The sequence below is a fragment of the Thamnophis elegans genome, chromosome 12 (assembly GCF_009769535.1).
Source record: "Thamnophis elegans isolate rThaEle1 chromosome 12, rThaEle1.pri, whole genome shotgun sequence".
In the NCBI taxonomy this organism is placed as follows: Eukaryota; Metazoa; Chordata; class Lepidosauria; order Squamata; family Colubridae; genus Thamnophis; species Thamnophis elegans.
In genome coordinates, this window is record NC_045552.1 from 4604303 (window position 1) to 4746745 (window position 142443).

General features: G+C 47.5%; 4 protein-coding genes across 6 annotated transcripts in view; 2 read left to right on the forward strand and 2 right to left on the reverse strand.

Moving 5' to 3' along the window:
* The first annotated feature begins 11441 nt into the window (after positions 1-11441).
* Positions 11442-14284, forward strand: LOC116516068 (cornifelin-like). The gene is made up of 2 exons (XM_032228441.1): positions 11442-12352; positions 13723-14284. Exons 1-2 carry the CDS (start codon positions 12202-12204, stop codon positions 13947-13949), a joined length of 378 nt encoding a protein of 125 aa, XP_032084332.1. The 5' UTR covers positions 11442-12201; the 3' UTR covers positions 13950-14284.
* Positions 14285-15335: 1051 nt separating this feature from the next.
* On the reverse strand, positions 15336-93818 carry MEGF8 (multiple EGF like domains 8). Its single transcript, XM_032228440.1, is given in 44 exon segments — positions 15336-17803; positions 18686-18818; positions 19465-19595; positions 19893-19985; positions 19987-20064; positions 20924-21116; positions 23104-23266; positions 24610-24817; positions 25677-25891; positions 27910-28120; positions 29696-29828; positions 31818-32052; positions 32754-32898; positions 33472-33635; positions 35609-35780; positions 36704-36908; positions 37003-37121; positions 38200-38310; positions 39276-39490; positions 40496-40628; positions 42987-43206; positions 44699-44909; positions 45355-45551; positions 48470-48718; positions 50003-50116; positions 51022-51153; positions 52522-52640; positions 53596-53835; positions 54760-54960; positions 63354-63545; positions 65102-65265; positions 65374-65521; positions 67085-67192; positions 75035-75201; positions 75995-76114; positions 77221-77366; positions 78239-78419; positions 80167-80380; positions 81795-81883; positions 84107-84287; positions 86050-86256; positions 87816-87979; positions 89195-89399; positions 93738-93818. Coding segments are annotated over 43 exon segments (8202 nt in total). The 5' UTR covers positions 89382-89399; positions 93738-93818; the 3' UTR covers positions 15336-16609.
* Positions 93819-98182: 4364 nt separating this feature from the next.
* On the reverse strand, positions 98183-131937 carry TMEM145 (transmembrane protein 145). Its single transcript, XM_032228074.1, has 15 exons — positions 131776-131937; positions 119843-119917; positions 119020-119097; positions 115971-116057; positions 114533-114634; positions 113335-113419; positions 111847-111918; positions 110919-110987; positions 109128-109208; positions 107178-107256; positions 105605-105698; positions 103881-104053; positions 101699-101819; positions 101299-101499; positions 98183-99742 (listed from the first exon to the last, which is right to left on the reverse strand). The coding sequence occupies exons 1-15, from the start codon at positions 131896-131898 to the stop codon at positions 99521-99523; spliced, it is 1662 nt and encodes a 553-aa protein (XP_032083965.1). The 5' UTR covers positions 131899-131937; the 3' UTR covers positions 98183-99520.
* A 7863-nt stretch (positions 131938-139800) lies between these two features.
* LOC116516203 (toll-like receptor 13) overlaps positions 139801-142443 on the forward strand; it is an 8607-nt gene continuing 5964 nt past the window's right edge. For all 3 annotated transcript variants that reach the window (XM_032228623.1, XM_032228624.1, XM_032228625.1), the window contains exon 1: positions 139801-139889. The gene's annotated coding sequence lies outside the window, so the exon portion shown is untranslated. The remainder of the gene's footprint in view (positions 139890-142443) is intronic.

Here is a 142443-nt window from a genome sequence, read left to right on the forward strand (position 1 = left end):
AGCGAAAACCTTACCCTAACTCCCCCAAACCTAACCCTTAACCTAACCCTAAACCTAACCCTTAACCTAACGAAAAACCTAACGCTAACCCTTAACCTAACGCTAAACGTAATGCTAACGCTCTAAACCTAACCCTTAACCTAACCCTAACCCTTAACCTAACCCTTACCTTTATGTGAATCGGCTTGCTGTAATTTAATTTTTATTTCAATTTTTCGATCTTTTTCGTCGCGTTGTGATGACGTCACATACACGATTTCGTCGACCGCGCTTTTGTGGAACGCGGTTTTGACGGGTCACGGACTTTTCTTCCTTGAAGGCGTTTTGCTTCTCCAAGAAGCTTCCTCCGTTCCGATTGAACGGTGGGGAAAACGGAAGGATTTATACTTAGAAATTTATAGGATGTATATTTGCATTACACAATGAGGATCTATATATTGTATCACAGAACTGAAGAGGCTTCTTGGATGAGAAGCAAAATGTCTTCGAGGAAAAACAAAAGAAAAAGCACCTCTGGGACTTCAAGAGTGGCCTGGATGACTTGAGAATCTCCACAGACACATCTGGAGGTAGATGAAGGATACAGGCGTGCAGCTGTTTTGATTGCAAATCAAGTCATTGCTGATCAAAAATCTCTCCGTTTTGAAGGCTTATATTGCCCAGGACAATATTCCTTGGTAAATCCTTCCCTGTCCTTGAATGGGTGGCAGGGCCTTGCTAAGATTCAGCCGTACAACACTTTTAAGTCTTAAAACGAGGCAAGAAGGCGAATTTCCCCATGGAACAAACTGAATGCAGACTCAGCTACTTTTAAATCCCTCCCCCCCCCAACCTCCCGATTTGCTATTTTTTAAAAGTCAAGAATTTCCTGTTACCGAATAAAAAATGGGAACTGAGGCAACCTCGCCCACTTCACCCAACTTGCAAACACAGCACCTGAAAATTAGTAAAATTCAGTATTTTCTCCACCTGCCAAGCTGTTTTGTGCTAGCTCATCCCATTTTCATATGGTTGCAAACTCGGAATTATTTTCCACCATGGCTCTGGGGGGTGTTCAAACTGCTTTCCTGCAGGGGGGAAATAAAACTTGTTCAGCTGAGCTATGAAACCGGCTGACACCATGTTTTTAATGGGGCTATTGGTTACGACGACAAAAAAGATTTAACCTTTTTATTTATTTACTTACTTACTCTCCACCACCACCCCCTTTTCATTCTCAGAAACGCTTTGTGGGTTTTCTTGTTTTTAAAACCTGTTCGGAGTTGGGTTGCTACTTGTAGCTCACATACCACAACAACATCAAAGAGGCAGGGGGGGAATTAAAATCCAACATAACTTTTGTCGGGGGTTTAATAACGTGTAGTCTGAATACGAGATCAGCTGAAAAGGTGGGACAGCAAGTCCGGAGCGTGCCTAGAAACGAACATTTTGTACTAGAAAGTCCATCCGCAAATTCTTGGAAGTCATGAGAGCTACGAATTAATTTTAGCGTCGTGGGTTTTTGCTAGTTGAATTGTTGCACGGAATAAGACCAGCTTTGCAGGAGCCGTGGTTAGAGTGGAAGCTGACTCTGCTCACTGCCAGCAGTTCGTTTCTGAACGGCTCAAGGTTGACTCCGTCTTCCGTCCTTCCGAAGCCAGTCAAATGTGGACCCAGATTGTTGGGGACAAGAGGCTGACTCTAAACTGCTTAGAGAGGGCTGTAAACACTGTGAAGCAGCATAGAAGTCTTAAGTGCTATTGATCTTCCCTTCCCTCCCCTCTCATCCTTCCATAGTGCCCAGTGGTTAGTATGCAGTATTGCAAACTAACTCTGTCGACTGCCAGCAGTTTGATTCTCACCGGCTCAAGAGTGATTCAGCCTTCCATCCTTCCGAAGTCGGTCAAATGTGGACCCAGATTTTGGGGGGGCAGGAGGCTGACTCTGCAAACCGCTTAGAGAGGGCTGTAAAAGCACTGTGAAGTGGTATATGTCTAAGGGCCATTGCTATTATATTGATTCAGAGGGCAATGCTATTTTTCTCCGGCCTGAAAAAGTTATTTTATCTCCCAAGGAAAAGATCTTCCTCTCTCTCAGATTTGAAATGACCCTCCTCCAGGAGGGGCAGCGTTAAAAACCATGTCACTGTGCGAAGCGTGTTCAGCTCTGCCTACGGCTTAGTAAGAAAAACATTGCCCAATGCTACATCTTCCTTCTTCAAAATAGCCGCAACTGATGTCCCTCCTATTCTGGCCCAGTTTTATTTTATTTATTTGTATCTTGCCTTTTTCCCCCCAAATAACTCACGGCAGCGAACCTTTCCAACCCCCCTTCCTCCTCCTATGTTGCCACAACAACAACCTTGCGAGGTTATTTGGGGTGAGCCAACGTCACCCAGCTGGCGAAGGCAGGACTTGAACTCACGGTCTACTGCTCTTTAGCTTGGTTCCTTAACCGCCAGGCCAAACTAGCTATCTATTGCCACAGTATTTTGGACAGTCGTGGAGGATGATGCCGACGGGCCTTTTCTTGCCACGAGTTCAAAATCTGTTTTGTATCCCAGGACAGAGAAATCTGGAATCGGTGGCTCTGCGCTCGTGAGTAATTTCCGGAGTGCTCTGTGGTGTTACTCCAAATAGGCTGGCTAATCTGTGTAGAGGGCACCACAATTGGGACTTTAATCAAGCAAAGCATTCCAGGAAAATGGGAGAGACTAATTTGGGGATGGCTTGGGCTCCACTTATTTCTACATGTCATTTGTTGTTTGAAAAAATCACAAGAGAGAATCCCTGCTTTTGATAGCCATCAAATGAGCATCATCCTCCTCAATTATGCTGATTTTGTAGAGTTGTAGGGCTGGCTAAGCTTATTGTGATGTCCATGTGTTTTGGGCCAGCCTTCCCCAGAGGCTGCTTGGCCTTCTATGCCAGTCCTGATGTTGGCACAGAGAGAGAGAGAAGCCAAGGAAGATTATTTTCCATGGCCCCAGAGGTTGGGACAAGAAGCAATATGGGTAGAAGCTCCAACTTGGAAATACGGAGGGATTTTCTGAGAAGGGAGGGCAGTTAGGGTGGATGGAAAAGCTTGTGGGCGCGCCATCACTGGAAGTCTTCAAGAGAAGGTTGCACAACCATTTGGGATGATAGAAGGACTCCTGCCTTGGGCAGAGGGCTGGACTAGAAGACCTCTGAGGTGCCACCCTGCCCTATTATTCTATGATCGTAGTAATCTTTCCCCCTATTTCATCCTGGCCTGCTTAGCTCGTAGAACAACTTGTGGACTTCAAACGCCCAGAATTCCTCAGCCAGCCATGAGGAATTCTGGGCGTTGAAGTCCACAAGTCTTAAAAGTTGCCATGTTCGGAGACCCCTGCACTAAGCCATGTTTGTGGACCACCATATCTCGGTGTTTCTAAGCCCTCCAGCTTCATCGCTTTTAGTGGGACCACTGCAGAGGTCAGTTTTCACATTCTAAGTTTCCTAAATGTTTCTCTTCCAGTGTCAAGGTGTTTCTGCCGATGGTCTGTTTTGCAGAAATGGCTATTCCCAGAGGTACATGTTTGGTTTAGAATAGAGCTGGAAGAGGCCTTGGAGGTCTTCTAGTCCAACCCCCTTCGAAAGCAGGAGATCCTATTCCATTTCAAACAAGTGGCTGTCCAGTCCCTTCTTTAAAAACCTCCAGTGATGGAGCACTTACAATTGGCAAGCTCTTCCACCGGTTAGTAGTTCTCACTGTTAGGAAATCTCTCTTTAGTTCTAGGTTGCTTCTCTTCTTGTTTAGTATCCACCCATTGCTTCTAGTCTTCTGATGCTTTGGGAAATTAGTTGCCCCCTTTGTGGCAGCCTAACAAATACTGAAATACTGCTATCCTGTCCTCCCCTAGTTATTTTTTTCTTTAGACTGGTTGTACCCAGTTCTTGCAACCATTCCTCAGTTGTTTTTGGTCTCCAGGCCTTTAATCATCTCATTTGCTCTTCTCTGCCCTTTTGGGGACATCTCAACTTTTTTGTAATGAGATGTCCAAAACCAGATGCAGTATCCCAGGTGTGATCTTAACTAAGGTTTTATAAAGTGCAGAGGAACTAAAGAGCCTCTTGATGTGTGTGAAGGAGAATGCAAAAGTTGGCTTGAAACTCAACATTAAGAAAACTAAGATCATGGCATCCGTCCCTCTCAGTTCCTGGCAAATAGATGGGGAAGAAATGGAGGTAGTGACAAATTTTATTTTCCTGGGCTCCAAGATCACCGCAGATGGGGGACTGCAGCCAAGAAATTAAAAGGCGCTTGCTGATGGGGAGGAAAGCGATGGCAAATCTAGACAGCAGACTAAAAAGCAGAGACATCACCCTGCCAATAAAAGTGCTTCTAGCAAGGTGATGGTTTTCCCAGTTGCAATGGATGGCTGTGAAGGTTGGACCATAAGGAAGGCTGAGCGCCAAAGAATGGAGGCCTTTGAACTCTGGTGCTGGAGAAGACTCCTGCATTGAGTCCCTTGGACTGCAAGGCCATCCAACCAGTCAGTCCTAGTGGAGATCAACCCTGACTGCTCTTTAGAAGGCCAGACCCTGAAGAGGAAACTCAAAGACTTTGGCCACCTAATGAGAAGGAAGGACTCCCTGGAGAAGAGCCTCATGCTGGGAAAGATGGAGGGCAGAAGAAGAAGGGGACGACAGAGAAGGAGGGGGCTGGATGGAGTCACCAAAGCAGTCGGCGTGAGCTTCAATGGACTCCAGAGGATGGTAGAGGACAGGAAGGCCTGGAGGAACGTTGTCCATGGGGGTCGTGATGGGTCGGACATGACTTTGCAACTAACAACACCACCACCACCACGTGATTTTGATTCTATGCTTCTGTTTATAAAACCAAGGATTGTGTTGACTTTTTAAATTTTGGGGGAGGACTGCTGGCTGATATTCATCTATTAGGACTCTAAAGTCCCCCTCGTGAATGGCTTGTAAATCAAGGATTACCTGTATTACTTCCTTTGGGAAGCGTGCTGCATTTAAAATAGAAGAAAGCCACGTGTGCATGTGAGAAATGGGATGATGGCCTGTACACCTTTGGAGGCTGCACATCTTGATTGCCAGGCCGAAAGGAAGTGGTTGTGGGAGGACGCCCTGTGAAAAGCACTTCTGGTACTTTAAAGTAACCATGCGATGCTTCTGAATGGCTTTCAACTGAGTAACTGGTGGGTTGGTTGAATTAGAACAGAGGTCTCCAAACTTGGCAAGTTTAAGACTTGTGGACTTCAACTCTCAGAATTCTCCAGCCAGCATAGCTAGTTCAGGAATTCTGGGAGTTGAAGTCCACAAGTTTGGGGACCCCTTAATTAGAACATCTATTGATTCTATGCTTTGCACCACACCTAATTCCATCAATCAGAATACAGCTGGAAGGGACCTTCGAGGTCTTCGAGACCAACCCCCTGCTCAAGTAGGAGACCCTAGACCAGGAGTGAGGAACGATGGGCTCTTTTATGACTTGTGCACTTCAACTCCCAGAATTCCTGAGCTAGCATGATTGGCTGGAGAATTCTGGGAGTTGAAGTCCACAAGACTTAAAGCTGCCAAGTTTGGGGACCCCTTAATTAGAACATCTACTGATTCTATGCTTTGCACCACACCTAATTCCATCAATCAGAATAGAGCTGGAAGGGACCTTCGAGGTCTTCTAGTCCACCCCCTGCTCAAGTAGGAGACCCTAGACCAGGAGCGAGGAACGATGAGCTCTTTTATGACTTGTGGACTTCAACTCCCAGAATTCCTGAGCTAGCATGATTGGCTGGAGAATTCTGGGAGTTGAAGTCCACAAGCCTTAAAGCTGCCAAGTTTTGGGACCCCTTAATTGGAACATCTACTGATTCTATGCTTTGCACCACACCTAATTCCATCAATCAGAATAGAGCTGGAAGGGACCTTCGAGGTCTTCTAGTCCAACCCTCTGCTCAAGTAGGAGACCCTAGACCAGGGGTGAGGAACGATGGGCTCTTTTATGACTTGTGGACTTCAACTCCCAGAATTCCTGAGCTAGCATGATTGGCTCAGGAATTCTGGGAGTTGAAGTCGACAAGTCATAAAAGAGCCCATCGTTCCCCACTCCTGCCTTGTACATTTCAGACAGGTGGGCTGTCCAGTCTTTTCTTAAAAGCCAACTTCTGAAGGCAACTTCCGTTCAACTGATGAATTGTTCTCACCGTCAGGAAATTCAGTTGACCGAATTTCATGTTTAATAAATAAAAGTGTATAATACTATTACATTTATCTGCTGCCTAACTTGGGGTGAATTTTTTAGGATTCTGTTCCGTGCCACGGATCTGCAGCAGGAAACTCTCAGAAAATAGAAGCCACAGCCCAACTAAGGAAAACTACCACAGGATAGTCCTCGACTTACAACAGTTCGTTTAGTGACCGTTTGAAGTTACGACGCCACTGAAAAATACTGACTTATGAACGTTTTCCACAGTTGCGACCTTTGCCGCATGCCCATGATCACGTGGTTTCCATTCAGATGCTTGGCAGCTGACTCACACTTACGACGGTTGCAGTGTCCCGGAGTCATGTGATCACCTTTTGCAACCTGACAAGCAAAGTCAACGTGGGGGGGAGCCAGATTCACTTAACAACCATGTTACTTAACAACTGCAGTGATTCACTTAATAACTGTGGCGAGGAAGGTGGTAAAATGGGACTAAACTCACTTAACAAATGTTTCCCTTACCCTGTTTCCCCGAAAATAAGACCTCCCCAATTGGGCCTTTAAGCACATGCACAAAAATAAGCCCTCCCCGAAAATATTGCAACAGAGCAACAGCCATGCGGTGACCACGCTTGCTGCCTCCTGCACCTCAAAAATAATAAGACCTCCCCAAAAATAAGGCCAAGGGCTTATTTTGGGGGTCGAAAGAAAATAAGGCCCTGTCTCATTTTCGGGGAAACACGGTAGGAACAGAAATTGTGTTCGTAACTTGAGGACTACCTGTATGGAGCCCATATAATTTAATGAGCAGTAAACGTTCTAAAGATAAATACAGAACCGAGAGCAATTTATAACTACTGAATTTCTTAATTTAAAAAAAAACCCCAAAGTTTATAGACTCTCCTGTAAAACAATGACTTTAAGCTCCCTGATTGGATTCATTTTATTGCTCCAGCATAGTATTGTTACTAACAGCATTCCTGCATTTATTTTTTAAGCTAAGAGTAAATTGGTCAGCGTTTTAATAAACGTGTGTGGGTGTATAGGTTGCAGACACGGGTATGACACAACATCTCGCAGAACCGTAGTCTTCCTCTGTTGCATTTTGGCAAGGAAACAAATTGGGTTCCTGAAATTTGCTAAGCCACAAAGGAACCAGAGACAATATCGTTGTGTAAATGCAGCTGTTGTCATTTCACTGACCTGTTAAGCACGTTGTGTAGGCTGCGGCCTGAGGATAAAAGCTACAGCTGGCTGACGTTCCCTGCGACACAAGCGCATGTAATTATTTTTATACAATCTGTTTTACATCCACACATCCCATGGCTGTCAAATGGTTTGAATCTCCGTCCCGGCAGTTCAGCGTCCGACTGATAAATCACGTTAGAGACCCCAAGGTGCCTTTTTCCAGGGGCGGATGGACCTTCTGTGTCCTTAAAGGCATTTTGCTTCTCATCCAAGAGGCTTCTTCGGTTCCGAGGGGCTTCGGAGAGCCAGTTTCACTCAGAACCGAAGAAGCTCCTTGGATGGGAAGGGAAACTTCTTCAAGGACAAAGAATAGCAATAGCAATAGCAGTTTGACTTATATACCGCTTCATAGGGCTTTCAGCCCTCTCTAAGCGGTTTACAGAGTCAGCATATCGCCCCCACAGTCTAGGTCCTCATTTCACCCACCTCGGAAGGATGGAAGGCTGAGTCAACCTTGAAAGGGTTGAAAGAAAGAAAGAAAGTCCCAGTTGCCGTTTGGAAAAAAAAAAAACACATCTTTGGGACAACCCTGACCTGGATGATTGGGAATCTCTACAAACACATTAGGGACCCTAAATTCCAGAGCTAAATCTTGATCTTACAGCTGTGGGGGTTATAACCCTGTCTCCACAAAGCAGGAGGGGGGTTTGCCTGTCTCACACATTGCACTAAACCATGGTTTGCAGATTATTTCATTTCATTTCATTTATTAAATGTATAGGCCGCCCCATCCCGGAGGACTATTTGGATCTGCTGTACCGGTGAGAGGGATTTTAAGTGCCCAAATGGATCACCCTTTTAAGTATCAGCTGCCAAAAAAAAGCCAATGCAATCCTGGGCTGAATTAACAGAAGGATAGTATATAAAAGTCACGTGAAGAAATAGTACCACTCTTTGCTGGGTAGGATAGCGGCAGTGAAAATGAAGCATTCGCTGGCTGGGGAATTCTGGGAGTTGAAGTCCAGACATCTTCAAGTTGCCAAGGTTGAGAAACACTGACCTAGAATTAAGGAGAAATTTCCCGATAATGTGGACAGTTAGGAACAGTTCCTCTCCCTAAGCCAGTAATGGCTAAGCTTTTTGTCTTTGTATGCGAAAGCACACGCGTGACCACACCTATAAGGCGATGTACCCCCTAAACCCCCGTGCATGCGCGCGTGATCCCTCCCTGAAGCCTGGGACCAAAAATGGGGCACGGGGGGGGGACCACACCCCCTACGCTTCTCCCCACCCCCCTTGCATGCGTGCATGTCTCCCATATGACGGCAGAGGCCCGAAAATTAGCTGGCCGGCGGGAGCTGAGCTGGGGTGACAAATCGTGTGCCCAGAGAGAGAGAGATCCACGTGCCACCTGTGGCCATCACAACCTTCGGCTGTGGATGCGCCATCGCTGGAGGTGTTGAAGGAGAGATCGGATAACTATTTGTCCCGAATGGTAGAAGAGCAACTGCTCGAGCAGGGGGTTGGACTAGAAGACCTCCAAGGTCCCTGCCGACCCTGTGATTCCGTTTCCATGTCCTAAACGGGCTGAGAAGTCACAACCTGCAGGCAGGTCATTTTGTGGCCAACTGGGAACGGGCTCCTTCCGCTGAACCCGGCAGTGCCAAGGACAGCAGGATCCAAACTGGCATGCGGCTACAGCCAGCGAGCCGCTTCCTCTGACCTACCCTGGTTTGGGTCAGCTTAATTGCGATACCGGTTTTCGTGTGTTGAAAATAATTAATGAAACAAGAATTATGTAATTTAGGTGTGTTCCGTTTAGGCTGTTCCATTTTAATTCGGTGGCATGGCGCTGTAGTCAGCATCCGAATTCTAAATAGGTACATCATGCAAAATAAGACACGGGCATCCTTGGGTTCCACTCTGCCTAACCAGGATGGAGCAGACTTTAATGTTACTCCAACTCTCTCTCTCTCTCTCTCTCTCTCTCTCACACACACACACACGACCACTCTGCCCCACGGGCATGCACACACATCTCTCGCACGTGCGGCAGAGACCCAAAAATCAGCTGGCCGGTGGGAGGCGTCAAGAGTATGCGCAGTGGAGCTGCGCTGGGTGACAGCTGGCGTGCCCGCAGAGGCGCCCCCGCGTGCCACCGGTGGAATGCGTGCCATAATTTTGCCATCACGGGTGTAGAGCATTAACCACAGTCTGCCACGACGGGTAGCAGCTCTTCATAGTTCTCTATCTAGTACCGTACCCAGGCAGTTTTCCTCAATTACGGTTGGTCGGAGTATTGTTTTGAAAGAGGTGCGAATACGGAAAGATTAAATTAGACCTCCCAGGGATAAACAACAGTCATGGCTAATTGATTCTGACTCATATTCCGCTGTCTTTACCCATCGGGATCATCTCCCGGGGTGATCTTGAAGCCCTGCGTGGAAGTGGACTTCCTTTCTTGCATGGGATCAACTTCATTAGATCACCCGCAGGGGGTCTTCTCCCAATCATGTTCTCCAGGGACGCTGATCCCTTTTCGTACAATCCTTGCAAACGTTTTCCGGTTTCTGGAGTTATTGGTGACTTTCAAGAAAATTGTAAAACCACGATGCCGAGATGTTTGCAAGAATAGGAGAGCAAAATCAAGGGGACAGACTAAAAAAGGCCTTAAAAATTAGGAATGTAGCATCCACCTTTCTAGATTCCTGAAAGGTTGATTGCCAAAGTGAATATTGGTAGCTCAAGGTTGAACGATGGGATCCTTGATGCTCTCTGAGCCTGGTTATAATTTCTTGCCGATATTTCATCACCTAAATAGGTAAGGTCAACCGGTGGTAGGAATCAGCACCAGCACTGATGACGTTACCCAGCTTGGTAACGAAACGTCTGCAAGAAAACAACCAACTTTTTTTAATTAAAGAGTTTTAATAAATTTTACACATATTTCCCCTTCCCCTTCCCTCCCTCCACCCCAACCCCACAGCCCCTCCAACCCTCCCCCCACCCCAACCCCACACCCCCTTCAACCCTCCCCCCACCAATCTCCCAGAGCAAAATACAGGGTATAAACATTTAACAATAATACATTAACATAAACTAACTAACTTTAGCATCGTACCTTCACTTATACTTTAACTCCCCTTTTATTAAGCTGACTTTAGGTAAATTATAACATTCCTTGTTCATTCATTCATAAGCTAACTGAAATTTCTTAGTGCAATATTTGTTTTGAATATAATCAGTCCATCTTCTCCATTCCAACTTGAATTTCTCATCTGAAAAAAACAATCAACGTTTGAGAGCATGAAGGACCACACAGTTCAACCCAAGCAGAAAATATTTTCTTCCGTTGGTTCTTTGTGCCGTGCTGGTTTCTGCAGCACAGCATATTGGAAACCGGAATAACAGAATCGGAAGGGACCTTGGAGGCCTTCTAGTCCATCCCCCCTGCTCAAGCAGAGAACCCTATGCCATTTCAGACAAATCCGCTGTGATTCTGGAACGCACAGCAACTAATGGCTTGGCCCCAGGTTTCTGTTGCTGCAATATTTTTTAATGTGCTCAATTTTATGCTTTTAGTGTGGTTTTTATGTTGGTTTCGCTTTGGATTGGGAGCTGGCCAGAGTTGGTTGTAAGACAGAGGCTGCACCCAGGTTTTAAGTAAATGAATAAAACAGAGATAAGTAAAACTCAAAAATCAGTACTTGATATTAATACTCAAATAAATAAACTCGGTTGTATGGTCCAGCCTCCAGCCTCCAATTTTCTGTTGTCTGTCGTAGTTTTCCCACCCTGGGAAAGGACACAGAGAGAGCCAAGACCTGGAGCATCTGGACTTACAACCATTTATTGATGGAAGTTACATTATTGAAACAGCAACTTATAAGCAGTCCTCACGGCATCCCCATAACCAAGAGCCGCGGTGGCGCAGTGGTTAAGAGTGCAGTACTGCGGGCTACTTCTGCCGATCCTCAGATGCCAGCAGTTTGGCACCTCGAATCCCACCAGGCTCAAGGTTGACTCAGCCTTCCGTCCTTCCGAGGTGGGTAAAATGAGGACCCAGATTGTTGGGGGCAATTATGCTGACTCTGTCAATAGCTTAGAGAGGGCTGTAAAGCACTGTAACGTGATCAAAATTCAGGTGCTTGGCAGTCATACACGACCGTTTCAGAGTCCCGGGATCAAGTGATCATTCCTTGTGATCTTCCCAGCTAGCTTCCTCCGAGCAACGGGGGAAGCCGGATTCTGTTAACCCCACCATGTGATTTGCTTAACAATTGGCCCTCATTTGCTGAACCACCGTGGTAAAAATTGGCTGCGATTTATTTTAACTGCCCTGCTTAAGCAGAGGAAACTCTGGTCGGCAATTGTGGTCGTAAATCTCGGAGAAGAGGCACCGGACTTCATCCTAGTCATGGAATAATTGCAGCCCACCGCTGCAATTTTGGAGGGTGGGGGAGGTCAGGAAGGACTCTGGAGATGCATCACACCCCTTTCCAAATCAGCCAATGAGATTCGTGGACTAAATTGAGCAGAGGGTGTTCCCCACGTGGGTGGCTTACCCACCCACTGCTGTGGCTACATTTGCCGGGAGCTTTTTAACCCCGGCTGAAAGAACATCGGGAGTAGCTGGAGATTCCTTGTAGCTCCCTGTCTCCTAAGCTCCAGGCGTTCACCCACCACCTCGGTTAAGCTGCTCGCCGGCGTCTCCAAATTATTGCCATCAAAGGGCCGGCCGTCTGGAAGTCCTGACTGGGAAGACACCCAACGACAACTAGCAGCTACAAGCGATTTCGGTCCTTCGGTTGTCTTGAGCATCTCTACAACATCAGTGCCATGGCTTTCCGGTCTTTTCCCGTGGTGTCCTCCCAGCCTTGCACCATCCAGCCCTGCCCCGCCGAACCTTCGACCGACACCAGGTCGTGTCCGGCCCCGTACCGGGATTGGAAATCCGACTTGACAGACTGCTGTGCAGACAAGCAGACTTGTGAGTATCTCCCGAGGACTCGACCTGGGAGGGGGAGGCCCCCAGGACCCTTCGACTGGCCCCACTGGGGGAATTAAGATGAAATTTATCACTGGAATCTGCCAAGAAGAAACACGGGCCAGCAAAAACCCCACCACCACCACAGAGATGCTGCTACGAGTAGCCCTCGGCTTACAACCACAATCGAGCCTCATTTTCCTCGGGCAAAACGAGGCTGCTGTCGAGCCGAGCCTCATTTTGCAACCTTTTTGCCCCCGTTGTTAAGCGCAGCGCTGCAACTGTGAAGCGAATCGTTTGGTCGTTAAGCGAACCTGGCTTCGGTTGCTAAACGTGGCTGTTGTCGAGCGAGCCACGCCTCCTTTTACCACCTTTTTGCCACCGTTAAGTGAATCACGGCAATTGATTCGTGAATCATTTGGTCAGTAAGCAAATCATTTGGTCATTAAGCGAATCTCCCCCCCCCCCGCGTTGACTTTGCTCGGCGGAAGCAGGCTGGGGAGGTGAGAGTCACGTGATCTCAGGGCAGTGCCTGTTACAAATATATGCCATTTGCTAAGTGCCCAAATTTTGACCATGCGACCATGCGGATTACAGATTACCCGAGTGGGAATCTGTAGGGACCTTGTAGGTCATCTAGTTTGCACCGGTTGTGTGAAAATTATCGTTTTCCAGTGCTGCTGTAAACGTTGGTCACTAAACAAATGGTTGTAAGTTGAGGACTACCCATATTTCCCAGTGGTGCCCTTGTTTTGCTACTCATTTAATTATCCAGGAGCTAAGATCTGTATCGTCTGAAGAGCATCGTGGTACAAACTGACGCTAAAATAACGGGTTTCTCCGAAAATGAGACAGTGTCTTATTTTCTTTTGACCCCCGAAATAAGCTCTTGGCCTTCTTTTCGGGGAGGTCTTATTATTTTTGAGGTGCAGGAAGCGGCGAGCATGGTCACCTCAGGGCTGATGCTCTGTTGCAATATTTTCGGGGAGGGCTGATTTTAGCGCATGTGCTCAAACTCCCAATTGGGCATATAGCAATAGCAATAGTTAGGCTTATATACCGCTTCATAGGGCTTTCAGCCCTCTCTAAGCGGTTTTACAGAGTCAGCATATTGCCCCCAACAACAATTCTGGGTCCTCATTTTACCCACCTCGGAAGGATGGAAGGCTGAGTCAACCTTGAGCCTGGTGGGATTTGAACAGCCGAACTGCAGAACTGCAGTCAGCTGAAATAGCCTGCAGTGCTGCATTTAACCACTGCGCCACCTCGGCTCTTCATATTATCCAGGGAGGTCTTATTTTCAGGAAAAACGGTTGGGGGGACAAGTGCAGCTCCTCAAATCCCACTCCTGCTTCCCTCTTGCTTCCCCCCAGGCATCTGTGGTACCTTAGCTCCTTGTGTCCTGGCGTGCCAAGTAGCGGCAAGCCTTGGTGAATGCTGCTGCCTGCCGATACTCCCTGGAGCCTTGGTGGCTCTCCGGACGGGCTTGCGAGAACAGCAACGTATCAAGGTATTCCTTGGGCTTCCCGGGTTCCCCATTTTATCCCCGGGGAAAGATCATGAGCGGGAGAGACGACTGGGGCGGGAAGGCAAGGGCTGAGAAGAAGGCGGTGGGAGGAAATTGCAAGAGTTGGGAGAGCAGACTTTAATTAACTTGGAAAGTTAATCCAATTCTCAGTTGGCATCGGCGGTAGTTGATTTCCTGCTGATTTTTTTTCAGTCCTGGGGTGGGGAGGGAGGGAGGGAGGGAAGGAAGGAGGACAAGATCTCTCATTACACCCTGGAGACAGCTCGGTTAGATCTTTTAAAAATGAAAAGCGAAGGCAGAAAAATGGAGATCGGTTGGCTGGGGTTTTGTGGGGGGTGTGTGTGTTATTTTGAATCGAGAGATGGTTGGAATTGGGGAGGTGCAGCTACCGTAGAGCGTAAGTTAAATAGAAGATGTTGCACTGGGTAATTGTCAGAAGTATCCTTCAACCACGAGAACTTTCAGACATGTGGACTTCGGTTCCACCACAAAACCGCGGTAGACTAAAGCGCACTCGACGAAAGCGCGTACGTGACGTCATCACAGCGCGACAAAAACAGCACGCTGTGAGCGGTAAACTTAAAATTAACGCGTAAATCTAAACCTAACCCCCCCAAACCTAACCCTAAACCTAACCCTAAGCCTAACCCTTAACCTAACCCTAAACCTAACCCTAAGCCTAACCCTTAACCTAACCCTAAACCTAACCCTATACCTAACCCTTAACCTAACGCTAAACCTAACGCTAACCCTTAACCTAACCCTAACCCTGCTTAACGTAACCCTAACCCTAACCCTAACCCTAACCCTTACCTTTATGTGAATCGGCTTGCTTTAAAAGCGCTTTTTAAAGCGCCCTTTTTTCTCCGTGGTCGTATTTGTCGCGCTGCTGATGACGTCAGGTACGCGCTTTAATCGGGCGCGCTTTAGTGGACCGCGGTTTTGTCGTGCCACGGTGGACTTCGATTCCCAGAATTCCCCAGCCAGCCCACGTGTCTGAAAGTTCCCAAGATTGAGAAACGCTGATTTACAAGTTAATACTATTTTTCCCTTCTTTCCCCAGGGGGATGTGTGCTGCGATTGGGTGGCTGCCTGCTGCTGCTGCCCCTGTGCCACGTGCCAGATGGCACGTGAGATAAAAAATCCCTGTTAAACCATCCTTGGACTCCACGAAGCCCTCTTCACAATTAACCAGGAAAGAGAAATTTACCTGCCGGGAAGGAATGACAACATCAAACTGAGCTTAAAACAAGAGGCAGAAGCAGCCACACAGGGAATGCAATAACCCCATGCAACCCTCCCCGCCGCCCCATCTTCCTGCCCGCTTCCATCACCAACTTTTTGACACACCTGGCTCCCCGCAGCAGCGTCGAGGGCAGCTTGATAACAAAAAAACAGCGGAGCTCCCTAATTCCGACCAGTTTAGCTGCTTGGAATTAACACGCTTCTGCGAACGGCTTTCCATTCGTTCGCTCCCATCCAGCAGGGGATTAACGACTTTTAATCACCACGCGGCAACTCGCCCGGCATCGCGACAAACCAGCCCTTCAAGATCAAGAGGCTACGCACAACCGCAAGCACAATTATCTCCCAGGCATCAAAGGGACACCGTCTGCTTCTTCTCACCATTTTGCAAGGGAGATCGCTATCAACGCAAAAGCTCATTCGTGTTAACAAAACCACAGGCCCGGCGGAAAAATTGCCTAACGTGCTTTCCCCCCCGATTTGTTCAGGAGATTGTAGCTGCTTTTCCACGCTCCAGATTGACAATGATTCATTCCAAACCAACTTTACTCCTTCTCGAACTTCTGATCCCAAGAGAAGTATTGTCAGCCAACTACGTTTAACAGTGATTCGGGATTTTGGGGTGTCCGCGGAGTGGGACGGCTGATAGTCCTGGCCGATCTGCAGCAACACTGGGTAGAAAGCAAGCAACTTGAGATCTAGTAGATTCTCTACACAGCGGTGGAAAAGCAAGGCTGTGAACAATCAAGGGAAAACTCCGTCCTTCCTCCATCTCTACACTCACTTTTGGACAAGTCTGACCCGGAGCTCGAGCACAGTCTGCTTGGTGGATTTTGTCCTCGGGGTTTCCAACCTGTATGGAAACATCAGCTAAACAGAGGGGTGGGGGTTCACACGTATGAAGACACAGAAGAGCTACCAGTGAGTACTAACCAAGCTGAACATGTGGGACCAACGCAGACACTAGGACTCGGTTGAGTGTGTTGGGGAAACACAGGCATTAAGAGCTAGGCTAAGGGCCACCCTGCATGCTCCCCCTATACCAAGGGTCTCGAACCTTGGCGACTTTCCGACTTGTGGGCTTCAGCTCCCCAAATTCCTCAGCCAGCCGGGAGTTGAAGTCCACAAACAATATTTTTTTTTTTAAACTGTGCCTTGTAATTCTGGGAGTTGAAGTCCACCAGTCGGAAAGTCACCCAGGTTCGAGACCCCTGCGGCCGATGCCATCCATTCATACTGAGTTGGCCCGAGGACCCTCCCAAGCAGGAGGGCAGCAGAGCAGGCGCACACAAGCCCCGGAGAGCATCTCTGGCTTTTCCGTTTGGTGGCCGCATCTCCAGCTGGCCGTAAAGTCTGTAGCGACGGCATACGAGCCGCAGAAATTTTGCACGCCTGTTCTCCTGAAGGTTCTTGCCCTTCTCAGCCCCTCCACCAGGCAGATTGCTGAAGCCCCTCTCAGCCCCAGCAGGGCGGAGTTCTCCACTAACTCATAGGGACATGCTCGTCAGGTTCTCGTGGCTGAGCAGTCCTTTGCGCGAGCTGCTCATGCCGTGGCTGCTGCTGCAGTAGTCCTGGAGATTGTGGCGCAGGGTGACGAGAGCAGAGCCAAGGCAAGCCCGGTTGGGGGCCTGCAGCCCACCCGGTAGCTGGAAGAGGACAGTAGCCACACCGGCCATGCCATCGTCCGTGGGCTCCAAAGTGATCGGCCCCACCCGGAAGCTGGAGTACGAGTAGCCCATGAGATGAGACAGGAAGGGCTCCGAGCGGCGGAAGTGGGCCACGGGATAAGGGACCTCGTGATAGGGTTTCAAGCGGCTGGGAAGGGGCTGGGCCGCTGCCAAGGATGGGAGTTTGTGTGGGCGAGCGGGGAGGAAAACCAACTCGGCCGGTGCCCCCAAATTATCCGGCTCGAAGTAAATGGTCACTTTGGCGAAAGGCCGGCTGGCCATCTTGGTCATTTCCTGCAAGTGGCGCCGTTGCTCGTGTCTCAAGTCCAGGAACTGCTTGATTTTCCAAAGCAAGACGCAGACGGAGAGGAAGAGGAAGAAGCAGGAGAAGAAGACGGAGAAGAAGACGAAGAGGTCGATGTGCGCCTGGTCCTGGCGGAAAAAGAGCAGGCCCTGAGACTCGGTGACGTTCGGGCTGCTGCCGCCGATTCCCAGCAAGATGACGTAAAAGCGGCTGGATTTCAGAGCGTGGATCTCGTGCGGGTAAGTGATGACCACCCGATCGCGGACACCCCGCACGATTAGCACCCCCTGCTGCTCCCTCACGGTGATGTAGGTGATCAAGCCGTGCGCCTGCGCCTCTCGTACCAGCGGGGAGGACTGGCTCACGTTGCTGCGCACCGGCGTTTCTTCCCCCGAGGGGACGATCCTCACCAAGTGGATGCCCGTCGCCCGGTCGACGTCCACCACAAACGTTTCGTAGGAGGTAGAGATGTAGACGTCCACTCCACCGAAGGTCACGTCGATGGTGATGCGGATGTCCACGTTGGTAAATTTGGGCTGGACGCCGAAAAAAACCGAGCGTCCAAAGAGCAAGTTCTTAATGTTCGGCTCGTGAAAGCAGTTGAGTTGGGACGTCGGGTCGAAGCAGCTCTCCTGATCGACGATGATCAGCCGGTAGCACTGGTGGCCACCCACCGGATTCCCGTGGAAGAATTCCCGGCATTTGGCGCACTGCGGAAAGGGGAGAAAAAGACCAGGCGGAAGATTTATAGGAAGCGATGCCAACGATTTTGAACTCTTTCTTCCTACTCAATTTGTCAGCCATATTTGAAAACCAGGAGTCTCCAAACTTGGCAACTTTACGACTTGTGGGACCTCAACTCCCAGAATTCCTCAGCCGGCCGGCTGAGGAATTCTGGGAGTTGAAGTCCACAAGTCGTAAAGCTGCCAAGTTTGGAGACTCCTGGTTTTAAGAGATGCCGGTTAAACGGTATGTGCCATTTCCCGCACACCAGTAATACTTATTAGTGGACTTTAAAAATTTATATCTCCTCTTTGATCAGCGCAACAGGATCTGGAAAGCTGACGCAGGCCTTTAATGCTGTGCTCGCAACAACCGCAGGACACAAATGGTTCCGATTGTTACTCCAAACCACAAAAACCGATGTAAAATTGACGATTCCTTTCCAGAATTCCATCCCTCTTTGAAGAAATGTTACGCGCTCCAGGTTATTTGTGACGGCGGGCCTTCGGGTTTTGCCCGCTACTAACTCCATCAATAAAAGATACATACTAATTCGATAAACATTTGTGAATGGTTTTGTTCGGCTCCCATTTATCCCAGAAGGTTTTTGCTGGCGCAGGCACTATGGACCGGTCCTTTGCTGTTTGCAGGGTGATATAAGCTCCTCGCGGGCCGGATCCGGCCTCTGGGCTTTGAGTTTGACATCCCTGGTGCAGGACAAAGTCCAGAGAAACGGCCCTTGATTTTGTGCTGCTAAATTCATCCCTCTGATTGAACTTCCCTTTCTCCTGATTCTAGGCCCGGTCCTTCCCTATAAAGACCCCCCCCACCTCCCAGCCTAAACCCAGAGCCTCCTTCCCCCGCTTTACCTGTTGTTTGTAGCAGTCCTTTTTGTCAGCCTGGGCGCTGTTTTGGCAGCCTCCGGTTTCAGTGTTGTTTTGACACGGGCAGCCGGTCCCATCCAGTTCGTGGCAATAGTCGGCATGGCCGTTACATTGGCACCTGGGAGAGGAAGGGGAGGAGGTAACGGATTGCTCTGAACGTACCACCCACCACACTGGAACCTCTCGTTACATCGGGAATATTGGTAGTCCTTGACTTTACAACCCCAATTGGAACTGGGATTTTGATCGTTGAGCGAGTCACCGCCCGAGGCCCAGTGCTATTATATAGCAATAGCAATAGCAGTTAGACTTATATGCCGCTTCATAGGGCTTTCAGCCCTCTCTAAGCGGTTTACAGAGTCAGCATATCGCCCCCACAGTCTGGGTCCTCATTTCACCCACCTCGGAAGGATGGAAGGCTGAGTCAACCTTGAGCCGGTGAGATTAGAACCGCTGAACTGCAGATAACAGTCAGCTGAAGTGGCCTGCAGTACTGCACCCTAACCACTGCGCCAACTCGGCTCTTTTAAATAGCAGAGAAGAACTATACTTCCAGAAAGCACATCAATTTTACCAGCATCTGTACAAGTATAGTCAGAAATGTAACACTACAAACAGTGTGTATCGTCTGAGCTGTTTGCTGTTTGTAGCAAGGAGGCAAATTGCTGGGAAGCAGATATTTTTCCCTTGTTTTCCTCCCCAAAAGCTAGGTGCGTCTTATACTCCGAAAAATGCGGGTATATTAAAAAAATTCCCAGTCTTACTTGGTACATTTGCCCTCCAGCAGGAAGTAGCCATGTAGGCAGCTCTCACACTTGTCTCCAAAGCTGTTGTTCTGGCAGTTCACACACACCGCCGCGTCCTCGGCAGGCCCTTCGGTCACCCAAGTGGGGATCTGTGAAGAGAAAAAAGACAACCCACATCTTCTCTCCCTCTTCTCCGTATCCACAGATCCACGATCAAAGGGGGGGGGGGATCTCATCTCAGTCAGCCTGAAACTATAGAGCAGTGTTTCTCAACGTTGGCAACTTGAAGATGTCCAGACTTCAACTCCCAGAATTCCCCAGCCAGCATTCGCTGGCTGGGGAATTCTGGGAGTTGAAGTCCGGACATCTTCAAGATGCCAAGGTTGAGAAACACTGCTATAGAGCAAACTCAAGGTCGGGGTGGTGGGGCGATGCTTGTCACTCACCAAGGCCGGCTCCAGGAGGAAGCGGACCGGATCCTGTTGGGCTCGCTTGTATTCTTCCCGTGTGATGCACATGTTGCTGTTCCCTCGGCAAAAAAACGTGGCAGGGACGGCAGGAGCCGCCGTTCAGGGCCGACCCGACGAAGAGCGGCTGGCATTTTTCACAGTGTGGTCCCTTAACGGGGAACAACAGACAGGGCAGTGTTTTGCACGACGGGGGCAGCACCAGGGGTGAATTTGGGGGACATACAAATGTCAATAAATTCTAAATTCTCTGTGTTGGGACAGAGTAGCAAGCAGAAAGATTCACAGGAGGGAGGGGGGGGAGCATTCCAGAGGAAGAAGAGGCAACACAGCTCAGAGATGATGTGTGAGAGAAAGAGGGTGAGGACAGCCCCTCCTTAACAGTTCCCAAAGTATACTGTCAATCCTCAGTAGAATCCTCAGACTGGCAAGACGTTACGCCAGGCCCAAAACCGAGAACGACACGTGGTGATTTTCCCAAGCGGAGTTCTTTACTGCTATACCCCGGGGGTGACAAACTCAAGACCCGGAGGCCGGATCCGGAAATTAGATCTGGAAGGAGCAGCCCGCGGTGCCTCTGCCAGCAAAAACGGAGCTGGGGAGGGCCTTAATAACTGCGGTGACTCACTGCGGCAAGAACGGTCCGTGAAAGGGGTTGAAAATTCACTTAGTTGTCTGTTTCAGAAACATACATTTTGGGCTCAACTGTGGTCGTAAGCCGAGGACTACCTGCACTATTAGGGAGGAGCTGTCTTCACCTTCTTTCTCTCACACCACAAACACGATATCCTGACTGAGTTGCCTCTTACTCCTCCGGAATGCTCCCGCCCCCTTACTGGCAAGCCACCCCCTTCCTGCGTCCCACCGCAGCTTCAGAGAGGGAAGAACGGAGCTGACCACAGAGCGTGCGTGCTAAGAATCCAGCTCCAAACGGTTCCAGTTGCCCCTCGGCTTTGCAGCCGCCACCCACCCACCCCGCGCCCGCCCGTGTGGTTCTTCGCCCTCCTCACCATGGTGTTGTTGAAACACTGCAGGCACTGATCTTGGGCCCCCACGCCCCGGCAATTGCTGTGCTTGTTACACTGACATTCCACCGAGCAATTCTGACCCACGTAGCCAAAATGGCACTGGCACGCATTGGGTTCCACGCAGGTCCCGTTCACACAGCCTTGCTCGCACACCGGTTTGCAGAGTCCTGTAATGCTGCCAAGAGAAGGAGGGGGGGACAGCCTGTCAGGCCGGGAAGCCATCTTTCCCATTAAGGCCTTCGGGCTTGCCACATTTTTTTCTACTGTGGGAAAACAGGAGGGGAGGGGGGATTATATGGCGTATGGGAGATACATACCGTATTTTTCGGCGTATAAGATGCACCTTTTTCCCCCCCTAAAAGAGGGTGAAAATTTGGGTGTGTCTTATATACCAAATGTAGCCCCGGTTCCACCACAAAACTGCGTTCGACTAAAACGCGCTCAACGAAACTGCGTAGCTGATGTCATCAACAGGGCGACAACAGCGCGGAGACAGAAGCATGCTGTAAACGTTAAACCTAAAATTAACCCCTAAACCTAAACCTAACCCCCCTAAACCTAATCCTAACCCTAACCCTAACCCTTAACCTAACCCTAACCCTAACTCTTAACCTAACCCTAAACTTAACCCTAACCCTTAACCTAACCCTAAACCTAACCCTTAACCTAACCCTAAACCTAACCCTAACCCTTAACCTAACCCTAAACCTAACCCTAAACCTAACCCTAACCCTAAACCTAACCTTTAACCTAACCCTAACCCTAACCCTAAACCTAACCCTAAACCTAACCCTAACCCTTAACCTAACCCTAAAGCTAACCCTAAAGCTAACCCTAAACCTAACCCTTACCTTAACTTGAATCGGCTTGCTTTCAAAGCGCTATTTAAAGCGCCCTTCTTTCTCCGCGCTGGCTGTTGTCGCCCTGTTGATGACGTCAGCGACGCGGTTTAATTGGGCACGGCTTAGTCAAGCGCGGTTTTGACGGGTCACGTGTAGCCCCACCCACCCACAGGCCCCCAACTCTTTGGCCTTTGCCTCCCAGCAATTTACCTCTTTGCAACAAATGGGGGGGGAGGGGGGGTTGCGGAGGCTTCAATAAGCTACAGCAACCCCTGCAGCCTCTTAACAGTCGATGATGGGGAGAAATTGAAAGTGAAACTAGCTGTTTGCTCCACATGGCAAACTGCTGGGAGGCAGGTTTTTTTTTTTCTCGTGCTAATCAGGCTGTTGGCTGTTTGCTGCAAGGAGGCAAGTCAAGAACTATAAATGCCTATAGAATGTTCAAATTATTACACTTATTTTTTAAAGACTGCTTTATTATTATTCTAGACCAGTGTTTCTCAACCTTGGCAACTTGAAGACGTCTGGACTTCAACTCCCAGAATTCCCCAGCCAGCGATAGACAACTTAATAAAATGAAGAAGCTTTTAAAAATAAATGCTTGATCGGAAGAGGCCCACTGCTATTGTTTTAAAAAGTGCTATTCTTTTAAATAGCAGAGAATAACTGTACTTCCAGAAAGCACATTTTAACAGCGTCTGTACAAGTATAGTCTGAAATATAACACTACAAACTGTATATTGTCTGTACTGCTTGTTGCAAAGAGGCAAAATGCTGGGAGGCAGAGGGAGATAGTTTTCCCTTGTTTTCCTCCCCAAAATCTAGGTGCGTCTTATACTTCGGAGCATCTTATACTCTGAAAAATACGGTAGTCTAAATAACATTCCTTTCTCAGAGAGTCAAGGACACCTTGCCCTGCAGCTTCAACGGTGTGCCTGGGGGGAATCTCCGGTTTTGCATGGTGCCTGATTAGATCATATGATGGACAGGTGGGCGCCGGGCAGGGACTTACTTTCATTTGGGTAGGGAAAAGGGGTGGGTTCCTACATGAACCGGTACCGGTTTGCTCAGGCATTTTGCCATGCGTTGCTTGCGCATGCGCAATTCACTTTTAACGGTTGTGCTCCATTAAAAGAGCATTAAAAGCTAATAAAATAGATGCCAGCAATGGCAACGGAGACTGGGGAACCGGTTTGGGGGGCGTGGCCAGCCTGGTTCGCTGCCGGGTTCTGCGACCCAGGTCAGATTACCCAATTGTTAGGTAAGTGAGCCCAGGCGCAAGCTAGAGATACGGCTGGCGCATCCTTCTTTCACACTAACTTGTCCAGGGTGTAGCCATTTTTGCAGGTGCATTTGTAGCTGTGGGGCAGGTCGCTGCAATTCTGGGTCTCGTTGCAGTCGTGGTGCCCGTTCAGGCATTCGTTTTCGGGCGGGCACGACATAAACGCCCAGTCTGCATTCAGGCCGCACAATTCCACCAGCCCTGCAAAGCAGAGGGGAAAAGAGAGAGGGGGAAATCCTAGCTGCAGGGATATAACAATAGCACTTAGACTTATATATCGCTTCACAGTGCTTCACAACCCTCTCTAAGCGGTTTACGGAGTCAGCCTCTTGCCCACAACAATCTGGGTCCTCGTTTTACCTCCCTCGGAAGGATGGAAAGGCTGAGTCAGCCTTGAGCCAGCCAGGATCGAACTGCTGGCAGTGGGCAGAGTTAGCCAGCAATACTGCATTAAGGAAAGAAGGAAGGAAGGAAGGAAGGAAGGAAGGAAGGAAGGAAGGAAGGAAGGAAGGAAGGAAGGAAGGATGGAAGGAAGGAAGGAAGGAGAGATGGATGGAAGGTAGTTAGGAAGGAAGGAAGGAAGGAAGGAAAAAAGGAAGGAAGGAGAGATGGATGGATGGATGGGAGGGAGGGAGGGAGGGAGGAAGGAAGGGAGAAAGGAAGGAAGGAAGGAAAAAAGGAAGGAAGGAGAGATGGATGGATGGATGGGAGGGAGAGAGGAAGGAAGGAAGAGCAAGAGCACTTAAACTTATATACCACTTCACAAACCTTTACAGCCCTCTCTAAGTGGTTTACAGAGTCAGCCTCTTGCCCCCAAACAATCCAGGTCCTCATTTGACCCACCTCGGAAGGAGGGAAGGCTGAGTCAACCTTGAGCCTGGTGGGATTCAAACTGCCAAATTGCAGGCAGCCGGCAGGCAGCAGAAGTAGCTGGCAGTACTGCACTCTAACCACTGCGCCACCAAGTCCCATATATTTGTGAAGGATATCCTGTCTTTGGCACAGAGTTTCTAAATCTTAGCCGCTTTCAGCTGGGTGGACTTCAACTCCCAGAATCCTCCAGCCAGCATGCTGGCAGCTACCACCTACCCCTGCGAAGGTTCACCAACACAGCCTTGCCCATCTGCCCATCCAGGTGCTGGCCAAGCTATCCCTTTACAAAGATGTCCAAAGAATGATGGCCAGAAACATGATCCTGGAAGCCGCTTCCCAATATGTAACTATTTAAATATAGATTCTTTTTTTCTCTTTCTCTCCCATGGCTAACAAACCTGATGCTCCTTCCTCCTTTTATTTCCCCCCACAACAACCCTGTGAGGTGGGCTGGGCTAAGAGAGAAAGGGACTGACCCAAAATCACCCAGTCGGTTCTCAGGCCTAAAGCGGGACCCTTGCCTATGGCAGGATTAGAACTCACAGTCTCCCGGTTTCTAGCCAACTTTCTTGTCTTAACCACAGGTTCTCTTTCTCGCCCTCTGCTTCTCACGGCTCAGTGCGCCCTCAATACCCCTCTCAGAATGCGCCCGCCAAAGCCCAGGGGCTCACCATGGCGAGGGCCACTCCGCCCGCCCTCCAGGCAACGCCCTTGGCCATTCTCTCCCCGGAAGCTGCACCAGCCACACCGAGGCTGCTGGATGCAGAGAGCGCACTGCTGGAAATGGGAACAGGATGGAGCGCAGCTCTCCGACCCGCTCAGCACCCGGCCACACATCCCGGCCGCGCAGCGCATCGGTAGGTAAGTTGGACTCATACACTGTGGAGAGAAGAGAGAGAGGGGGAGAGAGAGAGACAGAACGCATCAGAGTAGGCGTCTCCAAATTGGGCCACCGTTAAGACTGACTGGACTTCAACTGCCAGAATTCTCCAACCAGTATGGCGGGCTGGGGAATTCTGGGAGTTGAAGTCCACCAGTCTTACAGTGGTCAAATTTGGAGACACCTGCATAAGAATCTCCCCGGCAGCACCGACATACGCTGGCTGCCCTGTTGTGGCCCGCCAGAGGCCAGTGGCGCTGGCAGCAGATTCGGACAGTGAGGAGGTTGGGGATGCACATGGGCCAGTCCTGGAGTCTGGGGAAGGCTCGGACGAGGGCTCTGTGTCGGAGGCAGAGAGGGGGCCAGGGCCGTATGCCAGTTATCAGCTGCCTTCAGAGTCAGACAGCAGTGAGGCAGAGGAACAGCTGGAGCCTGTTCCCAGTGTGATCGTGCGCAGAGTCTCCAGAAGAAAAGAACAGCTAAGAAATCAGGGTCAACTTGGCAGTAAAGCCACAGGTGGACAGTGAATGGCCCCTCCCATAAGATACAAAAGAGGAGCAAAAGGGGAGGGGGCTTTTGCAGGAAACAATTCGTCCGTTCGTTTCAGGAGTGTGAAGATCTGTCCGTGAATCTCAGAGACTCTGTGCCCAGCCTTTCCTTGCACCTCATTTGGATAATATTTACATGGCAGCTTTCCAAGCGAGATAAGGTCTGTGGTCATAAATCCACCTTTGAAAGACTGTTTACCAGGCCTTTGCTGAATGTGAATGAGAGGAATTCACATTCGTTTCATAAAAGGGGTTTTGTCAGGTACATTTTGGGGGAAGCCGCGGTCAGAACATGCCCCATATCATTTACCTGCTGCAGGCTGACACTCCAGACGCACTGCTGCCAGCCCCCATCCGCCCCCTTGGAGCTGAGGCAGTCCCCACAAGTGCTGTGGTTGTGACACGGTGTGGGGCAGGCCAGGGGGGGCGAGGACTCCACAGGCATCGGGGAGACGTTGAGGAGCGAGTGGCTGAAGCAAGTCCAGTCATACGTGGGCTGCACACTGAGAATGCGTCGGGTCTCCCCTAAGGATTTTTTTTGCGGGGGGAGAGAAGAAGGGTGAATATTAGGAGCTTTCGAAGCCAGGATCCTTCCCCTTGGTTGCCCCCCCCCCCCCAACAAATCTACCAGTGAGACAAGCATGGGCATCCACCATATTGGAATGGAATGGAATTTTATTATTTGTATGCCGCCCTTCTCCGGGAGGACTCAGGGCGGCGAACAATTCAAAAGGGGAAAAAGGGGAACATAAAAAACGAAATACAAATAATAAAAATAAGCAACAGCCGCACAACCATACATGTCGAGAGGGGAAGGGAACTCATCACCCCCAGGCCTGCCGGCAAAGCCAGCTTTTGACGGCTTTTCGGAAGGCCTGGAGAGAGGTGAGGGTCCGAATCCCTGCGGGGAGTTCATTCCAGAGGGCCGGAGCTGCCACAGAGAAGGCCCTCCCCCGGGTAATAGCCAGGTGGCATTGGCTGGTAGATGGCACCCGGAGGAGGCCAACCCTGTGAGATCTAATGGGTCTGTGGGAGGTAATTGGCAGCAGGCGGTCTCTCAAGTCAATATTCAGTATGAAGCAGGGGTAGATTCCAGCCGCCATTACTACCGGTTCGGTATTTTTTTAAAAATGCCCCCCGCGCATGTGCATTTTCATTTAAAACGACCTGCGCATGCGCACAACATTAAAAACCGAATAAAATTACATTTTTTAAAAAATGAAGATGGTTCTGGGCACGTGCAGAACAGAAAATCAAGATAGCAATAGCAGTTAGACTTATATACCGCTTCATAGGGCTTTCAGCCCTCTCTAAGCGGTTTACAGAGTCAGCATGTTGCCCCCACAGTCCGGGTCCTCATTTTACCCACCTCGGAAGGATGGAAGGCTGAGTCAACCCTGAGCCGGTGAGATTAGAACCGCTGAACTGCAGATAGCAGTCAGGTGAAGTGGCCTGCAGTGCTGCACCCTAACCACTGCGCCACCTCGGTTCTCATAGAACCAGTACGGCCATGTGTCCACCGGAGTTACTCCCTATTCGGCCGAACTGGACCGAATAGGTAGGAAGCCGCCTCTGGTACGAGGACTTGGAGAATGGAAGAAGAGGAAGATTTGATGTGGGAGGAATGGATGTGTCTTCTCCGCAAGCTCCCTTGAAATGGAACAGAAGTTCAGGAGAACTTGGGAAGGTGGACCTCCAGAGGGGTGATGTCTAGATGACCTCCAGGGGTCAAGGCTTCTGGGACGGAGCCTCTCCTGGTTTCCCAAGCCATGCCACCCTTCACCAACTCTTTCTGGCTCATTTTACAGTCATTTTCCATCTTCATCTACAGCCCCATCTTCCCCGACGATCAAAGCTGACACCAGCCAGAGCAATAACAAAACTCAAAGAAGTACAGGTAGTCCTCGACTTACGACCACAACTGAGCCCAACATTTCGGTTGCTAAGTGAGACGCTTCTGGAGCGTTGGCCCTGTTTTGCGATCTTTCTCGCCACAGCGAAGTGAAGTACTTGTCTGTTTTGTCGCTTAATGACCTTGTAATCCCTTGCCGGGTGAAGGCAGGACAACTGGGATGGGAGCTGAGTGTTTTACTGGCCCGATGCCCTTCCTGTCACCAATGCAGAGTTCGCAGCAGATATAGTCTCACTGTAGTTAAGTGAATTTCGGTTAAATGACCCTGGGGGCTCATTTGTGCAGTTGCTAAGGGGGTGAAAAATGATCGCTGAGTCACTTTTTCAGTGCCGTTGTAACTTTGGTCACTAAATGAACTGTTGTTAAGTCGAGGATTACTTATAGCGCAAGATCGGAAGATGGGGAGAGATCTGGCGCACAGGATCGCCAAGAGTCAGAGACGACGGAATGGATAACATCATCATCATCAATCCATCGTTACCGCCAACTGTCGTCTTCCTTTTTTAGCGACTTCTTTCTCAGAGCCCTCTGCCCCTCGCTCCTCACCCTGCAGCCCTCTCCTCCCTTCTCCTCTCCCTCGTCCCCTTGCCTCGCCCGTCCCCCTCCGCCAATTGCGGGTCCGGCTCCTCACCGGTGCGCTTGAATTGCCTCGTCCACATGCACTTCCCGGACGCCGTACACTTGGCGCAGTCGGAGGCCTCGCAGGAGATCTCCGAGCAGTTGCTGGCCACGAAGATCTCCCGCTGGTTGATACGGCAGTCGTTCTCCGACGTGCAGCTGCCGGTGCTGCCGATACATGCACCCTCGGGGCAGTTGGTGCACCATTTACACTGCGGCAAAGGCTGGGGAAACAGACAGCAGTTCGCAAAACCTGGCGGCTGCAATCCAGCCACGGATTCTAATCCTCAAGCCGTGAAGGCGGCTTGACTTGGGTTCCACTGCAGGTAGTCCTCGACGTACGACCACAAAAACTGAGCCCAAGCATTCCGTTGCTAAGTGAGTTTTGCCCCATTTTTTTGACCTTTTTCTCGCCACGGTTGCTAAGTGAATCGCTTGAGCTGTTAAAAGTTAGTAGCCCGGTCGTTAAGTGAATCGGGCTTCCCCGTTGACTTTGCTGGTTAGAAGGTCGCAACAGGGGGAATCACATGACTCTGGGACACTGCAATAGTCGTAAGTATGAATCAGTGGCCAAGCAGCCGAATTTTGATCATGGGGATGCTACAAGGTCGTAAGTGTGAAAAGCGGTCGTAAGTCACTTTTTTCAGTGACGTTAACTTTGAACAGTCGCTCAACGAACTGCGCTGGGATCCATCCTCCCTGCATTCTCTACCCCGATAAGCCACGCCCATCTCTAAAGCGGTATTTCACAATCTCTGCAAATTTAAGGCCTGGACTTCAACCCCCAGCATTCATGCCTGGCTGAGGGATTCTGGGAGTTGAAGTCCATACAGCTTAAAGATGCCAAGGTTGAGAACAACGTCGACCGAAAGGCGCTGTTGCTTTTGCCAAAACTACCAAATGGCGTTCCTGGCTTGGGAAAATAATGACACTAAAAATGCATTCATGTACTTGGGAGGTTCTTCAAAAAGAAATACTGACAACTCCCAGAATTCCCCAGCCAGAGTGTGTGGACTTCAACTCCCAGAGTTCCCCAGCAAGCATGTGTGGACTTCAACTCCCAGAATTCCCTAGCCAGCGTGTGTGGACTTCAACTCCCAGAATCCCCTAGCCAGCGTGTGTGGACTTCAACTCCCAGAATTCCCTAGCCAGCGTGTGTGGACTTCAACTCCCAGAATTCCCTAGCCAGCATGTGTGGACTTCAACTCCCAGAATTCCCTAGCCAGTGTGTGTGGACTTCAACTCCCAGAATTCCCTAGCCAGCGTGTGTGGACTTCAACTCCCAGAATCCCCTAGCCAGCGTGTGGACTTCAACTCCCAGAATTCCCTAGCCAGCGTGTGTGGATTTCAACTCCCAGAATTCCCTAGCCAGCGTGTGGACTTCAACTCCCAGAATCCCCTAGCCAGCATGTGTGGACTTCAACTCCCAGAATTCCCTAGCCAGCGTGTGTGGATTTCAACTCCCAGAATTCCCCAGCTAGTGTATGTGGACTTCAACTCTCAAGAGTTCCCCAGCTAAAGTGTGTGGACTTCAACTCCCAGAATTCCCTAGCCAGCGTGTGTGGACTTCAACTCCCAGAGTTCCCTAGCCAGCCATTCTCCACTGCCTATATTCACCCCACCCCCAAATCCTCTCTTTACAGGGAGTTGCTGGTCACATTGGGCCTACTTGCTGCCATTAACCCAACTCTCTTACTTCTCTTAGTAAAGTGAGTGCAGGATCAAAAGGTTTATGATTTCCCACTCCCCCTCTGGTCTCTGAGTGGGATCGCTGCCAGAACAGGCAAGTTGCTACTTACGGGAATACCCAGGCTGTGGGCCATGGCGCGAGGATGTTGGGCGAGACACTCGCTACAAGTTCTCAGCCGGCGACACTCGTCCGGAGACCGTGGGGTGGGAAAGCAGGAGATCCCGCTGAAGGAGCAGCCTTGCCTGCAGGAAGAAGAGAAGAGAAACTATGAGGTCCCACGGTCAACCAAACTGCCCCTATATTTCTAACCCAGAAGTGATTTGCCATTGAGGCCTTCCGAGGGCTGTGGGAAAGTGACTGGCTCGAGGTGGCTTCATGTCTAAGGTGGGACTAGAATTCACTGTCTCCTTGGGATTGGCGCGAAGTCACCCAGCTGGCTTTTATGGCTAAAGCGGGGCTGGAACTCCCAGTCTCCTGGGGATTGGCTCAAAGTCACACAAATGGCTTTCATGCCTTAGATAGGACTAGAAGTCGCCATCTCCTGTTGATTGCCCAAAGTTATCCAGCTAGTTTTCATGGGACTAGAACTCCCAGTCTCCTCTTGATTGCCCAAAGTTACCCAGCTAGTTTTCATGGGGCTAGAACTCCCAGTCTCCTCTTGATTGCCCAAAGTTACCCAGCTAGTTTTCATGGGACTAGAATTCCCAGTCTCCTGGTGATTGGTCCAAAGTCACCCAGCCAGCTTTCGTGCCCAAGGTGGAACTAGAACTCGCCATCTCCCTGTTTCTAACCCGATTCCTTAACCATTACACCAAACTGGCTCTTCCCTTTCCTTTCCTCCTCTCCTTTTCCTATCCCAGGTGCCCGCGGATTATTCCCGAATTCCTTGGAAGATTGGCTACTCCAAAGCAGAGTTGCAAGTCCCCCAGCTCAACCACAACCCACAGAAACAAGGCCTCCACCCCTCAAGGTCCATCCTGCCGTCCAGCCTTCTGACAATTAGGTAGCCTCAGTACAGGTAGTACTCAACGTACGACCACAATCAAGCCCCCAAATTTTGTGGCTAAGTGAGAAAATTGGGAAATGAGTTTCGTTCCATTTTATGATATATCTATATCTATATCTATATCTATCTATATCTATATCATCTATATCTATATCTATATCTATATCTATCTATATCTATCTATATATCTATCTATATCTATATCTATCTATATCTCTATATATCTATATCATCTATATCTATATCTATATCTATATATCTCTATATATCTCTATATATCTCTATATATCTCTATCTCTATCTCTATCTCTATATATCTATATCTACTTCTATATCTACATCTATATCTATATCTATCTATATCTATCTATATCTATATCATCTATATCTATATCTATATCTATATCTATATCTATATCTATCTATATCTATCTACATCTATATCATCTATATCTATCTATATCTATATCTATATCTAATCTATATCTATATATCTCTATATATCTCTATCTCTATCTCTATATCTACTTCTATATCTACATCTATATCTATATCTATCTATCTATATCTATATCATCTATATCTATATCTATATCTAATCTATATCTCTATATCTCTCTATATCTCTATCTCTATCTCTATCTATATATCTATATCTATATCTATATCTATTCTATATCTATATCTATATCTATATCTATCTATATCTATCTATATCTATCTATCTATATCTATATCATCTATATCTATATCTATATCTAATCTATATCTATATATCTCTATATATCTCTATATATCTCTATCTCTATCTCTATCTCTACTTCTACATCTACATCTACATCTACATCTACATCTACATCTACATCTACATCTACATCTACATCTACATCTACATCTACATCTACATCTATATATATTTGCCGGAGTTGTTAAGTGAATCACTGCCGCCTTGTTAAGTGAGTAACATAGCGGCTGATCGAATTTGCCTTCCCCGCTGACTTTGCTTGTCCAAAGGTTGCAAAACTGGATCCCCATGACCCTGGGACACTGCAGCCGTCGTAAATAGGAGTCACTCGCCAAGGGTCTCAATTTGGATCGTGTGACCCACGGGGATGCTGCAACGGTCGTGTGAAAAACTGCTCGCGAGTGCTGTCGTGACTTTGAACAGCCGCTAAAAGAACTGCCGTTAAGCGGAGAACTACCGGTCGATTAAATTCACTCGTACCTTTCAGCCGCATCCGCAGAGACGCAGCTGGCGTGGCACCAGACGCAGCTGGCGTTCGAGCCGTTGCAAGCTTCCGGGCTGGAGAAGATCAGGCAGGGATCGTGGGGCACCGAGAGGGCCAGCATGCGCCCCAGGGCCACCCCGTTGAAGCCCCCGGAGAGGAAGAGGCGGCCTCCCGTGGAAGCCATGGCGTGGGCGATGGATTCGGTGATGGGCTCCCCCACCACAGCCCCGGCTACAGAGAAGGAGAGACAACGTCTTCAGTGGAGAAAAACTGATGGGGGGCATGGGGGGGGGGGGAAGAGCGCCAGCCCCCAATCAAAACACAGAAATGAACGCGTTGTTTTAGAGCCGGGTGTGTTTGTGTGTGTGTCAAACTCAAGGCCCGCAGGCCAGATCCAGCTTAAATACCTGGAAATATCAAAGGTGCCTCTGGCGGCAAAACCAGAATAGAATAGAATAGAATAACAGAGTTATAGCAGAGCGGCGCAGGAGGCCATGGGGGGTGAAAATGAGGGGCAGAGGGGCTGCTTGCAAACTATTCTCCAAGGCACCTGAGGGCAGGACAAGAAGCAATGGGTGGAAACTAATCAAGGAGAGAAGCAACTTAGAACTGAGGATAAATTTCCTGACAATTAGAACAATTAATCAGTGGAGCAGAAGTTGCCTCCAGAAGTTGTGAATGCCCCAACACTGGAAGTCTTTAAGAAGATGTTGGATAGCCATTGTCTGAAACGGTTTAGGGTTTCCTGCCTAGGCAGGGGGTTGGACTAGAAGACCTCCAAGGTCCCTTCCGACTCTGCTGTTGTATTGTATTGTATTGTATTGAACCCACAGCTCAATCCTGAGCTTCTAGCAGTATTTATGAAACTCTTGTTATTCTAGATAGATATTCCAGGTTGTAAGCTGTATACACCTGCTTGCCTGTACTTTTACCTGTGATGTTGGGAAGGATCCAGGTATTGCAATTCAGCTGGTAGAAGAAAACGTGGTTGGTGAAATTCTCCCGTTCGGTCCGCCCTCCTATGACCACCATGGTGTCCTTCAGCACGGCTGCCACGTGGAAGAAATGGGCCAGGGGCTGCAGGGGGATGGAGAGATTTGTCTCCGATTTGCTCATCCTTATTGATGCTTCATTCTTCCAGTTGGGCCCTACCAATCTCCATTCCAGGATTGTAGTTAGGTAAAGGTTCCCCTCGCACATGTGTGCTAGTCATTCCCGACTCTAGGGGGCGGTGCTCATCTCCGTTTCAAAGCCAAAGAGCCAGCGCTGTCCGAAGACGTCTCCGTGGTCATGTGGCCGGCATGACTAAACACCAAAGGCGCACGGAACGCTGTTATCTTCCCACCAAAGGGGGTTCCTATTTTTCTACTTGCATTTTTCACATGCTTTCGAACTGCTAGGTTGGCAGAAGCTGGGACAAGTCACGGGAGCTCACTCCGTTACGCGGCGCTAGGGATTCGAACCACAGAACTGCCGGCCTTTCTCATCAACAACCTCAGCGTCTTAACCACTGAGCCACCTCTGGGAGTTGAAGTCCAGAAGTCTTAAAGTTGACAAGGTTGGAGACTGCCGGTCTAAAGGGGTCTAAAATTTCTGCGTTCTCCCTCCGAAGCCTACCTGGGCATCTGTGTTAGTTCTGCTGCCACTCACCTTCGGTCCTTGGGATGGAGCCAGTAAACTCCAGGTCAGGTTGGGATAGTAAAGGCTGTAGAGCTCAGGAGAAGCTGAAACCATCTCCACGTGGAAACGGTGGCCGCCGAAGACGTAAACAGCATCTGTGCTCTCGTGGTAAACAGCCGAGTGGCCGTAGAGACCTGGAAAGGAAATCTGTGAGTACCAGGTGTCCATATGGGGCAGCCCTTGAAGAGCATTTGGAGAGTTCAACTGGTCCAGAACGCGGCCGCGTGAGCAATTGTGGGTGTACCTCGATACACCCACGTTACACCTATCCTCCGCGAGCTGCACTGGCTTTCAATCTGTCTCCGGATACACTTCAAGGTGCTAGTCGTCACTTATAAAGCCCTTCATGGTATTGGACCTGGGTACTTGAGAGACCGCCTGCTGCCAATTACCTCCCAAAGACCCATTAGATTGCACAGGGTCGGCCTCCTCCGGGTTCCATCCACCAGCCAATGCTATCTGGCTACGACCCGGGGGAGGGCCTTCTCTGTTGCAGCTCCGGCCCTTTGGAACGAACTCCCCGCAGAGATTCGGACCCTCACCTCTCTCCCTGCTTTCCGAAAAGCCGTTAAGACCTGGCTGTGTCGGCAGGCCTGGGGTTGATGAGCTCTCTTCCCCTCTTGACAGGTGTGGTTGTTGGTCATTTTAAATGTCTATTTTGTACTTGTATGTTTCCCCTTCCCGTTTAAGTTGTTCGCCGCCCTGAGTCCCTTTTAGGGAATAGGGCAGCATATAAATAAAATAAAACTTAAACTTAAAACTTAAACATATTTATGGCTTGGGGGTAGGGGGGAATCCTACCTAGAGTTTCTCGTCCTTGGTGTTCTGACCCAGCTCCCCAAACCCCACCAAACCCTTTGTAGTTGAAGCAATTGATTCCTTCATTAGGAATGTCGGAAGCCCTGGCAAAAAAATTTCTCTCTCAGGCTAACAAGTCCGGCCTGCCAGGAGCTGAATAGTTGCCACATGTATTCATCTCCACCCCCTGCCTTTTATCCTCAGAGCTAGGGTGGGGCTTTGCTAGCAGTGGTGGCTCTTCCGTCCAGAGGACCGGCCCATAGATTTCCACTGCTCTCCTCTCCTCTGCCTTCTGTGCATCAGGCACTGGATTCAACTGTTCCCCCCTCTTCCTCCTCAGCCACCTCCAGACCTGGGGGCTGTTGACTCTCCATCTGAGGGCTGATGGACGGCCCAGGCTCCACCTCTGTCTCTATCTCTGCCAGCTCCTTTCCCTCTTCCCCCTCGGAGCTCGCGGGTTGCCCGGATGCTGCCCTGACTCCCATGCTGCCTCCTCATCTGATTTGGCTGTTGGAGTGGCCGGCAGTCCACAGGCCACAACACTTGGCAACTTCTATTCTATTCTACTCCATTCCATTCCATTCATTTCCTATTTCCTCTGTTCTCTGTTTTCTTTTCTATTCTATTCTCTTCTATTCTATCCTATCCTATCCCATTCCATTCCATTAATTTCCTATTTCCTCTGTTCTATTCTATTCCATTCCATTCTATTCTTTTCTACTTTATTCCATTCTATTCTATTACATTCCGTTCCATTCCATTCCATTATATTCTACTCTACTCTATTCTATTCCATTCCATTCATTTCCTATTTCCTCTGTTCTGTTTTCTTTTCTATTCTATTCTATCCTATCCTATCCCATTCCATTAATTTCCTATTTCCTCTGTTCTATTCTATTCAATTCCATTCTATTCTTTTCTACTTTATTCCATTCTATTCTATTCCATTCCGTTCCATTCCATTATATTCTATTCTACTCTATTCTATTCCATTCCATTCATTTCCTATTTCCTCTGTTCTCTGTTTTCTAATCCTATTCTATTCTATTCTATTCCATTCCATTCATTTCCTATTTTTTCTATTCTATTCTATTCTATTCTATTCCAATCCAATCCAATCCTACCATGCATTCTGGGGAATTTGGAGGGCTTCCTTGGAGGTTTTTACAAAAAGAGACCTGGCTTTCCCGCCGTCTCTTGGTCATGGATCCTGGAGTTCCTTTCTGAAATTTCCTTTCGATAACTACAATGCTAGGCTCGCTCTCCCCCAAATCCCCTGCTGACATTCGTCCTGATCCTCTCTACCTACCTGTCGGAGGTGTCCCTGCCTGGTTCCCGGCGTGCCAGCTCTCTGATGCCACGTTATATTCCAGCAGCTTCTTGTTGAAGCCGTTCTCGGGAGAGTAGCCGCCAATCAGAAGCAAGGATGAGCCGCGCCGCGCCGTGAGGGTGTGACCAGCTACGGCTGGGATCAGAGGGTCCTAGTGTGGGTGGGAAGAAAAGAGAGAAGGCCTTATGAGACGAAAGAGAGGCCCTGAACCGAAGATGGCTCTCTGCTCACCACCAGCTGGAAAACCTTTAGAGACCTTCTTCTGGATTTCCCTACGGTGGAAAACCATGTCACTGTTTATCAACGGAGAAGACTTAAGACAGTGCCCAGATTTTTTTGTTTGGGTATGGATCAGTGGTGGGTTGCTTATCCCGTTCCAACCGGTTTGGTTGGAACGGGGCCGGCAGCGTCCTCGTGCACGCGCGTAGTTCACACATGCGTCTTAGTGCCTGCGCGATGCTCCAGCTGCTCGCGGAGAATCACGCAGGCGCTGTACGTGCCATGCGCCTGCGTGGAAGCGCAGAAGCCTTCAAAGACCGGTAAGGAGCGCGGGCGGGCAGGCGGGCCCTTCGCCGTTCCCGGAAGTTACTTACAAAAACGAGCAAAAAACTACCATTGTATAATAAAAGGGCATGGATAGTCTTTAGGAAGCTTATAGTGCTGCTGGGGGCTGGGGGTAAAATTGAGCAAAAAATGGCCCATTCTTTGCTCATTTCTGCCCTCCCCAGCACCCAGGAGCACTCTGGAAGCCTCCTAAAGGCTACGCACGGCCATTATGGTGAAGGGGGCGGGGTTTGGGGAGGCAAAAAAATGCTGTGTTCAGTATATAAGACGCACCCAGATTTTCAGCCTCTTTTTTGAGGGGAAAAAGGTGCGTCTTATACTCTGAAAAATACGGTAATCTTCTAAACTTACTGACCGGAAGGTGTAAGCAGCAAAGAATGGCAGGTAGAAGGGTTGTTTCTCCGGGAACTGCTTGGGAGTGATGAGGAGTTAGCCTAGCAGGGAAGGACTAAGGAAGGTTCATAGGATCCCACCGAGGATGCATCGTCTGGACTCTAGAGGACATCTTACCGGCAGTAGCCTCCATTGCAAAGTGGTGAGGTTGAGCAGCCAGAAATCGCTGGCCACTCCGTCCGCCGTCAGCCCACCGAGGACGTACATTGCTTTGCCTGGGGAGATGTAGGCCGCCGCGTGGAAGTACCGGGGGTTGGGGCCTGGCCCTCGGTCCTCTGTTCCTGCCAGCATCTGAGTCCAGCGCCGTTCGGCGATGGCGTACCTGGGGAGTCACAGGGCCTTTGGCTGCCATTGCCCGCAAAGGCGGCAGGCAGGGGTTCGGGGAAGACCCTTTGAGGGATGGAAGGGTCTGTTACCTGTACACGTTACCCAGCATGCCTTCGCGCAACGACATGCCTCCAAACATCCAGAGCGTGGAGTCAGGCCCTTCCACCATGGTGTGGCCTAAACGGTGGAGGAAGCGGCTGGCTGTGTCCTTGAAAAAAAATTATGGAGGGAAGGATGAGGCATGGACCCAGCCTTTCTCAACACAAAACCGAAAATTCTTGCATGAAGATCTGCCATATCCTGCTCCCTGTCATCGTGGAGACTTCAGGTTCACAAGGAGACATGAGCTTGTTCCCCAAAACCCAAGCTCTAGAGGTTTTTAAGATCCGCAATACTTCTTTTATTGACTGATTCAAGAGAATGTGTGAAGAGCTCTCTGGGCATCTCACAGAGGAAATGCCCATAAGCGTTTAACTGAGAAGTCAAGTATAATTTAAAACTTTGGTAAAAACAAAAGAAAAACAGTTGTTCTTGGAGCAATTCTGCCCCAAAGGGTTTGGCTTATCAAATATTCACTAAAAAGTGTACAATCAACAAAAGGGACTCTAGTTAAACCTTTGCCAGAGACAATCAGAAAATAAAACAGCAATATGGCAGGTCCTGTAACTTGTGTTCCAGCCAAGCTGAGAGGGACGGAGGGAGGGAGGGAGGAAGGGAGGGAGGGAGGGAGGAAGGAAGGAAAGGATGGATGGATCAGGGAAGGAAGAAAGGGTCAGGGAAGGAAGAGAGGGAGGGAAGGAAGGGCTAGGGAAGGAAGGATGGATGGGTCAGGGAAGGAAGGAAAGAAGGAAGGGTCAGGAAAGGAAAGGAGGGAGGGTGGATCAGGGAAGGAAGGAAGGAAGGAAGGAAGGAAGGGTCAGGGAAGGGAGGCAGGCAGGATGGATCAGGGAAGGAAGGAAGGACGGATGGATGGATCAGGGAAGGAAGGAAAGAAGGAAGGGTTAGGGAAGGAAGGAAGGATGGATGGATCAGGGAAGGAAAGAAGGAAGGGTCAGGGAAGGAAGGAAGGAAGGAAGGAAGGAAGGAAGGAAGGAAGGATGGATCAGGGAAGGAAGGAAAGAAGAAAGGGTTAGGGAAGGAAACAAGGAAGGAAGGATGGATCAGGGAAGGAAGGAAAGAAGGAAGGTTTAGGGAAGGAAGGAAGGAAGGATAGATCAGGGAAGGAAGGAAGGAAGGAAGGAAGGAAGGAAGGAAGGCACTACTTCCATAGGACGGAGGTAACTTACAGCGGTCAGCTGAGTGTCAATTAAAGTTTCCCAAATGATCTTGTCAGCCTCGAGTGGGATGGTGCAATCCGCCCCAGCAAAGCGATGGCTACAGATACACAGGCCCAGCCTCTGAAGAAAGAGTGAAGATAAGACAAGGAGCCCCATAGGAAGAACACCAGTGGGGCTGGTTCTGCACTGCCCTTGCCTTGGTTTCGTGGGGGAGAAACCCCACTCCCCCAAATATCAACATCGCCCTATCTCCGATCGGCTAAACACAGCTGCAAATGTAACAGACTCTTCAGTGTCTCTGAAATACCAGCCAAACGGCACTTCGTTACCCAAACTAGATAAGTGTTGTGGCCGTTGGAGCTGCAAGCAGACTCCGACAGCAAGGGGCCCTATGAGTCAGCTCTGGAAGATGTGGAGGACCCCGGACAGGGTTCAGACTCCGAGCAGGGACCAGAGAGGCTGGTTGGCCACCAGGAGGCGCCCGAGGCATGGAGCAGCGGTGAAAGCCAAAGGGAGTTTGTTCCTGACGTCAGGCCCTGGAGCAGTGGGGAGGAGCTAAGGGAGTTGGTCCCGGACGCCAGGCCAAGGCGGCCAGATAAGCGCCAACAGCAACTACGGAGATACAGAAGATAATTGGGGCCAGGTGGTTGTGATTAGGCTCCTCCCAAGGGAGTATATAAGAAGAGACTTTGGGAGGAGGCTGTTTGCAGGACGCAACTATTATGCTAAAGCTGGAGAAGCTCTTGTGTGTATTTCTTATCTGGGGAAGTCTGGGTTGCTGCCAAAGTCTTGTCGGTGTGTTAATTCACTGTGAATAAATTGTCTAGCAGTAATCTTGTGTCGGCGTGACTCACCGTACGGAGTGGGGGGTCAGAACATTGCTAGTCTGATGATGTTACCTAATTTGAGTACTGAAACAACCATCATAAAACGGGGCAAAACTCACTTAACAAATGTCTCACTCGAGAACCCAAAAACGTGCACTCAACTGTGGTCGTAAGTCGAGGACGACCTGCACTGAGCACGTTCATTTCGACGGTCTGATCGTTCTCCTGTTAAGACAGGGGTCCTCGCCGCTCACTCACCCGGTCGCAAAGTCCTTGCCCCGCGTGAGCACTGCAGTTGCCGGGACAGATCTGGAACTTGCAGCTGGGCCCGGTGTAGCCAGGCCTGCAAACACAATGGCCCTGCTGGCATTCCTGGTTGGCGTGGCAGCTGGGCCGGCAACGGTGCACCAGGTAGGTTGCGTTGAAGCCTGAGGCCTCGCTGGAGTTGGCTTCGTAGTAGATGACCAGGAGGCCTGAAAGTTTGAACAAGGACAAACCTTGGAAAGGATCCCAGAGTTGTGGGGGTGCAAGAGAATGGAATGGAATAGAATTAGGAATAGGAATAGAATAGGAATAAGAATATCCAATCTCTTCTTTAAAACATCCAGTGTTGGAGAATTCACAGCTTCTGGAGGCAAGGAGTTCCACTGATTAATTGTTCTCACTGTCAGGAAATTTCTTCTTAGTTTTAAGTTGCTTCTCTCCTTGATTACTTTCCACCCATTGCTTCTTGTTCTGGCCTCAGGTGCCTTGGAGAATAGCTTGACTGCCTGTTCTTTGGGGCAACCCCTGAGATATTGGAAGACTGCTATCATCTCTCCCCTGGTCCTTCTTTTCATTAAACTAGACTTAATAGCAATAGCAGTTAGACTTATATACCGCTTCATAGGGCTTTCAGTCCTCTCTAAGTGGTTTACAGAGTCAGCATATTGCCCCCACAGTCTGGGTCCTCATTTCACCCACCTTGGAAGGATGGAAGGCTGAGTCAACCTTGAGCCGGTGAGATTAGAACCGCTGAACTGCAGATAGCAGTCAGCTGAAGTGGCCTGCAGTACTGAACCCTAACCACTGCGCCACCTTGGCTCTCTTAACCCAGTTCCTGCAACCGTTCTTCGTATGTTTTATCCTCCAGTCCCCTGATCCTCTTTGTTGCTCTTCTCTGCACTCTTTCTAGAGTCTCTACATCTTTTTTTTACATCGTGGAGACCAAAACTGGATGCAAATATTCCAAGTGTGGCCTTCCGTATATTGTCCTTCCTTATATCGTCAAAGCATTCCAAAGAGTCTCATTTTGCATCCAGGATAGAACCTGCCAACTTAAATTTTCATGTTTTAAATGTTTCGCTGTTTTTATATTTTCGTTTTTAATGGCGTGGTGAGTTGCAAGGACTTTTCCAATGGTGAGATGGGCACGGGGATATCGATTTAATAAATAAACAGACTTCAAACGGATTCTTTTCCCCCCCCCGCTTCCTTACCTGATACAGCTTCGACGGTAACGGGACGGGGATGACCCTGGCCGCAGAACGCCCCGATGAGAGTCCGATCCAGCTGGATCAGTCCTGTGTCCAGGAAGTCAGGGACGCCATCAAAAACGTAGATATAGTTGTGCTAAGGAGGAATTGAAGGAGAAGAGGAGATGAGCTCACAGCAACAGTTAGATATATGACTGTTTTAGTAAGCGATCCAAATAATAATAGTGCCTGAGCCGAGGTGGCGCAGTAGTTAGAGTGCAGTACTGCAGGCCACTTCAGCTGACTGCTATCTGCAGTTCGGCGGTTCAAATCTCACCGGCTCAGGGTTGACTCAGCCTTCCATCCTTCCGAGGTGGGTGAAATGAGGACCCAAACTGTGGGGGCGATATGCTGACTCTGTAAACCGCTTAGAGAGGGATGAAAGCCCAATGAAGCGGTATATAAGTCTAACTGCTATTGCTATTGCGAGATGGGTGGATATGTAGAGTCTTCGGCTTGTGACCAAATTATAGCCCCAAATTTATGCTGCTAAGTGAGAAATTTGTTAAGTGAGTTTGGCCCCGTTTTACAGCTTTCCTTTGCCAGGTTTGTTCAGGGAAAACCTGCCGTTGTTAAGCTAGTAACACGGTTGTTAAGTGAATCTGTCTTCCCCATTGACACCGCTTTTCGGAAAGGTCGCAAAAGGGGATCGTGTGACCCCAGGATACTGCAACCATCATAAATAGGAATCAGCTTCCAAGCATCCGAATGTAAATGACGTGACTGTGGGGATGCATGCGGTCGTAAAGTGTGAAAAAATGGTCATGAGTCCCTTTTCAGTGACGTTGTAATTTTGGTCACTAAATGAACCGTTGTAAGTCAGGGACTGCCTGTCTCTGCCTCTCTTGCACTTACAACGGACGCAGCATCCCCAGTCAGGTGATCAAAACTGAGTTGCTTGGTAATGCAGCATGTATTTACCCAACAACCAGCAAGCAGAGAGAATCACACCCATGTGACTCGCTTAACAACCGTGGCAAAAAGAAAGAGAGATAAGAACGGGTGTGGCTCATTGAACAACCGCTTCGCCCAGCAATGGAGATCCTGGTCCCAATGGCGGACGTAAGTCGAGGACTGCCAGTACAGATCTGTTTGAGGCCCCCCCCAAAAAAAACAACCAAAAACGCCACCTTTCAGGTCAAACTGGATATTCTCTTTTTTGTAAAAAATAAAAAAAAATTGTCTAGGTAGACCTCAACTTACAACCATTAGAAGAAAAAGTTAAAGGTTGCATGATAGCGTGGGCCAAAAACTTTGGTTACAACATAGATCTAGTGGATTGGGAAAGAATTTGGAACACAAATTATAAACTAACACGATCAGCAGCACTTAAAGAAAATATATACAAAATGTTTTATCGTTGGCATTTATCACCAACAAGATTGGCTAAAATGTACCCAAACATGAAGCCGACCTGCTGGAAGTGTAAAAAAGTACAAGGGACTTATTATCACATATGTGGACCTGCCCGGAAACACAAAAATATTGGACCAAAATTTGGAAATGGGTGCAAGAAATTATAGAACAGATAAAATACAAACCCGAAATCTTTCTACAGGGAATAATCAAAGGGAAATATACAAAGAAAATTAAGTACATATTAACACATCTGCTAACTACAGCCAGAATAGCATTTGCAAAAGCTGGAAACAAAATAATACCCCCTCGGACGAATTAGTGATAAAAAAACTTTGGATTGTGCAGAAATGGACAAATTAACACTGAAATTAAAAGATAAAGAAGAGTCGGAATATTATGAAATTTGGAACAATTGGTACAAATGGCTGCAAAACAAGAATAACATTAATTAAGGCAAAAAAACAATATATATAAATATATATATAGAACTGCGTAAAAAGGTGTGTAAATATAGAAGCGAAATATTATATACATGTACGGGTATGATGACATAACAATGTTGATATAATGACTGTAAGGTGTTGTAGAAGGGAAAAAATAATAAAAAAAATCTGCTAACTTACAAACTGTTTCGTGACCAAGTTGAAATGGCCCTGAAAAAAGTGACTTATGACCATTTTTCACACTTAACGACCATTGCACCGTGGCCACGGTCACACGAATAAAATTCAGGTGCAGCTTGGCAACAGATTTGTATTTATGACGGTCGCCGTTTTTGGGGGGGGGGGCGTGTGTTGCGTGATCCTCTTTTACGACCTTCTGACAAGCAATGGGGAAAGCCAATTAAGTCCCTTAATTGTTAACCACTGCCGTGATTCACTTAACGTCGGTGGCAGGAAAGGTCGTAATGTGGGGGGGAAGCTCAACAACTGTTTCGATTAGCATCAGAGATTTTGGACTGCGCTCTGGTCGTAAGCCGAGGACTAGCTGTAACTCGCCTCCCTCCTGCTTTCTCCCAAATGCAAAATTTGCACCAAATGGGTTGCCTCGATTAGCGTCCTCCTGACTCACATTGTGCGTTATCCCTCTCGCTTACCATGCAGAGGGTATCCGGCTGAATAGTGAGTGTGATTGTTGGACAGCTTTCTTCGGGGTGGCAAGGTTGAATGTCCCCACCGGTTGACAAGACCCAGACGCAGTAGGAGAGCCCGTTGGAGAAGGGGCCCCCAGCCCGCTGAGAGCTCAGGGAGGAAGAGGAGGAGAGGTTGAGGAGCAAAGTGCGCCCCACGCATTCCTGATAGCAAATGCCGCCATTTCTGCAGAAGGAAACAAAAATCCATGGGGAACAGTGGGGTTCAGGCTCACAGGCTCCGATATTTAAAAGATTGATGGAATGTCTGAAGGGGGGGGGGCAGCCACACAGAAGATTTACTTCGAAAGACAGAGCGTAGGAGGAGTGAGAAGCATTAAAGAATTTATACTTTATGAAATATCATCTGCAAAACTTTTGATACCACCACTGAGAATTAAAGACAAGCCGAAAAGGGGAATAAATGGAGGACGGCAGCATTATATGAGAGGCACCTTAAGCAAAAAGGTGCAAAGATTTTTTTGTATCGACTTGCTCATAAAGACGTTTGGAGAACTTGATCCACGAATGGCAACAGGATTAAGGAGGTTTTGTTACTGGAGAGACACAGGCTGATAGATGGAAGAATACAATTCAAAAGTAGCTTTTTAATAACATATACTTGTGTTTTTTCTTTTTTTCCCCTCTGCCTTGTTTTTTGTCTTTTTTGATATTTTTTTTTCCCCACTGGTGTGGGCATGTGTTGTTTATGTAACAAAAAAATAACAAAAAAATATTTAAAAAAAAAAGAAATTCTGGGAAGACGGCAAGCTTCACATTGGAAAGAAAGATCCAGGAGGACTTCAGGCTCCTTCGGGTTTGAAAATATTTCTGCATCGGCAACAATTTTCTTCCGTTCTTGCTCAGATTAGAACCGGTGATTTTTTTTTTTTTAAAGGCTAACTTGTAATTAGCTTCTCTCAAATTCTAACCCAATACTAGCCACAGGGAAGGCAAGATGGTGAGAGGGAGGAGGGAGGGAGAAAAAGGAATGAAGGAATGAAGGATCAGGGAGGGAAGGAAGGAAGGAAGAAAGAAAGGAAGGATCAGGAAGGGAGAGAGGTAGATAAGGAAGGAAGGATTAGGAAAGGAAGGAACAAAGGATCAGGGAGGGAGGGAGGAAGGGAGGGAGGGAGGGAAGGAAGGAAGGAAGGATCAATCAGGGAAGGAAGGATCAAGAAGGGAGAGGCAAAGAAGGAATGAACGAAGGATCAGGGAGGGAGGGAGGGAAGGAAGGAAGAAAAGAAAGGAAGGATCAAAAGGGGAGAGAGATAGATAAGGAAGGAAGGATCAGGAAAGGAAGGAGCGAAGGATCAGGGAGGGAGGGAGAGAGAGAAGGAGGGAAGGAAGGAAGGAAGGAAGGAACAATCAGGGAAGGAAGGATCAAGAAGGGAGAGGCAAAGAAGGAATAAACAAAGGATCAGGGAGGGAGAGAGGTAGATAAGGAAGGAAGGAAGGATCAGGAAAGGAAGGAACAAAGGATCGGGGAAGGAGGGAGGGAAGGAGGGAGGGAGGGAAGGAAGGAAGGAAAGAAGGAAGAAAGGAAGAAAGGAAGGAGGGATCAGGAAAGGAGGGAGGGAAGTAAGTCTATTCTTCAGAAGAAAGATAGCAGACCAAACTAAGGCCCTTTCAACTTCCTTTTCCAGGCAATGTGACTTCATTCTCGGCCAGCCTCTCACCTGGGGTCTCCCGAGTAGCCAGGGGCACAGCGCTCACAATGCAGCCCTTCGGTGGGCGGGGTGCAGTAACAGGCTCCCGTGGCACTGTGGCAATAGCCCATCTCCTCCAGGCCATGCTCGTGGCAAGCGCACTGGCGGCAGCCGCTCTGCGTGGTGGCATTCCCATAGCTGCCTGGCCGGCAAAGGTGGCAGCGTTCCCCATGAGTCCAGTCTAGGGTAGAGGGAGAGAAACGGGTGGAGTGAAAGACAAAGGAAGGGGACAAAAGACGGACAATCCCCTTGTTCCTAACCTACAACAGTTGCAAGGCCCATCATCCTGAGTTTTCAGGGCCGCCTCCTAAAAATTTAGCCCCTGAGGCTCCCCAGAGTTGCAATCAAACTGCAATGATTACAGGTAGGCCTCGACTTACAACCAATCACTCGGAGTTCCGACGGACCTCCCAGGGGGGCTAATTGCAACCCGGGCTTGAAGTTCTGACGGCCAGGCCCTTCCCCTCAGGGGGGGACTGCACTTCTGGCATTCGGCAACTTAGCGACGGTGGGTTCACTTCATGACCGCAACGACTCGCTTAATGACCACCGCAAAGACTGTTGAGAGCAGAAACGCGACACAGCAACGGCTTTCTGAAGGAACCGCTGGGGAGGATGACACTCACTCTGGCATTCGTCGCAAAAACCGGGGCCCTTGACGTCACAGGTGCTGTGGAAGTGACACCCGCAATCCAGGTTGCACTGAACTCCGCTAGGCGGAGGGGTGGCCCCCGTGATGAGTTCGGTGGTCCAGCCTAGTTCGCACAAACAGGTGAAGTTGGGGCCTCCGCTGCATTCTCCGTGGGCGCACTCGTCGTAGCACCTGGCGGGGACAACGACAAAAGGAGAACCCCATTAGTCTCTCACCTCAATGTTTTTCAACCTCGTGCACCTTTGAGATGCAGTGGACTACAACTCCCAGAATTCCCCAGCCAGCAAAAGCTGGCTGGGGAATTCTGGGAGTTGAAGTCAAAGGCGTTGTGATTGAGAAATTCTGCCCTACTTGATCCAATTTATTCAGCTTTGGTGTGCAAGCACTGGAAAACCAGAAAGCGTGTCCATTGGTTACAAATACATTTCGTGCATTTCTTCCGCAATCATTACATATACTTCATTCAAATTAAAGCATTGGAAAACCAGAAAACTGCTAATTAAAAGAAAGGGAAAACAAGGGGTTTTTACAAAAGGAAGAACCGGTGGTAAATAAAGCAACCCGAGCTGCATATTATAATAACCAACTAAATGAAATAATAAATGTATAAGAATGATAAATGTAAAGAAGAATAACAATCACGGTAATGTATATTTAAAATGAAATAATAAAAAATTCTTTGGAAAAACGAAAAGAAAACTGCTAACTAAAGAAAGAAAGATAAAACCCAGGATTGAGGGGTTCTTGATCCTTGATGCTTTTTTAAATTTTTATTGTTTTTATTACACCTATAAAAAAGAAAAAACGAATCATCTTTCGTTACATCTTGTAGAAAGCGTGTCGATTGGTTACAAATACATTTCGTGCGTTTCTTCCGCAATCATTACATATACTTCATTCAAATTAAGTTGTACATTTTAGAATTTATGTATTTTACTATCACTGTATTTGATTACAGTTACTTAAACTTGCTTTTATCTAAAATCAGTTATATTTAAAGACACAACCGCCTATTGGCATACTTTCACAATATCAATGAGTCTACCTTAACTTTAAATCTTTATAACCTATTCTAAAAAAAGAGTCAATTAGTAGGATGTCTAACATTCCCTCCCCTTTTTTCCCCACCAACTCACAAATTAACGCTTCTTACACTAGCACTGATGGTGTTACCTGCGTGGGTGGTGAAACGTCTACGCATGTTCAGAGGGCACCAAGTCCTCCTCCCCTCCGAAAAAAACCCACTCCCTTCTAGCACTGATGATGTTCCCTAGTTAGATAATAAAACGTCTGCAAGAAAACAAGCACCAAGGACCCCTCACGTCAACCCAGAACTACAAATATCCTCCTTTATCCCAAGGATTAAAAAGGCAAACAGGAAAATCACCTTAAATAAAATGGCCTGCTATCAAAAGCTCAATATTTAAGGGCATTGTTAAGCTACCAAAGGAAAACAAAAGAATTTGCAAGTTAATTGATAGAAACATTTTTAGATAGAAAGATAATCTTTGCCATTTTCCTTTCTTCTTCCCTACAACAATCATTCGTGTCCTTGCAAACTGAATCCTGTAATAAGCATCATCTTAATTAACATGCACAGATCCTGATTAAAAGCAGTCTGGCCAGTCACTTCAGTGAAGGGCTGCCTAGTAAATCCCAAGATTAAACGGATTACAGCTGGCTACATGACAGCATAAAGCTTCTGCGGATGACACTGTAAATGTGAATCCTTCGGAAAACCTGGAAAGTATCAGGGAGGGAAGAGGAAGGAAAGAAGGAGGAAGGAAAAGGGAAAAGAAGGAAGGAGGAAAAGGGAAAAGAAGAAAGGAAAGAAGGAAAGAAGGAAGGAGGAAAAGGGAAAAGAAGGAAGGAGGAAAGAAAGGGGAAAAGAAGAAAGGAAGGAGGAAGGAAACAGGAAAAGAAGGAAGAAAGGAAGAAGGAAAAGGGAAAAGGAGGAAGGAAGAAAAGGGGAAGGAAGGAAGGAAGGAAGAAGTAAAAGAGAAAGGAAGGAAGGAAGGAAGGAAGGAGGAAGGAAAAGGGGGAAAAGTAAGGAAGGAGGAAAAGGGAAAAGAAGAAATGAAAGAAGGAAAGAAGGAAGGAGGAAAGGGGAAAAGGAGTAAGGAAAAGGGAAAAGGAAGAAAGGAAGAAGGAAAGGGGAAAAAGAGGAAGAAAAGGGGGAGGAAGGAAGGAGGAAGGAAAAGGGAAAAGAAGGAAGGAAGGAGGAAAAGGGAAAAGAAGGAAGGAAAGAAGGAAAGAAGGAAGGAGGAAAGGGGAAAAGAAGGAAGGAAGGAGGAAGGAAACAGGAAATGAAAGAAGAAAGGAAGAAGGGAAAGGGAAAAGGAGGAAGGAAGAAAAGGGGAAGGAAGGAAGGAAGGAGGAAGTAAAAGAGAAAGGAAGGAAGGAAGGAAGGAGGAAGGAAGGAAAAGGGGGAAAAGGAAGGAAGGAGGAAAAGGGAAAAGAAGAAAGGAAAGAAGGAAAGAAGGAAGGAGGAAAAGGGAAAAGGAAGGAAGGAGGAAGGAAAAGGGAAAAGAAGGAAGAAAGGAAGAAGGGGAAAAAGAGGAAGGAAGAAAAGGGGAAGGAAGGCATGAAGGAAGGAGGAAGTAAAAGAGAAAGAAAGGAAGGAAGGATGGAAGGAAGGAAGGAAAGAAGGAAGGAGGGAAGAAAAGGAGGGAGGGAAAGAAGGAAGGAAAAAAGGAAGGAGGGAAGAAGGAAAAGAGAAAAGAAAGGAAGGGGGGAGGAAGGGAGGAAAAAAGGAAGGGAAGAAGGAAAAGAGAAAAGAAGAAGGAAGGAGAAAAAGAAGGACCTATTCTTCAGAAAAAATAAATACAGTAGCTAGTTTAAGGCCCTTTCAACTGTCTCGTTCCAGAAGCAAATCTAGTTGTAACGTGATTCCCTCAGAATCAATACCAAATTCATGTCACAAAATCACCAACCGCTTTTGAGTTCCTACATAGAATCATAACCAGAAAAAAATGCAATCGGCAACTTTCCCAGGGGTTGAAATCTGGAAGGAGCGATTCGCACGACCTCTGCCCAGACCCTCATTTCATTAATAGCAGGAACCAGAAGGCAAAGCCGGGCAAACTCACGTTTGATTGCAGAAGGCCACCCCGTCTCCTGCGTAGCCTCGGTTGCAGTGACACTGAAAGGAATCCGGCGTGTTCTTGCACCGGGCGAAAGGATGGCAGTTGGCCAAGCCCAGGCGGCATTCATCCACGTCGGGGCATTGCCCGTACGACCACTGAGCAGGGTGGGAGGGAGGCAGTCCGTGGGATTCCCACAGGGCCACCGAGCAGTTTGAGAAGGTGCTGAGGCCCGAGAAATCTCCCGGGAGGCACCTAAGCGAGGAAGTCAAAGTGAAAGCCACGAATTCACATGATCGCTATTCCCCCCCCTCCTCCCCAGGTAGTCTTCTGCTTCTGAACAAGTCATCATACGATGGGAGACCATCATCTTCTTTTAATTGACTCCATAATCCCTTGCAGGGTGGAATTTAGGCAACTGAATTGAGCTAGCAGAGTATTTCCTGGCCAGATGCCCTTCCCTGTTGCCAATGCAGAGTTTTGTTCAGCAGACAGCTTCTCATTGTGCCCAGAGAGAAAAATATTTGTCTCTACCTAGGATCAGGCCTCCTGATGGTGAGGCGAGAACTCCACCTCTAGGCCACCGCACCACTCCTCATCATACGATGGGGATGAGTTTAAATAATCCTCAACTTTTGACCACAATTGAGTTCAAAATTTATGTTGCTAAGTAAGACATTCCAAATATCGGAAGACTGCTATCCTGTCACCCCCTGGTCCTTCTTTTCATTACACCAGACATACCCAATTCCTGCAACCGTTCTTCATGTTAGTTCACCGACAAAACCGTGCTCGACTAAACCGCGCCCGACTAAACCGCGTCGCTGACGTCATCAACAGGGCGACAACAGCGCGGAGACAGAAGCACGCTGTAAACCCTAAACCTAAAATTAACCCCTAAACCTAAACCTAACCCCCCTAAACCTAATCCTAAACCTAACCCTAAACCTAACCCTAAACCTAACCCTTAACCTAATCCTAACCCTTAACCTAACCCTAAACCTAACCCTAAACCTAACCCTTAACCTAACCCTAACCCTAACCCTAACCCTTAACCTAACCCTAAACCTAACCCTAAACCTAACCCTAAACCTAACCCTAAACCTAACCCTAAACCTAACCCTTAACCTAACCCTAACCCTAACCCTAACCTTAAGTTGAATTGGCTTGCTTTCAAAGCGCTATTTAAAGCGCCCTTCTTTCTCCGCGCTGGCTGTTGTCGCCCTGTTGATGACGTCAGCGACGCGGTTTAGTCGGGCGCGGTTTAGTCGAGCGCGGTTTTGACGGGTCACGCTTCATGTTTTATCCTCCATCCCCTGAATAATCCACATTGCTCTTCTCTGCACTCTTTCTAGAGTCTCAGCATCTTTTTTTACACCGTGGCGACCAAAATTGGATGCAGTGATCCAAGTGTGGCCTTTCCAAGGCCTTATAAAGTGGTATTAACACTTCACGGGAATCTCGATCCTATCCCCCTGTTAATGGTGGCAAGGTTACAGGAGAAATAAAATTTAAAACAGTCTAAAGAACCGGACTCACCTGCCCAAGGTAGGGTTGTCGGAGTTGCCACACCAGCCGCATTCAAAGTTTTGCAAACATTCGCGACAAGTGTTGAAGCGGGTGCAGTCCAGGCATTGGGGCACAGAGTGAACACTGGGTGGAAAGAGAAACCACTCAACTAGTTACGCAATTCGGCGGATATAAACTAAACACTCGGAGTTGTGTATCTCCGTTCTTCATTCCAAAAAGGAAAACATCTGATCCTTTGTCTCATCTTTTTGTTACTTTCGGTTGTGGCCCAGGTATACGATTAAAAGGTTCCCCCCCACCCCAATCTTTTTAAAAAAGTGTTTGACTTGTATGGCATTTTATGAATTTTTTTAAAAAATTAAGAATTCATCAAATGAAATCAAGTAAGCGTCAACTTGTGAAGCGTTTCCATCACTACTATCGTTGACGTAGGAAAAGGGAGGAGAATTCCACGCATACCTTTGGCCAGAGTCGGGTCTCATATTCCCACAGCTGGCACGTGAAATGTGCATGTTCATAGCCTGCCGTAGCACCTTGTTGGTGGGTGTGATTTATGACACAGACAGAAGGGAGGGGATACAGGGGTATAAAGTTCAAACGCAATTAAGCGGAAGTCAGTTTCGGCTCCGCAGAAGAACATGCCAAAATGTTGATCCTAATAAATGAATGGATTTCTTTTGAACTTTGTCTCGAGGCTCGTAAATTAATTAGGTCTTCTTCTGGGAACTTTACAGTAAGATTTTGCTGCGTGGCCATAGAGCTGTTATAGGAGGCCGAAAGGCTTAGTAGGAAATAAAAATAAAGATAAAATTAAATAAAAACACCTTTGGGACTACTTCTTTCTATGTTTTATTTCCTGCATCAGGGCTTAATGGAGGCTAAGCATCCATACCCTTCAGGCATCCCCTAAGAGATGCCTGCTCTCTGGCCAGAGAAGAAAGCTTCCTTAGATATGCATCTAAGGAAGGAAAGGAACATGACCTCTTGGCCTCCCCATCCTTGCCTTGGACTAGCTGCCTCCAACCCACCTGTCATACCACCCACGGCAATCCCCGTAGGGGTATTTAGCCAGGTAGGCCGCAAAGTAGAAGCAGTTCCGTGTTGATTGGCACCAGGCGCACTGGCTGGAATTGGAGAGGCACTCAGAACACGTGGTACGCCTGGGAGGAGAGAGAGAGAGAGAGTGAGAGGAGAAACAAGCATGCAAAGCTTTGGGTCTTCTTGGTAACATTTCCCATAATCACCCATGTTCTTCCAGTCTCAAACCAACAATCTACACTTGAACCTGGAGTCCAACCCAAATACCACCCAGGCTGCTTAAGGAGAAGAAGAGGAAGAGGGATGAAACAATGATGCTTGCTTTGGTCCAGGCAACCTGACTCTGAGCCTTTCAGAAGTCCTGCAGACAAGTCCTGGGTAATTTGGGGCCAATTGCCAGGACCCTGGAAGTTCTAGTCCTGACTTAGGCATGAAAGCTAGGTGGGTGTTGTGGCCCAGCAGGAGCCGTTGGAGCTGCCACCAGACTCTGACAGCGATGGGCCATATGAGTCGGCTTTGGAGGATGTGGAGGACCCTGGACAGGGTTCCGACTCCGAGCAGGGCACAGAGAGGCTGGTTGGCCACCAGGAGGCGCCTGAGCCTTGAACCAGTGGGGAGGAGACAAGGGAGTGTGATCCAGACATCAGCAGTGGGGAGGAGCCAAGGGAGTTGTTCCTAGATGCCCGGCACCAGAGAGCTATAGGTGTAAAGAACAGTTACGCAGTTACAGGAGGTAATTGCACTCCGCTGGTGGTAATTAGGCTCCTCTCCAGACTATAAAAGGACTGCTTGTGCACACGCCCCTTTTGCAGAAGTCAACGCATTAACTAATGTTGGAGAACTGTGGTGTTAGCTTGGCAGGCTGGATTGCTGCCAAGGACCTGTCTGTCTGTGAATAAATTCCGTAAAGTATCTTTGGCTCGGAGTGCTTTGGTGTGGGCCGGGGGGGGGGTGGGGTCAGAACAGGTGGGTGACTTTATGCCAATCACCAGGGGACAGGGAGTTCTAGTCCCGCCTTAGGCATGACAGCTAGGTGGGTGACTTTGGGGCAATCACCAGGGGACAGGGAGTTCTAGTCCCGCCTTAGGCATGAAAGCTAGGTGAGTGACTTTATGCCAATCACCAGGGGACAGGGAGTTTTAGTCCCGCCTTAGGCATGAAAGCTAGGTGGGTGACTTTATGCCAATCACCAGGGGACAGGGAGTTCTAGTCCCGCCTTAGGCATGAAAGCCAGCTGGGTGACTTTGTGCCCATCACCGGGAGATAGGGAGTTCTAGTTCCACCTTCGGTAAGAAAGCTGGCTGGCTGTCCCTTCAGCCAATCACTTCCTTTCAGACCAATATGCCTCACCAGTAGTAGGGAGAATAGAAGGAAGGGGGATTAGATATGTTCTCTATCTTGTGTTGTTTATGAAAAGAAGTATAGGTGGGATACACATAAAGTAAGGCATGAATCCATCCCAAAGGCCACCGTCTTCCCAGCACACTCACTGATTGCAGAGTTTGGGGCATTCCTTGGGCGAGCGAATGGCCGTGTTAAGGCGGCCTCGGCGACTGCAAAGAAAATCTCCTTTTTTACTGCTGTTGACTTGCCATTCGCAAAACGGATCCTGGGGGGAAGAGAACAAAACCGATCTGCTTACAAGGCCAGGAGAGCCAGAGTTGGCTCAAGAAAGTAAGTAGTTGGCTGGGGAATTCTGGCAGTTGAAGTCCACAAATCTTACAGTTGCCAAGTTTGGGAACCCCTTGCACTAGTTTAAAGCCCAGCAGACGTCCCGGCCAACATGCCCCCCAACAATCCAGGTCCTCATTGCCCCCCCCCTCGGAAGGATGGAAAGGCTGAGTCAACCTTGAGCCAGTCAGGATCGAAAGTGCTGGCAGTGGGCAGAGTTAGCCTGCAACACTGCGTGAAGGAAGGAAGGAAGGAAGGAAGGAAGGAAGAGAGAAAGGAAGGGAGAAAGAAAGGAAGAAAGGAAGGGGAAGGAAGGAACGGGAAGGGAGGAAGGAAAGAAGGGAGAAAGGAAGGAAAGGAAGGAAAGAAAGAAGGAAAGAAAGAAAGAAAGAAAGAAAGAAGGAAGGAAGGGGAAGGGAGAAAGGAAGGGAGAAAGGAAGGAAGGGGGAGAAAGGAAAGAAGGAAGGAGAAGGGAGAAAGGAAGGAAGGAAGGGAGAAAGAAAGGAAGAAAGGAAGGGGAAGGAAGGAACGGGAAGGGAGGAAGGAAAGAAGAAAGGAAGGGGAGGAGGGAAGGAAGGAAGGAAGGAAGGAAGGAAGGAAGGAAGGAAGGAAGGGCAAGAGCAAGAGCACTTAATCTTATATACCGCTTCACAAACCTTCTAAGCGGTTTACAGAGTCAGCCTCTTGCCCCCAACAATCTGGGTCCTCATTTGACCGACCTCAGAAGGTCTGAAGGCTGAGTGAACCTGGAGCCTGATGAGATTCGAACTGCCAAATTGCAGGCAGCCGGCAGTCAGCAGAAATAGCCCTGCAGTACCGCACTCTGACCACTGCGCCACCGTGGCGCATAAATGCGGATTATTTCCCCTCGAGGCCCCCGTCTTCTTTCCTACCTTGCTACAGGTGTGGCAGTCGCGGTAGTCTTCACACAAGATGCAGTTGCTGGGCACCAGGATGAGGCGCACGGTGCTGGGACCGCAGCCGCCCACGTCATCCTGATAGGCCAGTCGCCGATGGCAGGTGGAGCTGAGCGGGCACCACCCGCAGCCCTGGTCGGCCAGGCAAGCAAGACAGGAATGATAAGTGGCACACAGCTCAGATCGAAAGGGTTCCAGAAAAAAATAGGAGATTTCCTAGAGGGTGGAAGGAATGAGAACAGGCCAGGTGTAAGCATCACAAATCTATCCCCATGGCTGGGTTCATTCTCCCGATATTCCAACACCACTAGATAGGCCTGGCTCTCTCTCACAGGCCTACATTCCTCCCCCTACTTCCGTCCTTTTCCTTCCTTCCTTCCTTCCCTTCCTCCTGCCCTCCCTTCTCCTCCTCTTTCTTCTTCCCTCCTTCTTTCCTTCCCTCCTCCCTCCATCTTCCCTCGTGCTCTCCTTTCCATTCCTTCGCTCCCTGCCTTCTCCTCTGTCCTTTCTTCTCCTTCCCCTCCCTCCCTTTCTCCTTCTTTCTTCTCCTTCCTTCCTACCTTTCCTCCTGCCCTCCCTTCTCCTCCTCTTTCTTCTTCCCTCCTTCTTTCATTCCCTCCTCCCTCCATCTTCCCTCTTGCTCTCCTTTCCATTCCTTCGCTCCCTGCCTTCTCCTCTGTCCTTTCTTCTCCTTCCCCTCCCTCCCTTTCTCCTTCTTTCTTCTCCTTCCTTCCCTTCTTCCTCCTCTCCCTTCTCCTCTCCTTTCTTCTTCCCTCCTCCCTCCATCTTCCCTCTTGCTCTCCTTCCTCCTTCCCATTCCTTCGCTCCCTGCCTTCTTCTCTGTCCTTCCTTCTCCTTCCCCTCCCGCCCTTTCTCCTTCTTCCTTCTCCTTCCTTCCTTCCATTCCCTCCCTCTTTCCTTTCCTTCTTCCTTCTCTAACCTCTTCCTTCTTCTTCCTTCCCTCCATTTTTTATTCAGGCCTTAAGGTTTTTATTTTATTTTATTTTATGTCACTGCCACGTGGAGTCATGCACAGGAGGTGGGTGGCGATATACATCAAGTAGTTATAGTCTTTCTGTGAAGGGAGTTTCCTGACGTCTCTCGTAAGGGCTCGTACCAGGCCGAAGCCGGGATACTCACGCTGCCTCCTGGCACGCCTGTGCGATCCCACGTGAGGGTCAATTCGCTCGTTTGCCCGTTGCCAGAGTTGTTGAGGTGGCCTTCAACCAGCACCGCGTACTTATTCCCTCTCTCCGTGCTGGGAAAAAGGCGTTCGGCCCCAGGACGCTGGAGCAGCCGTTTCTCTTTTTCCTGCTGCACTGCCCAGCTGCCCACTTTCTCCTGCAGGAAAGCAACCGGGATAAGCAGACAAAAGATTGAGGCACGAAGAAGGGATCCACCTTTGGAGAACCTGTTGGGCCTAGGGATTAAGGTCCTGGCCTAGAAACCAGGAGATTGTGAGTTCTAGTCCTGCCTTAGGCATCAAAGCCGGATGGGTGACTTTGGGCCAATCACCAGGAGACGGTGAGTTCTAGTCCTGCCTTAGGCTGAGTGACTTGGGCCAATCACCAGGAGACTGTGAGTTCTAGTCCTGCCTTAGGCATGAAAGCTGGCTGGGTGACTTTGGGCTAAGTGAGTTCTAGCCCTGCTTTAGGGATCAAAGCCGGCTGGGTGACTTTGGGCCAATCACCAGGACACAGTGAGTTCTAGTCCTGCCTTAGGCTGAGTGACTTTGGGCGAATCACCAGGAGACAGTGAATTCTAGTCCTGCCTTAGGCTGGGTGACTTGGGCCAATCACCAGGAGACGGTGAGTTCTAGTCCTGCCTTAGGCTGGGTGACTTTGGGCCAATCACCAGGAGACAGTGAGTTCTAGTCCTGCCTTAGGCTGAGTGACTTGGGCCAATCACCAGGAGACGGTGAGTTCTAGCCCTGCCTTAGGCATCAAAGCTGGCTGGGTGACTTTGGGCCAATCACCAGGAGACGGTGAGTTCTAGTCCTGCCTTAGGCTGGGTGACTTGGGCCAATCACCAGGAGACAGTGAATTCTAGTCCTGCCTTAGGCTGAGTGACTTTGGGCGAATCACCAGGAGACAGTGAATTCTAGTCCTGCCTTAGGCTGGGTGACTTGGGCCAATCACCAGGAGACGGTGAGTTCGAGTCCTGCCTTAGGCATGAAAGCCGGCTGGGTGACTTTGGGCTAAGTGAGTTCTAGCCCTGCCTTAGGCATCAAAGCTGGCTGGGTGACTTTGGGCCAATCACCAGGAGACGGTGAGTTCTAGTCCTGCCTTAGGCTGGGTGACTTTGGGCCAATCACCAGGAGACAGTGAGTTCTAGTCCTGCCTTAGGCTGGGTGACTTGGGCCAATCACCAGGAGACAGTGAATTCTAGTCCTGCCTTAGGCTGAGTGACTTTGGGCCAATCACCAGGAGACAGTGAGTTCTAGTCCTGCCTTAGGCTGGGTGACTTGGGCCAATCACCAGGAGACGGTGAGTTCTAGTCCTGCCTTAGGCTGGGTGACTTTGGGCGAATCACCAGGAGACAGTGAATTCTAGTCCTGCCTTAGGCTGAGTGACTTTGTGCGAATCACCAGGAGACAGTGAGTTCTAGTCCTGCCTTAGGCTGGGTGACTTGGGCCAATCACCAGGAGACAGTGAATTCTAGTCCTGCCTTAGGCTGGGTGACTTTGGGCCAATCACCAGGAGATGGTGAGTCCTAGTCCTGCCTTAGGCTGAGTGACCTTGGGCGAATCACCAGGAGACAGTGAGTTCTAGTCCTGCCTTAGGCTGGGTGACTTGGGCCAATCACCAGGAGACAGTGAGTCCTAGTCCTGCCTTAGGCTGAGTGACTTTGGGCGAATCACCAGGAGACAGTGAGTTCTAGTCCTGCCTTAGGCTGGGTGACTTGGGCCAATCACCAGGAGACAGTGAGTTCTAGTCCTGCCTTAGGCTGGGTGACTTGGGCCAATCACCAGGAGATGGTGAGTTCTAGTCCTGCCTTAGGCTGGGTTACTTGGGCCAATCACCAGGAGACAGTGAATTCTAGTCCTGCCTTAGGCTGAGTGACTTTGGGCGAATCACCAGGAGACAGTGAATTCTAGTCCTGCCTTAGGCTGAGTGACTTTGGGCGAATCACCAGGAGACAGTGAATTCTAGTCCTGCCTTAGGCTGAGTGACTTTGGGCCAATCACCAGGAGATGGTGAGTCCTAGTCCTGCCTTAGGCTGAGTGACTTTGGGCGAATCACCAGGAGACTGTGAGTTCTAGTCCTGCCTTAGGCTGGGTGACTTGGGCCAATCACCAGGAGACAGTGAGTTCTAGTCCTGCCTTAGGCTGGGTGACTTGGGCCAATCACCAGGAGACAGTGAGTTCTAGTCCTGCCTTAGGCTGGGTGACTTGGGCCAATCACCAGGAGATGGTGAGTTCTAGTCCTGCCTTAGGCTGGGTGACTTGGGCCAATCACCAGGAGACAGTGAATTCTAGTCCTGCCTTAGGCTGAGTGACTTTGGGCCAATCACCAGGAGACAGTGAGTTCTAGTCCTGCCTTAGGCTGGGTGACTTGGGCCAATCACCAGGAGACGGTGAGTTCTAGTCCTGCCTTAGGCTGGGTGACTTTGGGCGAATCACCAGGAGACAGTGAATTCTAGTCCTGCCTTAGGCTGAGTGACTTGGGCCAATCACCAGGAGACTGTGAGTTCTAGTCCTGCCTTAGGCATGAAAGCTGGCTGGGTGACTTTGGGCTAAGTGAGTTCTAGCCCTGCTTTAGGGATCAAAGCCGGCTGGGTGACTTTGGGCCAATCACCAGGACACAGTGAGTTCTAGTCCTGCCTTAGGCTGAGTGACTTTGGGCGAATCACCAGGAGACAGTGAATTCTAGTCCTGCCTTAGGCTGGGTGACTTGGGCCAATCACCAGGAGACGGTGAGTTCTAGTCCTGCCTTAGGCTGGGTGACTTTGGGCCAATCACCAGGAGACAGTGAGTTCTAGTCCTGCCTTAGGCTGAGTGACTTGGGCCAATCACCAGGAGACGGTGAGTTCTAGCCCTGCCTTAGGCATCAAAGCTGGCTGGGTGACTTTGGGCCAATCACCAGGAGACAGTGAGTTCTAGTCCTGCCTTAGGCTGGGTGACTTGGGCCAATCACCAGGAGACAGTGAATTCTAGTCCTGCCTTAGGCTGAGTGACTTTGGGCGAATCACCAGGAGACAGTGAATTCTAGTCCTGCCTTAGGCTGGGTGACTTGGGCCAATCACCAGGAGACGGTGAGTTCGAGTCCTGCCTTAGGCATGAAAGCCGGCTGGGTGACTTTGGGCTAAGTGAGTTCTAGCCCTGCCTTAGGCATCAAAGCTGGCTGGGTGACTTTGGGCCAATCACCAGGAGACGGTGAGTTCTAGTCCTGCCTTAGGCTGGGTGACTTTGGGCCAATCACCAGGAGACAGTGAGTTCTAGTCCTGCCTTAGGCTGGGTGACTTGGGCCAATCACCAGGAGACAGTGAGTCCTAGTCCTGCCTTAGGCTGAGTGACTTTGGGCGAATCACCAGGAGACAGTGAGTTCTAGTCCTGCCTTAGGCTGGGTGACTTGGGCCAATCACCAGGAGACAGTGAGTTCTAGTCCTGCCTTAGGCTGGGTGACTTGGGCCAATCACCAGGAGATGGTGAGTTCTAGTCCTGCCTTAGGCTGGGTTACTTGGGCCAATCACCAGGAGACAGTGAATTCTAGTCCTGCCTTAGGCTGAGTGACTTTGGGCGAATCACCAGGAGACAGTGAATTCTAGTCCTGCCTTAGGCTGAGTGACTTTGGGCGAATCACCAGGAGACAGTGAATTCTAGTCCTGCCTTAGGCTGAGTGACTTTGGGCCAATCACCAGGAGATGGTGAGTCCTAGTCCTGCCTTAGGCTGAGTGACTTTGGGCGAATCACCAGGAGACTGTGAGTTCTAGTCCTGCCTTAGGCTGGGTGACTTGGGCCAATCACCAGGAGACAGTGAGTTCTAGTCCTGCCTTAGGCTGGTGACTTGGGCCAATCACCAGGAGACAGTGAGTTCTAGTCCTGCCTTAGGCTGGGTGACTTGGGCCAATCACCAGGAGATGGTGAGTTCTAGTCCTGCCTTAGGCTGGGTGACTTGGGCCAATCACCAGGAGACAGTGAATTCTAGTCCTGCCTTAGGCTGAGTGACTTTGGGCCAATCACCAGGAGACAGTGAGTTCTAGTCCTGCCTTAGGCTGGGTGACTTGGGCCAATCACCAGGAGACGGTGAGTTCTAGTCCTGCCTTAGGCTGGGTGACTTTGGGCGAATCACCAGGAGACAGTGAATTCTAGTCCTGCCTTAGGCTGAGTGACTTGGGCCAATCACCAGGAGACTGTGAGTTCTAGTCCTGCCTTAGGCATGAAAGCTGGCTGGGTGACTTTGGGCTAAGTGAGTTCTAGCCCTGCTTTAGGGATCAAAGCCGGCTGGGTGACTTTGGGCCAATCACCAGGACACAGTGAGTTCTAGTCCTGCCTTAGGCTGAGTGACTTTGGGCGAATCACCAGGAGACAGTGAGTTCTAGTCCTGCCTTAGGCTGGGTGACTTTGGGCCAATCACCAGGAGACAGTGAGTTCTAGTCCTGCCTTAGGCTGAGTGACTTGGGCCAATCACCAGGAGACGGTGAGTTCTAGCCCTGCCTTAGGCATCAAAGCTGGCTGGGTGACTTTGGGCCAATCACCAGGAGACAGTGAGTTCTAGTCCTGCCTTAGGCTGGGTGACTTGGGCCAATCACCAGGAGACAGTGAATTCTAGTCCTGCCTTAGGCTGAGTGACTTTGGGCGAATCACCAGGAGACAGTGAATTCTAGTCCTGCCTTAGGCTGGGTGACTTGGGCCAATCACCAGGAGACGGTGAGTTCGAGTCCTGCCTTAGGCATGAAAGCCGGCTGGGTGACTTTGGGCTAAGTGAGTTCTAGCCCTGCCTTAGGCATCAAAGCTGGCTGGGTGACTTTGGGCCAATCACCAGGAGACGGTGAGTTCTAGTCCTGCCTTAGGCTGGGTGACTTTGGGCCAATCACCAGGAGACAGTGAGTTCTAGTCCTGCCTTAGGCTGGGTGACTTGGGCCAATCACCAGGAGACAGTGAATTCTAGTCCTGCCTTAGGCTGAGTGACTTTGGGCCAATCACCAGGAGACAGTGAGTTCTAGTCCTGCCTTAGGCTGGGTGACTTGGGCCAATCACCAGGAGACGGTGAGTTCTAGTCCTGCCTTAGGCTGGGTGACTTTGGGCGAATCACCAGGAGACAGTGAATTCTAGTCCTGCCTTAGGCTGAGTGACTTTGGGCGAATCACCAGGAGACAGTGAGTTCTAGTCCTGCCTTAGGCTGGGTGACTTGGGCCAATCACCAGGAGACGGTGAGTTCGAGTCCTGCCTTAGGCATGAAAGCCGGCTGGGTGACTTTGGGCTAAGTGAGTTCTAGCCCTGCCTTAGGCATCAAAGCTGGCTGGGTGACTTTGGGCCAATCACCAGGAGACGGTGAGTTCTAGTCCTGCCTTAGGCTGGGTGACTTTGGGCCAATCACCAGGAGACAGTGAGTTCTAGTCCTGCCTTAGGCTGGGTGACTTGGGCCAATCACCAGGAGACAGTGAATTCTAGTCCTGCCTTAGGCTGAGTGACTTTGGGCCAATCACCAGGAGACAGTGAGTTCTAGTCCTGCCTTAGGCTGGGTGACTTGGGCCAATCACCAGGAGACGGTGAGTTCTAGTCCTGCCTTAGGCTGGGTGACTTTGGGCGAATCACCAGGAGACAGTGAATTCTAGTCCTGCCTTAGGCTGAGTGACTTTGGGCGAATCACCAGGAGACAGTGAGTTCTAGTCCTGCCTTAGGCTGGGTGACTTGGGCCAATCACCAGGAGACAGTGAATTCTAGTCCTGCCTTAGGCTGGGTGACTTTGGGCCAATCACCAGGAGATGGTGAGTCCTAGTCCTGCCTTAGGCTGAGTGACCTTGGGCGAATCACCAGGAGACAGTGAGTTCTAGTCCTGCCTTAGGCTGGGTGACTTGGGCCAATCACCAGGAGACAGTGAGTCCTAGTCCTGCCTTAGGCTGAGTGACTTTGGGCGAATCACCAGGAGACAGTGAGTTCTAGTCCTGCCTTAGGCTGGGTGACTTGGGCCAATCACCAGGAGACAGTGAGTTCTAGTCCTGCCTTAGGCTGGGTGACTTGGGCCAATCACCAGGAGACAGTGAGTTCTAGTCCTGCCTTAGGCTGGGTTACTTGGGCCAATCACCAGGAGACAGTGAATTCTAGTCCTGCCTTAGGCTGAGTGACTTTGGGCGAATCACCAGGAGACAGTGAATTCTAGTCCTGCCTTAGGCTGAGTGACTTTGGGCGAATCACCAGGAGACAGTGAATTCTAGTCCTGCCTTAGGCTGAGTGACTTTGGGCCAATCACCAGGAGACAGTGAGTCCTAGTCCTGCCTTAGGCTGAGTGACTTTGGGCGAATCACCAGGAGACAGTGAGTTCTAGTCCTGCCTTAGGCTGGGTGACTTGGGCCAATCACCAGGAGACAGTGAATTCTAGTCCTGCCTTAGGCTGGGTGACTTTGGGCCAATCACCAGGAGATGGTGAGTCCTAGTCCTGCCTTAGGCTGAGTGACCTTGGGCGAATCACCAGGAGACAGTGAGTTCTAGTCCTGCCTTAGGCTGGGTGACTTGGGCCAATCACCAGGAGACAGTGAGTCCTAGTCCTGCCTTAGGCTGAGTGACTTTGGGCGAATCACCAGGAGACAGTGAGTTCTAGTCCTGCCTTAGGCTGGGTGACTTGGGCCAATCACCAGGAGACAGTGAGTTCTAGTCCTGCCTTAGGCTGGGTTACTTGGGCCAATCACCAGGAGACAGTGAGTCCTAGTCCTGCCTTAGGCTGAGTGACCTTGGGCGAATCACCAGGAGACAGTGAGTTCTAGTCCTGCCTTAGGCTGGGTGACTTGGGCCAATCACCAGGAGACAGTGAGTCCTAGTCCTGCCTTAGGCTGAGTGACTTTGGGCGAATCACCAGGAGACAGTGAGTTCTAGTCCTGCCTTAGGCTGGGTGACTTGGGCCAATCACCAGGAGACAGTGAGTTCTAGTCCTGCCTTAGGCTGGGTTACTTGGGCCAATCACCAGGAGACAGTGAATTCTAGTCCTGCCTTAGGCTGAGTGACTTTGGGCGAATCACCAGGAGACAGTGAATTCTAGTCCTGCCTTAGGCTGAGTGACTTTGGGCGAATCACCAGGAGACAGTGAATTCTAGTCCTGCCTTAGGCTGAGTGACTTTGGGCCAATCACCAGGAGACAGTGAGTTCTAGTCCTGCCTTAGGCTGGGTGACTTGGGCCAATCACCAGGAGATGGTGAGTTCTAGTCCTGCCTTAGGCTGGGTGACTTGGGCCAATCACCAGGAGACAGTGAGTCCTAGTCCTGCCTTAGGCTGAGTGACTTTGGGCGAATCACCAGGAGACAGTGAGTTCTAGTCCTGCCTTAGGCTGGGTGACTTGGGCCAATCACCAGGAGACAGTGAGTTCTAGTCCTGCCTTAGGCTGGGTGACTTGGGCCAATCACCAGGAGACAGTGAGTCCTAGTCCTGCCTTAGGCTGAGTGACTTTGGGCCAATCACCAGGAGACAGTGAGTTCTAGTCCTGCCTTAGGCTGGGTGACTTGGGCCAATCACCAGGAGACAGTGAGTTCTAGTCCTGCCTTAGGCTGGGTTACTTGGGCCAATCACCAGGAGACAGTGAATTCTAGTCCTGCCTTAGGCTGAGTGACTTTGGGCGAATCACCAGGAGACAGTGAATTCTAGTCCTGCCTTAGGCTGAGTGACTTTGGGCGAATCACCAGGAGACAGTGAATTCTAGTCCTGCCTTAGGCTGAGTGACTTTGGGCCAATCACCAGGAGACAGTGAGTTCTAGTCCTGCCTTAGGCTGGGTGACTTGGGCCAATCACCAGGAGATGGTGAGTTCTAGTCCTGCCTTAGGCTGGGTGACTTGGGCCAATCACCAGGAGACAGTGAGTTCTAGTCCTGCCTTAGGCTGGGTTACTTGGGCCAATCACCAGGAGACAGTGAATTCTAGTCCTGCCTTAGGCTGAGTGACTTTGGGCGAATCACCAGGAGACAGTGAGTTCTAGTCCTGCCTTAGGCTGGGTGACTTTGGGCGAATAACCAGGAGACAGTGAATTCTAGTCCTGCCTTAGGCTGAGTGACTTTGGGCCAATCACCAGGTGACAGTGAGTTCTAGTCCTGCCTTAGGCTGAGTGACTTTGGGCGAATAACCAGGAGACAGTGAATTCTAGTACCTGCCTTAGGCATCAAAGCCGGCTGGGTGACTTTGGGCCAATCACCAGGAGACGGTGAGTTCTAGTCCTGCCTTAGGCATGAAAGCCATCTGAGTGACTTAGGGTCAACCCACCTCACAGGGCCATCGTAGGGAAAGAGGGGAGGAAAGAGTATTAAGAATGCTCACCACCTTGAATCACTAATAAATAAAGGCAGGATTAAAAAGAATCTAATCTAATTCAGCCAGCGAATCCACAGCCAACTGACTGGATCCGTGATATGATCACAAACGAAAGGTTTGATTCTCTTCCAAGCCAGAGGAGGCCTGCAGCTGCAGTGTGACTCTTTGGCAGGGAGTTTTGCAGGTGGAGTCCCTCCTTTCCGTAATTCCCCCATTGCTACACATTCCCAGGTTTAAGGAGAAAACTCCCTTCCAACAATGGAAGCAAGAAGACGCCTCCTTACCAGCTCCGATGCGCCCGGGGTTCTGCCTAATTTCGCCACCACAAAGAGGCGCTGGATGCGTGCCCAGATGGAGATGTCTTCCGCAGGTCCAGAGCTGCTCACCAGGGGGTGAATGAATCCCTTGTAGACCAGCGAGACGTCCATCTCTGTGCTGGGATTCAGGGTGATGGTGGTGCTTCGGACGATGGAGACCTATGGCGAGCAATAGCAGTAGCGCTTACGGGCTTATGCGCCACTTCACTCTGCTTTATAGCCCTCTCTAAGCAGTTGACAGAGTCAGGCTCTTGCCCCACAACAATCTGGACCCTCATTTGACCCACCTCGGAAGGAGGCAAAGCTGAGTCCAAACTTGAGGTCAGGATTGAACTGCTGGCAGTATGGCAGAGTTAGTCTACAATACTGCATTATAACCACTGCTGCAGCATGGCGGGCAGGCAGGTGGGCGGGCAGGAGGGAGGAAGGGAAGGAGGGGAGGGAGGGAGGGAGGGAGGGAGGAAGGAGGGAAGGAAGGAAGGAAGGAAGATCGCAATAGCACTTACACTTATATACCGCTTCCCAGTGCTTTGCAGCCCGCTTTAAGCGGTTTACAGAATCAGCATATTGCCCCCAACAATCCAGGTCCTCATTTTACTGATCTCGGAAGGATGCAAAGGCTGAATTCAACCTCGAGCTGGTCAGAATCGAACTGCTGGCAGTCAGCAGAGTTAGCCTGCAATACTGCCTTCTAACCACCGCGCCACCACGCCAACAAGGGTTTGACCAGGAAGAAGACACACAAATAACTCCACAAAAAAGTTGGCAGGCTTTGAACTATTGTGTCAACAATGGACAGGGTTGAATAGGATTTGCACCTCACACGGCGTCTGTCGGGGCTCTCTCTGATAAGTGGTGCATGGTGTCCTCCCCTCGGTGTGACTGTGGGATCCCACATCAAACTGTAGATCACATTATGGGAGTTGAGGGGCATATACCAGTCCAATGTCTGATTTTTTAAAATAGAAACGATGCTGCGCTTGAATGATAAGATGGTTAGAGGTCTTCAAACTTGGCAACTTTAAGACTTGTGGACTTCCAACTCTCAGAATCCTCCAGCCAGCTCTTTATTGTAATTTATTTAATGGATAAATAAGCCGTTGGAGCTGCCACCAGATTCCGACAGCGAGGGGCCCTCTGAGTCAGCCCTGGAGGATGTGGAGGACCCTGGACAGGGTTCCGACTCCGAACAGGGCGCAGAGAGACTGGTTGGCCACCAGGTGGCGCCTGAGCCTTGGATCAGTGGGGAAGAGACAAGGGAGAGTGATCCAGAAACCACCTGTGAGTTGTTCTGGGATGCACGCCGTCGAAGAGCTACTCGGCGTCAAGAACAACTACGTAATTACAGGAGGTAATTACGCTCAGCTGATGGTCATTAGGCTCCTCTCCAGACTATAAAAGAGACTGCTTATGCCACGCCCTTCTTGCAGAAGTCAACGCTTGGACTAAAGAGAAACTAACTGGGCAGGCTGGATTGCTGCCCGAGTTTGTCTGAATTGCTGCCAAGGTTTGTCGGACTTGCTGCCAAGGTCCTTATCTGTTTGTTTACTTGGCTTTCTGCCACCGAGATTCTGGTCTTGCTATTAAAGGGCATTCTCATTAAGCGTGTCTCGGCTTTCATTACTGGACGGAGGAGGGGGTCAGAACAAAGACCACTATCATGCATTCCCCCCAGTCAGAAGGGGGGAGTGTGGAGTCATATCCCAGCTGTTTACCTTGTCCGGCTGGGAGTCATTGCGTGGCTGCTGGTAGGTAATCAGATGAAGGCCGGGCAAGAAATCTTCGCGCTGACATTGGGCCAGGGAGGTGATGAAGAAGGACTGCGGCCCCCACCAGCCGTAGGTTCCTGAAATCTTCCCCACTTGGCATCTGCCCTGTTCTGGGGAAGGAAAAGGAAGCTGGTTAGGAAAAACCCAGGGGCATCTGGAGCTCACATCAAGGTGGCGGCCTCAACGGCAAAACGGAAGCCCCCAATCTACCCGGTTACCTGAGATGGGCATGCAAGTCTCGTTTTGCACACACCAGCCAAAGGGACCGGAAGCTCGGGGCAGAGAACCGTTGGTGTCACCAAAGGCGAGGCAAGATTGGCAGTCGACTAAGAGGCGGGCCAAGCCCAGACAGCCACTGTTGGGGCACTAAAGAAGGAACAGGGTTGGGAGAAAGAACACATCCGTCAAGCAGCTAAATATGGTGGATAAAATTATCAGAAATTATATGCCTTTCAACTGAATTATGTAGATGTAGAGACTTTGCCTTGGGATAAATGCAGATAATCTTTCACTTGATTATGACCTTCATTCACTGGTCTGACCTTCATCCATACATCCGTCCTTCCTTCTGTTCCCCTTCTGCCATCTTTCCATTTCTGCCTTCTTTCCTTCCCACCTTCTCCTTTCTTTCTTCCCCTTCTGCCACCTCTCCCTTCTTCCCTTCTCATCTCCTTCCATCCATCCATCACTCCTTCCCCTTCTGCCATCTCTCCCTTCTTCCTTCCCCACCTTCTCTCTCCTTCCTTCCTTCCATCCTTCCTTCCTTCCTTTCCCCTTCTGCCACCTCTCCATTTCTCCCTTCTTTCCTTCTCATCTCCTTCCATCCATCCATCACACTTTCCCTTCTGCCATCTCTCCCTTCTTCCCTTCTCATCTCCTTCCTTCCATCCATCCATCACTCCTTCCCCTTCTGCCATCTCTCCCTTCTTCCTTCCCCACCTTCTCTCTCCTTCCTTCCTTCCATCCATCCACCCATCCTTCCTTTCCCCTTCTGCCACCTCTCCATTTCTCCCTTTTTTCCTTCTTTCCTTCCCACCTTCTCCTTTCTTTCTTCACCTTCTGCCACCTCTCCCTTCTTCCCTTCTCATCTCCTTCCATCCATCCATCACTCTTTCCCTTCTGCCATCTCTCCCTTCTTCCTTCCCCACCTTCTCTCTCCTTTCTTTCTTTCTTCCTTCCTTTCCTTCCATCCATTCATCCATCCATCACTCCTTCCCCTTCTGCCATCTCTCCCTTCTTCCTTCCCCTTCTCTCCTTCCTTCCTTCCATCCATCCATCCTTCCTTTCCCCTTCTGCCATTTCTCCCTTCTTTCCTTCCCACCTTCTCCTTTCTTTCTTCCCCTTCTGCCACCTCTCCCTTCTTCCCTTCTCATCTCCTTCCATCCATCCTTCTTTCCATCCATCCATCCATGCACTTGGTTTCTATACAGGTAGTCCTCCACATAGAATAATTTGTTTGGCGACCATTTGAGGTTATAACACCACAGAAAAAAAAACAGGACTTACAGCAAGCCCTCATACTTATGACTTTCGCGGCACCTCCAAAAACCACATGATCAAAATCCAGGCACTTTGGCAACTGGCATATATATTTATGTCAGCTGCAGCAGCCCTGGGCCTGGTGATTCTGATTTGCCATTTTCCTAAAGAGCTTCTGATAAGTGAAGTCAATTGGACGGGAGGGGGGGGGGGGAGAGACAGATTCGCTTAACGACCGCATGGGTCACTTAACGACGAAAGTGATTTGCTTGACAACCCTGGCCAAAAAAAGGTTGTTAACCGCTGATACGTTTAGCAATCGAAAAAAATATGGTGGCGATTCTGGTCGTAAGTTGAGAACTACCAGTACTCCGGAAACAGCAGCTAAATTTACACCGAGCTTACATCGTCCGTTGCGATTTGCGCCTTGCGCATTTCCAGGCTACTCACAAGGTTACGAGGCTGAGTGCTCTGGCATCCTCGGGAGCACCAGGCACATTCTGGGTCCTTGGCACATGTGCTTTTTTCCGTGTAAATAGAGCAGTAATCCAGATGGTACTGGGGCCAGGAGAGAAGAAAAGTCGGTCAGTGACGAAATCGTGTTAATTTTGGAAGCCTGGACGTCCTGCTAGAGCAGGGGTGGGGAACGATGGCCTCTTTATGACCCGTGGACTTCAACTCCCAGAATTCCTGAGCCAGGCTGGCTCAGGAATTCTGGGAGTTGAAGTCCACGGGTCATAAAGAGGCCATCGTTCCCTGTCTCTGTGCTAGAGTGTTCTATGAAGAAACCCACAAGGGTTGTTGTGCGGTTGCCCGCCCTTCAAGAGAACACAATGGGCCACCCGTAAGAATTTCCCCAGGATTTTAGCAATAGCAATAGCAGTTAGACTTATATACCGCTTCATAGGGCTTTCAGCCCTCTCTAAGCGGTTTACAGAGTCAGCATATCGCCCCCAACAACAATCCGGGTCCTCATTTTACCCACCTCGGAAGGATGGAAGGCTGAGTCAACCCTGAGCCGGTGAGATTTGAACAGCCGAACTGCAGAACTGCAGTCAGCTGAAGTAGCCTGCAGAGCTGCATTTAACCACTGCTCCACCTCGGCTCCATAACGCACGTTATTTCTGGTGATTGGCTCAAAAGTCACCTAGCCGGCTTCATGGCCTAAGGCAGAACTAGAAGTCCCAGTCTCCTTGTGTTTGGTCCAAAGTCACCAGTGGGCCACCTTGCCTAAGGCAGAACTAGAAGTCCCTGTCTCCTTGTGATTGGCCCAAAGTCACCCAGCCAGCTCTCATGTCTAAGGCAAGACTGGAACTCACAGTCCCCCATTTTCTAGCCTGGTGCCTTAACTACTAGAGCCAACTGGACCTCTGTGTTCCAAATAACGTCCGAAATGAAATCAGAGTCCAAGGCAAAGTATTGCTCAATGTTCCAATTTATTAAGAGAGCCATGTTGGCACATCTGGGAAAGCCTGACATTAACCCGAATCTCCCTTAAAATACTTCACCAGTGTTGTGGCCCAGCAGGAGCCGTTGGAGCTGCCACCAGACTCCGACAGCGAGGGGTGCTATGAGTCAGCTCTGGAGGACCCTGGACAGGGTTCCGACTCCAAGCAGGGCGCAGAGAGGCTGGTTGGCCACCAGGAGGCATCTGAGCCTTGGACCAGTGGGGAGGAGACCAGGGAGAGTGATCCGGACGCTAGCAGTGAGTTGTTCCTGGATGCCTGGCACTGAAGATCTAATAGGCGTCAGGAACAGTTGCGCAAGTACAGGAGGTAATTGCACTCAGCTGGTGGTCATTAGGCTCCTCTCCAGACTATAATAAGGACTGCTTGTGCACACGCCCTTTTTGCAGAAGTCAACGCATTGTCAGCTTCTGCTTTGCTGCTGCTTCAGCTGCCATGAAACGGGAAGGGGGGGGGCGTGTATGTGGGAGGGTTTTACTTGGTGTGCTGGAGGACTGCTGGAGGAATGTTCTAGGATGTACCAGTCGTTGGGATTGCGCATGCGTACGTGTTTCCCGCCTGCATCAACGGCCTTCACATTCCATCTTGGCCTGTCTTTTTGAAGTTATCTCACACCTGACAATTGAAGGACTTATGATTGGACTGGAGCTTTGATCCTAAGGGGGGGGAACGGGCTTTGCTATATATCAATTGCTTTCGCGCCATATTATTCAGATTTTGCTTCACTGCTGCTTGCTTACCATTTATAATTAGTAAAAGTACTTTGGATTTCCAACCCATGGAGTCTATTGGTCTTCTTTCCTAGTTATGGAATGGAGTGGGGCGTGACAAGAAGCAAAATCTGAAAATATCCCTTTCCAGGAGATTTTACGTCTACCGAGAAGGGACATAATGTCTTCTCCGACCAGAGAGGAGGAAGGCGCCGTTGGAGGGACGGATTCCAGTGAACTGGGACCTCCCGACCTTTCTTTACACCAGCCCAGCCCGTCTGACCGGCCGTTGCACGAAGATTTATTTCAACTGCAAATTTCCAGTCAGCCTGAACCTTCCCCCCTACCCCGTTGGTCAACTTCAGTGGGGCAAAGAGAAATAGAGACAAGCTGGAATGCTGGACTCACCCAAAAACCTCCTCAACAGACTTCGCTGGAGCCAGGGGCCGTGAGGAAACCTCAGGCGGGTGAGTTTCATGAATATTGGAGCCAAAGGGGCGATGAAGGGGAATGGAGAAGTTATCAGCACCAGGGCCCTGGGAGACAACCCCCCCGGAGTGAACTACCTGATTATTGGGGTCAAACATTTTTGGAAGAGAGAAGGGGAGAGGAGGACAGAGACTGGAGAAATTGGCAACGTTACCCACGCCAGGATTCTCCCCCACCCCCCCCTCGGGCCGCATCACCCCCTGCGGCTAGAGGCTTTGCTGACCAAAGGGGACCTCCACCCCAGGCTCCCCCCCGAAGACATCGTATGGCTAAAATCCCTCCTTTGCCTGTGCGTTTTAATGGGGCTTCGGCTAGCCTCGCCTCCTTCCTCATGCAGGTTTTTAATTACATGGAGATATATGGCCGGGACTTTGAATCTGACATTTTAAGGGTCAGGATGGTCCTGTTATCTTTGGATGGTGAGGCGGCGGCGTGGTCGACTGCTTTGCATATGTCTGGTTCTCCCCTCTTGGGGAATTTCAACCGTTTTATGGCAGCTTTCCGTCGACGTTTTGATGACCCGTTGACCGAGAAGCGAAACAAATTGAAGTTTTTAACTTTTGACCAAGACGACAGGCCTGTCGCCGAATACATCCAGGAATTTCAGTGTCTGTCTCAGTACATGAGAGGCTGGGGGGAGGATGCGATGCTGGACAGATTTGCCGAAGGCTTAAACCCTGAAATTTATCAACAATGTGTTAATCGTAACCTGCCGAGGCGCTTAATCACTTGGTTCGAGCATGCGGCTGACGCTGAGCTTGACTTGATTCGTTTGCGATATGCCACTGAAGAAAAAAGGAAGCGGAAAGAAAGGGCTGCCAAGGCCCTCCCCCCTCCTGCTACTCAAGTGCTTTCCAAACGCCGAGGCGACGCGAGAGAGCCCCCTTCTGGCCCCTCCAGACCTTTAACATGTTTTCGCTGTGGCAAGCTTGGGCACACCGCCCCCCTCTGTAGGGCGAAAACACCTCTCTCTGCCCAACCCCCTCCCAGACGTGAGGAGAAATCTGCAAGAGGCTCTGAGAGGAAAAAGAAGGAAACGGCTTTCGCTGGAGAAACCAACCCTCCTCCTCTGGCCCAACCGTTGAAGGATGACGCGGATGCTAACTCCTCTTCTTCTGATGACTCAGATGACGACGCTTCCCCTCGCTGGGTGAGTTCAAACAAGGGGCCCCTTCTGCTCCCTATTGTATTAAGAGTTCCTCCTGAGGGACCACCTGCCACCCTCCTAGCATTACTGGATTCCGGCTGTTCCCGGTCCATGATCAATCCGGCCATGGTTGAGAAATTAGGCCTCAAATTGCGCACTTTGAAAACCCCTATTGTTTTTTGCCAGATAGACGGATCGATTGCAGGGGGGGGGCCCGCCCATTTTTTTACTGAGCCTTTGGAAATGACAATGGGTACCCACACTGAATTAATCTCCTTTGTGGTCGCACCTGGCATGGACAGACCACTTATTTTGGGCATCCCATGGCTCCGGAAATGGAACCCCCACATAAACTGGCGGACAGGCCGCTTGCGTATTCGCTCCAAAGTGCCTCCTGTGGGGGAGGGCTCTCCAACCCAGCCTAACGTCACTGACGTTCCTGAGATGGCCGCTAGGGGGCAGGAGAGGATAGCAGGAGAGGAGAAAATTCCGAAAGAATATTTGGATCTTAAAGAAGTGTTCAGCGAGCAATCTTCGGACATTTTACCCCCCCACAGGCCCACTGATTGTTCCATTGACATTTTGCCCGGGGTCAAACTCCCCAAACCCCGCATTTACTCCATGTCGCCCAGAGAAATGGAGGAGATGCGTTCTTTCATTGACAAAAATTTGAAACGTGGTTTCATTGAACCGGCACGACCCAAGGTGGCGGCACCTGTGTTATTTCGTGAGAAGAAAGATGGGTCTCTTCGTTTATGTTGTGACTTTAGAAACCTTAACGCCATCTGTTCTCACAACCTCTACCCACTACCCTTGATGAAGGACTTATTGGCACAATTGGGGAAGGGACGCATCTTCACAAAATTGGACCTGCGAGAAGCTTACTATAGAGTACGCATCAAGGAAGGGGACGAATGGAAGACCGCGTTCAACTGCCCCCTTGGTTGTTTCCAGTTCCGGGTTATGCCTTTTGGCCTTCAGGGGGCTCCTGCTGTATTCATGCAATTTATTAATGAGATCCTACATGACCACCTCTATAAGGGCGTTATCGTATATCTGGACGATATCCTCATTTATACCCGCACTTACGACCACCACGTCAATCTGGTGCGCACTGTTTTGAAGAAACTCCGTGCTGCCAACCTGTATGCCAAGTTGTCTAAGTGTGAGTTTCACCAAACTACTATTGACTATCTGGGCTACCGTATCTCCCCTGATGGCGTTGAGATGGACCCTGAAAAAGTGAAGGCCGTCACTGAATGGGACGCTCCCAAAACTCGTAAACAGTTGCAAAAGTTTTTGGGTTTCGCTAATTTCTACCGTCAATTTATTCCCTCTTTTGCCGACATTGCTCTACCCATTACTAATCTGCTCAAAACAAAAGGCGACCCGAGACCAAAACCCAGTAAGCCTTTGGACTGGACCATGGAATGCCAGGCGGCGTTCGAAAAGCTTAAACGCCTTTTTGCAGCTGAACCAGTTCTTAAACATCCTGATCTCGACCAGCCGTTCGTTGTCCAGGCGGATGCCAGTGATGTCGCCGTTGGGGCCGTTCTCCTACAAGCCAATGACCAAGGTAACTTGCAACCTTGCGCGTACACCTCACGTAAACTCACTGACACGGAACGGCGCTGGGCGGTTTGGGAGAAAGAGGCTTTTGCAGTCCGTTGGGCCCTCGCTACTTGGCGCCACTTCCTGGAAGGCTCTAAGCACCCATTTGAAGTGTGGACTGACCACAAGAACTTGGAAGCGTTGCGCACACCGCGCCGTCTCTCCCCAAAGCAGATGCGTTGGGCCCAATATTTTAACCGTTTCAATTTCACTCTAAAGTATATCCCGGGGGGAAAGAACTTCATGGCTGATGCTTTGTCCCGGTTACCTCAGTATAATTGTTCCAAACTGAGTATCGTCCAACCGCTCTTGGCAGCTCCGGTACTCACACGTCAACAGACCAAGGCTCAAAAGGACGTACCTCACGATCTGCTTTCTGACCTCAAAGCAGCTCTTCCTCAAGACGACTGGTTCCTGAACCATCGGGACGAGTGCACCATGAGGGAAGATCTACCGTGGATTGGTGCTAAATTATACATCCCCGCTTCCCTACGTCTTGTGGTCCTTCGTCGCGCCCATGACTCCAGGATGGCGGGTCATTTTGGATTCGTCAAAACTTTGCACCTCGTGAAGAGACAATTCTGGTGGCCCTCTTTAAAAAAGGACATTGAACTTTATGTTTCCAGTTGCCCGGTTTGCGCTACCGCCAAAAAGCCACCAGGGAAACCACACGGCCTTCTGCAGTCTGTCGCTCGCCCGGTTGCCCCGTGGAAGGAGATTTCTATGGACTTTATTGTGGAGCTTCCCGAAAGCCAAGGGCACACCGTCATCTGGGTGGTTACTGACTTGTTCTCCAAGCAAGTTCACTTCGTGCCTTGCCACAAGATTCCTTCCGCCAAGGCGTTGGCTAAATTATTCCTATTTCACATATACCGCTTGCATGGGGTCCCCGACCGTATTATCTCCGATCGTGGAGTCCAATTCACATCTAAATTTTGGAAGGAGTTCCTCACGCGCATTGGCTCCGCCCAGGGCCTTAGCTCCGCCTACCATCCTCAGACTAATGGCGGCTGTGAACGTACTAATTCCGTTCTTGAACAATATTTACGTTGTTTCATCAATTATCAACAGGACGATTGGGTGGACTTGTTGCCGCATGCTGAAGTGGCCTATAACAATTCGGTTCACTCCAGCACGGGTTTCACCCCTTTCCGGGTGGTTTACGGCCAGGATTTTGTTGCTATCCCCGAACTGCCTACGGCCCAGCCTCAGGTTCCTTCCGTTGCTGACTGGAGTGAACGTCTCAGTCGCCTTTGGCCCCTCACTCTTTCCACCTTGGACGCTGCCCATAAGGCTCATAAGAAGCAGGCTGATAAGAAACGCTCTCAGCCTTATGAGTACCACGTTGGGGATTTAGTATATTTGTCCACAAAATTCTTGCATACTACGCAGAAGTCTAAGAAATTGGGTCCCAAGTATGTTGGCCCTTTCCCAATTGTGAAGGTTATCAATCCTGTGTCTGTACGTTTGCAATTGCCCAAACATCTCAACCGGGTCCATCCGGTGTTCCATATCAACCTCATCAAACCAGTTCGGGTCTCCGACCTCCGGCCCTCAGATGCCCCTCCACCTGCTCCGTTACTTATTGATGGCGACCGTCATTTTGAAGTCCGGGACATTCTGGACTCCCGTCGCCACCGTAATCGCATCCAATACCTTGTGGCTTGGAAACATTTTCCCCCCTCCCACACGGAATGGGTTGATAAGTCCCACGTTCGTGCCCCCCGCTTACTGCGGAAATTTTATGCTTCGTATCCCGACAAGCCTTGACTTTTCTCCTTTCCCTCTCTTGCTTGTTTATTGTTTGTCTGTCTTGTTTGTTTGTTTTTTTTTCCTTCCAGGCCTGACAGCCTTTTTCCGGGGGACGGCCGGATGTCAGCTTCTGCTTTGCTGCTGCTTCAGCTGCCATGAAACGGGAAGGGGGGGGGCGTGTATGTGGGAGGGTTTTACTTGGTGTGCTGGAGGACTGCTGGAGGAATGTTCTAGGATGTACCAGTCGTTGGGATTGCGCATGCGTACGTGTTTCCCGCCTGCATCAACGGCCTTCACATTCCATCTTGGCCTGTCTTTTTGAAGTTATCTCACACCTGACAATTGAAGGACTTATGATTGGACTGGAGCTTTGATCCTAAGGGGGGGGAACGGGCTTTGCTATATATCAATTGCTTTCGCGCCATATTATTCAGATTTTGCTTCACTGCTGCTTGCTTACCATTTATAATTAGTAAAAGTACTTTGGATTTCCAACCCATGGAGTCTATTGGTCTTCTTTCCTAGTTATGGAATGGAGTGGGGCGTGACACGCATTGACTAAAAGTTGGAGAACTTTTGTAACTAGCTTGGCAGGCTGGATTGCTGCCAAGGTTTGTCTGAGTTGCTGCCAAGGTCCTTATCTGTTTGTTATGCTTGGCTTTCAGCCACCGAGGTTTTGGTTTCTTGCTAATAAAGTACATTCCAGTTAAGCTTGTCTCGGCATTCGTTACTGGACGGAGGAGGGGGTCAGAACAACCAGCTACCTCTGCCAGGGGTGCTGGGAGGGGTGCTGACTTCCACCACTGACCCGACCCGGGTCAGCATAAAATATCAGCGGAGATGAAGATAGAGCCCATGGGAATGGGTCGCTTCTCTGTGCCGACACAATCTGCAAACTTCCAAAGTTGCAAGGGAAGCTGCGGAGGAGGAAACCTGGAGATTTATGGCGTCTGGAGAAATGCTGCCTGAGCCGGAAGGGATTGAAAGGGCTGTTTCAACACACGGCTGGAGAAGACAAAAGCAACCACCACTAGCCGACCAGATGATTGGAGCTTCCCAGATGTGCCAACATGGCTCTCTTAATAAATTGGAACTTTGAGCAATACTTGGGCTCTGGTTTCCTTTTGCATGTTATCTGGAACCCTCAGGGGATCTGGGGAGCGTGGCCTCGAGGCTGTGGCTGGTACCCCCAAACTAGAACCCCAAAGGTGGGAGAGTCGCTTACCATCTGAGATGGCACCTGAAAGACGAAGGTGGGCACTTTATAAGCTAGCAGGTCACCCCGTGGCACTCCGCTGTAGCCTCCCGCCACGAGGAGCACGTTTCCATTCATCACAGTGGCCACGTGGGAATACCGGCCACGCGCCTGGGCCGAAGTTTTTGATTCGTGCTCTGAAAGAGAGAGAGATACACACATACAAGAAATCAGTCTGCACACGAGTTTCCCAAGGAAAAAAATACAATACGTAAGAATTTCCCCAGGATTCTAGCAATAGCAATAGCAGTTAGACTTATATACTGGTTCATAGGGCTTAGAGCCCTCTCTAAGCGGTTTACAGAGTCAGCATATCGCCCCCCAAAACAATCCGGGTCCTCATTTTACCCACCTCGGAAGGATGGAAGGCTGAGTCAACCCTGAGCCGGTGAGATTTGAACAGCCGAACTGCAGTCAGCTGAAGTAGCCTGCAGTGCTGCATTTAACCACTGCGCCACCTTGAAGGGAAGCTTCAAACGGTTAATAAGCCCTGGAAGTTTGTTTATTATTATTAGCACAGTTATTATTTATTATAAGAGCCGAGGTAGCGCAGTGGTTAGAGTGCAGCACTGCAGGCTACTTCAGCTGACTGTTAGCTGCAGTTCGGCAGTTCAAATCTCACCGGCTCAAGGTTGACTCAGCCTTCCATCCTTCCGAGGTGGGGGAAATGAGGACCCAGACTGTGGGGGCGATATGCTGACTCTGTAAACCGCTTAGAGAGGGCTGAAAGCCCTATGAAGCGGTATATAAGTCTAACTGCTATTGCTATTGCTATTCGATTTCTGTAGCTGCCCATCTTAGCAAACAAATTCTGGATGGCTCTATGTATTTTATTGATTCAATAAATGGATTTCAGAAATGCTTCTGCCGCAGATAATTCCAAGTTTTGTCACAGAAAGGTTTGGGGACCAGGACACCCCCCCCCCTTACCTTGAGTGATGAGAGGTGCCAGTTCGTGGCTAGAGACCCACTGGTGGCACCCCAGGTGGTAGAAAAATATTTCGTCCTCGTAACATTTCTCTTCGTGGTAATGGATGTGAACGTTGCCCCCTAGAAGAGAAACAGAGCAGAGGAAGATGGAAGGGACTTGAGCCAAACGCCTCTTTCACATTTTTAATTCTTCATTCAGGTAGTCCTCGACTTATGACAATGGAGCCCCAATTTCTGTTGCTGAGATGTTTGCCTATTTCACCACCTTTCTTGCCACAATTCATACTGAAAACAGCTGCTAGGTGGAAGCAAAGAAAGAATAAACACCGATTGTTTCTAAAATACTAATTCTCATTTTTCTCCCTTGAGAAAGGATTTATTTTTAGCCAGTCTTTATTTTTTATAAAAACCCACAATTCAAGGCAGCAAACATATCTTATATCAGTGTGTCTCAACCTTGGCAACTTGAAGATGTCCGGACTTCAACTCCCAGAATTGCGAATGCTGGCTGGGGAATTCTGGGAGTTGAAGTCTGGACATCTTCAAGTTGCCAAGGTTGAGAAACACTGTCTTATATGCTTTCTTCCTCCTGTTTTCCCGTCAACAAAGGTGGGTTGGCCTTGAGAGAAAGTGGCTGGCCCAAGGCCTTTGTAAAAAATATATAACAAATAAAGAGTTCTTATTTATATACATTACATATCTCAGACAGTCCTCAACATCTGACCAGGATTGAAACCAAAATTTATGTTGCTAGATGAGGAATTTGGTTCACCGACAAAACCGCGCTTGACTAAACCGCATCGCTGACGTCATGAAGAGGGCGATAACAACGCGGAGACAGAAGCACGCTGTAAACCCTAAACCTAAAATTAACCCCTAAACCTAACCCTAAGTCATTGCAGTTGTTAAGCACTTGTTAAGTGAATCTGGCTTCCCCTTCTGACTTCACTTGTCAAAAGGTCGCAAAAAGGGACCACGCGACCCCGGGTAACGGCGACCGTCATAAACCTGAGTCAGCGGCCAAGCATCTGAGTTTTACTCCCGTGGCCATGGGGAACGCCACTACAGTTGTTAAGTGTGAAAAACGGCCGTAGGTCGCGTTTTTTCAGGCGATAAATCGAGGACTATCTGTAGCTGTAATAACCATTTCAACAATGCTCATTTCCCCAGTTTCCCCATTTCCCCATTTCCCGGAACGTTTGAGTAGCACTGAGTAGTAAACTCACCATACACCACCATGTAATTGCCAATGACTGTGGCCGAGTGGAAGGCCCTTTCGCGAGGCCCCCGGTGCGAATCTTTGGCCCGCAACGTACTCCAGTAACGCAAATCCACGTGGAAGAGGTCGGTCGTGTTCACTCGCACGCTGAACCTGCAGTGATGGGAGAAGCCGAATTGGTCTTTCCTTTCGCAATCTCTCCCACGTACAATAATACAATACAACAGCAGAGTTGGAAGGGACCTTGGAGGGCTTCTAGTCCAACCCCCTGCCTAGGAAGGAAACCCTATACCGTTTCAGACAAACAGCTATCCAACATCTTCTTAAAGACTTCCAGTGTTGGAGCATTCACAACTTCTGGAGGCAACTTCTGTTCCACTGATTCATTGTTCTCACTGTCAGGAAATTTCTCCTCAGTTCTAAGTTGCTTCTCTCCTTGATTAGTTTCTACCCATTGCTTCTTGTTTTACCCTCAGGTGCTTTGGAGAATAGCTTGACTCCCTCTTTTTTGTGGCAACCCCTGAGATATCGGAAGACTGCTATCATGTTTCCCCAGAGTCCTTCTTTTCATTAAACTAGACACCCCCAGTTCCTGCAACCGTTACTCGCTACTCCTTAAAGTCAAAATAAAGGGTCGCGTAGTAAGTCCCACGGTTTGCTCAATACTTGTTTTTAGTACTCGTCCCACAGCCTTGAAGAGCCAAGGTGGCGCGGTGGTTAGAGTGCAGCACTGCAGGCCACTTCAGCTGACTGCAGTTCTGCAGTTCGGCGGTTCAAATCTCACCGGCTCAAGGTTGACTCAGCCTTCCCTCCTTCCGAGGTGGGTGAAATGAGGACCCAGACTGTGGGGGCGATATGCTGACTCTGTAAACCGCTTAGAGAGGGCTGAAAGCCCTATGAAGCGGTATATAAGTCTAACTGCTATTGCTATTGAACAAATCGCAGACGAGTACCGAGATACCACTGTACCTTTTCCCGGGGGGGGGGGGGGAGGGGAGGTTGGGGGTTGACCACGGCCCACCTACCGAGCGGTGGAAGGCCGGTGCCCACCATAAACCAAGAGAGTACGGGAAGCAGGGTGGAAGACCATGGAATGACCGGCTGCTGCAGGCGCCTTCCCTCCTGAAGGAATCACCAGCTCCCAGGTCCATCGTTTCAGGTGGAAGCGGTACATGTGGGAGGAGAAGACATCCACCCCGGTGCGCCCTGCAGGAATGGATGAGGAGGCGTGAGGCTCAATCCGCCAAGGTTGACTCAGCGTTCCATCCTCCCCACGTCGGTCAAAAGAAGACCCAGCTTGTTGGGAGCAATACGCTGACTCTGCAAGCCACTTAGAGAGGCCGGCAAAGTACTATGTAGCGGTATATACCAGTAAGTCTAAATGCTATTGCAATCTATGCCCTCCCCACACCTCTCTCCATGTCTGTCTGTCTGTCTCTGTCTGCCTCTCTATCTATTTTTCTATCTTTTTATCTATTCTATCTATCTACCTACCTATCAGAAATTCAGTATTGCAGGCTAATTCTGCCCACAACCTGGAAGTCAATCCTCACCAGCTCAAGGTTGACTCAGACTTCCATCCTTCCAAGGTCAGTAAAATGAGGACATAATTTGTTTGGGGGTGGGGGAGGGGGGGGCAGAATATGCTGACTCTGTAAACTGCTGAGAGAGGGCTGTAAAGCACTGTGAAGTGGTATATAAGTGCTATTGCAATCTATGCCCCCACCTCTCTCCATGTCTGTCTGCCTGTCTATCTGTCTGTCTGTCTGTCTGTCTATCATATCCATCCATCCATCCATCCATCCATCTATCTTATCTCTCTCTCTATCGATCTTTATCTATCGATCTTTATCTATCTATCTATCATCTATCTATCTATCTATCTATCTATATCTATCTATCTATCTATCTATCTATCTATCTATCTATCTATCTATATCTATCTATCTATCTATCTATCTATCTATCTTATCCATCCATCCATCCATCTTTCTTTCTATCTATCTATCTCTATCTATCGATTGATCTATCAATCTATCTGTCTATCATATCCATCATCCATCCATCCATCCATCCATCCATCCATCCATCTCTTATCTATCCTATCTATCTATCTATCTATCTATCTATCTATCTATCTATCTATCTATCTATCTATCTATCTTATCCATCCATCCATCCATCCATCCATCTTTCTTTCTATCTATCTATCTCTATCTATCTATCGATTGATCTATCAATCTATCTGTCTATCATATCCATCCATCCATCCATCCATCCATCCATCCATCCATCCATCCATCCATCCATCTATCTTATCTATCCTATCTATCTATCTATCTATCTATCTATCTATCTATCTATCTATCTATCTATCTATCATATCCATCCATCTATCTATCTATCTATCTATCCATCCATCCATCCATCCATCCATCCATCCATCCATCCATCCATCCATCCCTATCTATCTATCTATCTATCCATCCATCCATCCATCCATCCATCCATCCATCCATCCATCCTATCTATCTATCTATCTATCTATCTATCTCTATCTATCTATCGATTGATCTATCTATCTATCATATCCATCCATCCATCCATCCATCCATCCATCCATCCATCCATCCATCCATCTATCCTATCTATCCTATCTACCTACCTACCTATCAGAAATTCAGTATTGCAGGCTAATTCTGCCCACAACCTGCCCTCACCAGCTCAAGGTTGACTCAGACTTCCATCCTTCCAAGGTCAGTAAAATGAGGACATAATTTGTTTTGGAGGGCAGAGAATATGCTGACTCTGTAACCTGCCGAGAGAGGGCTGTAAAGCACCGTGAAGCGGTATATAAGTCTAAGTGCTATATTGCTATCTGCTATGATGGGGCATTTCCCCTGGAAGAGGGACACCTGGACGCCTGAAACAAACAGGTACGCCTTTGACTCACCTCCAAATACATACAGCCATTCATCGACCACCGCAGAGGCGTGACCGGCCAACTCGGGAGGAATTGTTGTGTTGAGGGGCACCAGCTCTTGCCAATAGCCCTCCCGGGGCAGATACATCCAGACATCATTGGCCAGAAAACCAGTGGACAGCTCCCCACCAAACAGAATCAGGGAGCCCTCCCAGGCCACAGCTGTGTGGGAGTGACGAGCAGTCTGAAATTGAAAAGATGGAAAGGAGATCACTATTTTTTTTAATCCCTCCTTAATTATTGTTACTGAGACAGCAAACATACTTAATACGCCTACCTCCTCCTATTTTTTCCATAACAATGACCCTGTGAGGCGGGTTGGGATGAGTGTGATAAGCCGAAAATCACCCAGCTAACTTTCGTAAGGAGGGACTAGAATTCACCTGTTCCTAGTGACTGGCCCAGCTTGCTTTCATGCCTAAGGTGTAACTAGAACTCATCCTCTCCTGGTGATTGGCCCAAAGTACCCAATCACCTTTCATGGCTAAGGCGGGACTAGAACTCACCCTCTCCTGGTGATTGGCCCAAAGTACCCAACCACCTTTCATGGCTAAGGCGGGACTAGAACTCACCCTCTCCTGTTGATTGGCCCAAAGTACCCAACCACCTTTCATGTCTAAGGCGGGACTAGAACTCATCCTGTCCTGGTGATTGGCCCAATGTCCCCCAGCCAGCTTCCATGCTTAAGGCAGGACTAGAAGTCATGGTGTCCTCGTGATTAGTCTAAAGTCTCCCAGCTGGCTTTCATGCATAAGGAAGGACTAGAACTCACAGGCTCCTGGTTTCTAGTCTCATCCCTTCATCAATAGACCAACCTGGCTCTATATAACTGGCATATACAATACAATACAATAGCAGAATTGGAAGGGACCTTGGAGGTCTTCTAGTCCAACCCCCTGCCTAGGCAGGAAACCCTATACCGTTTCAGACAAATGGCTATCCAACATCTTCTTAAAGACTTCCAGTGTTGGGGCATTCACAACTTCTGGAGGCAACTTCTGTTCCACTGATTAATTGTTCTCACTGTCGGGAAATTTCTTCTCACTTCTGAGTTGCTTCTCTCTTGATTAGTTTCCACCCATTGCTTCTTGTTCTACCCTCAGGTGCTTTGGAGAATAGCTTGACTCCCTCTTCTTTGTGGCAGCCCCAGAGATATTCGAAGGCTTCTATCATGACTCCCCTGGTCCTTCTTTTCATTAAACTAGACATACCCAGTTCCTGCAACCGTTCTTCCTGTTTTAGCCTCCAGTCCCCTAATCCTCTTTCTTGCTCTTCTCTGCACTCTTTCTAGAGTCTCCACATCTTTTCTACATCGTGGCGACCAAAACTGGGTGCCGTATTCCAAGTGTGACCTTACCAAGGCCTTATAAAGTGGTATCACTACAATGGGGTGAGAGAAGCATGTTCTCTTCCCCCTCGAGTTCATTTTATGTACTGTAGAATTAGGAAGATGCATGGTGGCGCGAAGTTTTTAAATTCACACACAATGTTTAGGGGTAGATGCCTAAGTGTCTCAGCCATCACCTGGGCCTCTTCTTCCTCTCCATAATGTTCAAGGTTCTCTTTTTCAGGACGAGGGGAAATCGAAAGGCACTTACTGGGGAAGGGCTAAGCACTCTCTGATGCCAAGTATTGGTGGTGAAGTTATAGAAGACAAGGTCTCCCAAAGCGGTGTTTAGATCTAAGCCTAAAGGGGAGGAAAGGCAGAAGCGTCATGAAATTTAGGAACAGGAGGGAAAGCATACAACTAACAGATTATGCCAGGACAAGATGGTATTCATAGTATTGGACCTGGGTACTTGAGAGACCGCCTACTGCCAATTACCTCCAATAGACCGATTAGATCCCACAGATTAGGCCTCCTCCGAATCCCATCCGCCGGCCAGTGTCGACTGGCGACTACCCGGAGGAGAGCCTTCTCTGTGGCTGCTCCGACCCTCTGGAACGAACTCCCCGTGGAGATTCGGACCCTCACCACCCTCCAGGCCTTCCGCAAAGCCCTTAAAACCTGGCTGTTCCGACAGGCCTGGGGCTAATGAGTTTTTGTCCCCGCTCGAATGGTATGGTTGTTGAGTGTTTTAAACTGTGGTATTGTTGTGTTCGTGTTCTTTTTTTCTTATTTGTACCATCCACCCACCCCCGACTTGGTTGTGAGCCGCCCTGAGTCCCTCCGGGGAATAGGGCGGCATAGAAATATAATAAACTCAACTCAACTCAACTCAAGATCAAAGAAGCAAGAAGTATGCTCAGAAATGAATCCACAATGCTCTTTGAGCGTCAATTAGGAATTGCAGCAATGAAGGAAGCCTCGTTAATTAAGTGGAATCCTCTGAAATGCTTCTTCCTATCTTTCCTGCCACTTGACTTAAGTTGCTATTTTGCCAACTTTTAAGATGTGTGGACTTCAATTCCCAGAGTTCCCTAATCAGCTAGGCTTTTTTTTCACTTTTTCCCTGGCTGGCTGTGGAATTTTGGGAAGTGTAGTCCATGCATTTTAAAAGTTTAAAAGCATGGGGGGGAAAAGTAGAGTTGGTTTTGATTCTTCAGTGCCAAAATAACGTACCCAATAAAGTTTTGCTTTTGGGATTTCAAAGTTTAGAAGTTTAATAACATTTGTATGCCGCCCAATCCCGTAGGACTCCGGGCGGCTAACAATAGAAACAAATCAAAAGAAAAAGAGGAAAGAAAAAATAGATTTAAAAACACACCATGCACTCCATTCCAAGTGGGGCTGGACCATATTTTGGGGTCAACAGCCCCAGGCCTGCCGGAACAGCCAGGTTTTAGTGGCTTTACGGAAGGCCGAGAGAGGGGGGGGACATTCTTCCATCACAATGCAAACAAGGTAGGGAAGTTCCTTGGGGGGGGTCTACATTAGTTGGGGGAAAAGTAGAGTTGGTTTTGATTCTTCTGTGCCAAAATAATGTTTTATTGTTTGTCTTGTATGCCGCCCACTCCCGAAGGACTCCGGGCGGCTCACAATAGACAAGGGAAGGGGGATAAATAAAGTTTTGCTTTTGGATTTCAAAGTTCCTTGGGAGTATCTACATTAGTTAAGCTCGTTTATCAGACGGTTGACATTAAACCAACTCTACTTCCCCCCCCCCGCGCAATTCTGCCTAATTAAAGAATACCGTTCTTCCCACCTCCCACAAAACAGATCACAATTGTCCGATTATGAATCGCCTCTGGTTAAGAATTTTGATCACGCAGTCCGTGGGACGATGGGGCGGTAGAATGTTGGGACCGTTGACATTAAACATTGTTTGAGACCTTCTGACAAGCAAAGTCAATGGAGAAGCCAGATTCCCCTTAACAGCCGTGTTACTCACTTAACGGCTGCGGTGATTCAGGGAAGGTCGTAAAATGAAGCAAAACTCACTCCATGGTAGTGGATCTGAGTACTTGAGAGACCGCCTCCTGCCAATTACCTCCCTACGACCTATTAGATCACACAGATTAGGCCTCCTCCGAGTTCCATCCGCCAGTCAGTGTCGACTGGCGACTACGCGGAGGAGGGCCTTTTCAGTAGTAGCTCCGACCCTTTGGAACGATCTCCCCGTGGAGATTCGCACCCTCACCACCGTCCAGACCTTCCGCACAGCCCTCAAGACCTGGCTATCCCGTCAGGCCTGGGGATAAAGATTCTAATCCGTCCCCACCCGAATGATGAATGAATGTTGTGTTCTATTTTTACTTATGTATTGTCTCATGTCTTGTCTTGTATTCCCCTCCCCATAAATTGTAAGCCGCCCTGAGTCCCCTCAGGGAAAAGGGCGGCCTATAAATACTAAACAAATACAAAAATACAAAAACTGTCTTGTTTAGAAACTTAACATTTTGGCCTCCCTTGTGGGTCATAAATTGAGGATCCCCTGAAATCAGGGGAAAAGAAGTGAACGCCCCTCACCTCCAAAAATGTACAGCCCCCCAGTAGAAGACAGGAAAGCACCAGCAGCTGCTGTACGGGCCCAGAAACTGGAATCTCGGATGCTGACGTTATACCACTTCCCTGCCCCTTGGTTGTCGCTCAGGGCTAAATCACAAGCCTGGCCCACAAATCCCGGTTCACACTGGCAATGCTTTGACACCTATGGGAGGAAGGAGGAGAAAATTGCTGACCTGGCCCTGGGGGCAGATGAAAACCCAACGGGACCTTCTTCCATCTCAATGCAAACAAGGCAGGGGCAACTTCTCTTTCTAATTCTGACCATTTGAGAGACATCATCATACTTGAGAGACCGCCTGCTGCCAATTACCTCCCACAGACCCGTTAGATCTCACAGGGTTGGCCTCCTCCGGGTGCCATCTACCAGCCAATGCCACCTGGCTATTACCCGGGGGAGGGCCTTCTCTGTGGCAGCTCCGGCCCTCTGGAACGAACTCCCCGCGGAGATTTGGACCCTCACCTCTCTCCTGGCCTTCCGAAAAGCCGTCAAAACCTGGCTTTGCCGGTGGGCCTGGGGGTGATGAGTTCCCTCCCCTCTCGACATGTATGGTTGTGCGACTGTTGTCTACTTTTATTATTTGTATTTTGTTTTTTATGTTCCCCTTTTTCCCCCTTGAATTGTTCGCCGTCCTGAGTCCTCCCGGAGAAGGGCGGCATACAAATAATAAAATTCTATTCTATTCTATTCTCATCTCATCCTGAGGACGCAGATAAAACTTTCAAGCGGCCTCAACAACCTTTTAAAAGGACACAAATGACCAGCTGTCTGCAAGGAGTATCAATCCTTCCGTTCCCCACCATCCAGTTCAGAGTTAAAGAAGCTTCTTCTTGGAGAAGAGAAATGTCTTCAAAGAAAAAGAAGAAACTTCGCTTCCCCACTCACTCACTCCCCCACCCACCCACCCACTCACTCACTTTTCACATGGCTGTGAAAAACATCTGAAAGGCTGTTTTTAAAGCACTTTAAAGACTTTTAATGACTTGTAGTCACTTTTAAAGACTTTGAAAGGCTTTTAATGGATCACATGGCTGTGGAAAACATCTGAAAGGCTGCTTTTAAAGCACTTTAAAGACTTTTAATGACTTGTAGTGACTTTTAAAGACTTTGAAAGGCTTTTAATGGATCACATGGCTGTGGAAAACATCTGAAAGGCTGTTTTTAAAGCACTTTAAAGACTTTTAATGACTTGTAGTGACTTTTAAAGACTTTGAAAGGCTTTTAATGGATCACATGGCTGTGGAAAACATCTGAAAGGCTGTTTTTAAAGCACTTTAAAGACTTTTAATGACTTGTAGTGACTTTTAAAGACTTTGAAAGGCTTTTAATGGATCACATGGCTGTGAAAACATCTGAAAGGCTGTTTTTAAAGCACTTTAAAGACTTTTAATGACTTGTAGTGACTTTTAAAGACTTTGAAAGGCTTTTAATGGATCACATGGCTGTGAAAAACATCTGAAAGGCTGTTTTTAAAGCACTTTAAAGACTTTTAATGACTTGTAGTGACTTTTAAAGACTTTGAAAGGCTTTTAATGGATCACATGGCTGTGAAAAACATCTGAAAGGCTGTTTTTAAAGCACTTTAAAGACTTTTAATGACTTGTAGTGACTTTTAAAGACTTTGAAAGGCTTTTAATGGATCACATGGCTGCGGAAAAAACATTGAAAGGCTGTTTTTAAAGACTTTTAAGGCAATTCTTTACAAGCTGGCAGCTGCTTTTTATCCCACCCCTCCATGGGGCTGGACACTTTCCATTGGCGGGCCGTATCTGGCCCGCGGGCCATAATTTGAGGATGCCTAGATTTTACATCTCAAATTTGGTATTTCTATCTCTTGTGCTGTTGTTGAAATGTGATGGGAACAGGAGCGAGGATAAATCAATGACACAAAAGGACCATCTCTTACCTGGTTACAGGTGCCATGATTCTGGCAATACGTGGTGCAGTCGGGCATCGAACAGTCCCTGCCACCCCAGCCTTGGAAGCAAACACAACGCCCGTCGTTATCGCAAATGCCGTGCCCCAAGCAGCCCATGGGACACAGCGAGACGGAGTAAGTAGCATTGAAGCCCAGCAGGTTGTAGTTGGCATCACTGAAGAGGTGTAACAGCATCTACAAAGTAGCAAGGAGTGATTACTCTCAAGTTGGTGTCAACATACTGGGCGAAGGAGGACAAAATTTTAGCCAATCCAAGCTGTGCTCCTGTCAGGCCTGCAATTATATTCCTTTTAGAATTTTGGCCTGCCACACTTTCTCTTATTTCATTATGTTGTTTCATTAGTATAGTTGATGGGAGGGGGGAATAGACAGGAGTAGGATTGTGGAATGTATTGTTTTCATTCTTTACTAGAAGCCAAGGTCATCCTTTGTCTCCGCACTTTTACACCTGACCGGAAGCAGCTGGGTGTGGATGCCAGCGTGGAAGAAGATTGGACCATGTGATGGATTGTGGGTGTGGGGACAAGATCATGAACTTTTAACTGGGTGGAATTCTGATGTCATTTCCAGTGCTGGGATTAACGCAGATGTGCCTAAAATGTCTGCTGTATTAAATTGGAACAAAAAGGATCATTTTGCCTTGGACTCTGATTTAATTCTACCTGACACTTGGAACGCTGACAGCTCCGTTCCATGTGTTGTCCTTTTAAACTGCTTTGCAGGGCAGGGAGTCCTCGATGTACGACCACAATTGAGCCTCAAATTCCTGCCCCTAAGTGAGACCATTAAGGGAATTCTGCTCCATTTTGTGACATTTCCTGCCACAGGTGTTAAGCAAATCACTGCAGGGGTTAAGTTAGTAACGCTGCTGTTAAGTCCGTCCGGTTTCCCTGTTGGCATCCTGCCTATGCAGGGGGTTGGACTAGAAGACCTCCAAGGCCCCTTCCAATCCTTGTTATTCTAAGTTGGAGGTTTTGCTTGCCAAAAGGTCGCAAAAGGGGATCACATGATTCCCCCCCGCCCCCGTGGATAGTGCAACCATCATAAATATGAGTCGGTCGGCAAGCATTTGAATTTGGATCAGGTAACCGGGGGGGGGGGGGATGTCTCCATGATTGTTAAGTGTGAAAACTGGGCACTGTGGCAAGAAAGGTCATAAAATGGGGCAAAACTCACTTAAACACCTTCTCACTTAGTAATGGAAACTCTGGGCTCAATCGTGGTTGTAGGTCGAGGACTCCCTGTGACTGGCTGAGATGAGCTTCTGCGGAGGAGGCCTCCCATAGGCCATTGACATCATTTTGGAAACAATGCAATTTGCATAATATATGCATGCAAAGTGAGATGTCATTTGCATACTGACTTCATCTTGATTTAAGCGTGTCAATGATAGGAGAACAGGAGTGGTGCGGTGGCCTAAAGGTGGAGCTCTCGCCTCACCGTCAGGAGGCTGTGAGTTCAATCCTAGGTAGAGGGAGATATTTCTCTCTCTGGGCACAATGGGAAAATATATCTGCTGAACAAAACTCTGCATTGGCAACAGGGAAGAGCATCCGGCCAGGAAACACTCTGCTAGCTCCATTCAGTTGCCCAGGCTCCATCCTGCAAGGGATTATGGGGTCATTAAATGATGATGATGATGATAGGAGAACAGAGCCATTCAGTTCCAAGGTTGGAAGAAACAATCGACTGAACCTTCAAGAAAGAATCTTTCACTATCAGGGCTACCATACCTTGCCAGAGGTGGCCTCAATGGTGGGGGGCAACGTGCTGCCACTCAGGCTGGCCAGCAAAGGGCTGCTGGGAGAATCTCCGTCATAAATGAAGAGGTAGTCATACGTGCATTCCGTGTCCATAAACATGAAGGTCAAGAGGATGCGGTAGCTGCTGCTAGGAGCTGAAACATACAGGATAAGGGAAGCGTGGGAATCGGATCTCAGCGTCAAGAGTTGTGCAACAGTCAATCTTAAGAAAGTGAATGACAGGGAGTTCTTGACTTACAAGTCCATTTAGTGATTTACCGTATTTTTTGGAGTATAAGATGCACCTTTCACCCTCAGAGAAGAGGCTGAAAATCTGGGTGCGTCTTATACACTGAATACAGCATTTTTGTTTTGCCTCCAGAAACCCCTTCCCCTTTGCTAAAATGGCCGTACATAACCTTTAGGAGGATTTCAGAAGGCTCCTGGGGGCTGCGGAGGGCAATTTTGCCGCCCCCCCCGTCCCCAGGAGCACTCTATAAGCCTGTTTTCACAAAAAATGGGCCTGTTTTCACAAAAAATGGAGCATTTTTTGTTCGTTTGAGGGGGCACCCCCAGAGCACTCTACAAGCCTCCTAAAGGCTATTCATGCCTTGGGGGGGGGGGGGGGAGGCCAGTTTTCGCAAAAAACGAGCTGTTTTGGGGATTCTGCAGAGCGCAAAAACTTTTTTTTTTTTAATTTGCCTCTTCAAAAGGCAAATTATACTGCTGCGTCTTATGCTCCGAAAAATATGGTACCTCCCAACGACCAACAAGATCGCACAGGTTGGGCCTCCTCCGGGTGCCGTCGACCGGACAATGCCGGCTGGCGGCCCCCCGGGGGAAGGCCTTCTCTGTAGCTGCGCCGGCTCTGTGGAATGATCTACCCGTGGAGATCCGGACCCTTCCCACTCTCCCGGCCTTCCGTAAAGCCACCAAGACCTGGCTGTTCCGGCAGGCCTGGTGCTGTTGATCAATATCCAGCCCCACTTAGACAGCATGGATGGTGTGTATATTTTAATAATTGTATCTTTTATCTTAAATTTTTAAATGCTTCTTTTATCTTGCCTGTAAGCCACCCAGAGTCCCAAGGGAGTGGTCGGCATACAAATTTTATTAAATTGAAAATTGAAATTGAAAGCTGGCAGAGTGCTTATGGGGTCACCACAGGCACACACACACACACACACCCCGGACACAAGTGATGTCGAGCTAGCCATGGCCCCCTTGGCCCCCCCAAGGTCAAACACAACCCTGATGCAGCCCTCAATGAAATGGAGTTTGACAGCCCTGCTCTAGAGGGTGAAATGCCTTGATCTGCAACCTCCTCCCTTACCACCACCATTGCCCACCATCCGCCTTGAAATGCTCACCCTCCACCAGCCATTCGCAGTTGCCGTTGACTGAGTAGTTGCCAGGTCCGTCCGTCACGTAGCCAGAAGCGCTGCGTAGCACCTCGCGGCGCCCCTTACAATCGCCGGCATAGGTTTGATGGATCCCGCACAGAGCGAGGGGCAGCAGAACCAGCAGCTTTAACCGGCTGGATTTCAGGAGGTCCATGATGGCCTTTGGATCTCCCTGTAATCCAAGAGGATGGCCAGTTAATATAGCTGGAAAAGTGAGTTGGGTAGCAGCATCCAGCCATTATTGAGGAAGAAAAACAGAAATATATATATATATACCATGCATTTATACACTGGATAAATAATATTATGTGGTTAATCTTTGGTGAGAATTCACAGCCTTTGGGGCTGGTTGGTAGCTCAACAGCTTGAGTTCTAACCAAGGACCTAGGAACTGTTAAGGCAACATCGGAGGATATAAGTTGTTCCAAGTAGGGTGGTTTTTTGTAGATTCAGAATGTTCAAGTCAGGTAAATTTAGAATTTCCAAATAGCGAGGTAGCCCTTTGGGTATTGCTCCAAGGGCTCCAATTACAATTGGGACAACACATGATTTCTTTTTCTACAGTCGCTCAACCTCAATCTGCAAGTCCCAGTATTTTGTGATTTTTTTTCTTGTTGTTTATCTTCAATTCGTGCATCACCAGGTATTATTATTATAACAGAATTATATCACAGTGGCCAGTTGTTTCGCCGGATTTGGCATTGATTATTAGTCGGGCCCCACCCAGGGGCCTAGGACGTCGTAACGTATTTTCGTAATATGCGTGCAGATCCAAGCAGTGCGGCTTTTTGCATTTGACTGATGGTGATTTTGTCAATTTTTAACTGTTTTAAATGTAATTCCAGTGCTTTTGGAATAGCACCCAGTGTGCCGATTACCACTGGAATTACCACTGCTGGTTTGTGCCATAATCGTTGAATTTCGATTTTTAAGTCCTGGTATTTTGTGATTTTTTTCATGTTCCTTCTCGGCGACCCTGCTATCACCTGGTATTGCGATGTCTATGATTGTGACCTTATTTTTCTCAACCAGTGTGATGTCTGGTGTATTATGCGCCAGTATTTTGTCCGTTTGTATACGGAAATCCCACAAGAGCTTGACCATCTGATTTTCGGTGACTTTTTCAGGCTTATGTTCCCACCAGTTTGTTGCTTTAATATTATAATTTTTGCACAAATTCCAATGGATCATTTGTGCTACTGAATTGTGGCTGAGAGAAAGAGGGACAGGCCCAAAGTCACTCAGCCTGTTTTCATACACCTTATTTTTCAGACTATAAGACGGACCTTCCCCCCCCCACCTAAAAAAGCATGGAAATGTTGGTGCAGCTTAAACACCGAATACAGCCATTTTTGGCTTCCTGAAGCCCCACCTCCACATTCCATTTTTGCGAAAAACAGCCCGTTTTTCACAAAAAGTGAGGCATTTTTTTGCCTTCCCCCAGCCCCCAGCAGCTCTCTGCAGGCTTCAGCAGGGCTGGGGCATGGCAAAAATGCCATTTTTGTGAAAAGCGGGCTGTTTTCACAAAAATGGAGGGGTTTTTTGCCTTCCCCCAGCCCCCAGCAGCTCTGTGCAGGCTTCAGCAGGACTGGAGCACGGCAGAAATGCCAGTTTTTGTGAGAAACAGACGGTTTTTCACAAAAACGGAGGCTTTTTTGCCTTCCCCCAGCCCCCAGCAGCACTCGGCAGGCTTCAGCAGGGCTGAGGCAAGGCAAAAATGCCCTTGTTTTTGTGAAAAACAGGCTGTTTTTTCACAAAATGGAGGCTTTTTTGCCTTGCCCCAGCCCTGCTGAAGCCTGCAGAGTCCTGAGAGAAGGCAAAACCTTTTTTTTTTTCTTACTTACCTCTTCGACATCTTGGTGCGTCTTATACACCAGTGTTTCTTATAGTCTGAAAAATACGGTATGCCCTGCCAATCTATTCTCTTGAGATACCGCTCAATTCTAGAATGGTCGAGGAGACTAAACATAAATGATTTTTTCCCCCCCCTTTTGAGTTTGGTTCTTTTCCTCTGCACCATGGCCCATGCTCTAAAATTCTGCTCGATAGAAATAAGAAAAGAAATAAACATAAAACGGACATTTGTTTTCTTAATACAGCTGAGGAGAAGGAAAGCCATAAGAATGAAAAATGACCAAATCGTACCATTTAAAAAAAAAACTTGTTAATTACATTAAATTATTCATTACTTTCCCAGCCCATTTACACCAAAGAATTTAAACACATCTGCAATGGCGACAACACGCTCTCAATGGATCATGGTTAGAAAAGAAACACAACGTGAAAATTAAGACATTTTAACAGCCTTTTCATTACAACCCACTCCCACTTTTCTATGTTTTATGGGTCTCCTCTAGGCACCCATAAAATCCCCCCTCTTTAAAAAAAGACATGCATGTCAGCTTGAGGTGGCGCAGTGGTTAAATGCAGCACTGCAGGCTACTTCAGCTGACTGCAGTTCAGCAGTTCGGCTGTTCAAATCCCACTAGGCTCAAGGTTGACTCAGCCTTCCATCCTTCCGAGGTGGGTAAAATGAGGACCCGGATTGTTGTTGGGGGCGATATGCTGACTCTGTAAACCGCTTAGAGAGGGCTGAAAGCCCTATGAAGCGGTATATAAGTCTAACTATTGCTATTGCTAGCTTCAAGCAAGAACTGGAAAGCCTCTATTTTCCATGTATTTGTCTGTGTCCTTCAAACGATTTAAATGCAATTCCCTCCATACTGTCTGACCCCTCTCAGATCAGGGCACCTCAACGGTCAGGCTGGAACAGGGATTGGATCAGAACTGGTGAATCCTCCCTGGCTGACTTATAAACCAGTCCCTCCCGCTTTTATTCTCAGCCCAGCCTACCTGGCAGGGGTGTTGTAGGGGGAAAGGACACATTATTTGGGCTGCCTCAAGCTTTTCAAATAAAGACACGCTATGCATCTCACAGTCAAAGATGGATAGAGATAGAGAGCTAGAGAGATAACAATGGATGGGTGGCTGGATGGCAGATGGATGAATGAAACAGGAATGGATGGATGGATGATACTGCAGATAGATAGGTAGGTAGGTAGGTGGACGATATAGATCAGTGGTTCTCAACCTTCCCAATGCTGCGACCCTTTAATACAGTTCTTCATGTTGTGGTGACCCCCAACCATAAAATTGGTGTCTCCGTTCCTAAGACCATCGAAAATATGTGTTTTCCGATGGTCTTAGGCGACCCCCGTGAAAGGGTCGTTCGACCCTCAAAGGGGTCCCGACCCACAGGTTAAGAACCACTGATACAGATGATAATGAAAGAGAGAGAGATGATAGGTGGGTAGGTGGGTAGGTGGGTAGGTAGGTAGGTAGATAGACAGACAGACAGACAGACAGACAGACAGACAATAGATAGCAATCCAGGACAACAAATGCAAAAAAACATACATAGTATAAGGAATAAGGAATAATCCCATGCAATGATAGATAGGTAGGTAGGTAGATAGGTAGATGGACACAGAGAGAGAGAAAGAGAGAGAGAGAGAAATTTTAGGGAGATGATAGATGAGATAATGAGAAATAGAGATAGATGGTAGGTAGGTAGGTAGGTAGACAGAAAGACAGACAGACAGACAGACAGACAGACAAAAATAGAGATAGAGATATATAATAGGTAGATAAGATTAATAGATGAGAGATAGATGAGAAATAGAGATAGATAGATGATAGGTAGGTAGGTAGGTAGGTAGGTAGGTAGACCTACAGACAGGCAGACAGAAATAGAGATAGAGATATATAATAGTAGATGGATTGATAGATGAGAGACAGATGAGAAATAGAGATAGATAGATGATAGATAGGATAAGATAGGATAGCTTTTATTATCATTCTACAAAATAAATACGAAATTGGTTTTAGCCTCATTGGTGCAATCCATGACAACAAATACAAACAACATAAATAGAATAAGAATATTCTATTGGGAATAATCCCAATGCAATGATAGGTAGGTAGGTAGGTAGGTAGGTAGGTAGGTAGGTAGGTAGGTAGGTAGGCAGACAGATGAGAGAGAGAGAGAGAGAGAGAGACATAGATAGACAGACAGAAAGACAGACAGACAGATATATAGATACACATAGATAGATAGAGATACATACATATATATAGTTATAGATATATATAAAAAACAGCATTAACCCAAAGGCAGGAAAAAACCAACTCTGGACCCCAAGAAAGGGGACCCTCTATTGAGGCGGGGGAGGGGGAAATCCGGACGTCTTCAGGGGGATCCAGGCCGGATCAAACGGACCGAAGGGAAAGCAGGGAGCGGCAGGGAACCCCGGCAGGGGAACCCCGGCAAGCGATGCAGCGAACCCCGCATTTCCAGGGAAGCGCGACGGCTGTGCGGAGAAAGAACCCATCCGGAGGACCCGGGAGGGAAGCCTTGGGCCCGGCTCCCTACTGATCATCGCGGCTCGCAATGGGGTTGAATGGGGAGGGGGGGCTAAAGGGGATCCCCCTCCCCAAATTCTCGACCCACCTGCGCAGCCGGCAGCGCCTCCGCTGCCCCCGCGGCCCATGTAGAGGCCAGTCCGGGACCGAGGGGGGCATCGAGACGAGGGCCCAGAGCGGTTACGAGTAAAGCACGGAGGTCTCCCCGTCTCTATGGAAAGGGAAGCCATAGAGACGGTAAGGCTAGAGCGTGCGAGGAGGAGGAGGCGGAGGAACGGATAGGCTTTACAGCGGTGTTTCTCAACCTTGGCCACTTGAAGATGGGTGGACTTCAACTCCCAGAATTCCCTGGCTACGCTATTCTGGCTGGGGAATTCTGGGAGTTGAAGTCCACCCATTTTCCAAGTGGCCAAGGTTGAGAAACACTGCGAGTGGGGTGAAATGTGTTATGTTCTGACCAGGCGAGTTAGGCGTCCCCCTTTCCTATCACCAAGTGCAGCCTTCCCCTGTTGTCAGCTCCTGCAGAAAAGCCAGAGGACTACCAAACCCATCATCCCCAGCCGACTGGTCCTTGAAGGGGGAGGTTGAAGCCTCTCTGATGACCTCAGGTTGAAGGATGGAGGCTCCTTTTATTATTTCTTGGACCCAAAGTTGTGCAGGGATCTCCAAACTTGATAGCCCCGGTGGACTTCAACTCCCAGAATTCCTCTGCCGGCCAATGTGTACAATTTATTATACAATACAACACGATACAATAGCAGAGTTGGAAGGGACCTTGGAGGTCTTCTAGTCCAACCCCTATACCATTTCAGACAAATGGCTATCCAACATCTTCTTAAAGACTTCCAGTGTTGGGACATTCAGAACTTCTGGAGGCAACTTCTGTTCCACTGGTTAATTGTTCTAATTGTCAGGAAATTTCTCCTTAGTTCTAAGTTGCTTCTCTCCTTGAAGTTTCCACCCATTACTTCTTGTCCTGCCTTCAGGTGCCTTGGAGAATAGTTTGACTGCCTCTTCTTTGAGGCAGCCCCTGAGGTATTGGAAGACTGCTATCATATCTCCCCTAGTCCTTCTTTCTATTAAACTAGACATACCCAGTTCCTGCAACCGTTCTTCATGTTTTAGCCTCCAGTCCCCTAATCCTCTTTGTTGCTCTTCTCTGCACTCTTTCTAGAGTCTCCACATCTTTTCTACATCGTGGCGATCAAAACTGAATGCAGTATTCCAAGTTATAATACCAAGGCATTATAAAGTGGTATTAACCTTCAACCTGGTCTTGATTCTATCCTTCTGTTTATGCAGCCTAGAACTGTGTTGGCTTTTTTGGCAGCTGCTGCCCACGGCTGGCTCATATTTAAATGGTTGTCCACTAGGACTCCAAGATCCCTCTCACAGTTACTACTATTGAGCAAGGTACCCCCTATACTGTACCTGTGCATACTTAAAGGATTATTTTCTGCCTTCCTCTTTATCGCTTCTATCCTTCTCACCCATGAAAGTACGTGCTGTATTGCCAACCCAAATAATGGATTAAGAAGGGATGGAATTCTCTCTGTGTTGGATAGCAGCAGCGGCTTTCCAAGGGAGCAGTTATTTCCAGCTCTTTTAGGTGAAGATGGAAAAAGCTGAACCCAAGGCTCTCCACATTTTAAACATTTATATAGTTTCCTCTACAATGTGTTTGGTGCATACTGTACTATTTAAAAATATTTTCCTCGCCTTTGTTATTTTTTTATAAAGAACACAGCAAACCTATCTAATACTTCTTCCTCTTATTTTTTTCCCCTGCAACAACAATCCTGTGAGGTGGGCTCCAACGTTCAGGGCAGGCTCGAAAGCTTGATGACAATTCAAAGAGGAGGAGGAAGGAGTACAGCCATTCATTTAATGACCGTTCAAAATTACAACGGCACTGAAAAAAGGACTTACAACCATTTTTCGCACCTACGACCATTCCAGCGTCCCCAATGGTCATGTGATCAAAATTCAGTTGTTTGGATTCACCATGGTTGCAGAGTCCCGGGATCATGTGACCAGTTTTTGCAACCCGACAGACAAAGTTGTTGGGAGAGCCGTGATTCACTTAAGGACTTCGTTACTCACTTAATTGCCGTGAGTCACTTAACTGTGGCAAGAAAGGTTGCAAAATGGGACAGAACTCAAACTATCTAGCTTAGCAATGCACCTTTGGGATGTTTCCCTGAACAATATTTTTAAAATATTTTTTTTTATCCTGCATTTTTTAAATAAATAACCTGTATTGTGTATGTTTGCTTCCTCAGGTTATTTATTTAAAAAATGCAGGATAAAAAAAAATATTTTTAAAATATTGTTCAGGAGAACATCCCAAAGGTGCTTTTTCAGGAGGATTTCCTTGTTTGTTTTTTTCTTTTGAAGATGTTTTGTTTGTCATCCAAGAAGCTTCTTCAGCTCTTGACAGGATGGTGGGGAATGGAAGGATTTATATTTCTTGCAGACAAGTAATCATTTGCATCCTTTTAGAAGGCTGTTGAAGCCCAAGAATGTAAATGATCTGCTGTCTGCAAGGAATATAAATCCTTCCATTCCGCACTATCCTGTCAAGAGCTGAAGAAGCTTCTTGGATGAGAAGCGAACCGTCTTCAAAAGGAAAAAAAAAAACAAGAAAGTCCAGTTTCCTCCTGAAAAAGCACCTTTGGGACAACAATGACCTGAATGACCGAGAATCTCCACACACTTCAGACAAACATTTTCACCATTTAAAAGGTTCATTTGCAAAGAACTGAAGGTGCAGGAGATGAAGGGCAAGTAAATATTTTTTTTCAGAATGCAGAATCACAGCTAAGATTTAGGCTACCTGCCAAAGATACTTGCAGCTTCTGCACAGTAAGCTATATGGATGTGATCTGCTGATCTGTTTGACATTCTTCTGTTTTTTTCTAGACCACGCTACAAAATTGTAAAGGTTCAACCTGTGGTTATAGGAAAAATGAACTGCTTCCTGAAATTAAAACTCGGGCAAGTGCAGGTGCCGATGAGAAAGTAGTCTATTCTTACCAACTGATGCTACAGTAATCAGGTGGTATTTTGCAAAGCTGGCACGAGGCACCTCTGAGGAGTGCTATTTTGTGGCTGGCTGGAGGAAACATTTTAATCCTGGCATGAGTGTGATCTACACCGTGACCCGTCAAAACCGCGGTCCACTAAAGCGCGCCCAATCAAAGCGCGTACGTGACGTCATCAGCGCGACAAATAAAATTAAAAATAAATTAAATTAAAATTAAAATAAAATTAAAGCAAGCCGATTCACATAAAGGTAAGGGTTAGGGTTAGGTTAAGGGTTAGGGTTAGGGTTACGTTAAGCGTTAGGGTTAGGTTTAGGGTTAGGTTAAGGGTTAGCGTTAGGTTAAGGGTTAGGTTTAGGTTTAGGTTTAAGTTAAGGGTTAGGGTTAGGTTTAGGGTTAGGTTTGGGAGGGTTAGGGTAAGGTTTTCGCGTTAATTTTAAATTTACCGCTCACAGCGTGCCGTTTTCGTCGTGCTGTGATGACGTCACGTACGCGCTTTCGTCGAGCGCGCTTTAGTCTACCGCGGATTTGTGGTGGAACCGATCTACACAGCCCAGTAGAGGCACCACAGAATGGACATTAATCTCCCCGTTGAGATCCGGACCCTAACCACCCTTCCGGCTTTCCGCAAAGCAGCTAAGACCTGGCTGTTCCGGCAGGCCTGGGGGCAGTTAAATCCTTCAGCCCCTCCCGAGGTTACGACTGTTGCTGTATTTTTTAAATTGTTTGTCTTTTTATTTTTTATTTTGTATCCCCTTCCCTTTCTGATTGTTAGCCGCCCTGAGTCTCTCGGGAACAGGGCGGCATACAAACTGAATAAAATCTAACCTAATCTAATCTAAATAAAAAAAGAGGAACATTGCTGAGATTCTAATTTTCCCATGGATATTGACAGAGAGGAGTTTCATAAGATCTGCAGAAACATGTGAAAATCAACATGACTCCTCCTTTGCGGTACTACACATAAAATTGCTGTTAAAGCAGTTTTCCAAGCTTGGGAATTTTGAAGACATGGATTTCAATTCTCAGAAATCTCTAGTCAGCATGCTAGTGAGTTTTTAAGATGAGTGGACTTCAGTTCCCAGAATTCCCCAGCCAACCTGGTAGTGAATTTTAAGATGGGTGGACTTCAGCTCCCAGAATTCTCTAGCCAACATGGCTGGCTGGAGAATTCTGGGAATTGAAGTCCGCACATTTTTCCTCTAGGTTGGAAAGCATTATATTAAAGACATTTCTGTCCAACAGGCATACATTTGTTTACTGATGTATTTTTTTATTCTTTATATAGTGCATGCTGCTTTGAAGGTGGGTTGCCTTAAATCACCTCAAATCAACCAACAATGTAGGCTAAGTTGGTAATAATAAGACAATGTACGAGTAAAAGTACTGATTCGCTTTGAACTAAACACATCTTTTGTTACGAAATTCAATCTTTTTTTAAAATAACTACTTTAATAGACTAAGAAACCCTTTCATCCTTTCACAGAACTACCATTTTCAGGGATCCTTTATTGGACTGCTGTGCCACATTAAAAAATAGGTTTGGTTCTATTAGTTTTGCAGATTATCCCGAGGAAGAAAGCCAAGCGTGTATTACATCGGTGTCTGTGGTTAACAGGCTATTTTACCAGTAGAAGAAAAAAAATAGAAATGTTCCATGTTCGGTATCTCTTCCTCCTTTTATAAGCAGATGTTTCCCTAAGAGTCACATGTTTTCACACTGAAATAGAAACATGAGAATATTCTTTATTTTGGCAAAACGAAGAGAAGAAAAGCAAAAAATAAAAATAAAAATGTGCTCTTGTGGTTTTCAGAAATTCACCAGGATCAGGGAGCAGAACCCACAGCACATTCATTTTATTTTATGTATTTATTTATCAAATTTATTGGATGCTCCTCTTACCACAGGGTAACTTTAGTTCCTAGGAACTAACGAGGGCAACATCATTATCCGGGGGAAACCGAGGCAGAGGGACCTAGAAGATTCAAACTATCTTCACAAGGGAGCAGAAAGAAATAAAAAGTGGACCAAAAGATGTTAATAGTACAGAGTCATGTAACATGGAGATATAATTACAAGGCGAATCAGTTTCATCATTGTGGGACCCAGAGAGGAAAACCACTGAATCACAATGGCGGCTGAGGAAAACTAGATGTTCTTGGCCCTACAGCAGCGTTTCTTAACCTTGGCAACTTTAAGACGTATAGACTTCAACTCCCAGAATTCCCTAGCCAGCCATGGAGCTGAAGTCCACTCATCATCAAGTTGCCAAAGTTGAGGAACACACTGGTTTACACAGGGGGGAAAAAATCAGCTGAAGATGGGCCTGTCGCTCTATGACCTGTGGACTTCAGCTCCCAGAATTCCTGAGGCAGCTGTGCCGGCTGAGGAATTCTGGGAGTTGAAGTCCACAAGTGGCCAGAGTGGGCCACCCCTGATCTAACTAGAAGAGAATTTAGACCCATGTTCATTCAGTGCTTGGCTTCCCCACACCGTAGCAGCCCCAGAGCGGGTGGGAAAGCTTAAGACTGTCCCATGGGGAAGGAGCGGTATGACCCACAGACTAATTGGGTCACCGCGAAGGAGTCAGGAAGTGGTGGGGAGAGTAGGGCAGAATCCACCCACCCTATCTCGTCTCCCTGGTATCATTGCAGAATCCAAAAGAAGGGAGGGAAATTGCACAAAAGGGAAAGATGCCACAGGATAAAGGAGAGAAACCAAGGATGGGGGTGCCATTGTCTGAGAGAGGGGACTCCCCCACCCCCCGACCCAGGAAATGTCGAGATAGGAATCAGCATAGCCAAGAGGGAGAGAGTCAAGAGACCCTTACACGGGCCGGGCGCCGGTTGTATGCATGCTAAAATACTCGGTGTAGCCATTATGTTGGTGGAGTTGGGGCGCATGGAGCTGGTAGGGCGGAGGCTGAGTCTCGCTCCCCAGGGATGGCTTCAACAACACGGGGGCACCGCTGAGTTCGGAGGTGGTGACCACGCAGTTGGAGGTCAGGCTTCGGTCAGCAGAAGAGGTGTCTTCCATTTGTTTGTGGGTCTGCAGGAGGAAAAGTAGGTAGAGAGTCCGGATAAACATTGGCAGGAAAAGAAGAGCTATTGTCTTGGTCACCCTTTCCTCCTTGATCAAATCTAAAGCAACGCGATCCAGAAACCTGGAAGGACGCAGGCTGAACAACTCAACGTCACCCCGTCCCCTTGAACTGTCTTTGGATTCCAGGCAGTTGTTTTTTTTAAAAAACAGGCTGCCCTAATTTAATGTTTTATTTGTTGTGGATATTTTTTCACTTCTTCTTTGATCTGAGTTATGGCCCTTCTTAAAATAATAATAATAATTTAAGCAGAGGCCTTTGTGCCACCTTATTATCATATTGTTTTGCTGACTGCTGTAAACTGGCAAGGGAGACTCATTTAGCCAGCAAGGGGGTTGAAAAATCAATTAGATCAAAATTAATGAATTGCTCCGCCGTCACAAACTGCAGCCCGGTTGGCAATCCGCAGGGAGATCGGAGGCCTCTGGCATGGCGTAGCAAAACCAAGGGAAGAAGAACAATTAAATCAGTGGAACGACTTGCCTCTCAAAGTTGTGGGGTGCTCCCAACACTGGAGGCTTTTAAGAAGAGATTGGACAGCCGCTTCTCTGAAAGTGTATGGGGTTTCCTGTCTGAGCAGGGGGTTGGACTAGAAGACCTCCAAAGTCCCTTCCAACTCTGTTATTTTCAGTGGCGAAAGCGCTGCGTTCGGCATGGAGGGTAGCTAACTCTATATCTACTCTAGTACAAGAAGTAAGGAGTCCGCCTGTTCTGTGCGATGTTGCCATGAAACGTCATAAGTTAAGTGGAGGTACACTTGCGAGCTCCGTTTTTGCTGGCAGAGGCACCGTGGGGCGGTCTGTTGCTGTTTCGAGGGCGGCCTCTCAGGCCAGATGTCAGAACTGGAAGCCATCATTTGCATTGGGAAAACGGGGTGGAGGGCAGGGGGGAGGGATTATATGGTGTATGGGTGATATATACTCAAAATAACATTCTTATCTCAGAAAGTCAAGGACACCTTGCCCTGCAGCTGTGATGGTGTGACCAGGAGGCATCTCCTGCTTTGGATGGTGGTCCCGATTGGAGCATGGGATGGACATGTGGGTGCTGGGCAGGGATTTGAACTTTTGTTTGGATGGGGGAAACCTGGAAGCTTTCAGATCTGGGTTTTCCCAGATGTGCCAATATGACAAATGGAACTTTGAGGAACCTCCAGCCTCGGAGTCCTCTTTCATTGGGGGTGTTGTTGGGAACCCTGGCATTAACCCCAATCTTATTTAAAAACTCTACCAGCTCCGCCAAACTCCGGGATGTTGACTGAGGTCCTGAGCCCAGAACGCTGACCCGATCCCGGGCGGCACAAAGATTCAGGGAAGATGACACCAGATTTAAGCACACCGCAGGCGTGCTCTACACCATTCTTATTTTTTTTCTTTTTTAAAGGCCACCTAAGGACCTCGTGTGCGATTCCACAGAGGGATTTTTTTGGGGGGGGGGGTCAAATCTAAGGTCGTAACCGTTTAAGGAAGGGGGTTTCTCAGGCGAGACCATCTCCGATTCTCACATTGCTGGTGTTGCTTCCTGTACTCTGGGGGATGGAGAACAGCTCTGTGAAGTTTGGCACCGAGTCGCTGATGAAAGTCACGTTTCCATAGACGTGGTGCGGAAATTTGGCTCCCGTCGCAGCCTCCTCGACGATCCCGATCTGCGACGTCCGCACGTGGTACGGGAAGTTCTTATTGGCTGCGGAGGGCCTGGTGATAATCTGCGGAAAGAAGGGAGACAAGCGGGCAGCTGTTGTGGGCGTGCTGATGACGTCACGATTTTTGCACCGTGGTTTCGTCAGCGCGCTTTTGTCATGCGCGCATTTGTCGGGTCACGACCCCTGAGCATCTCAGCTGTTCCTGAGCATTAAGGTAACTGCCACAGGGATTAGAAATGGTCGGTGATGCAAAAATCCTTACCAGGAAAACTGCGTGAGCGTACAGATGAATCCCCAGTTGAATGCCGTTGACTATTTTCTCCCGAGCCCACTTTGGTATGCCAAAGTTAGCGATAAGCGCGGTGACCGGAACAGCAAAAAACCTACAAGAGAACAGGACACCGGCTAAAGGATGCAGATCCTGCTGCCTAAAGCGTTGGGTTTCATTTAAAATAGTCCTCCACTTACAACCATTCCTTTAGTCACAGTTCAAAGTTACACCAGCACTGAAAAAAGTGACTGATGATGACCGGTTTCCACACTTCCATGCTGGCTGGGGAATTCTGGGAGTTGGAAGTGTCTGCAGCTATCGAGCCAGCACGCAAGTAAATAACTCAGCAGGATTCATTTCTAGAAGAAACTTCTTTATAGGCAATAATATAAAACATGATGCATGTATACAATACCCATGCAGCTCTTGCAATGTGTAGAGAAGAAGTAGCAAGGACAAGGACAAGAAGCAGAAACAAGAATCAATCAAGCAACACACTCTTATATACACAGAACAGTTAAGCTACGCTATGGCAGTGGTGGGATTCAAACAATTTAACAACCGGTTCTCTGCCCTAATGACCATCTGGATAGGTGGGCCTCGGTGGTCATGTGACTGGGTGGGCGTGGCCAACTCAAGGTCACTCAGATCAATGGGCGCTTCGCCTTAGCTGTGACAATGGAATAAGGGTTAACCGGAGAGGCAGTTTCTGTAAGCATAAAGATGAGGCTAGAAACAACACCAGAATGTTTCCTTCCTGCCTGCCTTACAGGATTAGCCCTGGAAAGTGGAAAGAAACAAAAGGAGATTTCTCCCAACAACCGGTTCTCCGAACTACTTAGAAAGTTACCAACCGGTTCTCCCGAATAGGTGCAGACCGGCTGAATCCCACCACTGAGCTACGCCCAGGCTCCGAGCCATCTCACATGGCTTACAACAAATCCTGTGTCTTAGACACCAAACAGTTCCCATGGGCAGACTTGTTGTTATAGCTATTCCAGTTCATAAATTCTTATACACTGACAGGAAGACCAGCCACTCATCTTAAAGTTGACAAGGCTAAGAAACGCTGCCTTATACTAACAACTAAGACTTCTAGCAGCCAATACTACGATGGTGGAACTGGGGCATAGCAATAGCACTTAAGACTTATATACCACATCACAGTGCTTTTACAGCCCTCTCTAAGCGGTTTACAGAGTCAGCCTCTTGCCCCCCCCCCCCCCCAACAATCTGGGTCCTCGTTTTACCGACCTCGGAAGGATGGAAGGCTGTGTCCTCCTTCGGTCAGGATCGAACTGCCGAGAGTCGGCAGAATGATGCAATGCCTGTAATGCTGCATTCTAACCATTGTGCCACCACAATTATTCATACTCAGTTACTTAGGCTTTTATTTTCTTGTGATTAAAGTTTTTAACGCCTTTTATGTTTTTATACTATTGTAAGCAGGGGTGGGTTCCTGCCAGTTCTAACCTCTTCTATAGAAGAGGTTCCACAAATCTACGGTGCCGTTTAGGACCGGTTCCAGCTCCCTCCCCCACCCACCCATCCGCACATCATCAAGATGAAGAGCGAGAGGAGGAATTGAAGTCCACAAGTCTTAAAGCTGTCAAGTTTGAACACCCGTTGTTTTTTTTACTAAAGGGTTAGGGATGCGAGGGTCTTGTAACTTGACAGCTTTTAAGACTTGCACACTTCAGTGCCAGAGTTCCTGAGCCAGTATGACTGGAGGAGGAATTCTGGGAGTTAAAGTCCACAAGTCTTAAAGCTGTCAAGTTTGAACACCCCTGGGGTTTTTTTTCTAAAGGGTTAGAGGTGCAAAGGTCTTGTAACTTGACAGCTTTAAGACTTGTGTGCTTCAAATGCCAGAGTTTCTGAGCCAACATTTTGGTTGCTAAGCAAGAGAGTTGTGATGTGAGTTTCACCACATTTTACAAGTTGGCCACGCCCACTCAGGTCACATGGCTGGCAAGGCACTCCCACAAAGCAGGCCACACCTACAGAAGAGGTTCTAAAAAAATTTGAAACCCACCACTGATTGTAAGCCTCCTGGAATCACTCCAGGCAGCAAATAAACGTCATGAATAAATAGATTTTTCTTTGCCAGGACCCACCCCCCACCTCAAAAAAAATAATAATTTTCCTGCCCTGTTGATCTTCTAAACTTACTGACCAGAGGGTATAAGCAGCAAAGAACGGCACGTAGAAAGGTTGTTTCTCCGGGAACTGTTTGAGAGTGATGAGGATGGCGTAGCAGAACCAGATGTAAGCCACAAACTGCAGGGCGATCAAGCCATATCCAGCTGGAGATTCATAGGTGTACAGGACTTGGGCCTGATCAAAAAACTGAGCACCGAAAGGAAGGAAATGGGTATAAAAAAAACTTGGGGAAGTAATGATTTTTTTTTAATTTTTTATTTCTCATATATACATTCACAAATATATGATCTCATAACTGTTATTAATAATATGTATTTGTAACAATTTTTCTCCCCTACAGTTGACGATATACTTGAAATTGCTTTCTTACCATCCCATAAACCCATCTTATCTTACAACAATCCTACTTCTTCTTCCTTCCTTCCCTCCTTCCTTCCCTCCTTTCTTCTCTCCTTCTCTCCTCCCTTCCCTCCTTCCTTCCCTCCCTCCTTCCCCCTTCCCTCCCTCCTTTCTTCTCTCCTTCTCTCCTTCCCTCCTTCCTTCCTTCCCTCCTTCCTTCCCTCCTTCTCTCCTTCCTTTCCTCCTTCCTTCTCTCCTGCGTTCCCTCCTTCCTTCCCTCCTTTCTACTCTCCTCTCCTTCCTTCCCTCCTTTCTTCTCTCCTTCTCTCCTTCCTTCCCTCCTTGCTTCCCTCCTTGCTTCCCTCCTTACTTCCCTCTCTCCTTCCTTCCCTCCCTCCTTCCTTCCCCCCTTTCTTCTCTTTCTTCTCTCCTTCCTTCCTTCCTCCTCTCTTTTCCCTTCTCTCCTTCCCCTTCCTCCCCTCTACCCTTCCACTCTTCTTCCCTTTCCTCCCCTCTCTCCTACTCTTACATTCCCTCCAATTCTTCCTCTGCTTTTCCCTCTCTCCTATTCCTCTCCTTTCTCCTCACCTTGGGAAGTAATGATTTAAAAAAAAAAACTACACAATTTCCCCATAGCAAGATGATTTTTCCCCATTAATCAGTTATGGAGATTTCTAGATTTATCATAGCTGGGTAACAAATCCGTGCAACAAAGTTGTGCAACGAACGAAGAGCAACAAAGATAAGCCTTATCCTAATTTATTGATGTTTGAGAGCTTGGTTGTTTTCTTGCAGGCGTTTCATGGCCCAAGTAGGTAACATCATCAGTGCCAGAAGGGAGTGAGGTTTGTTCTGTGTTTATGAACCCCACGGCCTTCTGGAACTGATGATGTTACCTAGTTGGGTCATGAAACGTCTGCAAGGAAACGTCCACGCTCAGAGACCAGCAAGGACCCCACAGTTCTCCTCCTGCTTCTCCTGATCCTCCTCCCAAATCCCACTTCCTTCCAGCACTGATGTTGACACCTAGTTTGGTAATAAAACGCCTGCAAGAAAACCGCCAAACTCGGAGAGCACCGAGGATCTCTCATTTCAACCCCGACCTATAAATATTCTCCTTTTGTCGGTTATTGATAATTTGCAAGGCAAACTAGGCGGGGGATTTGAGTTAAATTAAATCCTTGACTCATCTGGCTTAGAAGTTTCTTGTGGTGAGGAGTGCCGGGACATTGCTGAGCGGGAGGGGAGGTGGGGGGGAAACAACAACTATTTTTACAGTTTGTGAACCTGGCAGGAAGGACTATGTGATCTAGGAAATAACCAGAACGCAGAACATGCAAACTACATTTGTGTGGCCCTCCGAGCACATACGTGGCTGGAAAGGAAAAAGGAACGTACCTCAGCTTCGTAGATAAACAGCACGACATGAGTGATGGTGTAGAGGGTCATGTACACCGAGAGCTTGATGGAGCCTGTGTGGCTGATCCTACCCCTGCCAAAAAAAAAGGACCCGTGAGCCAGGATTACAGGGAAGGAAACACCGCCTTGTATGCTACCACTCTTAACAACCATCTCTCATTCCTGATGGCTTGCCAATGACATAGAGGCACAAATTCCGAGCTACTCTCCCTAATGCTCTTAAATTTCATAACTTCAACCGGGGGTGGGCTTCAAATTTTTTAACCAGGGGCTTTTTGCCCAGTTGCTGGGTGAGTGTGGCCTAGTCAGCCTCCTGTACCACAGTGGGTGGGGGGCGTTTTTGCCAGGGGTGGGTTGCTAATCCCGTTCCAACCGGTTCAGTTGGAACGGGGCCGGCGGCGTCCTCGTGCACGCGCACAGTTCACGCATGCGTCTTAGCGCCTGCGCGATGCTCCAGCTGCTCGCGGAGACTCGCGCAGGCGCTGTATGTGCCATGCGCCTGCGTGGAAGCGCAGAAGCCTTCAAAGACTGGTAAGGAGTGCGGGCAGGCGGGTGGGTCCTTCGCCGTTCCCAGAAGTTACTTACTTCTGGGTTCGCCTACCAACCGGTTCGCGGGGACCGCCCGGGAACCGGTTGAAACCCACCCCTGGTTTTTGCCCTCCCTGGACTCCGGAGGCTTTGCTCGAATCTCCGGGAGGATGAAAACAGCCTCCTCGTGTTCTGGAGGTCCTCTGAAGGCTGGAAACGGGCCCAAACGTCCCACGGGTTCATTTTTCACCCTCTCCGAGCTTCTGTGCATGTCCTTAACAGAGGTGGGTTGCTCCCGGTTCGCCCCGGATCGGGCAAACCAGTAGTGGCAGCAGCGGGAGGCTCCTCCCACCCACCCGGATGCCTCTGTGCATGCGCGGAAGTGGTTCCAGGGGCGTGAGAATGCCCGAGTGAACTGGTAGTAAAAAAAAAATGGAAACCCACCACCGGCGCCCTACACTTACCGGCATCCAACAGAGGCCGCGTGGGGATTCCGGGAAGGGGCAGGGTGGAGTAGTCGGGGCCAGTCAGGACTGGGATTTGGGGGTTTTCCAAATTTCGCAGAATCTTAGCTAGAGGTTCTGTAGATCCTCCTGTGAACCCCCAGCGGCCCACCCCTGACTTCAACCCAACAGATCCTTTGACCACCACTCAACTTCCCAATCTCTGTTGCTTTTCCACCTCAATATTGTTCCTATATGCCCTGCTTCCTAACTCAACCGCCTTCTCTATATTTCTTTGACGACTCCTCTTTGGAATGGTGGAAAGCACAGATGTGGTCAGAAGCCAGAACATCTGTTTCTTCCCATCGTTTTACCCCCTCCGACTCTTCTTTTCCTAAAACTCTACAGTTCTCTACACGTAGTCCTCAACTTATGATGGGTTTGCTCAGCAACTGTTCGCAGTTACGACAGACCCGTGGGTACTTATCCAATTCAGCCCATCCCTCCCTCTCTGTTATCCCCACCATATCATCACCTCTGTGGTTACACACACACACGCACACCATCAGCTGTGCTGGTACCTGGTAACCGTGAATCCTTTTCCCAACAGGATGAGCATCAAGAGGAAGATCAAGAAACTCACAGAGAAAAGGAGCTTGGCTGGAATTAGGGGAAGAACAAAGGAGAGGGGTGAGTGAATCTGAACCAGTCAGAGATTTAAAATAGTCCATGGTCACAACACTGCTCCATAAAACTCAATATTGTCAGTAGCATCTTTTCTGATATATATCATCTTATCTGTTGACAGCATCTTAGCTGTGCAGAGAAGAGCATCAAAGATGATTAGGGGACTGGAGGATAAAACATATAAAGAATGGTTGCTGGATCATTATACTTAATTAAAAACAAAGAGAGGTAAGGGAAGAAGAAAGAGATAAGGAGAGGTGGGTGGAAGGAAGAGAAAGAGAAGGAGAGGAGGATGGAAGGGAGAGAAAGAGAAGGAGAGAGGGCAGGAAGGGGTAGGGAGAGGGTAAGAGTAGGGGAGAGGTAAGGGAAGAAAGAAGAGGAAGGAAGGAAGTAGAGAAGGAAGGAAGGGAGAAAAGAAAGGGAAAATAAGGTGGTGTTACAACAGGCGCTAGGGATGGTAAACAAATCAACCCAAACTGTATATTATAACCTTTTAAACGAAATAATAAAAGTATAAGAATGGCAAAGAAAAAGAATAACTATGTGAATGTATACCTATAATTGTATGTAAGAGAATAAATGATAGTAAGAATATAAAGCATAATATAGGTAAACAATATTTGGTTATCAATAGCTAAGTATAAATAAATATAGAATTGTACATAAAAATGGATAACGAATAAGGAGACCATGAATGCAAGATAGAAAGGTATAGAAGGGAAAACACTAACTGCAAAGAAACCGATACGGAACTGCTGTATGATATATGATGGAACTTCTTGTTCCTATGTTGTCTTAAGTCATGTGTTTGTTTTTGTTGATGTGTTTATGTGTGTAAAATAAAAATTAAAAACAACAACAACAAGGGAGTCCTCCTGGACCCACAGCTATCCTTTGACCACCACCTGACGGCTGTGACCAGGGGGGCATTTGCCCAGGTTCACCTGGTGCGCCAGTTGCGACCCTACCTGAATCGGGAGGCTCTCACAACAGTCACTCGGGCCCTTGTGACCTCTAGGCTGGAATACTGCAATGTGCTCTACATGGGGCTGCCCTTGAAGAGCATCCGGCGACTTCAGCTAGTCCAGAACGCGGCCGCGCGAGTGATCGTGGGTGCACCTCGGTTCACCCACATAACACCTATCCTCCGCGAGCTGCGCTGGCTACCTGTCGATCTCCGGGTGCGCTTCAAGGTGCTATTAGTCACCCATAAAGCCCTTCATGGTAGTGGATCTGCGTACTTGAGAGACCGCCTTCTGCCAATTACCTCCCTGCGACCAATTAGATCTCATAGATTGGGCCTCCTCCGAATTCCATCTGCCAGCCAGTGCCGGCTGGCAACTACAAGGAGGAGGGCCTTTTCAGTAGTAGCTCCGACCCTTTGGAACGAGCTCCCCGTGGAGATTCGTACTCTCACCACCGTCCAGGCCTTCCGCATAGCCCTTAAGACCTGGCTAGCCCGTCAGGCCTGGGGACAAAGATAGCCGCCCCTCCCGAATGATGAATGAATGTTGCTCATTATTTTTACTTATGTGTGTCTATGTCATTGTTTGTATCCCCCTTCCCTGATTTTATGTGAGCCGCCCTGAGTCCCCTCAGGGAAAAGGGCGGCCTATAAATGTTAATAAACTAAACTAAACTAAACTAAACTAAACTAAACTAAACTAAACAACAAAGAAATCAAGTCCCAGCTCTATATGAGGTGTCAACTTAACCATTATGGCCTGTTCATCACAGTCATTGGTTTTATGTTATGTGTAAAACCAGTGACTGTAGCGGTTCCACAAATCATGGTTTAATGGAATCCATCTGGGAAACGGGAAGGTCCATCCCTGATAACCTACCCAAGATTTTAAGACTGTCGTTTCCAATACCGTCACTTGCATACTGGCCCCAGTATATGCAGAAGAACATCAGGCTGAGCACTGGAAAAGAAAAAGGAAACAAATGACATGCATGTAACACAGTAATAACATGGGTGGGATTTATAGAAGAGCAGGCAGAGCTGGAGGGTGAGGTGGGGTTAAACGAGTCATCGGTTGAGAATCAATGCATTCCCACAAAAATCTACACCCAACCACTCCTGAATTCCATTCATCCTTATCTAGCACCAATTTGGTGTTCAACTTTAATTTATTCTTGGGCATAGATAAAGGTAAATGTTCCCCTCGCACATCTGTGCTAGTCGTTCCCGACTCCAGGGGGCATTGCTCATCTCCGTTTCAAAGCCGAAGAGCCAGAGCTGTCCGAAGACGTCTCCGTGGTCATGTGGCCGGCATGACTAAGCGCCGAAGGCGCACAGAACGCTGTTACCTTCCCACCAAAGGTGCTTCCTATTTTTCTACTTGCATTTTTACATGCTTTCGAACTGCTAGGTTGGCAGAAGCTGGGACAAGTAAAGGGAGCTCACTCCGTTATGTGGCGCTAGGGATTCGAACCGCCGAACTGCTGAGCTTTCTGATCGACAAGCTCAGCACCTTAGCCACTGAGCCACCAAGTAGACTTGAGCAATAAATATCCTGAACTGCAACTTCCCTGTTTCTTGGCAGCCGACAGATTTCAATCGCTGCTCTTTCAATAGTTTTGGCTCCTCTTTCCTTTCTATTATTGGATCTTAAATGACAGCCCTCGTATTTTCTAATTTCTTCCACTGCCACCTGTCTCCACCTGCCCTTTCCGGGAATCACAAAAGTGCCGTTATTTATACAGCTACCAATGTGAATATTTAGGTGCAATCTGTTTCGTGCCATCTGTTACAGAAAATGCAGCTTTTTTTAAAAAAAAAGCGGAAGACGTGGATGCAAAATCATGGAAATACAGGTCCACTCAAAGGAAAATGTTCTGATCTTCTCAACCAAACCTATACTACCAGTGGAAATAATTGTAATAGGAATTCCCTTTCCCATAAGTAGAGTCACCCAGTTGGCTTTCATGACTAAGGCGGGACTAGAACTCACCATCTCCTGGTGATTGGACCAAAGTCACCCAGTTGGCTTTCATGACTAAGGCGGGACTAGAACTCACCGTCTCCTGGTGATTGGCCCAAAGTCACCCAGTTGGCTTTCATGACTAAGGCGGGACTAGAATTTACCATCTCCTGGTGATTGGCCCAAAGTCACCCAGTTGGCTTTCATGCCTAAGGTGGGACTAGAACTCACCGTCTCCTGGCTATTGGCCCAAAGTCATCCAGTTGGCTTTCATGACTAAGGCAGGACTAGAACTCACCGTCTCCTGGTGATTGGCCCAAAGTCACCCAGTTGGTTTTCATGCCTAAGGTGGGACTAGAACTCACCGTCTCCTGGTGATTGGCCCAAAGTCACCCAGTTGGTTTTCATGACTAAGGCGGGACTAGAACTCACCATCTCCTGGTGATTGGCCCAAAGTCACCCAGTTGGTTTTCATGCCTAAGGTGGGACTAGAACTCACCATCTCCTGGCTATTGGTCCAAAGTGAACCAGCCACTTTTCATGCCTAAGGTGGGACTAGAACTCACTGTCTCCTGGTGATTGGCCCAAAGTCATCCAGCTAGCCAGCTTTTGTTCCTAGTCAGGACTAAGAACTCACAATCTTCCGCTTTCTAGCCAGGTGCCTTAACCACTAGACCAAACTGGCTCCCTGCTTCTCCTCAAACCTACCCTCTACTCCAGCTGCTGTCATGAACATCTTGTATGTGGTATGTAAAAGTTGCCGGCCTTTCAACAGATCTGGAAAAAAAAAAGCAAAGAAAGGGGAAAAGCATAATTACAATTCGGGGTATCTGTCGCACATTCCACAATCTCACAACCATTGCGCCATCCCTGTGTTGACATAATTGCAATCCAGGCTCTTGGCAATTGGGTTCCCTTTACGACTGATTGCCATGTCCTGCAATCATATGATTGTGATTTATTACCTTTTTGGATATATATATTTTTTGCTGCTGGAAATGCCCCATTTGGAAGAATGAGTTATGAGAAGTTTCTTCTCGTTACTAGATTGCTTCTCTCCTAGATTAGTTTCCATCCATTTTCCTTCCTTTGTTCCTTCTTTTCATCTTTCCCTCCCTCTTGTCTTCCTCCTTCCCTCCTCTTCTGTCCTTTCTCCCTCTCTCCCATCCTCTACTTTCCTTCCTTCTTTCCTTCCCTTCCTCCCTCCCTTCCTTCATAATAGAATCATAGGAAGGGACCTGGGGGGGGGGGTCCTAGGACTTTTCATCTCCCACCCTTGGCCCTGCCTCCTTCTCTGCCAGCGTTCCTCCAAAATAACCAGGATGATATACGGTCTCATGCTGGAGCAGGGGGTTGGGCTAGATGATCCCTGAGGTCCCCTCCAGCCCTGGATTGCTGTGCTGTGCTGTTTAATTTAACCACCCATTCGCTTAAGCAACCATTGTAAAAATGGTTTTAAAAACTGGATCTGAGTTGACATACAATTGTAAGGTCTTAGGATGGGAAATTCTGACCTTATTTGTCGGCATAAGCCAGGGACTGTATTTGCTCAAATCTGATGTCATCAAATCACATTAAATCAGAAAGAGGAAGTGGTGAACCAAGTTCAGAAGCAGAAAAGTTCTTTACTACTCACAGCCAAAGTAGCAAGAGATGATGAGGATCAAGATGAATATAAGCAGGAAAGTGATGTCAGTTTCCAGGATACCTAGAAAAAAAGAACAGGAAGAAGAAAAAAGGTCACATTGAAAGGACATCGGCCATTAGAGAAGCATTCTTCAAACTTGTCCCAAAGGTGCTTTCTTTCAAGAGGCAACTGGACTTTCCGTTTTTTCTTTGAAGAACATTACGCTTCTCATCCAAGAAGCTTCTTCAGCTCATCCTGACTCTTGGGGCTGGTGCTGATCGTTTCAAAGCCGAAGAGCCAGCGCTGTCCAGGGTCAAGTGGCTGGCATGACTCAACACCTGAGGTGCATGGAACGCTGTTCCCTTCCCACCAAAGGTGGTTCCTATTTTCCTACTTGCATTTTTTACATGCTTTCAAACTGCTAGGTTGAAAGAAGCTGGGACAAGTAACGGGAGCTCACTCGGTTACGCAGTGCTAGGGATTCGAACCACTGAACTTTCTGATCGACAAGCCACTGCCTCCCTATATATACATATACATATATACTATGTCTGTGTTTGTGTGTATGCTTGTTTATATATATATATATACATCAGAGGTGGGTTCCTACCAGTTCGCACCTATTCGGTAGAACCGGTTCATCAAATCTACCGAACCCGTTAGAAGAGGTTTCATCAGTGGACCTGGAAAGCAGGCCACACCTACAGAAGAGGTTCCAAACATTTTTTGAAACCCACCACTGACACACACACACACACACACACACAGGCAGACTGACACAGAGAGAGAGAGAGAAAGAGAAAGGAAGGAAGGAAGGAAGGAAGGAAGGAAGAAAGAAAGAAAGAAAGAAAGAAAGAAAGAAAGAAGAAAGAAAAAGAGTGAGAGATGAAAGAAAAAAAGAAAAAAGGGAGAGAGAGACAAAAGGAAGGAAAGAGAGAGAGAGAGAGAGAGAGAGGAAGAAAGAAAACACATGGCCGGCAAGCCACTCCCACAAAGAAGGCCGCACCCACAGAGTAGGTTCCAAAAAATTTTGAAACCCACCACTGATATACATACACATATACACATATACACACATACACACTGTGTGTGTGTGTGTGAGTGTGTGTGTGTGTGTGTGTGTGTGTATGCATATAGCATATACATTCGCCGCTGAGCCACTTTAAACCACCCTTTAAAAAAAAAAAAAAACACCACCGCCACCAATCTTCGGATGAAGAGGCAAACCCTTTTCCAGCCAAAAGCTAAAAATACCCAGGATATTTGCAATGGTTTGCTCTGGAGTTTGTTTGGTTGGCTGCGATGTTTAACATCCATCCTTGTCCAGAGGCCATAAAACAGACAGGGCAGAAAGTTCCCACGCTTAAGCTGAGGGCGCTGCCAGGGTAACGAGAGGCAAGCAGAGGCATCTCGGATGCAAAGAGCCAACTCTCACGTCGGTGCAGGGGATTCTGGCCCCCTGAAAACGGCGCCGTACGGGCCGACCAAAAACCTTACCAAATTCATCCGCGGAAAAGTGACGTGTCCAGAAGGATTTGCCGTTCGTCAAAATCATCTCGTACTCCAGTTCCAAGCCGTCACTCTGTCAGAGAGGGGGTGGGGGGTGAACATCAGCAGAGGCCTTAATGCAGGGGTGTCAAACTCAATTTCATTGAAGGCTGCATCAGGGTTGTGTTTGACCTGGAGGGGGGGGGTGCCAGGGGGCATGGCCAGCTCGAAACCACTCGTATTGGGGCCAGCTGTGTTGGCCAAGTGCTAAGGCAGGACCCTCATTCACTCTCATTATAATCTTCCTCCCTTCCCTTCTTTTTCCTTCCCTCTTCATTCTCCTTCCTTCCTTTCCTTCTTTTTCCATCCCTCTTCATTCTCCTTTCTCCTTCCTTCCTTTCTTTTTCTTCTTTTTCCTTCCCTCTTCATTCTCCTTCCTTCCTTCCCTTCTTTTTCCTCCCCCTTCATTCTCCTTTCTCCTTCCTTTCCTTCTTTTTCCCTCCTCTTCATTCTCCTTTCTCCTTCCTTCCTTTCCTTCTTTTTCCTTACCTCCTCATTCTCCTTCCTTCCTTTCCTTTTTCCTTCCCTCTTCATTCTCCTTTCTCCTTCCTTCCTTTCTTTTTCTTCTTTTTCTTTCCCTCTTCATTCTCCTTCCTTCCTTTCCTTCTTTTTCCTTCCCTCTTCATTCTCCTTCCTTCCTTTTCTTCTTTTTCCTTCCCTCTTCATTCTCCTTCCTTCCTTTCCTTCTTTTTCCATCCCTCTTCATTCTCCTTTCTCCTTCCTTCCTTTCTTTTTCTTCTTTTTCTTTCCTTCTTCATTCTCCTTCCTTCCTTTCCTTCATTTTCGTTCCCTCTTCATTCTCCTTTCTCCTTCCTTCCTTTCCCTCTTTTTCCTTCCTTCTTCATTCCCCTCTTTCTTTCCTTTTCCTTCCTTGCTCTCTTCCCTTTCCTTCTTTGTCTTTCCTCTTTCCCTTTCTCCTTTCCTGCCCCTTCTTGCATGCTCAATTGCAAAAGGGAAAAGATTTCTCCTTTTGTTTTTAGTTTTGCTAGCCCTCTGCCAGTGAAAATGGAGCTTGGGTTGGCACGATTTTGACCACGGGTCAGATCCTGTGGGCCGGATCCGCCCCCGCGGGCCTTGAGTTCGACACCCTTGCCTTAATGGGAAGGGATCCAGGCTGAGGGTGGGGGGGGGATACAGACAGACTCACCCCACATTTGCTGAGAACCACATACCACCAGCGTTCCCGGACAGAACGGAAACTCCTCCCACTTGTGCAACTCAGATACCGGACTGAATTTTCGGTCACCAGCTGGACGAGAAAAGGCACAAAATATAGACAAATTTAGCAACAACTGATTGCTCTGTTTGCATTATCATCCAGAGGTTCCCATCCAGTGACTGTCATAGTCTCTGGCTTTCGGATCGTATCAAGTGAATATGGAGCGTGACCCAAACTTCTCCCCAGTCCTCAACTTACAACCATTTTGTTTAATGGCCGTTCGCAGTTACAACGTCCCTGAAAAAAGTGACTTTAAAAAAAGAAAGTGTAGGCTTTAAATTCTCAATTCACTCTGGTTGTCTTAGATCCAGCTTGCTAGTGGCCTCTTCAGAAAGGAACTTCCATCCCTTAAGCAAAACTCACATGGAAAAACAAGTGGCAGAAAAAAAAAAGAATTGAGCTTTTACATTTCCTGTTCCATCCTATCCTTAAATCTGAGCATCTGCCGGGATTGGCGGGATGAATATCTGTCTGGTATTTTTAGCCTCTGCTAAAACATTCACTAATTGAAAGAATTAGTAACCTTCTGTTAGGGAGAAGGTTACAGAAGAAGTATTTCATAAATTGCAAAATGGAAAACCAAATCTAAATCAGCATTTCTCGATCTCGGCGACTTCATGAGGTACGGACTTCAACTCCCAGAATCCCTTCGCCCAGCATGTTTAAGATGGGTGGACTTTAACTCCCAGAATTCCCCAGTCAGCATCTTAACACATGTGGGGAGTTGAGGTCTACCCATCTTAAAGTATGATGGGGAATTCTGGGAGTTGAAGTTCACTGATCTTAAAGCATGCTGGGCTGGGGAATTCTGGGAGTTGAGGTCTACCCATCTTAAAGCATGCTGGGGAATTCTGGGAGTTGAAGTCCACTGATCGTAAAGCATGCTGGGCTGGGGAATTCTGGGAGTTGAGGTCTACCCATCTTAAAGCATGCTGGGGAATTCTGGGAGTTGAAGTCCACTGATCTTAAAAGCATGCTGGGCTGGGGAATTCTGGGAAGTGAAGTCCACTCATCTTAAAGCATGCTGGGCTGGGGAATTCTGGGAGTTGAGGTCTACCCATCTTAAAGCATGCTGGGGAATTCTGGGAGTTGAAGTCCACTGATCTTAAAGCATGCTGGATGGGGAATTCTGGGAGTTGAGGTCTACCCATCTTAAAGCATGCTGGGGAATTCTGGGAGTTGAAGTCCACTGATCTTAAAAGTATGCTGGGCTGGGGAATTCAAGGAAGTGAAGTCCACTCATCTTAAAGTATGCTGGGCTGGGGAATTCTGGGAGTTGAAGTCCACTCATCTTAAACTTGTTGAGACTGGGAAACACTTGATTCTAGATGGCTGAAATCCCTTTGTAGCTATTGAAATCTCTTACCTTGCACCCAGACCAGGCATACTGAGTTGTAAGGTTGATAACTTGATTGTTTTCCGGGCGGATAACGGATTCTTTCATCAGACAATCCTAAGGAGAAGGGAGAGAACACGAAAGAGAGCCTTAGAAACAATGACTCACGCAGAGACATGTCAGGCACTTTCCCCTAAGGCTCAGTCCTTGCACTGAATTTGGAACCAGAAAACACAAAACAGGATATATTTTCTCATTCAGTTGCAGCTCCATTAGTGCAGCAAATCATGTCGTTGTCTCACAAATCTATCATTTCTTAATTTACTTGTTTATTGTAGCATAATAGAACAGAAACTCATCATTTTCTAGGTTGTCTCCCTGTATTATGAGCCCTCGGAGCTATCAAGCAACAACAAAATCAGATTTTAATTCATTTTAGGTCTTCATAATACTCCAGAGCTGATCTAAGAGACCGCTAGTCCTCCAGATTACAGATTAACAGAGTTGGAAGGGACCTTGTAGGTCATCTAGTCCAGCCCTCCACCCAGGCAGGAGACCCTACGCCATTTCTGACAAACGGCAGTCCAATCTCTTCTTGAATGTTCTTAAGCTGCCTACCCAGCCAATAAAGCCAAAGATGAGGGGTGCTAAAAATGGAATTTCAGGAGCAACTGGAAGATTTTAGGATGCTTTTCCTCCTTCCTCTATAAACCCGAGGAATAAGAAGAAGAACATAGAATAATAGGGTTGAAAGGGACCTTGGAGGTCTTCTAGTCCAACCCCCTGCTATGGCAGGAGATCCAGGGGTGGGCTGCTGGGGCTTCGCAGGGGTTCGGGAGAACCTCCAGCTAAGATTCTGTGCAGTTCGGAGAACCCCCCAAATCCCACTCCTGGCTGGCCCCGCTCCGCCCACCGCACCCTTCCCAGGAGTCCCCATGCGGTCCATTTTGAATGCAGGTAAGTGCAGGTTGTGCGTTGAGGCTCGGGGAGGGTGAAAAACAGGACCCCCAGAGGTTCGGACCTCCAGAGGCTCCAGAAAACCAGGGAGGGCAAAAACGCTCCCACCCCAGTGGTGCAGCAACCAGGCCGAGAACCCCTTGCTAAAAATTTTGAAGCCCACCCCTGAAGAGATCCTCTACGATTCTGGACTTCCTTGGTGGGATGGATACATGTGAACATAGAAAGAAAAACAGAATAGTAGAACAGAAGAACAGAACTGGAAGGGATCAAGATTGCAAGAGCTGCCATCAAGGCAACTGTTAAGATACAAGCAAGGGTGGGTTCCTGGCAGTTCTAACCTCTTCTATAGAAGAGGTTCCACAAATCTACAGTGCCGTTTAGAATCAGTTAGCTCCCTCCCCCCGCCCATCTGCATATCATCAAGATGAATTCTGGGAGTTGAAACTCACAAGTCTTAAAGCTGTTAGGTTTGAACACCCCTGGGGTTTATTTTTTCTAAAGGGTTAGGGGTGCAAGGGTCTTGTAACTTGACAGCTTTAAGACTTGTGTGCTTCAAATGCCAGAGTTTCTGAGCCAACATTTTGGTTGATAAGCAAGAGCGTTGTTAAGTGAGTTTCACCACATTTTACAAGTTGGCCATACCCACCCAGTCACATGGCTGACAAGCCACTCCCACCCGGTCACATGGCCGGTAAGTCACTCCCACCCGGTCACATGGCCGGCAAGCCACTCCCACAAAGCAGGCCACACCTACAGAAGATGTTGTAAAAAATTTTGAAACCCACCACTGGATACAAGTAACCTGAGTCCGGGCTAGGACTGTATCGTGAGAAAGACCCTCCCGTGTTTCTCACAAGGATAAAAGAAAGACATGGGGAAGCAGATCCAGATTTCTCCTATAATCGTTTAAGGGAAGTAGTGTGAGCTTGTGTAACTGTGGTTCCCTAGACTGGATGACCATTGAGCGCTGACAGTTCCCTTTTTCTGCCCTAGAATAGCATCCCATCTGGGCCCCTATGAGACTCAGCTATTTGGAACTGTTCAGAGCATTGGCACCCAAAAGGCACTGCGTAAGCAAAGGAAGAAGAAAGAGAAAGAAGAAAAAAGAAGAAAAAGAAAATGAAGAAAAGGGGAAAGAAGAAAAAGAGAAAGAAGAAAAAGAGAAAGAAAGAGAAAAAGAAGAAAAAGAGAAAAAGAAAGAAAAAGAAGAAAAAGAAAAAGAGAAGAAAAAGAAAGAAAGAGAAGAAAGAGAAAGAGAAAAAGAGAAAAAGAAAGAAAAAGAGAAAGAAAGAAAAAGAGAAAGAGAAAGAAGAAAAAGAGAAAGAAAGAAGAAAAAGAGAAAGAAAGAAAAAGAAGACAAAGAAAAAGAGAAAGAGAAAGAAAGAAAAAGAAGTAAAAGAAAGAAGAGAAAGAGAGGCAAACAAGCAAAAAGAAGAAAGAAAAAGAAAGAAGAAGAAGAAGAAAAGAAAGAGAAAAAGAAAAAGAAAGAGAAAAAAGAGAATTCCATGCAACTATAACAGGACACGGTTGATGGCCGTACTAGAAATTTCTCTTCAACAGAAAGATCACTATAAAGGCAGTCCTTGACTTACAACCATTTTCACATGACCACTGCAGCATCCCCACAGTCATGTGATCAAAATTCAGACGCTTGGCAACTGTCTTGTATTTATGACGGTCGCAGTGCCCCGGGGTCATGGGATCCTCTTTTGCGACCTTCTGACCAGCAAACTCAATGGGGAAGCCAGATTCGCTTAACAACCTTCTTATTAACTTATCCCCCTACAGGGATCCACTTAAAAACTGTGGCAAGAAGGGTTGTAAAAAATGAGGCAAAACTCACTTAACAAATGTCTCACTTAGCAACAGAAATGTGGGGTCGTAAGTCGAGAGCCACCTGCGTATGATACCAAATCTCAAAGATTTTCAGAATAGCAGTGCTCCAATTATACCGTAACCCCCCCTGCAAATGAGCAATCCGATTGAAGATCAACGTGGGGAATTAATTGGCACAGCAAAAACTAATTTAACCCAAGAAATAACAAGTTTAAAAAGGAGAAGGAGGAGGGAGGGGGGGAAGCGGGATCCATCTGCTGTGCGATGATCAATGAAAACTGACCTTATTTCCCTTTTTGTAAACAGCGGGCCACTGGGAAGGATCATCAAAATAAAGGAGAATGTTCTCACAACATTTGTTCTTCAAAGAGAAGAAGAAAAGAGAGTGTTACGCGCTGTCAGCAGCACAATTTTGTAATTGCAAACATGTTCTGACCCCCTCCTCCATCCAGTAACGAATGCCGAGACAAGCTTAACTGGAATGTACTTTAATTAGCAAAACACCAAAACCTCAGTGACTGAAAGCCAAGGAAACAAACAGATAAGGACCTTGGCAGCAACTCAGACAAACTCAGGCAGCAATAAACACAGATAAGGCTTGGCAGCAATCCAGCCTGCCAAACTCACAGTACTGTCCTCCGACATTCAATCCTGCGTTGACTTCTACAAAGAGCGCCGTGTGCACAAGCAGTCTTTTTTATAGTCTGGAGAGGAGCCTAATGACCACCAGCTGAGTGCAATCACCTCCTGTAATTGCGTAATTGTTCCTGACGCCAAGTAGCTCTTCGATGGCGTGCATCCAGGAACAACTCACTGCTGGCTTCTGGATCACTCTCCCTTGTCTCCTCCCCACTGGTCCAAGGCTCAGGCACCACCTGGTGGCCAACCAGTCTCTCTGAGCCCTGCTTGGAGTTGGAACCCTGTCCAGGGTCCTCCACATCCTCCAGGGCCGACTCATAGGGCCCCTTGTGGTCGGAGTCTGGTGGCAGCTCCAACAGCTCCTGCTGAGCCACAACACAAACCTATCCAGGGCGAGGGAGAAATTTTGTAGGCTGGGAATGGGGAAAGGTATCCCTAAAAAGGAGGAATGCAACATTGAAAGATACCTCTGGGTAGCGGAACTGAAAATCCAGGCGTCCATAATCGGAAAAGAAGCAGAATCTAGTCAAAAACACCCAATCCTGGAGTGAAAAGGAGAAAAAAAACATGTCAGTTTTGATGAAGCTCAATATTTATATCAGTGTTTCTCAACATCAGTACATAGTTTTAAGATGTGACTTCAACTCCCAGAAGTCCCTAGCCAGAAGAATTTAGAATTTACAGAGTTGGAAGGGGCCTTTGGAGGCCTTCTAGCCCAACCCTCTGCTTAGGCAGGAAACCCTATACCATTTCAGACAAATCGTTATCCAATCTCTTCTTAAAAACTTCCAATGTTCCAGCCATTGGCTATTTATTGGAGTTCAGAGGCAGAAACCTGGAAACACAACAATGTTAAGTCCTTGAACATGCCAATTTGTGCCCAGTGGAAAAAGCTCCCACTTTATTCTGGAAGGGATTGCCCTAATATGCACGTATCAACAGCTTGATCTTGAATCCATCTAGTTACTATAAGGCCCATTAATTTAATAGAGTGCAGTGCATCAACTGAAGAAACCTACTCGATATGATCTGGTTTATAGCCACAAGTGCCTCTTATAAGATTTATAATTACTGGGAATGAATGTCTGGGTGCTTAAACTCTGAAATGAAATGGACAAATGGGAATGACGAGGGGGGGTTTTTTGTAGCAGGGTGAAGCATCACAGAATCATAAGGCTGGAAGGGACCTTGGAGGCCTTCTAGTCCAGGAGTCCCCAACCCGCCCCTGGTCCGTGGACTGGTGCATGTAAGGATGTAGTATGTCAGAAACCAGGCCGTGCAAACAAACGAAGAAAGTCTCATCCATGGGATGCAGGCGGCACGCTAAATCATGCCCCCTCCGGTCTGTGGAAAAACAGCCCCTGGTACCCAAAAGATTGAGGGCTGTTAGTCCAACATTTAGGATTTAGGATTTTATTGGGTTTGTATGCCGCCCTATTCCCGAGAGACTCAGGGCGGCTCACAATAATTCTATAATTCCACTGTAAAAATAGGATAAGCTGAATATATTAATAGATAGTAGAAATACACCGAAGGGAGGAGTAGAGGGATAGAAGGAAGAGGGGTAGAGAGGGCGGGAGAGAGGACCGGAGGGAGGGTGAGAAGGAAGGGAGGGAGTGTACCAGGAGAGGGGAGTCGTAGAGGGGGAGGGGAAGTAGGATAGAGGGGAAGGATGGAGGGAAGATGGAAAGTTGGAGGGGGGGCGAAAGAAAGGGTGTATGGAGGGTCGAAGAGATACATTGGGTCTTTATTTGGGGGGGGGGTTGTTGACAAGAGGAATGGCTGTGTTTATTGTTTAATGTTATATGACCCCGGTTATGCACAGTATATATGGGACTGTATGAAAATGAAAATGGGAAATAAAAAACACATTTACAAAGTAAAAAAGGGGGGGAGGGATACAATAAATAAATAAATAAAATAAAATAAAATAAACAACAATTTAAAATTATACAACAGCCGTAACCTCGAATGGGGCTGGATCGTTCAACAGCCCCAGGCCTGCCAGAACAGCCAGGTCTTAACTGCTTTGCGGAAGGCCAGGAGGGTAGTAAGGGTCCGGATCTCCACGGGGAGATCGTTCCAGAGGGCCGGAGCAGCCACAGAGAAGGCCCTCCCCCGAGGAGTCGCCAGCCGACATTGGCCAGCAGATGGAATTCGGAGGAGGCCTAGTCTGTGGGATCTAATATGTCTTTGGGAGGTGACACCCTGCATTTGTAGATGAATCATTAGAGGTAGTGAAAGGTTTATAGCAGGGGTGAAATCCAGCAGTTTCTGACAGGTTCTGGAGAACCGGTAGCGGAAATTTTGAGTAGTTCAGAGAACTGGCAAATAAATGCCACCTCTGGCTGCCCCCAGAGTGGGATGGGAATGGAGATTTTGCAGGATCCTTCACCGGCAACGCCCACCAAGCCACGCCCACCAAGCCACACCACGCCCATCAAGCCATGCCCACAGAACCAGTAGTAGAAAAAAATTGAATTTCACCACTGGTTTACAGCCAGTCGCAACTTGGGTTTATGGGAAGGCCTCCTGAGGGTTTTCTAAGCAAACTAAGTTATAAAGATTTACTTCTAGATGTGTGAAAAGAAGGAGTTAGCCACACATGCCAATAGCGACCACCGATAGCAATAGCCCTTAGACTTATATACCGCTTCACAGTGCTTTTATAGCCCTCTCTAAGCGTTTTTTTTACAGAGTCAGCTTCTTGCCCCCAACAAGTTGGGTCATTTGACCCACCTCGGAAGGAAGGAAGGATGGGTCAACCTTGAGCCTGGTGAGATTCGATCTGCCAAATTGCAGGCAGCCGGCAGGCAGCAGAAATAGCCTGCAGTACCGCATTCTAACCACTGCGCCACCACGGCTCATGGTAGCCCCATTCCCATTTTTTCTTAATTAAATAGCATAAAATCAAACACAACCCCGATTGAGCCATCACGGCACACCCCATTTGTAGAAATGGGCATCAGGTTTCCATAACCCTGTTTTCTTTTGGTTTAGTTTAGCTTTCTTTATTGTCATTGCCCATGGTACAACGAAATTAAAGCCGTTGCTTTAAATTAACAGCCTGCAAGCTTTTGCTATCTCACAAACCTCCTATTATGAAGCCTTCAATACATCTGAACTCTGCTTATTCTACAGATCTGCTAACTGCACCATATTTGGGAGAAACATCCCTGCCGAGTGCAATGTTTCCCCCTCTTTTCTGCAATTTACACCGTGTTCACATTCAGTGGTAGAAAGAGAAGGAAACAATAGTAAATAAAGCCCGATCCATCCTTTCGCCGCAGTTCCTTTTTTCAGTGCTGAGCTAATTAACTACATGACAAGCCAAGCATTTATTCTGGATTCATTCCTGCTGACTTGGAAGGGATCAGCCATATTCCAACTTTTTTTTGGCATGCACAATTTTTAAATTGTGCACGCTCAGATAATACATACCCGATTGCCCTACTCGAGAGCACGCAGTGAGGGAACTACGCTTACTTTACAACAGCCGATAGAAAGACAATGGTGTGAAAAGCCAGGTTCTACATTTAGGCAAGAAAAACCAAATACACAGGTGTAGGATAGGTACTAACTGTGAGAGGGATCTTGGCATCCTAGTGGAGAAACACTAAATATGCGCCAGCCGTGTCCTGCAGCTGCTAAAAAAGCCAATGCAGTTTTTCTTAGGCTGCATTAACAGATGGAGAGAATCAAGATCATGTCAAGTGCCTTGGTAAGGCCACATTCTGGATATTGCATCCAGTTTTAGCCACCATGATATAAAAACAGATGTTGAGACACTGGAAAGGGTGCAGAAAAAGGAACAAAGGTAATTGGGGGCCTGGAGGCTAAAACAGTTGCAGGATCTGGGTATGTCTGGTCTAACGAAGACAAGAACCAGGGGCAACATGATAAGCGTCTTCCAATATTTGAGGGGCTGCCACAAAGAAGAGGGAGTCAAGCTATTCTCCAAGGCACCTGAGGGCCAGACAAGAAACAATGGATGGAAACTAATCAAGGAGAGAAGCACCTTAGAACTGAGGAGAAATTTCCTGATAGTTAGAACAATTAGCCAGTAGAAGAGCTTGCCTCCAGAAGTTGTGAATGCCCCAACACTGGAAGTCTTTAAGAAGATGTTGGATAGCCATTTGTCTGAAACGGTATAGAGTTTCCTGCCTAGGCAGGGGGTTGGACTAGAAGACCTCCAAGGTCCCTTCCAACTCTGCTATTGTATTGTATTGTATATGCCAGTTATATAGAGCCAGGTTGGTCTATTGATGAAGTGGTGTAGGGTTTCCTACCTAGCTGGGGGGTTGGACTAGAAGACCTCCAAGGTCCCTTCCAACTCTGCTATTGTATTGTATTGTATATGCCAATTATATAGAGCCAGGTTGGTCTATTGATGAAGTGGTGTAGGGTTTCCTACCTAGCTGGGGGGTTGGACTAGAAGACCTCCAAGGTCCCTTCCAATTCTGTCATTCAATTCAACTCTAACTCTGCTATCCTGTTATTCTGTTAAGTCCCCTTCAACAAGCAGAACGTTGTGAGATCATCTTGAGCTTGCAAAAGGCCTGGGAATAATTCACTTCTGGGATCTGGCTCAGAAATACTTTGGGCCGAGGAAGAAAAGATAGGAAAACAGCCAACAAACTTGATGGATAAGCACTGTGCAAACGCTCGCTGCTTATCCACGCATATGAATATACCTATTTATCAAAGCGAGGTGCTTTCAGTGAAGGAAATGGTTTTTTTTTTGAAGAAGCTGGCTCCTTTTCACCTCATCCTTTCTCTTCCCTCCAACTCTCAACCCCATCTTCTTGCTCTGTTTTTTTTTTAAAAATCCCACTTGTTCCCATGGCAACAACCCATGCTCCTGGTTTCCACGGAAACCGTACCAGAGGCTGAAGCAGGCAGAGGAAACAAATGAAAATCTGGGGCAAATGTGTAGGGAAGAATGGTGGTTTTTGGGGGGTCACCTGCTCGTGCTTTCTTCCCGGAGATCAGGCAGAATGTTAAGCGATTCACCGAGATTCTGATTTTCCTCTCCCTAACCACCACCACCCCCAAATTAAAAGCTGCCGAAACTGCAGCCAAAAAAAGACATTCATGAGGCCTGCTGGATTGCAAAGGATTTGCAGCCAGGCTCCTAGAAGAGCAATAATAGGTTTTTGGGGGGGGAGGAAACAGTAGCTCCTTCTCTGATCGCAGCTCCACATTTGCAAAGAGGTTGTGTTTTTTTTACTGGCCTATTAATAGTTGTTTTGCAAGTTGCTATTATCCTATCGGTCAATTACAGGATATGTGTGGGATGTAGAACATAGAACACCAGGCAAATAGTTATCCGATCTCTTCTTAAAAACCTCCCGTGTTGGAGCATCCACAACTTCTGGAGGCAAGTGGTTCCACTGGTTAATTGTTCCCATTTTCAGGAAATTTCTCCTCGGTTCTAGGTTGCTTCTCTCCTTGATTAGTTTCCACCCATTGCTTCCTGTCCTGCTTTCAGGTACTTGGGAGAATAGCTTGACTCCCTCTTCTTTGTGGCAGCCCCTATTGGAAGACTGCTATCATGTCTCCCCTAGTCCTTCTTTTCTTTTCTTTTTAATAAAGATTTTTATCAACAAACATGTAAAATACACACACACAAAGGTTAGACGTACACCACATTTATACAATACAGTACGAACAGGAAGTTCCTGTTTTTTTATAATAGCCATCATCAATCGATACCGCTCACCTTATATTATTTCCCCTTCTATTGTATTTCATTTGGATTTCACCATTCTTAACCCTCTTATTTTACTCATAACTATTGTTTTTTTGAGTTTTGTTATATTCTTTCATTGATTTTTGTTTCTTTCCTCCATCCACCTATACCATTTATCCCATATCTGGTAGAATTCTGATTCTTCCTTTCCCTGGATTTCTTTAGTTACTTTGTCCATTTCGGCACAGTCCATAACCTTTCTTATTATTTCATCTTCGCTTGGGATTAATTTGTTTTTCCATTTCTGGGCAAAGGCAATCCTTGCCGCCGTAATTATATGTAGTATTAAATACTGGATTTCTTTTTTGTATTTCACAGACATAATTCCTAATTAAAAAAAACTTCAGGTTTCCATTCTATTTTAACCCCTGTTATTGCCTCCAGCCAATTTTTGATCCTTTTCCAAAAAAAATTTGCCTCCTCACAGGTCCACCATAAATGGTAATATGTTCCGTGTATTGATTCGCATTTCCAGCATTTGAGGGAGGTATTTGTTAAAATTTTAGCTAACCTTGTTGGTGCCAGGTGCCATCTGTAAAAACATTTTATACTGGTTTTCCTTGTATGCCACTGATAGTGTCATGTCTCCCCTAGTCCTTCTTTTCATTAAACTAGGCCTACCCAATCCAGTCCATTCAGAATAGAGCTGGAAGGGACCTTGGGGGTCACCTAGTCCAACCCACTGCTCAAACAGGAAACCCTGCACCATTTCAGGCAAATGGTTGTCCACTTTCTTATTTAAAAACCTCCAGTGTTGGAGCATTCACAACTTCCGGAGGCAAGTTGTTCTATCGATTAACTGTCCTGCTGGGAAAATTCTCCTTAATTCCAGGTTCCACTTCTCCCCTTGGTTAAGTTTCCATCCATTGCTTCTTATTTTTCCTTCTGGTGCTTTGGAGAATGGGCAGCCTCTTAGATATTGGAAAACAGCTTAATCATGTCACCCCCTCTAGACCAGACATTCCCGATTCTTGCATTTTCTTTTGCATTTCTTCCTACTGCTCTGGCCTGTGGTAGAAACTTCACTCTTCCTTCAATCCTTGTTACCATTACTACGATAAAGAACTGAATGAAGGGACACAGATGCCACAGTCTTCCAGATAGCAGTTGAGTGAAACTACCCAAAGGATTGATTATAATACGCCCACACACACACAAACACACACACACACGTGTTAAGTGTTTTTACACGTTGCCTTTTGAAGTCGCGGCTTTTCTACAAGGTCGCGTTCATCTGTCAACCCTCTCAAAACATAGATCAATAGATGCCAGTCCTCCGAGACCAGCAAACTGCAGAACACAGAAGCCTATTTATCAATCAGAATTTATTAATATAGGTACCACTCGGTAATGCCTTGGTAAGAACCACACTTAAAATACTGCATCCAGTTTTGGTCGTCACAATGTAAAAAAAAAAAAGATGTTGAGACTCTAGAAGAGGGGTGTCAAACTAAATTCCATTGAGGGCCGCATCAGGGTTATGTTGGACCTTGGAGGACCGGGGAGGGGGGAGGAAGGTGACCATGGTCATGGTGGGTGTGGCTGCAATGGACGTGGTCATGGTGGCTCAAGATGCGCTTTTTCACAGGTTCAAAATGCGCTTTTCCCCATCCTGCATACTGCAGGCTACTTCAGCTGACTGTTAGTTGCAGTTCGGCGGTTCAAATCTCACCGGCTCAAGGTTGACTCAGCCTTCCATCCTTCCGAGGTGGGTGAAATGAGGACCCAGACTGTGGGGGCGATATGCTGACTCTGTAAACCGCTTAGAGAGGGCTGAAAGCCCTATGAAGCGGTATATAAGTCTAACTGCTATTGCTATTGCTATCCCTTCTTTCTTTCCGCAGTGCAGCCTATTTTCGGCCAGCTGAGTGCTGATGGAGGCCACAGAGGCCGAAAACGGGCCACGTGGGGGCCCCACATGCTCCCCGCAGGGATTGTTTGGGCCAGCAGAGGCACTACGGGCCGGTCCTTTGATATATCCAGGCCAGATTTAAACACCCCGGGGGCTGGGATCCGGCCCACGAGCCTTGAGTTTGACACCCCTGCTCTAGAAACAGTGCAGAAAAAGGCGGGGGGAGATGATTAGGGGATTAGAAGCTAAAATATATAAACAACAGTTGCTGGAACTGGGTGTGTGTAATGCAAAGAAGGACTAGGTATGAAATGCTAACTGTGTTCCAATATCTCAGAGGTTGCCACAAAGAGGAAGGGGTCAAGCTATTCTCCAAAGCCCCTGAAGGCAGGACAAGAAGCAACGGATAGAAACTAATCAAGGAGAGAAGCTGGAACTAAGGAGGAATTTCCTGACAGTGAGAATGATGAATCGGTGGAACAACTTGTCTCCAGAAGTTGTGGGTGCTCCAACAATGGAGGGAATGAGATTGTCTGGAATGGTATAGGGTCTCCTGCTTGAGCAGGAGGTTGGACTAGAAGATCTCCAAGGTCCCTTCCAACCAGGGGTGGGTTCCTGCCAGTTCTAACCTCTTGTATAGAAGAGGTTCCACAAATCTACCGTGCCGTTTAGAACCGGTTCCAGCTCCCTCCCCCCGCCGGCCCGCACATCATCAAGATGAAGAGTGAGAGGAGGAATTCTGGGAGTTGAAGTCCACAAGTCTTAAAGCTGTCAACTTTGAACACCCCTGGGTTTTTTTTTTCTAAAGGATTAGGGGTGCAAGGGTCTTGTAACTTGACAGCTTTAAGACTTGCGTGCTTCAAATGCCAGAGTTTCTGAGCCAACATGACTGGAGGAGGAATTCTGGGAGTTGAAGTCCACAAGTCTTAAAGCTGTCAACTTTGAACATCCCTGGGGGTTTTTTTTCTAAAGGGTTAGGGGTGCAAGGGTCTTGTAACGTGACAGCTTTAAGACTTGCGTGTTTCAAATGCCAGAGTTCCTGAGCCAACATTTTGGTTGCTAAGCAAGAACGTTGTTAAGTGAGTTTCACCACATTTTACAAGTTGGCCACTCCCACCCAGTCACATGGCCAGTAAGCCACTCCCACAAAGCAGGCCACACCTACAGAAGAGGTTCTAAAAAATTTTGAAACCCACCACTGCTTCCAACCCTATTCTTCTGTTAATGTTTCTTGGTCAATAATGAACTGGGATTAAAATAGGACAGCGAATCCCCATTTCAACCTCACAACTCTGCCTTGGATTCCGTAAGGAAGTGAATTTATGTCCCCTAATTCTCAACTTTGTTCCATTTGCTAGTTCCTGGACCAGTAATATGCTAGCTAGCAGACAAATAACCACCCACCCCCCAACTCTACCCAATAACATTTCTGTTAATATAAAAAATAATAGCCTCTCCTGGTAATTGAAAGATGGAATAGGGGATTAGCTTTGGTATACAAGATCCGCTTCATGCAATCTTTTTAATAAAATTTGCCAGTTGGAAAAACGGTAACGATCCAACGTCCTCTGATTTTAGGGAAAAGGGGGAAAAAAACTATATGGCAAGACAATTTAATACTGCTATCTACCTATTTGGTGCCAAGCTCCATGATAACCACCAAATGGGAAGGATAGAAATGTTCCTAGTTTCTTGCTGACAAAGCTGAAGGTCATGTTGTCTAATGGTTACAGTCCTGGAAGGGGTTACATGGGGGGTGGAAACTGGTGCCAGGTTTGAGGGTAGCAACTCTTCCAACAGTGGAAGCTTTGCCCCGATGGATTAATATGCCCTATGCTTCATATCGAGTCTTAACGGGCACGAAATAGAAAGGGTGAAATCCTGTTTAATCTATATACTACTTAAGAGATAAACAACTCCAGCCCAGTCAAAATAGACTATTTCCCCCAAGGAAACAGAAAGAGGCCTCCTCACCAGCAATCAATGCCCAGATGAGCAGAGATACACACCAAAATTAGTATTAAACCAACAATCCAGAAACAAACAATACCCCAATCAAGGAACCACCAACTCAGACAAAGAAAGTAACAATAAACAACAACCGAATCAGGAAACCACTGAGACCACCCTCGCCAACATTGGCAGGGCGAGTTATAAAATGAGAGCAAAGCCTACCCGCTTCTAGCACTGATGATGTTACCTAGTTGGATCATGAGACGTCTGCAAGTAATCAACCAAGCTCAGAAAACATAAGGACCTCACAGTCCCAGTCCTCCTCCTCCTCCTCTTCCTCCTCCTCCTCCACCTCCCAAACCCTATTCCCTTCCAGCACTGATGAAGTTACCTAGTTTGGTAGTGAAACGTCCACAAGAAACCCACCAAGCTCAGAGAGGACCCCTTTTTTCCTCCTCCTCCTCTTCCTCCTCCTCCTCCTCCTCCCCCTCCTCCTCCTCCACTTCCCAAACCCTATTCCCTTCCAGCACTGATGAAGTTACCTAGTTTGGTAATGAAATATCTGGAACAAAACAACCAAGCTCAGAGAGGACCCCACTCTCCTCTTCCTCCAAAACCCTACTCCTTTCTACTACTGATGAAGTTACCTAGTTTGGTAATGAAATGTCTGGGAACAAACAACCAAGTTCAGAGAGGACTCCACTTCCCTCCTCCTCTTCCTCCCTCAGTCCCTTCTAGCACTGATGATGTTACTTAGTTGGGTAATGAAACATCTGCCAAAAAACACCCAACCAAGCTCAGAGAGCAGCAAGGGCCCCGCTACCTATTACTGCTGCCGGCTGCTCTGGCTTCCATTGGCCACCCTCATTCGTCTCTTTGGATGCACGTAAGTGCACTGGCTCCTGCCAATTCGGGATTAACGTTTCGTACATTTAATGAAGTGAAGGCTATGCTCTATGAAGTCAGCCTCCATAATGATCAACGCGTCCTTAAAGCATCCCAACCCTTCGGGGGCTCTCCTGTTGACAAGGAAAAAGCCTCTTCCTCTAAAAGTTGTTTGCACTCTCATCCTTTGGAACAGACAATAACACTGTGCCAAATGAATTTATTTAGGAAAAAACAGGATGTATATGCTATATGCACACACACATACAGTGTGTATATGTGTATGTATGTATATATGTATATGTATGTGTGTATATATATATATATATATATATATATATATATATATATATATATATATATATATATATATATATATAAAAGCATACACACAAACACAGAATGTGTGTGTGTGTGTGTGTGTGTGTGTGTGTGTGTGTGTGTGTGTGTGTTCAAAGTCACAACCCCTGGTATGCCCCAATTATGGGAGGAAGCTAACTGCTTCCATTCTCTGTCCATCGGCTCGTCACAAGAGACCGTCCAGACAGAACGCTGGCTCTTTGGCTTTGAAACGGAGATGAGCGTCTCCCCCTAGAGTCGGGAACGACTAGCACAGATTTGCCAGGGGAACCTTTACCTTATATATAAACAAGCACACACACATAGTATATACAGTGTGTGTGTGTGTGTGTGTGTGTGTGTGTGTAGATAGATAAAGAGATGGATGGATGGATGGATGGATGGATGGATGGATGGATGGATGGATGGATGGATAGATAGATATAGATAGATGGATAATAGAGATATAGATATAGATATAGATAGATGGATGGATGGATGGATGGATGGATAATAGAGATATAGAGATAGAGATGATAGAGATAGTTAGTTAGTTAGTTAGTTAGTTAGTTAGTTAGACAGACAGACAGACAGACAGATAGAGATATAGAGATAGAGATGATAGAGATAGAGATAGAGATAGATAGATAGATAGATAGATAGATAATAGAGATAGAGATGATAGAGATAGATAGATAGATAGATAGATAGATAGATAGATAGATAGATAGATGATAGATAGATAGATAGATAGATAGATAGATAGATAGATAGATAGATAGATAGATAGATAGATAGAAGATATACAGTAGATAGACACACTCATCACACACATTATACATACTGGTATACATATACTATATACATATACGTGTATACACCGTGTCTGCACACAACACCTCTTGTCCAGCACTGGAAGGCTGAATCACGGCCCCCCTTTGTATCCGATTCACCGTAATGGCCAACATTGCTCCCAAGCCTGGGAGAGGAGGTGTCAGGCACACCCCAAAGGCAAGTCTAGACTTCCTTCGGCACTGGGAAGGCGGAGAACCTGCCAAAGACACCTGCGGTCTGGAATTTAGAATGATCGAGCACCATTTTCCCATTTTCACACATACCTCAGATGGGGGAGCAAAGACTCCCGAATCTTTTGTTCGGGTTTCTCCTCTTCCTCCTCCTTCTCCTTGCAGAAAAAGAACACCCAACTAGGAGGGAAGAGGGGCTGGGCATGGAATCCATAGGGTGGAGGGGGAGATTAAAAAAGAAGGGGGGGTAGGACCAACTAAAGAGCATGTGTGATCTTTCTGGGCTGGTCCAAGGCAGGATCTCAGAGGCAGCTGCCTCTTATGAAAGGGGGATGTGTGGAGGGGGAGAGAAGGGGGAGAGAGAAGATCTCCAGGGAGGGAGGGAGGGAGGGGTACAAACACACCACCCCCGCCCCTTCGCATCCAGGACCACCGCAGGAGATGCCAAAGGGCTGGGATGCCAGCTTGAGAAACCCAGGCCCAGGCGAGAAGGGGGCCACCTCGGATCGGTTCTGCCCACCCACTCCCTTCCCCTCTTCCAAGGCAATGCTCCCCCCCCCCCCGCCTCCAAAAAAAACAAAGCTGCAGACTCACCTCTTTGGTGCTAAGGTTGCCCTTCACGTATTTGCCCCAGCACCATTCGGGCAGCAGCATCAACAGCAGGAGCTGGAGCCTCCGAGCCCCCGGGAGCCGCCGCAGAGGCTGGGACGGCTCCATCCTCAAGCCTCCGGGCCAGCTCTCCGCCGGCTGGGCTCCCTTCCCTGCGCGCTCCCGTTTAAAGAGATACGATCTCGGTTGCGCCCCCCCCCCCTCCCCACCTTCCCTTTCTTGACTGGAGACGGAGACGCTGCGTAGACCTGAAGCAAAAAAGAAACATCCACCCACCTTCTATTTCCAACCCCCCCCCCTCTTTATTTCCTTTTGGTGGGGAGGGGGAAACGGAGGGGAGGTCCTGTAGGACTGCCTGTATATCCTCTCCATTGCATTCCGATCCTGGAAGAAAAGAGAAGGAAATAAAAGTCAAGAATAACTGGCATTGGCTTCGTGGGTTTCGAACAAGTCTAAGCGGACCTCGATTTGGGTCCCTGGCTTCTGTTCTAGATCCACTTCGATCCTGGTTCTAAGCCCTCCAACTTCTTTTCTTCCTCCCCTTGATGCAGTAGAGGGCAACGCAACTCCCTTAGGGACCTTGGCTCTCGCAACACACCAAAGACACAACATAATTTCGATTTGGGTCCCCGGCCTCTGTTCTAGATCCACTTCCATCCTAGTTCTAAGCCCTCCAATGCCTTTTCTTTCTCTTCTTGATGCAGTAGAGGTCAATGTAACTCCCTTATGGACGTTGGCTCTCGCAACACAGCAAAGGCACAACATGGTTTCGATTTGGGTCCCCGGCCTCTGTTCTAGATCCACTTCGATCCTGGTTCTAAGCCCTCCAACTCCTTTTCTTTCTCCTCTTGATGCAGTAGAGGTCAATGCAACTCCCTTAGGGACCTTGGCTCTCGCAACACAGCAAAGACACAACATGGTTTCAATTTGGGTCCCCGGCCTCTGTTCTAGATCCACTTCAATCCTAGTTCTAAGCCCTCCAACGCCTTTTCTTTCTCTTCTTGATGCAGTAGAGGTCAATGCAACTCCCTTATGGACATTGGCTCTCTCAACACACCAAAGGCACAACATGGTTTCGATTTGGGTCCCCCGCCTCTGTTCTAGATCCACTTCGATCCTGGTTCTAAGCCCTCCAACTTCTTTTCTTCCTCCCCTTGATGCAGTAGAGGTCAACGCAACTCCCTTAGGGACCTTGGCTCTCACAACACACCAAAGACACAACATGGTTTCGATTTGGGTTGCCGGCCTCTGTTCTAGATCCACTTCGATCCTGGTTCTAAGCCCTCCAACTCCTTTTCTTCCTCCTCTTGATGCAGTAGAGGTCAATGCAACTCCCTTAGGGACCTTGGCTCTCGCAACACACCAAAGGCACAACATGGTTTCGATTTGGGTCTCTGGCCTCTGTTCTAGATCCACTTCAATCCTAGTTCTAAGCCCTCCAACGCCTTTTCTTTCTCCTCCTGATGCAGTAGAGGTCAGCAAAAGTCCCTTAGGGACCTTGGCTCTCGCAACACACCAAAGACACAACATAGTTTCAATTTGGGTTGCCGGCCTCTGTTCTAGATCCACTTCGATCCTAGTTCTAAGCCCTCCAATGCCTTTTCTTTCTCCTCTCGATGCAGTAGAGGTCAACGCAACTCCCTTAGGGACCTTGGCTCTCGCAATACACCAAAGACACAACATGCTGTAGAGTCCCTCTGCTTGGGCAGGAGTTTGGACTAGATGACCTACAAGGTCCCTTTCAACTCTGTTCATCTGTTCATCTTGGGGGTGGTGGTGTCGGAAGATAACAGGGTGAGTTTTCACCAAGGAGTCAGGCTGTCTTGCCTGCCAAGTTTACAGACAACCTTGAATACACAGTTGTAAGCATGAAGATTGGTTGTGTCACTTTTTCTGTCCCCTGCCACAGGGTTATAAGTCAAGGGCTACCTGTGCTCCGGTCAGCGGAGGCCCCCTTGCAGGGGTGAAATTCAGCAGGTTCTGACAGGTTCTGGAGGATCGGTAGCGGAAATTTTGAGTAGTTCAGAGAACTGGCAAATACTACCTCTGGCTGGCCCCAGAGTGGGGATGGAATGGGGATTTAGTAATATCCTTCCCTAGAGTGGAGAGGAAATGGGGATTTTGCAGTATCCTTCCCCCTGGAGTGGGGATGGAATGGAGATTTTGTAATATTGTTCCCTGGAGTGATGAGGAAATGGGGATTTTGCAGTATCCTTCCCCCTGGAGTGGGGATGGAATGGAGATTTTGTAACATCCTTCCCTGGAGTGGGGAGGAAATGGGGATTTTGCAGTATCCTTCCTCTGCCATGCCCACCAAGCCATGCCACAGAACTGGTAGTAAAAAAAAAATGAATTTCACCACTGTCCCGGTGTCCTTTTCCAGGGTTGGAAAACTATGGCAGATAGTGTAAATATGGTGCGTGCTAACTGAGTTTGTTTACCTGAGTTTTATTCATTGAGTTTTGAGTTTATTGAGCTTTACTTATCTGAGTTCTGTTTAGCGACATGAACATTTATATAGCCTCCTGTCTTATAATCAATTCTCTCTCTCTCTCTCTCTCTCTCTCTCTCTCTCTCTCTCTCTCTCTCTCTCTCTCCCTCCCTCCCTCCCTCCCTCTCTCTCTCTCTGCCTGCTCTGTTAAGGTGAGAGACAAAAAAATTGCCGTCAAGTCTTTCAGAGTTTCATTGGAATTATCAGATTCTGAGCTGAATCCAAAAACCTTACACTTCTATTTTCCCTCTTGGGAAATGCCTTGATTTGCATTTCTAGAACTTCCGTATGATTTGTATTTTAATTATCAAATCGGTGACATTGGCGTAGCATAGATTATTGGTGTTTCCTCCTCCAGGTTTAAAACCATGCTCATCTTCTCAAAGTCCAGCCTCTCCCAATATATATTCAGCACGTAGCTTTAATAAATTTGGAAAGAGAACAGAGGCCTCTGTCTTTCCTTTTGCCGAACCTGGCGCCATCGTGGTTTTGCCATATTCCATCTGGATTGTGGCTTTTTGGTCTTTGCATGAGGACACTGAGAAGTTCTGGGATTCCCATTTTTCTAGAGACTATAGTTTCATACGATCGATAAAATCAAACTATTTTTATAGTCAGGGAAAATGCATTAGGTTTCCTCCCCCTTGTTGTTCTTTCACTTTCTCAGTTAAGCAATGTTGTCCCTCTTTCTTTTTTTTCGTTTTTGTCTTCATAGATCTTCCTTTTCTCTTAGGACTCTTGATCTTGTTAGATGGTTCTAAGAATTATTTTTCTAGCCTGTGAAATTAAGGATAGTTGTGCAACAGTTTGAACAATCTGTTAAGTTTCGTTTCCTTGAGCTGCTATTTAGACTGACGTTTTCCAATCTGTCTACTACTGCTTCTTCATTGACCAAATTTACTAGTATGGTTTGGGAAAAAACCTTTGCCACTTCTTTTGCTGCGTGCCATATTTCTACAGCTATTCCACTAATTCTGAACAGCGTATTGATCACATTCTCCTAACACAAGAAATTCTGGTAAATACAAAATATCTTCTAGTATTTTATAATCAGAGAGCAAACTCCACTCCCTTTTGGAACTGACGATGTTACCTAGTTTTGTAATGGAACGTCTGCAATCAAGCTAAGAGAGGACCTCTCTCTCCTCTTCCTCCTCCTCCCCCTCCTTCTAACACTGATGAAATTGCCTAGTATGATAATAAAATGCCTGCAAGAAAACAACCAAGCTCGGAGAACATCAAGGACCCCACTTTCCTCCGCCACCTACTACCAAATCCTCCTCCCTTCTAGCACTGATAAAGTAACCTAATATGGTAATGAAATGTCTGGAAAAAAACAACAACAAAGCTCACAGACTACCATGAACCCCATTCTCCTCCTCCTCCTCTTCCCATACTGTCTGTTGTGGCCTGCCAGCGGAACTGGTGGCAGACTCAGACAATGAGAAAGTTGGGGAGGAACTCAGGAGTAAAGGCACAGGTGGACGGTGAATGGCCCCTCCCCTAGGGACTAAAAGAGAAGTGAAAGGGGAGTGGAGGTTTCAGGAGAAAGTCAGTTCGCTTCGTTAGTGTGAAGATTTGTCCGTGATGCTCAGAGACTCTTTGGCAAGTATTTTCTTGCGTTTGGAAGATATCGGCCTGGCAGCTCTCCAAGCCTGATAAGATCTGTGGTTGTAAATTCAGCTCAGCCTTCAAAGGCTGTTTGCCGGGACTTTGCTGGATGTGAATGAGAGGAATTCACATTTGCTTCATTAAAAAGGGGTCTTGTCAGGACAAGGAGTCTGCTTTGTGATTTTGTGAAGCCTAGGTCAGAACACCGTCCTCCCTTCTGGCACTGATGAAGTTACCTAGTTTGATAATGAAATGTCTGCAAGCAAATAACCAAGCTCAGAGAGCACTAAGAACCTCATGTAGGAGCTTCAACATCTACAGAGATCCTGTCCCTCCCAAACTTCCTATTATCACATCCGTATTCTGTATTCTCAAATCAGCTTTGGTGACTGAGTCAAAGAGAGGCTTCCCCATTCTTTGATTTTCTAAGAATGGTAAATCTTTGAGGTCTGTTGCCAAAAGTCGAAAGGCTTTTAGCCCCATTCTTTGAAGCCCACAGCTCACTTAGAATGACATTCCCCTCATATATATATATATATATCACAACCCTGGTAAGCCCCAATTATGGGAGGAAGCTAACTGCTTCCATCATCTGTCAATCGGCTCGTCACAAGAGTCCATCAAGACAGAAAGCCCAATATTTTTACTGTTGCCTTTGTTATATTTGTGTTTTGTTTTTTTTATTTATCAGCACAAATTAAAAAAACATATATATATATATATATATATATATATATATATATATATATATATGTATGTGTGTGTGTGTGTGTGTGTGTGTGTGTGTTTTATTTGTGCTGATAAATAAATAAAGGGAGACTAGTATAGATCTATTTCAAGCTATTTAGCTCTCATCAGCTAGCCATACCCTTACTGGGATTCGAACCTGTGCTGTATTGCATCTTAGGCAAACGTCTTAGCCATTAAGCCACAGGTCTCCTCCTTAAACACAAATATAACAAAGGCAACAGTAAAAATAGTGGGTTTCTGTCATGATGGACTCTTGTGACGAGCCGATTGACAGATGATGGAAGCAGTTAGCTTCCTCCCCTAATTGGGGCTTACCAGGGGTTGTAAAAATCTAATAGATACCTTTCACCCTGGCTTCGCTGATAACGGATAAGAGCCTGTGGCCTAATGGCTAAGAAGTCTGCCTAGTATGTCATATAGCCCAGGTTCAAATCCCAGTAAGGGTATGGCTAGCTGATGAGAGCTAAATAGCTTGAAATAGATCTCTACTAGTCTCCCTTTATTTATTTATCAGCACAAATAAAAACACACACACACACACACACACACACATATACATATACATACATACATACATACATACATACATACATATATATATATAAAACACGTTTTAAGGTTCCCCATTCAGTAAGGGATGTGGTGGCTCAGTGTCTAAGACACTGAGCTTGTCGATCAGAAAGGTCGGCAGTTCAAATTCCTAGCGCCGCGTAAGGGAGGGAGCTCCCGTGACTTGTTCCAGCTTCTGCCAACCTAGCAGTTCGAAAGCACGTCAAAAATGCAAGTAGAACAATAAGATTTCTGTTTGAAGGTATGAGGTACAAGGTTAATAATGAACATAAGCATACCTGGATAGTTGATTGGTGGAATTATGTATAATTGAAAATAGTGATATATAAATATAAACGGTTGGTAAAAAAAAAAAACTTTTCTTTCACATGGGGATTATATAAAGGTATACTGCTATCAAATAGATAATCAAGAATGTAAGGGAATTATGATTTATTGGGAAAAAAATAATACCAATTGCAATTGAAACATATACAATGAAAGTGAGGCATTGAGTTATACTAGATGAAAAATCTGTGATGGTAAATGTTATTCGAGAATATGGATGTTAAAACACTTGGAACCAAACGACATGCTGTATGTGATGATGCTTTTTTTCCCTTTCTTTTTCTTTTGTTTTTTTTTATTGTTGTGTGTATGTGTTGTCTGTGTAATAAAAATAAAAATTTATGTTAAAAAAAATGCAAGTAGAACAACAGGGGCCACCTTTGGTGGGAAGGTAACAGCGTTCCATGCGCCTTCAGTGCTTAGTCATGCCGGCCACATGACCACAGAGACGTCTTCGGACAGCGCTGGCTCTTCGTCTTCAAAACGGAGATGAGCACCGTCCCCTAGAGTCGGGAACGACTAGCACATATGTGCGAGGGGAACCTTTACCTAAGGCTTTAAAAAGTGAAATACGGTGCATACTGGAAATTGTAGAAGAGAAAAGGTTTTTTTGGCGGGGGGGGGGTAGGATTTGGTTTTGTGAAAACCAAATCATGTTTTGGGGAAATAGATCTATGGTACCTCCTAGCCAAGTGTAATTTACTAAGTGCCCTTATTATCTGAAGCCATATAAGTGTTGTCCAATTCCATTAACGGAGGCAAATTGAGATTAAAAAGATTAACAACTTGATCTCTTCTGATTTAATAGTGGGGAAGGAGTTATCATGTCAATATCTCTTGGATGCTATAGAATCCATTCTGATAGTTTGGCTATATAACCAAGCTTAATGATCACCTTTTGCAAACCTCTGACACTTAAATGATAGCATTCAGTTTTGGTCAGCAGACTATTAAAAAGATGTTGAGACTCTGGAAAGAGTGCAGAGAAGATCAACAAAGATTATTATGGAGCTGGTGGCTGAAACATATAAAGAATGTTTGCAGGAATTGGGCATGTCTTGTTTAATGAAAAGAAGGACTAGGGGTGACGTGATAGCAGTCTTCCAATATTTGAGGGGCTGCCCCAAAGAAGAGGGAGTCAAGCTATTCTCCAAGGCACCTGAAGGCAGGGCAAGAAGCAATGGGTGGAAACTAATCAAGGAGAGAAGCAACCTAGAACTAAGGAGATACTTCCTAGCAGTGAGAACAATGAACTTCTGGCCTTCAGAAGTTGTAGGTGTTCCATCACTGGAGGCCTTTAAGAAGAGACTGGACAGTCAGTTGTCTGAAATGATACAGGGTCTCCTGCTTGAGCTGAAGGTTGGACTAGAAGACCTCCAAGGTCTCTTGAGAGACCGCCTCCTGCCAATCACCTCCTCGCGACCAATTAGATCACACAGATTAGGCCTCCTCCGAGTCCCATCTGCCAGTCAGTGTCGACTGGCGACTACGCGGAGGAGAGCCTTCTCTGTAGTAGCTCCGACCCTTTGGAACGATCTCCCCGTGGAGATCCGTACCCTCACCACCCTCCAGACCTTCCGCACAGCCCTTAAGATCTGGCTATCCCGTCAGGCCTGGGGTTAGATTATAATCCGTCCCCACCCGAATGATGAATGTTGTTTATTTTTAATTATGTATTGTTTTATGTCTCACTGTTTGTATCCCCTTCCCCATGAATTGTAAGCCGCCCTGAGTCCCCTCAGGGAAAAGGGCGGCCTATAAATAAACTTTCCTATTCCTATTCCTATTCTTCCAATTCTGTTTTTCTGCTCTATTCTGACAAGCAACATCAAGGGGGAAGCCAGATTCACTTAATAACTGTGTTACTAACTTAACAACTGCACTACTACAACTTAACCACTAACTTAACTGATTCATAAGGAAGATCATTAAATGGGGCAAAAGTCACTTAACAACTGCCTGGCTTAGCAACAGAAATCTTGCGCTCCATTGTGTTTGTAAATCGAGGACTGCCGGTATGTGAGAAGAACAATGCTCACACTCTGCATCATTATTTTTCCATACACATCGGGTGCCACTGCTTGCCTTCCTCAACTAACACCTCAAGTCACAGCTTCTGCCATTATCCACTGCTTCTCCTCGATGAGTGTAAAAGAGAACACACAGTGTTGCCAGAAAAACGAAAGCAGAAACTTCAACTAGTGTGTACTTCCCCCTTAGCGACTGATTCATAAGCTGTATAACCAGAGTGGTATGTGCATTTTTAAACGTTCGCAGGTATCGCAGGAACTGATTTTAGCTTCCACTCGCTCGCTGTATTAGTGGAGGCCTGAGGCACATAGAGAAAAAGGTAGGAGCGTGTTGTTACTTGGTAAATAGTTTAAGCTTTTTAAAAAATTAAAAAATAAGGAGAGAGAGCAAGGACTCCTTCTATCTGTCTGGAAGAGTTTGTGTCTCACGGCTGACATTGTGTTTTTTAGGCTGAGCAAAAAATACTCTAAAGATGGTAAGCCCCCAGTCGCTAACACTGCTGGTTGGAGAAGGAAGCATTTGCCAAAATTTGTAATTTTATCACCTGCATCAGGCAGAAATAGTTCCCACAGATGTATTCAAGAGTTAGGTCTCCCTGGGCTGGGAAGCAGGAGACCATGAGTTCTAGATCTGTGCTAGCCAGGAAAGGCGACTGGGTAACTTTGGGACTATCACTCTTTTCAGCTCGACCCACCTCACAGGGTAGTTGTTGTGGTGGGGAAAATGGGAGGAAGGAGATTTGTTGGATAGGCTTACTGCCTTGAGTTATTGGTAAAAATAATAAAGACAGGAGATTAGATAGATAGATAGATAGATAGATAGATAGATAGATAGATAGATAGATAGATAGATAGATAGATAGACAAGATAGATTTAATAAGAATGATGGATAGATGGATGGATGGATGAATGGATGGATGAAAAGGAAGGAAGGAAGGAAGGATAGATAGATAGATAAGATAGATTTAATAAGAATGATGGATGGATGGATGGATGAAAAGGAAGGAAGATGATAGATAGATAGATAGATAGATAGATAGATAGATAGATGATAGATAGATAGATAGATAGATAGATAGATAGATAGATAGACAGATTTAATAAGAATGATGGATGGATGGATGGATGAATGGATGGATGAAAAGGAAGGAAGGAAGGATAGATAGATAGATAGATAGATAGATAAATAAATAGATAGATAAGATAGATTTAATAAGAATGATGGATGGATGGATGGATGAAAGGGAAGGAAGATGATAGATAGATAGATAGATAGATAGATAGATAGATAGATAGATAGATAGATAGATAGATAGATTTAATAAGAATGATGGATGGATGGATGAAAAGGAAGGAAGGAAGATGATAGATAGATAGATAGATAGATAGATAGATAGATAGGTAGATAGATAGATAGATAGATTTAATAAGACTGATGGATGGATGGATGGAAAGGAAGGAAGGGAGGGAGGGAGGGAGGAAGGAAGGAAGGAAGGAAGGAAGGAAGGAAGAAAGGAAGAAAGGGGAAGGGAAGGAAGACTAAAGGGGCTCTCAAAAAAACTCCATGGCTACCAACCCATAGAACAGAAGTTGCCTTCTGAAGTTGTGGGAGCTTCATCACTGGAGGCTTTCAAGAAGAGACTGGACTTCCATTGGTCAGAAATGGTATAGGGTCTCTTGCTTGGTGGTGGTGGTGGGGTTGGACTAGATGACTACAAGGTCTGTTAATCTGTATCTGTATCTATCTGTGTTTCTCAACTTCAACAACTTTTAAGAAGCGTGGACTTCAATTCCCCAGCTAGCTGGCTGGGGAATTCGGGTGTGTGTGTGTGTTGAAATCCATGCATCTTAAAACTGATGCTCAGTTCGAGAAATACAGTTGTAGAGTTATGAAATTCTTGCGCACTGTGCAAAAATAGTTGAGAGAGACTGAAGAGTGAGGAAAGAGCCAGACCTCAAGCAGAGATCCAGAAAATTGCATTTGCCACTTGTTGTGCACCACACAGCGTCAATTGCCATATGCGGAAAGCAAGCGAGCAGCTGGTGTGTGTTTTTTCTCTCTTGTGTGTGGGGTAACAAAAGAAGTCGATTAACTGCAGAAACTACAGGCCACATTTTATGAGCCTTGCTGAAACCCTGGAAATAAAACCTTCACGGATAATAAGCCCAATTGGGCTTTTGAGCGCATGCGCTGAAATAAGCCCTCTCCCTAAAATAAGCCCTCCCTGAAAATATTACAACATAGCAGCAGCCATGAGGTGACCACGCTCGCCGTCTCCTGCACCTCAAAAATTAAAAGAACTCTCCGAAAATAAGGCCAAGCGCTTATTTCAGGGGTCAAAAGAATATAAGACCCTGTCTTATTTTTGGGAAAACACTATTAGTTTCAATTAGTTTCACAGGATCAAACCTTAATTTATTTTAATGCATATGATATCCCCCACCCCAAATAAAAAGAATTGATGTCAGTATAAATCTACCCACTGAATTAAAAAGCATTCTTTGCCCACTGTTAGAAATTACATTCAGGTTTTTTCTTTAAAAAAAAATTGGGGTATCCAGCGTTTTCAGTCCATGTGATATATAAATCTGCATGTTTTATATTCTTTTTAACGGCTTTGAGAGATTGCAGGTGGAGTGGGAAATCAGCAATCTGTTTAATGCTTTCCCCATTTTTTCCTACTGATTACCACCCACTCAAGGTGCCAACCACCTGCGTGGTTTTCCTCATGTTTTAAGAAGAAGAAAAGTAAAACTGGCTAAAATAATTAGGAAGTGAGAAGCTAGGAAAGAGAAGAGGAAAAATGAGATTACACTTTCCGTAATTCGCTCAAATGTCTAATTGCAGCCAATAGTGGAGTGGGAGGCAGGCT

Excerpts from the sequence above, each read along its gene's own strand:
- LOC116516068 (XM_032228441.1), top strand. The coding sequence starts at position 12,202 with ATGGCTTTCCGGTCTTTTCCCGTGGTGTCCTCCCAGCCTTGCACCATC. Across the intron at positions 12,353-13,722 it reads CTGTGCAGACAAGCAGACTT|GCATCTGTGGTACCTTAGCT; the intron begins GTGAGTATCTCC and ends GCTTCCCCCCAG.
- TMEM145 (XM_032228074.1), bottom strand. The coding sequence starts at position 131,898 with ATGGAGCCGTCCCAGCCTCTGCGGCGGCTCCCGGGGGCTCGGAGGCTC. Across the intron at positions 110,988-111,846 it reads CATCTCTTGCTACTTTGGCT|ATCTGTTGAAAGGCCGGCAA; the intron begins GTGAGTAGTAAA and ends TTTTTTTTCCAG. Across the intron at positions 109,209-110,918 it reads GACAGCAGCTGGAGTAGAGG|TGCTCAGCCTGATGTTCTTC; the intron begins GTAGGTTTGAGG and ends TTTCTTTTCCAG.